This window comes from Prunus persica, chromosome G1, assembly GCF_000346465.2.
Source record: "Prunus persica cultivar Lovell chromosome G1, Prunus_persica_NCBIv2, whole genome shotgun sequence".
Taxonomy (NCBI): Eukaryota; Viridiplantae; Streptophyta; class Magnoliopsida; order Rosales; family Rosaceae; genus Prunus; species Prunus persica.
The window spans coordinates 27,866,482-28,004,822 of NC_034009.1; the positions used below are offsets into that span (position 1 = coordinate 27,866,482).

At 37.5% G+C, this 138,341-nt stretch overlaps 22 protein-coding genes and 1 long non-coding RNA gene across 38 annotated transcripts; 14 read left to right on the forward strand and 9 right to left on the reverse strand.

Moving 5' to 3' along the window:
* LOC18790287 (F-box/kelch-repeat protein SKIP11) lies at positions 9,637-13,148 on the forward strand. Its single transcript, XM_007222161.2, has 3 exons — positions 9,637-9,958; positions 10,634-12,073; positions 12,769-13,148. Exons 2-3 carry the CDS (start codon positions 10,789-10,791, stop codon positions 12,813-12,815), a joined length of 1,332 nt encoding a protein of 443 aa, XP_007222223.2. The 5' UTR covers positions 9,637-9,958; positions 10,634-10,788; the 3' UTR covers positions 12,816-13,148.
* LOC18788732 lies at positions 23,348-24,432 on the forward strand. The gene has a single exon (XM_007223444.2). The coding sequence runs from the start codon at positions 23,580-23,582 to the stop codon at positions 24,159-24,161; it is 582 nt and encodes a 193-aa protein (XP_007223506.1). The 5' UTR covers positions 23,348-23,579; the 3' UTR covers positions 24,162-24,432.
* On the forward strand, positions 29,774-32,137 carry LOC18789940. Of its 2 annotated transcripts, XM_020555466.1 has the most exons (4): positions 29,774-30,557; positions 30,933-31,122; positions 31,368-31,481; positions 31,581-32,137. In XM_020555466.1, the coding sequence occupies exons 1-4, from the start codon at positions 30,019-30,021 to the stop codon at positions 31,788-31,790; spliced, it is 1,053 nt and encodes a 350-aa protein (XP_020411055.1). In that variant the 5' UTR covers positions 29,774-30,018; the 3' UTR covers positions 31,791-32,137. The 2 variants fall into 2 exon arrangements, with proteins under 2 accessions (XP_020411055.1, XP_007222980.1); XM_007222918.2 differs by lacking the exon at positions 31,368-31,481 and having other exon boundaries at positions 29,779-30,557.
* On the forward strand, positions 32,401-34,397 carry LOC18789444 (pentatricopeptide repeat-containing protein At1g26900, mitochondrial). Its single transcript, XM_007222241.2, has one exon. The coding sequence runs from the start codon at positions 32,507-32,509 to the stop codon at positions 34,274-34,276; it is 1,770 nt and encodes a 589-aa protein (XP_007222303.2). The 5' UTR covers positions 32,401-32,506; the 3' UTR covers positions 34,277-34,397.
* LOC18788806 lies at positions 34,569-41,492 on the reverse strand. Of its 3 annotated transcripts, none has more exons than XM_007224926.2 (9): positions 40,690-41,492; positions 40,310-40,396; positions 40,146-40,235; positions 39,880-39,960; positions 39,480-39,644; positions 37,271-39,364; positions 36,235-36,381; positions 35,068-35,357; positions 34,569-34,925 (listed from the first exon to the last, which is right to left on the reverse strand). In XM_007224926.2, exons 1-9 carry the CDS (start codon positions 40,735-40,737, stop codon positions 34,832-34,834), a joined length of 3,096 nt encoding a protein of 1,031 aa, XP_007224988.1. In that variant the 5' UTR covers positions 40,738-41,492; the 3' UTR covers positions 34,569-34,831. The 3 variants fall into 3 exon arrangements, 2 of the variants coding, with proteins under 2 accessions (XP_007224988.1, XP_020410527.1); XM_020554938.1 differs by having other exon boundaries at positions 34,569-34,977; positions 40,690-41,479; XR_002269723.1 differs by lacking the exons at positions 34,569-34,925; positions 35,068-35,357 and adding an exon at positions 36,624-36,719 and having other exon boundaries at positions 36,296-36,381; positions 40,690-41,479.
* LOC18791393 (HVA22-like protein c) lies at positions 42,948-44,725 on the reverse strand. The gene is made up of 5 exons (XM_007223498.2): positions 44,469-44,725; positions 44,322-44,348; positions 44,098-44,220; positions 43,308-43,554; positions 42,948-43,151 (listed from the first exon to the last, which is right to left on the reverse strand). The coding sequence occupies exons 1-5, from the start codon at positions 44,540-44,542 to the stop codon at positions 43,083-43,085; spliced, it is 540 nt and encodes a 179-aa protein (XP_007223560.1). The 5' UTR covers positions 44,543-44,725; the 3' UTR covers positions 42,948-43,082.
* On the reverse strand, positions 46,108-50,177 carry LOC18789993 (transcription factor TCP15). 2 transcript variants are annotated; one of them, XM_020554976.1, is made up of 2 exons: positions 47,966-50,177; positions 46,108-46,495 (listed from the first exon to the last, which is right to left on the reverse strand). In XM_020554976.1, exons 1-2 carry the CDS (start codon positions 49,237-49,239, stop codon positions 46,492-46,494), a joined length of 1,278 nt encoding a protein of 425 aa, XP_020410565.1. In that variant the 5' UTR covers positions 49,240-50,177; the 3' UTR covers positions 46,108-46,491. The 2 variants fall into 2 exon arrangements, with proteins under 2 accessions (XP_020410565.1, XP_020410564.1); XM_020554975.1 differs by lacking the exon at positions 46,108-46,495 and having other exon boundaries at positions 47,710-50,174.
* On the reverse strand, positions 54,724-57,883 carry LOC18793147 (ran guanine nucleotide release factor). 2 transcript variants are annotated; one of them, XM_020554979.1, is made up of 9 exons: positions 57,711-57,863; positions 57,464-57,583; positions 57,312-57,347; positions 57,055-57,192; positions 56,757-56,843; positions 56,590-56,637; positions 56,414-56,490; positions 55,056-55,241; positions 54,724-54,963 (listed from the first exon to the last, which is right to left on the reverse strand). In XM_020554979.1, the coding sequence occupies exons 2-8, from the start codon at positions 57,536-57,538 to the stop codon at positions 55,094-55,096; spliced, it is 609 nt and encodes a 202-aa protein (XP_020410568.1). In that variant the 5' UTR covers positions 57,539-57,583; positions 57,711-57,863; the 3' UTR covers positions 54,724-54,963; positions 55,056-55,093. The 2 variants fall into 2 exon arrangements, with proteins under 2 accessions (XP_020410568.1, XP_007223470.1); XM_007223408.2 differs by having other exon boundaries at positions 54,724-55,241; positions 57,711-57,883.
* On the forward strand, positions 58,022-61,338 carry LOC18789906 (cullin-3A). The gene is made up of 2 exons (XM_007225152.2): positions 58,022-58,588; positions 59,093-61,338. Exons 1-2 carry the CDS (start codon positions 58,428-58,430, stop codon positions 61,128-61,130), a joined length of 2,199 nt encoding a protein of 732 aa, XP_007225214.1. The 5' UTR covers positions 58,022-58,427; the 3' UTR covers positions 61,131-61,338.
* On the reverse strand, positions 61,587-63,514 carry LOC18791615 (haloacid dehalogenase-like hydrolase domain-containing protein 3). Its single transcript, XM_007223700.2, has 8 exons — positions 63,136-63,514; positions 62,962-63,044; positions 62,789-62,872; positions 62,618-62,693; positions 62,459-62,531; positions 62,241-62,314; positions 62,011-62,104; positions 61,587-61,849 (listed from the first exon to the last, which is right to left on the reverse strand). The coding sequence occupies exons 1-8, from the start codon at positions 63,383-63,385 to the stop codon at positions 61,783-61,785; spliced, it is 801 nt and encodes a 266-aa protein (XP_007223762.2). The 5' UTR covers positions 63,386-63,514; the 3' UTR covers positions 61,587-61,782.
* On the reverse strand, positions 63,656-69,606 carry LOC18790180. Of its 2 annotated transcripts, none has more exons than XM_020554978.1 (9): positions 68,718-69,606; positions 67,216-67,438; positions 67,016-67,120; positions 66,463-66,818; positions 65,565-65,776; positions 65,222-65,478; positions 64,941-65,119; positions 64,231-64,339; positions 63,656-64,112 (listed from the first exon to the last, which is right to left on the reverse strand). In XM_020554978.1, the coding sequence occupies exons 1-8, from the start codon at positions 68,733-68,735 to the stop codon at positions 64,259-64,261; spliced, it is 1,431 nt and encodes a 476-aa protein (XP_020410567.1). In that variant the 5' UTR covers positions 68,736-69,606; the 3' UTR covers positions 63,656-64,112; positions 64,231-64,258. The 2 variants fall into 2 exon arrangements, with proteins under 2 accessions (XP_020410567.1, XP_007224020.1); XM_007223958.2 differs by lacking the exon at positions 68,718-69,606 and adding an exon at positions 67,532-67,824.
* On the forward strand, positions 73,988-75,264 carry LOC109946818. The gene is made up of 3 exons (XR_002269898.1): positions 73,988-74,070; positions 74,175-74,337; positions 74,456-75,264. It is a non-coding gene; the product is annotated as an uncharacterized LOC109946818 (long non-coding RNA).
* Positions 77,929-79,402, forward strand: LOC109947088. The gene is made up of 2 exons (XM_020556528.1): positions 77,929-79,171; positions 79,254-79,402. The coding sequence occupies exons 1-2, from the start codon at positions 77,929-77,931 to the stop codon at positions 79,400-79,402; spliced, it is 1,392 nt and encodes a 463-aa protein (XP_020412117.1).
* On the reverse strand, positions 88,696-89,333 carry LOC109947091. Its single transcript, XM_020556532.1, has 2 exons — positions 88,762-89,333; positions 88,696-88,705 (listed from the first exon to the last, which is right to left on the reverse strand). Exons 1-2 carry the CDS (start codon positions 89,331-89,333, stop codon positions 88,696-88,698), a joined length of 582 nt encoding a protein of 193 aa, XP_020412121.1.
* LOC109946811 (protein HGH1 homolog) lies at positions 91,523-94,922 on the forward strand. The gene is made up of 9 exons (XM_020555668.1): positions 91,523-91,677; positions 91,879-92,001; positions 92,235-92,432; positions 92,696-92,774; positions 93,222-93,367; positions 93,801-93,914; positions 94,026-94,157; positions 94,310-94,423; positions 94,567-94,922. The coding sequence occupies exons 1-9, from the start codon at positions 91,624-91,626 to the stop codon at positions 94,615-94,617; spliced, it is 1,011 nt and encodes a 336-aa protein (XP_020411257.1). The 5' UTR covers positions 91,523-91,623; the 3' UTR covers positions 94,618-94,922.
* LOC18790429 (origin of replication complex subunit 6) lies at positions 95,991-98,407 on the forward strand. The gene is made up of 10 exons (XM_007223903.2): positions 95,991-96,320; positions 96,401-96,447; positions 96,554-96,658; positions 96,763-96,843; positions 97,145-97,256; positions 97,363-97,425; positions 97,534-97,621; positions 97,752-97,822; positions 97,946-98,042; positions 98,133-98,407. The coding sequence occupies exons 1-10, from the start codon at positions 96,201-96,203 to the stop codon at positions 98,210-98,212; spliced, it is 864 nt and encodes a 287-aa protein (XP_007223965.1). The 5' UTR covers positions 95,991-96,200; the 3' UTR covers positions 98,213-98,407.
* Positions 103,525-106,031, forward strand: LOC18790374 (sphinganine C4-monooxygenase 1). Its single transcript, XM_007225933.2, has 2 exons — positions 103,525-104,073; positions 105,116-106,031. Exons 1-2 carry the CDS (start codon positions 103,852-103,854, stop codon positions 105,665-105,667), a joined length of 774 nt encoding a protein of 257 aa, XP_007225995.1. The 5' UTR covers positions 103,525-103,851; the 3' UTR covers positions 105,668-106,031.
* On the reverse strand, positions 107,813-110,007 carry LOC18792351 (protein PHYTOCHROME KINASE SUBSTRATE 2). Its single transcript, XM_007227094.2, has one exon. It carries the CDS (start codon positions 109,465-109,467, stop codon positions 108,034-108,036), a length of 1,434 nt encoding a protein of 477 aa, XP_007227156.2. The 5' UTR covers positions 109,468-110,007; the 3' UTR covers positions 107,813-108,033.
* LOC18793498 (probable methyltransferase PMT2) lies at positions 111,083-116,042 on the reverse strand. Of its 3 annotated transcripts, none has more exons than XM_020565417.1 (8): positions 115,782-116,042; positions 115,340-115,431; positions 114,418-115,069; positions 114,068-114,278; positions 113,664-113,958; positions 112,907-113,296; positions 112,452-112,529; positions 111,083-111,703 (listed from the first exon to the last, which is right to left on the reverse strand). In XM_020565417.1, the coding sequence occupies exons 3-8, from the start codon at positions 115,060-115,062 to the stop codon at positions 111,472-111,474; spliced, it is 1,851 nt and encodes a 616-aa protein (XP_020421006.1). In that variant the 5' UTR covers positions 115,063-115,069; positions 115,340-115,431; positions 115,782-116,042; the 3' UTR covers positions 111,083-111,471. The 3 variants fall into 3 exon arrangements, with proteins under 3 accessions (XP_020421006.1, XP_020421012.1, XP_007222021.1); XM_020565423.1 differs by lacking the exon at positions 115,782-116,042 and adding an exon at positions 115,541-115,713; XM_007221959.2 differs by lacking the exon at positions 115,340-115,431.
* On the forward strand, positions 119,408-122,730 carry LOC18788542. The gene is made up of 10 exons (XM_007224629.2): positions 119,408-119,787; positions 119,887-119,978; positions 120,077-120,184; positions 120,279-120,361; positions 120,731-120,864; positions 120,994-121,043; positions 121,180-121,272; positions 121,917-122,008; positions 122,127-122,233; positions 122,346-122,730. The coding sequence occupies exons 1-10, from the start codon at positions 119,545-119,547 to the stop codon at positions 122,385-122,387; spliced, it is 1,044 nt and encodes a 347-aa protein (XP_007224691.1). The 5' UTR covers positions 119,408-119,544; the 3' UTR covers positions 122,388-122,730.
* LOC18791330 (putative F-box protein At3g58860) lies at positions 123,238-129,598 on the forward strand. Of its 8 annotated transcripts, none has more exons than XM_020553954.1 (7): positions 123,238-123,284; positions 123,715-124,166; positions 124,262-124,922; positions 125,703-126,141; positions 127,176-127,232; positions 127,776-128,699; positions 128,787-129,598. In XM_020553954.1, exons 4-7 carry the CDS (start codon positions 125,833-125,835, stop codon positions 129,183-129,185), a joined length of 1,689 nt encoding a protein of 562 aa, XP_020409543.1. In that variant the 5' UTR covers positions 123,238-123,284; positions 123,715-124,166; positions 124,262-124,922; positions 125,703-125,832; the 3' UTR covers positions 129,186-129,598. The 8 variants fall into 8 exon arrangements, with proteins under 8 accessions (XP_020409543.1, XP_020409548.1, XP_020409551.1 ...); XM_020553959.1 differs by lacking the exon at positions 123,238-123,284 and having other exon boundaries at positions 123,297-124,166; positions 124,262-124,357; positions 124,495-124,922; XM_020553962.1 differs by lacking the exon at positions 123,238-123,284 and having other exon boundaries at positions 123,297-124,166; positions 125,806-126,141.
* On the forward strand, positions 133,425-135,724 carry LOC18793647 (F-box protein At2g26160). The gene is made up of 2 exons (XM_007226193.2): positions 133,425-133,725; positions 134,337-135,724. Exons 1-2 carry the CDS (start codon positions 133,628-133,630, stop codon positions 135,532-135,534), a joined length of 1,296 nt encoding a protein of 431 aa, XP_007226255.1. The 5' UTR covers positions 133,425-133,627; the 3' UTR covers positions 135,535-135,724.
* On the forward strand, positions 137,159-137,740 carry LOC109947097. Its single transcript, XM_020556545.1, has one exon. The coding sequence runs from the start codon at positions 137,159-137,161 to the stop codon at positions 137,738-137,740; it is 582 nt and encodes a 193-aa protein (XP_020412134.1).

Sequence of the window (138,341 nt, forward strand, 5' to 3'; positions counted from 1 at the left end):
AAAACCTTTTTTCATGCGTTTGGATGTACTGATTAAATATCTTTAAAAAATAAAAGAATGTAAGAAATTTAAACTAAAGAAATAGGCAAGGTTAGCCATTTTGAGCTATTGGGTGTTGAAAGTCCTCCTTGCTTTTGTTGTTGGTCATGAGTTCTTTTCCTTCTCTTCCAATATCTCTTGTATTGAAAAGTTCCTTCATATTTTTCAGGCGAGAAAATTTAGTTGCGGATGGAAGCCATAGCCCACATCTTTGGTTCAACTAGGCCCGGCTGCATACTTTTGGTAGGTAAGCACTGGGCCCAACAAGTCTACGACGTTGAGCCTTCTTTTTCAAATGGTCAAAACCCAAAAGTTTCCTTGAGTTGTCAAACCACACATGGGCTTCTCTTATTGACTATCCGGCCCACACCACAGGGCAGGAAGAATATCTGTCAATCACCTTTTGAGGCCTAACTTGTGTTTCAAATGCCAAGTCCTAATCACCTCTCACCATAGTGGACTCTCAAACACTTTGATGAAATGTCAAATTTTACGACTTGAAATCAATTGGACCAAACCAATTAGTTTGTGAATGCATTTATTCTTTCGACGGCTTCTCTCTCTGTCTGTCTGTCTCTCTCTCTCTCTCTCTCTCTCAGGTAATTGATTCCTCTCTTTGATATCTCGTCAAAAAAAAACTGCATCATTTGTCTGTCAATCAAAATCAATGAATTGAATTGGATCCCCCCACAGAATCCGATTCTTACACTTCTTTCATAATCTCCAAAATGGGTTCAAAATCATTAGGCCCTAGCAGTCGTGCATGTTTTCTAGCCCAGCCCATTTTTGTTTTTTCACATTTGTTTAATCTGATGAGAAAAGAAAAGTTAATTAATAATTAAGAATAAATTAATAAAAGCACAGCACAAACAGCACACACAGCTATCAGCTATTGGCCTATAGCCAAACTGTGAAAGTCTATATTGAAATTGGACCTATCTTTTTTTCTTTCTTCCACTTGATAATCATGATTTCGGCTCCGTCCATGACACCTTTTGCTTACAGCCTGTGTTGTGGTGTTGTGTTGTTGTGTGTGTTTGGTGGATATAGATAATAGATATTCATTATCATCAAATGCCCTATTAATATTATCATCTGTTTCTCATATGTCAATCTTCATATTGCCTGCCGACCATATGCATGTTCTAGAACCATAAACAATTTCAGAAAAAACTTAGGTATCCATGGGAATCTAGAAAAGAAAAGCATTCAACTCTCTCTCTCTCTCTCTCTGCATACACAATCAGGCAAGAAGAGGAAGAGGTCCAAGCAGAATCAAAATTGTCTGCTCAATTTTCTAATACAAGTTACACAAACCTCTCAAAACCACATCCAATATCGATATTAGATGCAAGGGCTTTGAAAGGAAGAGCTAATTTGAACTAATCATGTACAAGAAGAAAAATCAAACTTGAATAAAAGAAATGGGTACACTGTCTTAGCCAACTAACTAGAGTTTGTTTCTTAATTAAAAGGGCATCTAATCAAAGAAATTGAAACCTCATCAACTAAAACACTAGCTATATAGCTGATCATATCAGGACCATGTGACAAGAAACTGCAGAAGATGCCCCACTTCTGCAATGAGGTAGACATTTAGAATGGATGCCATCTCACGTAAAAGTTTGGTAACATCCACACCATTAAATTGACCTAAAAAAAACCAGAAACAAACAAAAGCAAGCAAAGAAAGAGAGAAAGACATAACCTAGACCTATATAATTATACGCATATATAAAAATAATTGGCACTTTCAAGTTTCAACCACCAGTTATTCACACGCAAGTACTTCACTTTCTCAGCATTAAAGTTGCCGCAGAGCCTTTGATAAACTTGAATTCGATTGATAATGTAATTTATGATACATTTTCATATAGCGTGCTCATAAAATTAAAAAAATAAATGTATTTATATCTTTTCAGCTTTGAACATTAAATTTCAGTGTGGAAATATATACACAGAGAGAGAGAGAGAGAGAGAGAGAGAGAGAGGGCTTAAATATATATGTATTTAAATGGGAGATCATCATCTTCATCATCAGCATAAAATTCTCCCACTAGAATCATGTACATGAAGAAAAAAATGCTAAAGAAAAAGTAATTGCAACATGGTTTGTCTCTCAACCCCACTTGATCTATCATTTTATGCAAATAATGCTTCTGGGACACTACAATTCTTATAGTTTAATTCGAACCCATATACATATACAGGAAACCCAACTAATCTCGCATCTCCACCTGTCCTCCGGGCTTATTAAATTTGCAAGATTTCACTGACAAATTGCTCTCATAGGAACATGCAATATTCGCAAATTATTTAGCATATTATAAGCAAAAAAGGAATAATGCATTTACCAATATCACAAATATAATTAATAACTTGATTTATCAAATATATAAATGCGGTGCATGTCACAAGCCAGAATGATGCTCCTCCACTTATTATACGAGCAATCCATGATTAAGAGAGAGAGAGAGAGAGAGAGAGAGAGATGGGTTATTTGAGGCTACTCTACCCTTTTGAAAACCTTCAATTTGGAGAAAAATTTAGTTGCAACGAGAATGACACTATTTTACTATTATCGATTCATAATGTTATAACACATAAAAGTGTTATCACATGTGTGATAAATTTATTGGCCATAAATAACAAAATAGTGTTATCCATGTTTCATGGAAGTGTTTTTCCCCAATTTGACACCAAAAAATCCTTGAAACCAAAAACAAAAGGAAGGGCTTCGTTTGGTTTTGATAGGCAAATGTTCTTAGGCCCAGTTTGGGATTGCTGTGACTTTAAAAAAAAGTTTTTTCTATTGTGCTTTGAAAATAATTAGATGTAAAGTAAAACAGCCCCATATTTGGTAAACAATACTTTTGAAGTGGTGTTATTACAAAAAGCAATGACAAAACCGTTTGGTAAATTTTAATATAAAACTGTTGTAACTGTGGATAATGACTAAAATATACATGATGTTGAAAGTGTTATGTGCTAATCATGTGGTTGTTGTGGGGTGGATGTGGTGGTGAAAGAGATGGAGGTGAAGGTGGTGGTGGTGATGAATATTTTTACCAAACACCTTAAACTGCTTAACTTTAAAGTGAAGTAAGTTTTTGGCCAAAAATAATAATCCCAAACGAGACCTTAGTTATATGATTAGCTGAGGACAAGCAGCTAAATCTTTGGCTTTTTTTTTAACAAGTAATAAAAGGCAAATGAGGGAAATTTGTGTTAGGTAAAGTTTAAAAATGAAAAAGATTCTTGTTTTGTTTTTTTTTTTTTTCATAAATATATGTAAATCTTTTCCCGCTCCCTTAATGGACCCAAGTCATTGTCATGAATGTGGTCATTTTACATAGTATTTGGTTTTTTTTTTTTTTGGGGGTAATGGAAGTCGGTTGCTTTGGTTTGGCGAAATTCACGGATTTTTTGTTCCCCTCTTTATTATGTGTGAATACGACATAAAGCTATCATATGCATCTACAAAGAGTATGTATAATGTATCAGAAAACGAAGATTGAGAGAAAACGAGAGATGAGGTTTTTGAGGGTGACGTTTGCCTAACAACAATGTTTTTCTTTTTCTTTTTATTTATGGATTATATTCATTCTTGTGGAAATGGGAGGAAGAACAACATGGGGAATACGTCTCTTCTGTTGACCTTTCCATTTGGCTTTTTATGCTCATTGTTGACTTAATTGCTCTCTATTTGCAGATTAGAGAGAGAGCCCCATTAAACTTGTAATCTCTCTTTAATTAATAATTAAACACATCTCATCTTTGTATCCACCATCTTATTGATGGGATTGCAAACTGTGAGTAATAAATGTATAAAATCATATGTAACACGAGATTGTCACGTCATAATATGCAACTATATAATATATACAAACTCCTTTTATTCTAGAGTTTTATTGATTTGAAATCGATATACAGTTCGTTGTTTGTAAGGTAAAAAAAAGTACAAACTAAAATAGTAAGAGAAATACTTCACTATCAAATCAAAGTGAAGAACAAATTGAGAGAAAAGTTACTACACCAAAGTTTTTGTGTGTTGTTAATACTTGATATTTGCAGATTGCTTTATACACCGTAAATGATGTGTTCTAGTGTAGTGAGTTTATTTCGTAAATGATGTGATTTTTCATCAAGCTGCATGCATTGATTTTAAAGCCCTTACATATTTGAGATGTCGTTTGTTGTAAGGGGCCCTTCACATGTAAATAACCCAAACTAACATGCATGCAAAGCTACATGTCGTGCAAACAACCATACATGTCACATGGGTTAGCTTAGCCTCCTCCACAGTTGCACTACTTCTCTTCCGCTCCAGAGCAAAGACTCTTAGCAGATTTGGACTTAGTTAAGTTGGATAAAGTTGATGTGCTTCTCACTTTGCATTCGAGTTTTAATCTCCTCTCCATAGTTTAGATTATATTAAAATAGAATATCGCTTGTATAAAAATAAAAATAAAGCAAAAGACCCTTATTGATATTATTGCCTAAACCATTAATTGCAAATATCAATTACAAAGTCTTCCCTCTCAACAATTGGGTGAAATTAGTGAGTTTAATTAATTTGCATTGCCCTCCTAATTAGCCCCAACAGCTAGCTAAAACACCTCAGTGGTTACTAGATTGCGTGCTCAGCAACCCTACATATATAAAACCACTACAAGTAATATACAATATGCAAAGTTACAAATAAACACATGGACTTATAAAATTATAAACGTTAAAATCAATCACCTAGACAAACATCATACTCTTGAAATGAATTGAACAAGAGAATAAATTTATTTATTTATTTATCTGGCCTGGCCTGACCTAGGCATCATCTTTTGGAATGGAAAGGCGTATTTTCTTTTTCTTCATTTATTTTTAAAAAATGAATTAGTAGCTATTAAAATGTAATTAATTTGGTAATGAACAAGTTAAGTTAAGTTAAGTTGGGGGTGCAGAGTGCGGAGTGCAGAGCACTTTTGAAGTTTGAAGCGTGTGAGTTGCGATTAGTGAGTGATTAAACAGCTTTCTCATCGTCCAATAATGCTCCACATGACCACACGTCTTTACACAAATGACCGACACGTGGTCGGGCCGCATTGGAGAAAAGACTTGCCTCGGTTCGTGAATATTATTATAATTTTTGTGAGTGCACGCCAGAATCTTTTTGTTTTTGTGGGTTCTTTCTTTGGAGGAGGAGGAGGAGGAGGAGGAGAGATAGTGGAGTTGCTTGGTTTTGAAGTTTGTTTCTTTATCCTATTCCTATTCCTATTCGACACATACATTTAATTTTTATTCATTTATTTTTCCCCTTAAGATCCTTAAAGATGATGTTTGCACGTGGCCGTGTTTACACAACTTTTTATTATGTTTAATTAATTAATTAATTAATCAAACAAGTAATTAACAAGTACGATCTCTACTTACAAATTACAATAACAAGTTTTAATTAATTGATAAATATATATATAGTACGATCCCTACTTAGCTATATATCTCACTTTCGATCACCTTTGTCTTTTTATTCTTTTGCATATCTTATTTATCGTTTTCTGTTTTTTTTTAAAAAATTTCGAGCACATTCAAGAAAAACGCAATTTCTTTATATTTTGTATTTTCCAAATCAATCGAAAATATATATTTTTTTAAAGGCTGCAAACCCTACAATGAGGAGAGTTATTCAGGTTGGATTTTTGGGTTTTAATTTCTCATACTTCCAAATGTAAAAAAACCATAAAACAAAATATTGGACACCTTGCGTTTTGTTGTTGTTTAATGTTGGTACATTCATGCGTTTATCAATTAATTTAAATTTCTGATTTGCCAAAATCGCCTTGGAAATCTCAATCTTTGCACAAAAGAAAACGAGTAAATAAAGCATTATATAAATAAAAAAAGTAGCTGAGCAAAAGCGGTGCAAAGTTTGACACTTGGATCTCAAGGGATAATGTTAATCTCCCAAAGGATTTAGAGACCAACACCTGGAAGAAAAAGTAGCAATGTTAGTCATAATTCCTAAACCACCGAAATCTCCACTTTCATAATCATGTGACTCATCATCATTATCACCGCCCATCATTTTCCTTTTCTTTTTTTTAAATTTTAAAAAATACAACTAAATTGCTTTGGAGAAATTAATTTTCAAACACAAATTAAGGCACAAATTACTCATAATTTTCTTCGTATAAAAAGACACAATACGAAGTTTTCTGATTAAAAGGTGTATGAAAAGTAAAAATCGAGCTAGGACTTATAACTCAAGTAGTTGTCTAATAAGAAACATTTTGGTAGTTGAATATCCTTTCGTATAATATATATATATATAGTTGTAAGAAAAAAAAAAGAAAAAAAAACACAAAAACAAAAGCCGGTACAGGCGGACATTCTCCCACGTGTTTAGCTTGGTATTTTCCGGCTTGACCAATATAATAGAAGCGGCCGTATTAATTAAGTGGTAAATAACGTTAATTTAACAGAGAGAAAGATAAAGCATCGAGGCTTTCCGAACATTTTAGCGTCCACTAAGAGCCACCCACGTGCTTTTCAAAAAAAAAAAAAAAACAAAGAACCACCCACGTGCAAACGCCGACACGTGGCTCGTATTTTCATATCATTGTCTTTGGCCTCAAATAGGCGCGCGCAAAATCTATGGAAATATTCTTTACACAGCTTAGCCTATCGAGAAGAAACAAATAATTTTGTATATAATTTAATTAATTTTTTTGTTTTAACTTAATAAGAAGTAAAAGTCATTACTACACTTAGAGCATTCCCCCGCACGTGCATCAGTGCGTGTTTCAGAACTACTGGATAAAAAATGTTTTACATCTCAATTTAAAAAGAAAAACTTTTATTTTATTAATTTATTATTATTTTGGCATTACTCATAATATCGTGAAACTCATAAAATAAATTGAGAGAAGAAAAAAAAGGAACAAAAATCTTTGCCATTCTTTACACATGACAATACCATCAAGTCATACAAGCAAAACCCATGCATTCAGAATAAAAGCTTACCCACCCTATTAGAAATTTATAACAACAAATATTTTGCTTAAACTCTCAAGTTACGTTTTTTAAATTGAGAAATTATTGTAAAATACTGGAATATGCATTACCGAGTCTTCGTTTCGTCAAAATAACACTACCCATCCACATACATTTAACTTCTTTTTTTTTAAAGAGTCGGTAATGACGGAATGATGAAAAGTCTGTGGAAGTCCATTAGGATTTGGAGCTACTTGTTCACATTCAGCTGATCAGCTCATAGGTGACTCAAAAATGTTTGTCACGCACACAGAGAGGCACAGAAACGCTGCAAGTTTTTTGGTTGTGAAATGTGAAAGGTTTATAATGTAAGCTTACCTGTTTTTTGTTTGGTAGTCGGTGTGTGATTGGTGTAAGAAGAAATTGAATGTGAGAACAAATGAATGAGGGGGTTCATAATCAGATTATGACACGTCCAATCCAATCCATTTCACTATCCTCATCACAAGATAATCTAAACTAATCCTAACCCAACCCTTTTTTGGTTTACCTTGACGTGGTCAAATGAGGCTCTTTTTTCCTCTCTTTTTTTTTTTTAAAAAAATTTTTTATAAAGAATTTTGGTTATCTCCAAGTTCTTATCCTATCCAAAGGGACAAAGGGCCCTTCTTTTTGGAGGTTGAAATTTGAGACTTAAAGACCAGTAGCAAATGGCAGATGATGGTTTCCACCCTTTATGTGATTTGACTTAAGCTTGGCTACTTGGAGTTTTCCACCAAAAAGGCCAAAAAGCTTGTTTGGTTTTCAATTTTTATTTCTCTTTTTTTTAATTTGCAAAAGTCTAAGACAGCTGCGGGAATTAAGAAGAAAAATAAAAATAAAATAAAAGGTACATATGATGATTAAGTTCATGGTTATAGCCTAGGTGGGAAAACTTCCAAAGCCTATTGGTCCTGAGATAGTTTATAAATAGTGAAAAACCCATAATTAAAATTTGAAAGTGATCATCCAGAATCTAGGCATAGTGAAAGTTGATCAAATGCAATGGATTGACCCGTCTCTCTATGTATGAATTGAATTGTTCTAATTTGAGCACGTCCACACGTAATTTTAAAGTGCAAGTGTCTAAAATCAAATTTCAAAGCTAAGGAATTTGATTGCAATGTTTGGAAGTAGGAGCGTTCATTGTCGGTGTCACTGAGTAGTAATGTCTCAATAATTATGCGGTTCTATTATTAATCGCCGTTTTAATTAATATTAAATAACTTTTTCTAACGCTCTTTCCGTCATTCACTATTCCATCTATTGATGAAAATGTTAGTTAGGTTTTACCTAATTAACATAACAACAATCCAATCCTCATATGTGGATCAAAATTTCCCTTTCTTGCTCAAATAAGTAACCATAATATACTTATGGGTTTGGCAAAATACCCAAAAAAATGTAAATTTCATACCATTTATCTAGTGTGTGATTGATGGATCAAACATACTACTTTATCTGAAGAAAAAATAAAAGAAGCAATCAATGCTATAACTTATACGTTACACAGTTAAATCTAATAATAGAGCAACTAATTTGCCTAATTTAGATAGAATGCAAGAAAAGGACACATTGATTTTGATATTAGGGGAAGAACATTGAATAAGAAATGCATTAAATGGCAAAGGACCTACTAGTATAGTGGTTTGGAGTATTTACTTCATCAAACAAGGTTCTGGATTCAAGTTCTAGCATCCGTATAATGTGTGTGAATTTAGTATGATATCGCTTATCTCAATAGAAAAAGTTCAAAAAAAAAAAAAATGCATCAAATGGGAGGACGTTTAAAAGGGACACAAACCCAACAATTCTCTTTTCACATCAATGGATGGATCATGGCTCTGCCTAATAATTTTTTATTTAATTGAATTAATCGATTGTCCCCTCTATAAGTCTATGGCCGTATACCTTACCCCCCCCATACCCCTTGCCCCTTGCGCCTTGTAAAAGAAAAGGAAAAAGAAAAAAAAAAGGATTTTTTAAATTAAAATGGGTCGAATCTCTCATAAATCTTGATGATTTAAAAGTGGCCCTATCATAAGTTTCCAAGTAATAATGAAATTAACAACCATGCATGAAACTGAAACCCAAAATTAAAAAGGGATTTGACCGGTCAAATATGGGATAATTACACCCGTCGTTTAAAACAACTCGTAACCACCAAAAAAGCAACGAGTGTAAGAAGCTCCTCATCCCATGCATCGCAGACTATCGCAGCCTCCAATACGAAAGCCGAAGAAGCAAACCGGAAAGTCCGAGAAATTGACTTAAACGCACACGAGAGAGCGAGAAATTGGATCTTTCGCGGGCTGCAAAAGACGTAAGAGCTACGGAGTCGTCTCACAGCCGTAGACACCAGAGACAGACAGTCGCGAGTCTGCCCCCAGTCAACACGTGTCTCTACCGGCCCTAGCCTGTTGCCGGTTTCATAACGGCGACCTCAGCACAAAAAAGAGAACCTCTCAGGCTTTTAGAGGGCCCCACCTCCACCTCCACCTCCACCTTCTGCATCACATCTTCTTTCTCTCTCATCCCATCTATATTAACCAATACGATAATATTATTTTAGGATCTTAAAAATAACGTAGAAATATTAAAAACAGAGAAAAAAAAAACAAAATTTGTTTTTATTTTTAAATTTTTAAGAGAGATAAAGGGGGGGCCTCACTAAAGATTTCGCTCCAACGCCGAAGCTCAGAGCTTTCTCTGATTTGCAGAGAGAATCCAAAGGACAACTAGAGAGACAGAACGCGAAGAACAGAAACAGCAAATACACACGACACAGAGTTTAAAGGGAGAGTTAGAACTGGAGTTAGAGAGATAGAGAGAGAGGGAGAGGTTGCTAAATTTTGAAAATTCCAACCGGCTTCTTTTTCTTCTTATCCAATCCGTAAGTCACTAAGTCCCTCGCATTTCTTTACTCTTTTCCTTTTTCTTTTAATAAATAAATTTACTTGGCTTTGAGAAAATTTGTTGGATAAAAAAGTTTGTTATGAATCAGCAATTGTGAAGAGATCTAATTTGGGTTTTAGGTTGCTTATTGTTTTTGGTTGAATTGGAAGTTCAAAATTAGGTTCTGATATTGATAAATTTTTGCTACTTTGTATCACTGGATTAGGTTTACATAGCAACCCAATTTTCATTTTTATTTTCATATACAAAGGATTTTTGTTTCTTATCCTGAAAAAAAAAAAAAGTTGTCTCATTTTGTTCTTTAACCTTTGTTTTAGATTTTCTGGGAATTTCTTGTTTTGCGTTTGTTTCCCATTCCATGATTTTGGCTCCAATATAGGCAATTTGACTTTCTCACATATATAAAAAGGCAAAAAAGAAAAAAATTCATTGAAAGATTAGATTTTTTTTTGTTATCCTGAATATAATTGAGCTTGATCGTTGGTTGATTGGATTCGGAAAGCTGAAAGTTTGACAGATAGTGCTGAAAAAGTTGGACTTTCTTCATTTAATTCAAGCAATCAGTGATATAAACATTGTTTAAAAAAATATTTTTGAGAAAGAAAATCCAACATTCGTTTGAATTCAATTTGTTTCAATTCTGTCTGAATAGGTTGCCTCTGTATTTTGACCGAGTTTCCTGAGGGACTTGGGGGCTTGGATGGTTAGAATTTAGCTGTGGACTTTGTCATTTTTACCCTGAAAGAGGCTTTGGTTAGTATTGGGTCTGTGAATTTGGTGCCTTTCCATTGATTGTTTCACGGAGACATGTTGGAGGGTCGGTCCTGCTTGCTTTCGAGGGTGTTTTCAAGCTCTTGCCAGCCAGAAAGCAAGTGGCCTTACATGAGTTACCGTCGGCTCGAAGATTTTGCAAATGGCAAGCGCCCATTAGGATTTGATGGTGAAGATGACCAAGAGCGTCGAGAAAGGAAGTTGTGTAAGCTATTGAATTGTTGTGAGATGGTGGAGACGACCCAGTCTTCATCTGAGCAATCCGAGGACCAGCAACAAGCTGGGGTTCCTTCGGATTCAGATTCCCTTATACATCGGATTGGTCGGGACAACTCGATCAGCTGCCTGATTCGGTGCTCCAGGTCCGCTTATGGACTGATTGCCTGTTTGAACAAGAGCTTCCGCTCATTAGTTAGGACCGGGGAGCTCTATAAACTGAGGAGGCAGAATGATGTGATTGAGCACTGGATTTATTTTTCTTGCCACCTACTTGAATGGGAAGCCTTTGATCCCAATCAACGCCGGTGGATGCACTTGCCGAGAATGACGTCCAATGAATGTTTCATGTGTTCAGATAAGGAGTCTTTGGCTGTGGGAACTGAGCTTCTTGTATTTGGTAAGGAGGTGACTTCCCATGTAATCTTTAGGTATAGTGTTTTGACAAACTCTTGGTCTTCTGGAATGAGGATGAATGCCCCAAGATGCTTGTTTGGGTCTGCTAGCCTTAAGGAGATCGCAATTTTGGCAGGTGGTTGTAACTCACTGGGAAGCATACTTAGCTCCGCAGAGCTATATAATTCCGAGACCCAGACTTGGGAGACACTCCCGAGCATGAATAAACCCCGGAAGATGTGTTCTGGGGTTTTTATGGATGAAAAGTTTTATGTTATTGGTGGGATTGGGGGAAGTGATTCAAAGGTTCTTACATGTGGGGAAGAATATGACTTAAAGGCGAGAACATGGACAGAAATACCTAACATGTCTCCCGGACGTACTGGTGCAGCCGGAGAGCCTGATATGCCTGCAACAGGTGAGGCACCACCTCTGGTTGCAGTGGTAAATAATGAATTGTATGCGGCTGACTATGCTGACATGGAGGTGAGGAAATATGACAAAGAGAGAAGATTGTGGCTGACAGTAGGGAGATTGCCTGAGCGGGCAGTCTCAATGAATGGTTGGGGTCTTGCATTCAGGGCTTGCGGAGACCGGCTTATAGTTATTGGCGGGCCTAGGGCTCTAGGTGAAGGTTTCATCGAGATCAATGCATGGGTTCCCAGTGAAGGTCCTCCACAGTGGAACTTACTTGCGCGAAAGCAATCAGGTAACTTTGTCTATAATTGTGCTGTGATGGGATGCTGAAGACTGGGATGTATAAGATTGGTTTGTCCCTCAACACAGGAGTCTTGCTAATTGGTAATCCCCCCCCCCCCCCCCCCTTTCTTTTTGGATTGTTAAATCCCTTTTGGGGTGGGGGGAGAATGGGGGAGAATTTTGGATTTTACTCAAGATTCAAGTGAATGTTTTCTTGGAATGAAATCTTGAGTAATGTTTTTTTTTTTTTCCTTTTTTCAGTTTCATTTTCAAACTTCTATTGATTTTCCTCCGATGGAATTTGTCTTCCCCCATTTTTAGTGACATGAGAAATTTTAAAGGTTGGCATCATGGAGGATAGGAACAGGTTCAATAATATGTTGTACCAACACATTGGTAGGTTGTCAGTATATTGCTTGCTGAAGCTTTTTAAATACACACAACTAGTTGTATGAGTTTCCCTTTCTTAATTGTATTTGTGTTGTCTTCCAAAGAGGAAATAAATCCTGATAGGTTTTTTTATCTTTGATGCTGGCTTATGTACTGATTACATTACTTGATGAAATCGATAGGCGATATATATTTGCAACTTTCCGTTTTAAAATTTATGCGAGTATAAACGTTTATGGCAAGAAACAAAAAGTAATATGATGTAATGTGCCGTATGTAAGCTTTGATTCTATCTGAAGAACAAAATAATTGAAGGTGTTTACGAATTGGAAGGCAAAGAAAGCCGTTGTCGAAAGATGTGATGATGTATGCAACATTTCCTGTTATTGGCAAAACCAAATTACTCCATTGGGAAGTTAGAATGTCTCAAGTCAGCTAATTGTGGCCATTATGGATTCCGAGAAGCTGGAGGAGGAGGCTACATAGGAGTTCCTTGTATAAAATTTTAGTCGTGATAAGACTAAATTTTAAGAATCAGTTATTTTTCTTGTGTGTTAGTGTTACTGTTGCTTCTAAATATAGTTGTCTATATATCTTGTTCGATGCTCTTCTCAAAGAACAAAGAGTTATGGTCTGCGGCTCTAAAACCAGACGTGGAATTATACAAACAAACAAGTTGCTATGATTTCATTTTCCTTATATCTTCATCCAATTTTTATTTTGTTTCGTCTACGATAATCGTCTTACTTGAAGTTTCGCAAGAGGGAAAAATGGATTATGCTCGTCTTCTCTTCACCGAGTGTTGATTTTTGCAGTAGTATGATTCAAAGTCGAAAACCCAGTTCTTCTCTTTTTGCTATGCATTTTTCTGATTTGATTGGTAGGTTTAGAATTTCCATGAAGTAGCACGCGTTGACTTGTTTTTTTTTAATCAGACAAGATATAGATGTGGTCATGTCTGTGCACGTTTAACCTGCTTGACATGATAAGATAGTTATCTGTTTCTTCTGTGTTGATTAGGGAACTTATGATTATGATTGCTGTTCAACTTGGGCTGCCATGGTCCCTCCCTTTATCTTTTATCCTGTTTAGTGGATGATAAAGTAGGGTGGCGTCTAATCTGTTTTTTTTATCCTTTTTCCCGGGACGTTGTTTTGAACAAACAACAAAACAACTTGCAAGCTTTAAGGTAATACCAAAACACAAACAATTCGTGGGCTTTTATAATGTGTGTGCACTCCTAAAATTGACCATTACATTGCAACTTAGTCCAATAGCTCCAAAATGGGCTTGTCACCTTCTTATATGTTAATCATACAACCAGATACATGGCCTCTACTTTTACAGCCCATGGAAGCCTTCTAATCAGACTTGAAGTTTGGTTGGCTACCAAGCTTGGAATCTCAATAAAGCCCAATACGATTTGTGCCCCCACAAAAAGATTACTATCCATGCCAAATGAAGTCCGGTGGTTCGTACTTGCCTAATATATAATTTAACTTTTACGGGAGAAATTTATATGAAATGGAGATAGCACTGTTTTATTATTCCTGTTAATCACAGACTATTACGTGTAAAAGTTATTACGCGCAGCTAAGCTAGGGACGGACCCATGAATCTTGTGTTATAGGGTCATAGTGTAAAACTTCAAAAAAAAAAAAAAATTTTGAGGCGGCAACACTAGTTGCGGTGGCAATAGAGGAGCTGGGACTTAAAGGTTTGATGGGGGAGAGGGTTAAAGGTTTTTGGGAAGGGGGTGTGGTGGTGGTGTGTGGTGGAGATTGGGGATTTAGGTTTGGGGGTTTTGGAGATGCTGAAGTTGGGGAGAAATTATAGAATAGTACGGATGTACTACGTCAGCGTATGATACTTCCATTCAAATTTTAACACGTGTCCATTTTTGAAAAGAAATTAATTATTTTATTACAGCTGGACTTACTTAACTTTTATCTTTTAAAATAAAATTAGAAAAGTCATAAAAAAGAAAATTAAAGAATTTTCCAACCCTCCGTCTCCAACTCAAACCTGCTCCACCCCTCTCCCTTGCCCTTCCTGTCAAATTCCTAGGGTGGCGTCTATAGCACGTTTCAGAGTATGCTTCACCTCAATCCACATCGGCTGTGCCTTCCATTGATTTTGTGTTGCAAAGTGAGAGTGTACTAGAGAGTGTTTGTAGCAAATTCAATGGTGCAAGTGAACAAAGATGTGTTGTGTTTGGGATTTGTGGATGCTGGGCTGTGCCCAAGTAACCCAAGGTGCTGCCATTGTGATTAGAGCGCATCAATTGGAGGACAATCTTCTTCAATTTTATTTGGCTAATAAAATACTTGGGTTCAAAATAGGATTCTAAGGTGAATTGTCTGCTGAGCATCCGATTTTGAAGAGGAAAAGCAAGGAGAGGGGTGGCACAGGTTGGGGATTATGGGTGTTTGGGTTGGGGACGAAGGGTTGTTGGAAAATTCTTTCTTTCTTTCTTTCTTTTTAATTTTTCTAATTTTATTTTAAAAGATAAAGGTTAAGTAAGTCCAACTGTAATAAAGTAATTAATTTCTTTTCAAACATGGACACGTGGCGAAATTTAAATGGGAGTATCATACGCTGATGTGGTACATCCGTACTATTCTATAATTTCTCGAAGTTGGGAGGGGTGTTTTAAATCTTTTTTTTTTTTAAATTTAAAGACCTGGACCAAAATGACGTCGTTTTGGTCAGGTATTTTTTTAAAAAAATTCGTTGGGCTGGGCCAAAACAACTCTGTTTTGGCCAACATGTTATATAAATAAATAAAAACAGAAGCGCGCTGGGCAACTTCTTCTCCTTCAGCCATTCATGTGGTCACACAGCCATTAAAAGGGACTTTCTAATTTGCTTTCATAGGGTCCATAGGGTCATTTGACCCCACTGTGTGTTCGTCCCTGCGCGTAGCATACCGCAATTGGCTGGAGAAAACATATCGAAGTGGTAACAAGTTACTGATTTTGGCTCCAACCTGGAGTGAAGATCATATGGTATGGATATGGTCTGCACTGTTAGCAAATAAAACACACAACACGTATGAAACAACACACTTATCAACTTGTGTCTTCCTTTCTGGTTTTTGTCTAATCAAAACCAGGTGGTCAGGTGTCAAAGGGAATATAAATTATAATGTAAATCATATGTATCAAGAAAATCGTCAGCTGAGTAGCTAATTGGCCCTTGTGTTGGGTTTCTTCTATAATGTCTAAATTGACCACTTAAAAAAAAGTCCATGTTTTCCAGGAGGAGCAGTTAACAACTGTTAGTGCATAATGCAGGTGGCCCATAATCAAACATAAAGTTCAAATGCCAGCTATTTCTTTAGTGGTGGATAAGGCCACCATCACCATGGATTTAAATTCCTTTTGATGCCCTAATAATGGCTTTTATGTCCTTCTCCCACTAATTGAAGAACATGGGATGGGAGATTGTAGGAAAAAAAAAAAAGCAGATTTCGTTTCTCCTTTTTATTGTATCTTTCAAGACAATGGTGGGTGGTGGCATAAAATATCTGATCAGAATTAGCGGTTTAAAATACTGGATTGGATGGCCCATTTCCTCCAAAAGTACCCCCCATAAATATCCCAATCTTTTTTCTAATCTTCTGGTAATTAATCTATGGGAAGCAGCCCTTACTTTTTTCTTTTTCTTTTTTAAATTTTTTATACAAGCGATAGTCTAGATTATAGGTAAATGAGAACTTCACACACACACACACACACACAATTATGAGCAGATGCGACAATGAGGAATTTAAAGTGACGAGGCTATTTGAGGAGGCTAATCCTACCATCAAAACATTTAAAATGTTTAAGTCTCATGATTTTTTTACATTTGTTGATGATGAGATTGACCTCCTCAAATAGCATCCTCACTTTAAACTCCTTATTATAGCCTATCCGCACAATTATGATGTCATAAAAATTTAAACTTAAAACTTCTGATCTACAAATCAAAATAATTTTTCATTGATTTAGACCCCATTAGCGAGCAGCCCTTGCTTTAAACTTCAACCACACGCATTAAAAACCCACGTAATGTATATTAGGGATATTCTAATTTGCAGAGGCATCTACCCTAAATTTTGTCCCCAATTTTACCACAAAGAAAAGAGGAGAGCATTGTCATGGGAAGAGCATATAGCACCTATGCTTAGGTGACACCTCAATTCTATGTCGGGCCAAAAAAAAGTGACACCCCCATTTCCTTTTTTTTTTTCCTGGGTTGGTTTTGGACTTTTAAGATCTTCAAAGATATGATCACTACACTTAGTGCCTAATAATCTAGAATGCTATGAGCCTATGTGGAATATCATCTCAGCTATAAATCATGTGCTGAGACTAGCTACAAGATTCGCTCCAGTGATTGAAAGAATGAATGAAATTGACATCAACGACGGAGAACCGTCAGTGATGGTGCCACATGATTATTCGATAATTAGGAATTAACAGCCTGAATTGTTAATAAATCATAAAGAATTCCAGTAACTCAATTTCATTTTATTTCAATGTATTATTGTTTAGAATTGTCCTAATTACAGTCAATATTGTCTTAATTTGTAGCATCTTAATTAAGATGACAGTCATACATGCCATGTTCTAAGAGCATTCACAGTGGGGAGTGTAAATTCGGGGATGTAAAGCTATTTTTACATCCTCTTTACACCTTTGGAGGGTATAAATATGTTTTTGCTCCAATGAAAAAAGATGTAAATTTAAGATGTATAATTGTTTTGTTTGTCTTAATTCGTTTTTGTGTTTACTTTATAAAATAAATTTTTTTTGTATTAGGTTAATTTTAATTTTTCAAATAAATAGACCTAAAAATATTTAAATTCGGAGAATATATGATTTCATCCAAAATCATTGGGGGAGCATGAAAACCACAAATGAGCAAACAACATGTGATTTTTTTTCCAGCAATTACTGTAGCCGCAGGTCCCAGCCTTTTATGCTGATTTTTCTTCATTTTTCTTCAATTTTCTCGGTGGGTCCTGCCTATAAAAGATGTAAAAATAGATGTAAATGTACATTTTATTTTACATCTCCATGGTGGTGATGTATATTTACAACCCTTTACATCTTCCCATTAGAGACGATTATGTTGACAATGAGTGTATAGTTAACATACACCCCCATACACACTCTCTCATTATGGATGCTCTAACATATGTTATGATTTTGTCATTTGTTTTAACAAGTAAGAAATCGTCATTTGTGTTGCTACGAAACTTCTTCTACAATAAATTTTGGGCCACATTGTTTTTTGTTGTTGTTGTTGATAAAAAGTGATATTAAAAGAGGGGGATTCAAATATAAAATCTTAAGTACATAAATAATTACTCTTTACATTAACTACTTGAGCTATAATTACGTGGCAATATTAGGCTACCTTGTTGAATTTCATTATAGTTGAAGTTTCTAACGAAATTGTGTTGCTAAGTATATTCAACAACTCTGACTTCTCACATTTCTTTATCTTTGAATTTCTAGTAAGATTTTGACATTTCCAAATTCCAATTTCCAAGCATAGGGTGGTTTTCTCCATTATTAGTGGAATTTCTTTTCCACGAAGATACATATTCGTTTGGCCATATCCATGAAAGCAATGGTTTTCCTCCCTTTTTTTTCCAATAGATAGATCTCCGATCCCTTTCTCTGTTCTGTGTGCATTAATAAAATGATGAATAATTTATGTCTGACCTAGCTAGAAAGACATCATGTGCATTATTGAACACAGTAGTGTGTATATATATATATATATGTACCAAAATACAGCCATAACCCCTCCCCAGAAGCACAAGACAAGAGTGAGTGACATCATTGAACCCCGCAAGCAGAAAAGCCCATGCAACCAACAACATAACATGATGATATGCATACGACTTATAATCAGAAAAAAGCTAGGAATAATATCATATGGTCCATATCTGCCAAGTGGTTGAGGCACACACATTATGGAAACTTATAACCAAATTTTCATGCACCATTTATTATCACTCAGCATTCGACAGACCACACCAGACCACCTCAAAACTAAAATCAAATTTTATTATAAGCTTTTCTTTATTTATTCATTTCAAGATACACCTAATGTGTGTGTATGTGTGACAGCTCAAAGCCCTCAAACGCACTGTGACATATACATAAATATATATATATAATCAGTTGTTGGGAATTAAGCCGAAGGAAGGGAGATCCAGGTTACGAGGATTATGTCATGAAGCACTAATGAGAAAAGAAAATGAAATTAGGTTCACTCACCACGTGCTTTGCACCAGTAGATGACTCAGAAGATGACCTCCTCCCACACCCACACCCACACCCACATGGATCTTTCGGGTTTTCCTTTTGGCAGATGTCGCACGTTCCTCTCTCTTTCTCTCTCTCTCCTCTCCATCTCAAAATTCGGATATATCTATCTATAAATCTGTTCATGCCTTTTGTCCCCAGTTATATTCATTCTTTTATCTGCCGTTGGTGCTTTTTTTCTGGTCAAATCTCAAGCTGGAAGGAGAAGAAAAATCTTCCTACAAGGCTAGTTAATTAATGTTAGAGCTTTCTGCACTTGTGATTATGATATGAGTGGTTGATAATCTCCATTATCCGATTTAGACCTAAACCCCAAACTTAAATATAAACAAAATCTCTAAATATACAAGCGAGCGAGCGAATGCTTTTAACGATTTAAACTAAAAATGTATTACAAACTATTAACCTTTTACTCTATTCGATGGCATGTTTTTTTTATTAGCAGGGGCTTCTAACTTAAGCTCGCCAGGAACAACAAGATTTCAATTCTTAAATCCTCCATTTTCTTGAATTGAACTGAGAAATTTATCAGTTGAAGTGATAATGCATTCATGGCATATTTTTATTTGGAATAAAAAATGCCGAGGTCTATTGGTCAGAAGACGAATTTTTTTAAAAAAAATGAAGCGGGGCGATCCAGCATAATCCAGACAAAGCGAAGTGTGTCCCCATTTTCTTAATCTTGATTGTTGCTTGGGATGCCTTTTACAAATCGTAATTATTTCATCTCAATAATTAAGTTGAACATCTAAATCTAATATATATAAGACACTGCCAGGGATTAGAGGATGACTTTAATTCCTTCTCGACAAACTGTTCATAATGAACGAAACGAAATAATATTATTTGGGGTTAACATATTTAAGTGAGATTAATTTAACGCAACAGTCCACGTGATTAAGATCCCATGCCCCTATATTTGGGGTTACTTTAACTAAATAATTTGGTCAGGCATGAAGCATCAACTCTTCAACATGAACCTTCTCGGTTACTTAAACATTTATATATTTTTTCTTGGGTCAGGGTGACTTTAAAAATTCAGTAATTAATTACATGAAAATACTATATTCTATACACTATATACATACGTGCAGTCTAAGATGCAGACTTTGGTACTTTAAACTTATTTGCGCAAACTAAATGGTTAAAAAATAGACAAGATAACATAATGATGTAAGTTAAATCAATGAAAAAGAACTTGGGGAAGTTGGCATCGGTGCTAGGCTTTTGTCGTCTTTACTGGAATTCATGAGCAACTTCTTCAATATGGCCGGTCGGTCTAATATAAAAATATAGGGCATGTACATCAAGATTGATTATTGATTATTAAAGCATGACATAATCTAATTAGAGAACCGTTTTTAACATGGCAAGTGGTGCGTTGATTATTGATTTAGAAAAGAGGAAAAGAAGTGTGACAGAAGTTATGTACATATATATAATTGTATGTCTATTTCTCTAATCACATGATTGAACATATTTTATTCTAATTTGTCATTTCAGTTTAATAATAATAAAAAGCAACTAAAAAAAAAAAAATTATTATTATGGACCTGTGTAGATGAATTTCTAATGAATCATAGATTTTACAGGAAAAAAACTAAAAGAAAATTTTTACATCATGATTCATTATTCTTATGTCCAACAAATTTGTTATTCGTGTTATAAATGAATATATGGTTGCATGCTTAACAAGTTTTCTGAAAACAAATGACACATATATATGTTATCATTATTGAACAAGATCAAGTTGTAAAGATGAAAATGACCAAAAGTATTGTTCAAACTCCAATTCGAATTCGAGAATCTAGATCTCTGATTTCTTAATGCCCCACAAAAACTGTTTGACCCGACTTGTTCATTTTTCTATCACTCAAGAACAATAGAAAAGGTATATTAATTTGACTTTAATGATAATGTTCGTCCACCATCTATCTTGTTTCATGGGAGTCATACCAGAAGGGTAGGGATGGTAATTGAGCATCCCTTTGGGAGGGTTTGTTTGGTTGGCTGAGTTAGGGCCGGCCGACCGAATGATGATACCGAGTAAATGTGAACTGTTTGAGAATGCATGGTAAATCCACCAAACTGGGGTCTTTGTTGGGAGCTCAGCCGCTGTCTCTTTTGTGCCAAGAAAAAGATAAAAGAAAAATGCACATATTGTCTCTTTGAAGTCTAAAGTTTCAAAGTGTAAACCAAACCGATAATTTTCTTTCTTTAATTCCCACTTTGTCTTGCCGACTGGGGCTTGCTCTCTTTTTCTAGTTGGAAGTTTTGAAGAAAAACCCTAGCGACAGAGACAGTCCAAAACAAACAAAATTGCAGTAATCAAAATAGAATAATTTGGATTTTATGCGGTGCAACATTTGAATACTGCCTTTTAGTAACCATTAATTCGTCTGGCCCATCGTTTCTTCAAATCTTATCTTCATCTCTGTGGTGTGTGTTCGTCTCGACATGAAAAAATCAAAGTGTTGCAGCTGTTGCTCAACCGAACATCTCCAAATGATATGTTAAATTGTTACATAGATATGAAATAATAAAAATTAAATATTAAAATTGCTCTAATTGAGTAGTCAAATCATACATAAATTTAAAGGTCGAAAGAGATATATCAAAAATAACATATCAAAAAGCTTGATATCAAATATTATTTTAATTATGGACAACACTATCATTTCCTCTATTTTAAACTTTATGTATCATATGTGTCCCATTTGCTTTTAAAATAGAATAAAATAATATGATATTCGACATTTCGAGTAGAGTTCAATTTTTTTTTTAAAGTGTCAAATTGCCACATAAGCCATCAAATTCAAACATTGTGCATTTTAACATCTTCCTTAGTAAGTAATTGGAGCTAGATATATTAATTACAGTGCCGATCTCTTGGACCACAGGAGTCCAAGAAATTGTGGTCACCCACCGTTGGATATTAATCCAATGGTTCAAAAAAGTTTTTTAAAAGGAATACAAGAGTGAGTGAACCGTTGAATTTACATCCAACGGTGAGTGACCATAAATCTCTTGGACCCTGTAGTCCAAGAGATCAGGACTGATATTAATTAATTAAAACAAGGTTAATTAGGTTAACAATTTACTGCCATTAAATACAAGAAGAACTTGCATATAACAAGAATGCTCCCATCTCAAACTTGAGGAATGCTAGCAACCTTCTCTCTAACCTTCTCCTTTTTTTGCTTGACATGTGTCATTCTCTTTACACTTAAACAATGTCATTAATATATTATACAAGCTAATTTTTGCTTTCCAAGTTTACCCTTATTAAATGTATTCAATTTATCCAAAAAAATTCACAACTTTCTTACCATCTTATAAATTTTTTTTCCAACGTCAATTATTTTTTTAAAAGAAAATATCTGCTTTTAAGAGGAAATGTCCCTTTTTAAAAATAAAAAAAAAACACAAAGGTTTTAGATAGAAAAAGAAAAGGAAAAAAAAAGAGTCTTTCGTGTTTTTTAAAAAACGGACATTTTCTTTATAAAAAAAATTGAAGGTTAAAAATAAAATTATATGATGTTAAGAAACTTGTGAATTTTTTTTGGATAAATTGAATATATTTAATAAGGGTAAACTTGGAAAGTAAAAGTTAACTTGTATAATATATTAATGGCATTGTTTTTTTTTTTTTTTTGAGGTCATTTCCTATTGAAAGGGGTGATAACATATTAAACTCACACACACAACACGGATGTTAGGACTCGAACCCAAGACCTTGCCTGAGGGAGTAAATACTCCAAACCACTACACTAGTAGGTCCTTTGTATTAATGACATTATTTTAAGTATAAGGAGAATGACACATGTCATACAAAAAAAAGAGAATATCTAAAAGAAAATATTAAAGAGAAAATTGTTAACACTCTCCCTCAAACTTATTACTTATTATCATGTAAAAAAGCCCTAAAATAAGTCACTGCAGTGTCCCCCTTTTATAAGTTTTTCTCATGAAACACGTCACGTCGCATGCCTGGGCTAAAAGCTTACACCGTTTTTCCTGCTGCCATGCCATACATGGCAAGCAAAAACAAAAAAACAAAATTATTAAGATCCACCGTCAAGGTAGATTAACGTCGGGACACGTGGCTCGTAACTACTCTTTCATATTCAATAAATATCGTAGCCGTTGTAAAAAAATAAAAATAAAAGTAAAAGTATAGTCAGCAATATCTATTAATTTTAAAAATAATAAAGTTCACATTTTTTCTGCGTCTTAAAATTCGGGACCATTAAAGAAACAATTTAAAGAGATCTGCCACTCGTACCACTCGCCGCTGACATGTCATTACTCTCTTTTCCCTCATTGCTTTTGTCATTATCTTTGGGGCCTCGATATCTTCCTCCTCCTCATACAAAACCCCATCTCAATCACCCACCGCACATTTTCCTCGACCACACCAAAAGCCAATCCAACGGTCACGCAGGAAACAATATCATTAATTAATAATATTTTAGTTATTTGTAATGACTTTTTATATTTTATATTTATATTTTAATGAGTTTAGTAGTTTCCCAAGCATCTTTTTCCATCCAACACAACACAACACCAGAAAATGCATTAAATAATCGCAGCTTCCATGTTTCACTTATTTTGAGCCCTTTTGACCGGACCTCCTACTTTCCCCCCCCTCTCTCTATATAAAGACTTTCCATCGCCTACTCTCTCTCTCATCAAAGCCTTTTCTTCCTCCTAGCCACTTGGTATTTCTATTTATCTCTGCTCTCCCTTCTCTCTCCTTCTCTCTCTTGCAATTTACTTTTGCTGTTCATCTCTGTCATGGCTATGGCTGACCAAACACCTTCAAAGCGCCAAAGGGAAGAAACCCTAGCAGACGACTGCGAGGACCCTAAGCGCCACAAGTCTTACAACCACATACTCTCTCTTCTCGATGAAGAAGAAGAGGAACCCTCACAAGACTTGTCCTCCATTATCACAACCCTTCAGCAAGAGCTCTCCTCTGACTCTGCCTCTGAGCCTCTCACTGCATTTCCAAACTCCGACGCAGACCAAGAAATTAACCAGTCCTCAGATTCCACAGCTGCTACAGCCTTTGAAGGATATGCCTCCTCTTCCTCTGGCTCTTCTTCACCTTCTTCTTCGAATACAAACTCAGGGTTTTTGAAGGAGGGGGATGAGCAAGAAGATGACGGCGAGAGGGTCATGAGACACCTTCTAGAAGCTTCTGATGATGAGCTGGGGATTCCCCAGAGAGAGGAAGTTAGTGGGTTCGATGATGCAGAAGATGCTGGGTTTAACGGGCTGATGATGGATGGGTTTTCTTTTGGTGATGGGTTATGGGAGCTTCAAGATGAAGCTGCCAACTACTACACCCTGGTGCAATCTGAACTGTTCATGTAGTTCATTGTGAAGGGTCTGGTGGGTAGGGGGCAAAATTGGAAAGAAAAATATATCTTTAGGGGAGTTTGGTTGTATGGGCAAATGTTTAAGAAGTAAAGAGGGACAAGATAGTAAAAATGGAGAGAATTTTAAATTTTCATTTTGGTCCCTCTTCTTTTGTAAAAATATCATCAAGTGTCCTCTGCCAACTATTTAGAAGAAGATTAACTTGTAGAAGAAAAGAGATTCAAATTCCATGACATTATTTACCATCAACTGTCCGTTTTATTTATATTTATTTGTTCTAATTACTCAGTTTTTTCCATAAAAATTTCGTTCAAGAGGATGTGATGTGACCCCCAAGTTGAATCAAATTACCAACAACCCTTATTTAACATAGTTTCCCTCCTTTTTATTCTTGTTTAAAATAATTAAATATCCCACCGGTGAGGTTTCAGTTGGGAGGTCGTTAAATTACAAGAGGAGGGGGTTTAGGCTTTTGGTGGGAAAGTAAAGGCTTAAGCAGGAAATGATGGTTTTGGGAGTTGCTAACATTGAGCTATGCCCTGCGCACTACGCACTCGATAAAAACCAAGAAATCTGTATCTGTATTATTGTAGAGCGTACATATGGTGTACGTAAAACCGACCAAAGTTGTATTTAACGTTGTGACTCTTTTTTGAACATTGGATTCTCCATGAGTTTGTTTGTTCCTTCCTTCTCACGGGTCACTTCTTTCGAGCGTATGGGTCACTGCTTATCTTTACTGATTGGAGAGTGACGACACACCGTTTCGTAAAGGTACAATATAAAATAGAAATAAAATTTGGGTAAAATCGGTTGGAGAGTTGTGGTGAAACACGATGCGAGTGCGACGAGTCGTAGGCAAAACAGGGCCTGGTCCAGATGTGGGGTGTAGGGTCCATTCGGGAGATGAAAGCAAATCTAGTGCGACAAACTATTTCGAAGGGACCCTGAGGGTGGGGCCGGGGAGGAGCGCCCTCGATGCGAGAGTTGTGGGGCCCACTAATAAGACAGTGAGATACTGACGAGGCAATGCGTTGTCTGCCATGGCCACTGCATATAAAATATATGCATCTCGGGATATATTTAATAATAGTACTATAATAATGAGGTGTTTGATGTGATGTGATGTGATGTGATGTGATATGATATGATATGGAGGGTGAAGATATTATAGGGGATGGTCCATGGAGGAGGGAGGGCATGGCATGGACCATGGGATGCATTTGGAGTGACAAAGACTGGGGTGCCATGATTTTGGGCCCCGCAGAGATATTAACTGGGTCATAAAAGTAGATATCAGCATTTATGGTGAACGTCACGTACCAACTTGAAACGGCAAAGCTTCTCGACCAATAATGTTATATTACGTCAAAGAATTATTATGCGTATCATAACATTATAGTTCTATTCCCGTTCTATACTCATCACATATTGTGTGTGGCTTTGAAAGTAAATGAATTTGGATTTGATCTTTGATTAATCAATAGTATATTTGTGTGGTTACATATTCTTCTTTCGCATTCAAGTAAAATGTCACCTTATCTTTCAGGTGAACAAATATCGACAAATAATATTGAAATTTAAAACTAAGAATGTCCTTTTCTTAATCATTTACATTCATAGTTTGATAATCTCATAGTGAAGGTTTCAAGGGAACTCAAAATATGTCCAGTAATCATAAGTTTATTTGGATGGAAGGATTTTAAATATATAGATGACATTGTATGGTAAAATTGCATATACAGACTATTACAATTCATGTATGCCAACATTTGAACAAGAAAGAAATGATGAAAACAAACAAATTTCAAATGACTCATTACATATAGTTATTTTAAATGCAGTTTTTGTTAGTATTAATGTCAAATTCAAATCCTTTCATTGAAATTCCTCATCCAAACGAAGTCTCGAATATTATTCAACCTCGTTTGATCAAAACATAAGAATTTGGGAATTGAATTAGAGATGCCCTAACACATACATAATACGTAGTTTGAGAAATGTCCAAAATATAAAATATTATTAAAGACGTCATTAGACAATAAGATTGGAAGTATAGGGAATAAGATGCATAGATTGAGAAAAGTCCAACAATGACATGGCTCAATTAGGCCTACGCTGTTTGTTTAGATGCTGAGATTAAGAACAAAGTAATCAAGACAAAAAGAGATCTACGTGGGTGGATAGATAGATAGATGGATGGAGAGGTAGATAATTTTGAAAATGACATGTGGGTGTGGCTGCTTCTGTCATAGAAATTAGGGTACGTATAGTTCTAGAACGAGTAGAAGAAAAGAAAGAAAGAAGATTTGATTTGATTTCTTTTATTAGCCCATTATTTACTCAAATCCAGTTTGAAAAACTGACACCATTTTTATTAGTGCGCCTCAGGAAAATGGAATGGACCCGGTTTAGAAGAGTAGACTTGACGACAATTTGCAAGCACCGTGCCGTACCCGTTATCTTCCAACAGCGTCATCACTTGGCGGCATGACTTGCACACTTCAAATTTTATTCCAAAGTCTTTGAACAAATGACCCGTTTGTTCCAATTTTGAATTTTAGAACCGCATGTTGGATTACGTTTTTCATACATTAGTTTTGCTCCCAAAATTTTCTTCAGGTGTCTTATGATTCACGTGATAAGAAACATAAACACGAAAATATTTATAAAGTCATTATGTTGAAGTCTTATTCTAATATTGTGTTGCGTCAATGTCCTTAAATGCCTTTCTTACGAAGATAAGCGACTAATATAATTTCCTTGACTTGCTTATTAACGTTTTTTTTGTTGGATTTTGACTACTTTATATTTTTATTGATTTAAACGATTCAAATAATAATTTGAGTGTAAATGATGAACCATGCTTGCATAATTCTATTCATAGTCAAACTTTTACAAAATGATGAATTATTAGTCGTGGGATGAACTGAGACGTACGGCCGCCGGGCCAATTGAAGCATACTTGCGTTTACATCTACGCATAATGAAAGCTCTATAACCATCACAGACTCAATCTTTGCTCTCAATAGTATATGCCGGCCACTTGGTCAAAATAAAGGCTGTCCAGCTAACCTAATTAGCAACACAAAGTAACTTCTTTTCTTGTTTTATTATATTTCAAACATAATGGAATCCAATAAGTTTTTAGTTTTTTTAGTATCGAGGAAAAAATATTAATCATGTAGATCACGAGCTCACGAAAAAGCATTAAAAAATATAACGAATAAAACGAGGCACCACAACGCTAGTGTCTAGTCAAAAAGAACCATCAACATATTATTCCATTTCATAGTTTTCGTTTACATTACGATAAAGTCGTACACCATTGTTTAGGTCTTAAAAAAAGAAAATTGTACCAAAGTAAGCATAATTGTATTGTATGCACAATAATGTATGATAAAGATGGGGATGATGGGTGAAGCATGCCCATTATCACAGAAAATTAATGAATAAACAAGGACACACAAATATAATACCAATTATACAAGTCATTGATTGAGCAGTGGTTGGCTGAGGGTTTAATCTCCCCCCACACAAATATAAGTGGAGAGAACCATTACCAAAGTACGTGTACGACTTTGTTAATTAAATTTAAAGATAGGACTAAATAGAGAGGTGAGTTGAGGTGTGGGACCCATCGATGTGGGATGTGGTAGGAAGCTTCCTCAGACATGCATTTGTTTTTTATCTTAAATTTTAATGCAAGCGATGCTCTGAATTATTCTAACAGAAAAATTCAAATTTAGATGGTAAAAAAAGACGGAGTCATTGTTTTGACCAATAGATATGTAATGTCGAAATGCCTTTGCTTGCCCCCACCACTTTTTTAATTTCAACTTGCAGTTTGATGGCGATCAACCCCGTTTTCCAGTCTATTTCTCTCTCTTGAATTTCCACTTTTAAAAAAATCTTAATAAGGTGCGAACGATACTCATCACAAGTTACCAATCAAATCCACAGTTTCTTCTTTGGGGCGAGGTGTTTCCACATCTTCAATAACAATGCTTGTATTGTCAACATCGTTAATCTATTCTACACCAATAATCAAATTTGATTTTTATTTGAATATGTATTCTAAATTCAATATCCTAGCAAGCAACCGCATATAGGCATATTAAGCTAACTAATAAAGAGAACTGTTATTTGTCAATTGGATTTACTCAGTAAAAAACGAATTTAATTTGTAGATTAGTGGTCTCAGGTTCGAAATCCACTCCCCTCCCCCCTCCTTTGTTTTTTAGACCATTACTTGTACTTTAAAAAAAAATAAAAAAAATAAGTGTTATTTATATTTTACAAAAGTCATTATTTTGCATCAATTCAGAAAAAGTCCCTATTGATATTATTGATTTAAGATGACCCTTGGATTGGGACTGATTTGGGCAATAATGTACTCCATGGCCGTGCATGCGTGTCTATAATGATGTATTATCTCTTAACCGTTTGATTAGACTAACTAATTTGATCTAACGACTAACCAATTTGATCCAACGATTAAGAGATAGGACCTCACCTAAGGGTCATATATAAAGCCATCACTATAGAATTCTTGATGCTTTCAAGTCCTATACATATGCAATATTCATAACCATAAGGCTATCTCCAATCATGTTGAGGCTAAACTCAAATTTCCACCATTCAAAATACAACTATTCATGCATTTTCAGGGCTCAAATTTTTTTTTTTTCCTCCAATCTTGCAGACTCATAATTTGAGTCTATAACTTTATTAAATTGTTTAAGAATGATTAACCCCTAAATTTTTTTTGTCGTTAATTTTTCTTGACATTATTTTTGTTTCAACATTCGTGATTTAATTTTCTAAACATTTTAATCTAAAAATATTGAAATTCCATAAAAATAACATATATATATTTTAGTTAAAATTAAAATGAGAATACCATTTGTAGAGTTTGAGAATGGGATCTCATTTAGATAAATTAAAAATATTATTTTAACCATTTGATTTTAATTTCGACCATTGGATCTTCTTTTTCTCTTCAAAATCAAGTTGAAAAAAATCTGGGCCGTTTATATCTATTTGAGAAAGCTTGAAAAATCACAAAAAGTTGGTTCCCATTGCTTGACATGTGGCCAACTTTTAAAGGCTCCAAAAGATTAGATAAATAATTATATAAAAAAAACAAGAAGATGCATAATTGGTTTTCAAGGGGAGCCGTTGGATTCCAATGTCCCTTTGATGTGAGCCTTCCACGCGTCTAGCAAGTTGGCTTTGTCCTGCCATTCCTTCACGTGTTGAGCAAGTTGGCTTCAACTTGGGGCCCACAGAAATTTCGCATGGACTGAAAAGTTGGGCCAAATTCCGTCCAATATTTCAGTCAGACCCAAATTACCACCCCTCCCTATACATTATTGGAGAAGAATTTTGAGATTATAATATTAAAATTTAGATTTGGCCGTCATGGTTGAAGACGGTCTAACAACATACAAAATTCAGAAGCCAGTGGGCTGCCAGTGGCCCATCCCCTGACTTACGTAAGGTTTATAGTTTGAGGGGCACGGGGGCCCACCAGCCATGAGTTATTTGTTGGAGCGAAACAAATAAAAATGAAAAATGAAATACAAGTAGTCATCAAAAGACCTCATATTTCACAGGCTAATTGTGAAAAAATAATTGGATGGGTGGGTGTCCAGAGATTAGCCTTTCCTCAAAATTTAATTTGATATGGCCCAATACGAAGAATTCAAGTCCATTGAGCATTTTGGGCTCTCCTTCCGCCTGTGTGGTCTTCTTCGTCTCTGTGTCTCTGCTTCTCTCACAACAATACAAGGGTTTAAGCTTTCATTTCTTCAATTTTTTCTGATTTTCTTCACTGGCTCCAAAAGCTATGCAGGCCCTTAAACGCACAGCAACAAAGACCGAGTTCCAGAGACTCTCGTCCACAATCACCAAAACCCATTTCATATCCAGCACCAATTTCAGACCCTTCTCCTCCAACTCAAAGAAAGGCGACGACGACTGGAACGACGCCTGGGATACCGCCTGGCTCCCGCCCGACCTCTCGGGAAGTAGTAGCAGAGCTCCATGGGAGACCGACGTCAATTTCTCGTCTTCAGAGTCGAGCGTAGTGCTTCCGTCAGACGCAGACCTGGAGACCAAGGCGTTCGTGGAGGATATGAATGAGAATTGGAACGAGAGAAGAAAACCCAAAGAGGAAAATCCGCAGAAGCAACAGCAGCAGAGTGAGAATGGGTCGTCGCTTTATAGTTTGGATAGTATTAAGAAGGACTATAGGGTCAAGAAACAGAGGATCCATGCTGGCCTTTGGATGAAGGAGATTGAGAAGCAAGAGGAGGCTAAGTTGGCCGACTCGAATTCTGTCGGGGGCGGGGACGATATCGAGCGATTGCTCGATAGCTGCTCCGAGTATGCTCTCCTTCTGTTTTCTTTTTTATTTTTCTCATTTTTTACTCTGTTTTGTATGCAGTTTGTGTATTCATTTTTAATGTGTTTAGTTTGTGGATTGGGTTTTGGTTCTTGTATTTGATATGAATACCCTGTGGGTTCTGTGTCAAATTTGAGATGTTTCACTTGCACACGTACCCAGTGTCCAGTAGTTATTTCATTTGTTATGATTTAATGCTTCGAGTCTGATTGATTGTTTTCCAAGTCTTGATTTTTTTCTTGACGTTACTGGATTAAATCTGCATTTTACTATCTGCATGTGTTAATGTTCATAGAAAAAGTTTTGAAGGCTGCTTGTTAATTTACTTGTTGGGTCTACTATCGGGATACTTGCAGCATTTTTGATTCTGCCAACAACGATTTGGAAAACTCTAAAGTCCCAAGTGCTTCCGACTTCAAAAACAAACCGGATGGTTGGGAAACGACATCCAAGGCTAAGGATGGAAACGTATGGGAGATGACCCAGAGAGAAGAAGATATTCTTCTCCAAGAGTTTGAGCGTCGAATTGCGTACAATAAATTTCAGGTGTGTAAATACACCCAAACAGACTTGTATTTTCCTTCTTCCTTTATACAGTATGTTCCGAGTGTAAGCATAATATAAATGAAGAACGCAACTCGTAAGATTAATCCCAAGTTTCAGATTGTCTGTATAAATCTATATCAAATCTTAGACAAGGGTGTACAAGTGTTGCACATGGCTGTGGTGTATCAGACTTGGTAAAAGTGAACTTTTGAAATTTGACTCTTATGTATGGTATGATGCTACAGTGTCTCTCAGTACTTCTGGTTGTGAATTCAACCCCTTGTTGCCTGGTAAAGAAAGACTGTTTATTCTGCATAATGGCACCACACCTACAGTTTTCTGCCGAAAAGAGTTTGAATGTACTCTTTCATTACATGTATCTTAATCTTATTGCCAACTTCTTCCTCTCTTACCTGTCTTTCCTTTCTTACTATTGGTTATCTGACATTGGCACGCAGATTGCTAGTTTTATCAAGACTCACATATTTAGCCGAAGGAGACCAATTGATGGGTGGAAATACATGATAGAGGAGCTAGGGCCAAATGCGAGGAAAGGGAAGGGTTCTGTTACAAGATTACCGAGTCTATCCGATGCATCAACCCAACCCTTTAAGGAGGAAAACAGTGCAATGAGCAGCAGCAGCATTATGCCCTTTAAGGAGAGGTAGTTTGCTTTTGGACTATGTTCATATATTCCCTTGTGCTTGGAGATTTCGGAGATTGGGCGGTAATGACCTTCCGTTGTTTAGAGATATCAGCCTCGAAAGAATGTGTGCATTTCCTTCAAACCTGCAGTTCCAACTTCTGAATGGCATATTATCTTGTAAGCCTTCAATATGGTTTCGTAGTCACTCACCAATGACCAAAGGCTTCCATTCCATGATAACCCTTTGTATATTTGCTTGCGAAAAAGAACTTATGGTGCATCAGATCTGTCACGTTGACTTGTTACCACATGAACTTTTAGTTTAATGGTCCCAAAACAGGTGAAAAGAAGAAATTTGTTGATGGCCAATCTTATTCATTAAGAATTGCATCACTTTTTGGGAGAGCAGTCATTACGCTCCATCTTCAATCCAAATCAAAACTCAAAATTAAAAACAAGATGAAGTGTGCAAAATGTCCGTCTTCGTGTCAATATTATGGATCATATATAGATAATATGTCGGCACTTTTCTTTTTATGGCATGTCCATGTTCCATAAACAGACTTGATTTATTAGTTAGTTGAAGTAAAAAAGTACTTGATTTATTTTTTAGTTGGGGTTCAAGGCCTCTATGCAATTTGGTCTCCACTTTGACCCAATGTATAGTGCCTAATTTCCTGGCCCCAGTTCGAAACAATTCAAACGCTCCCGCTGGTGCCTGCCTGCGCCGCATGGCTGATGACATTGTTAGCCAAGTCCTCGCGTCTGGGGCATAGACTCGAGCTTTGGCCCAAACACCACTCTGTGTTCCTCGACGATCTGAAGGTCATTTCTCTATTAGAATCTTGCAAACAAACCTCAGAAATCTCTCAAATCCATGGCTCTATGGTCAAGACTGGTCTCGACTGCGTTCCTTTCACATTGAGCAAGCTTCTTGTCTCTTCCATTCATGACATTCAATATGCGGCCTCCATTTTCAACCGCATACAAAACCCAAATCTCTTCATGTTCAATACCATGGTCAGAGGCTATTCCATCAGTGATGATCCAACGCATGCTTTTCGTGTTTTCAATAACTTGAGGGCTCAAAATATCACGCTAGACCAATTCTCTTTCATCACGACGCTCAAAGCTTGCGCTCGTGAATTGGCCATTGGGACCGGTCAAGGGATTCATGGGATTGTTGTGAGGTCTGGGCAGGGGATGTTTGTCAATGTAAAGAATACCCTTTTGCATTTTTACTGTATTTCTAGTAAAATGGAAGATGCACATAAGTTGTTTGATGAGTTTCCTCAAGGAAATGACTTGATTTCATGGAATACTTTGATGGGTGGTTATCTTCATGTGTCTCAGCCTCAAGTGATTGTAGATTTGTTCAAGCAAATGTGTAGGAGCGGTTTTGAAGCTAGTGTTACCACCGTTTTGAACCTTTTGTCTGCCATTGGTGATTTAGGAAGTTACCTTGGAGGAGAGTCTCTTCATGGGTACTGCATCAAGATTGGCTTTTGTTCGGATTTACACGTGCTTACTGCTTTGATTGATACGTATGCAAAGAATGGGCAAATTGATTTAGGACGTCGGATTTTCGATGGAGTTGCTGTGAAGGATGTTGTATTATGGAATTGTTTGGTGGATAAGTATGCAAAATGTGGCCTGGTACAAGATGCAGTAGCTTTGTTGCGGTTGATGAAACTTGAAAGAATGAAACCCAATTCATCTACACTGGCAGGACTGCTTTCGGCTTGTGCTGCTTCTGGGTCTGTAAGTATAGGGAGTTGCATTAAGGATTATGTGGAAGAAGAGAACTTGGTTTTGGATGCGGTTCTTGGAACAGCTCTGGTTGATATGTATGCTAAATGTGGGTTTCTGGAGAAGGCACTTGACATCTTTGAAAGCATGGAAAGCAAAGATGTGAAATCATGGACAGCCATGATTTCGGGTTACGGTGTTCATGGGCAGGCAGGCAATGCCATAAGGCTGTTTTATAGAATGGAAGAGGAGGGGTGCCAACCTAATGAAGTCACTTTCTTGGCAGTGTTAAGTGCTTGCAGCCATGGAGGGCTGGTGACAGAGGGAGTTAGATGTTTTGAGATAATGGTTTGCAAGTATGGATTTGTGCCAAAAGTTGAACACTACGGTTGTATGGTAGATCTTTTGGGTCGTGCAGGATTGCTGGAGGAAGCACATACACTAATTGAAAGCTTGCCCATCAAGAGTGACGCTACGGCATGGCGTGCATTGCTTTCAGCTTGCAGGGTTTATGGGTACGTTGCTCTTGGGGAAACTGTAAAGAGAGTGTTAATACAACTTAATGATGATCATCCCACCAATTCAATGCTATTATCAAGTACTTATGCGATTGCTGGAAGGTTGCCAGATCATACCAGAACACAGGACAGGGAGGATGAAAAGATGGTGAGAGGAGAGAAATTCAGGCCAGTTCGAAAAGAAGAAAACCTGATAAAGGAAGCTGGACGTAGCACAATTGAGATGGATAGTCAAGGTTGAAAAAATTAAAGTCAGCAAATGACCTGGTATATATTTATATATTGGCTTTCTTTTGTTCGAGAACTGTATTAATAACTTGATGCAACAAACCTTTCAAACAGAAAAAGAGATTTTGATGTAACAATTTTGGTACAAAATTTGAATCATAGTTTCATGGTATCAGCTATTAAGCTTCTTAACGACTTAGGTTGGGCTCCATTGGATTTAACGTGAGAATTCTGGTTGGTTTCCATCAATTACTGTCGGGAGTACCAGCAAAAACACACATAAAAGGCCTTAAAAAGAAAAACAGGAAGAAAAAAAGAACAGCATTAACTGCAGAATATCTAGATTCCTGAAAACGTCTTTCATCTTATGGATTTATCTTTCCAATTTTTGGAAAACCATCCCCTACAGTTTTTGACATTCTAATACCTCAGTCTACCTGCGAATTCTGACTCCAAATACTTTGATCGAACCCCAGGGAATGATTTAGGGGGTAAACAAATTTACACATTCCAGGGGAGAGGAAGAGGATGATGGGATGTTTGCTACTGGAGAGCTGACAGCATATTATTACTCTGCACTTTTTATATTGTGCCGCTCACATAACTTGGCCCCATTTTCAGCCCACCATCTCTCTGCTGCTTCTTCAGTGAAATGTCTCCGACTGTAGAACAACATTTGAATTTTCAGCACACAAGGTTAATCCCACCATCTCTCTGCTTAGATAGATGTTAATTTGGTTGTATTTAGATACTTTGAAAAATAATGGTGCGGAAGGGAAAGCCGGGAGGGGGAGAGAGATATACCTGAAGCGAACACGTCTGAGTTCATTACCACCATCTGGCAAGGAGCATAAAGTTATATATACACCAGGCTCATCTTGTAGCACCCGCTCTGCCTTTCCAGTTTGTCCTTTAGTTCCATTAGCTAAGATTCGATCCATTGAATTGCCATTGGACAAGTCTGGAGTAGTTATGTTTGTCAGATGGCTATCTTTGGATAGCTGGTCTGCAAAATTGATTGCATGGCCAGCCATAGAACCTGAATTGCAGCTGCCGATCTGTCCTTCTGGCATTCTTTCAGCCATGTCCTTCAACTGTTTGAGAAGTAAAATCATTCACAACATCGGAAAATAGTTAATAAATAGCATAGCATAGTTGCAACCCCACGCCCCAACAACCAAATAAAAAGAGTGGGAAAAAATGAAACATGTTGAGACAACATATTTAAAAAATAATCCTGAAGATGGCAATTGGTTTTATAAGTATCACAATCAGAGAATTCACCAGTTGATCTTGACTTTATCATTAATCATAAGTTTTAAGAACATTTTTCCTGATTGACATCAAGAATCCACTTCGCAGTTAGACAATATACGTAGATTCTCTTACATATATGACACATTAGCATAGAAATGCCTGAATTGGAGACTGGATTGAGAATCTTTCATGTCCATTGCAAGCAATTTATGCCTTTTCATATTCAAATGTGAATGCATCTACAAATTTCTCAATTAAACCCATCAACAAATATTTTTCAAGTGAAGCAATAAGTTTAACAACATGTCATCTGCACCACATAAAAACACATGAAAATTTTAAAAGTTTACAACATGATGATGTAGATCAAATGGTGTCTATCCTTAATAAGTTAACTTGCTCTCAGTTTATTCTTTTTAGGATCCATCACATATTGAGTTCGAGTATGAAAACTCAAGATCTTCACAATATTGAAATGGAAACCCCTTCTGGGGAGTAATATACTGCGTCTTTATTAATGTATAACTAGTTGGACGACTCTGCTTGCTTCAAATTAGGGAAAATATCACATTGATAATATAAAATTGTATGCATGGTACTGGTCAGTCCCAGCCAATTCCATGTGAGGCACTTTGCTCCCAATTGAGTATATAAATCGCAGTTATAGTGCTAAAATCATAAAAAGCAGAATATTGAACAGAGAACATTTCCAACCTGAGCAGTTAGAGACTTAATAACTTCCTTTGCAGATTTGCATTTTTCAGCTTCATCTGCAGCTATTGCAGATACCTCCTTCAATTTCTTTGATGTTCTTTGCAGTTCAGCTTCAAGATATTGGGATTTGGAAGTAAGGTCTTCTACCTACATGGTTTTTTGGATCACTTTCAGCTTTGTGTAGAGCATGCATCACTTCAACCCATTTAAGGTAGAAAAGGGAATGAAAGAAATTAAAACCACTTAATAGTCAATGCAAAAATGAGAAAAGAAAGCCCCTAATTTTCCTATTGATGTAAACTTTAACCCATTGCCTCAGTTCATAATCCATGGTAGCTCCTCTCCCTTAGTAGTTACAAAAGGTCTAAGATTCAAACTCCTGAACTCACCACAAGGAGGTTCTTCTTGCTAGACAGGGAAAAGTACTAATAGTGTCCAAGTGTACTTTTTCTGCTATATTATGTTGACCTCCAAAAATGAACCACCTAGGATGAATTAATAGTTTGAAACTATGTTAAACTCTGTCAATAAAAGAAATAAAGGAGAGGACAAAGTAAGGAGGAAACTTAAATTTTTTTGTTTTGTTGAAGAACTGGTTTATAGAGGACGAAGTAAGGAGATAAAATCTTGTCAGAGTTTATAACTGAAGCAAAAAGCCTCAAGGATTAGGATAAATAATAATTTTGCAAGAAATTGAGATAAGACCTTTTTCTAGAAATACCCATGAATAATGATGTACTGTCAACAGTCTTTGGAGATCAATGATGGTCTACTTTTGGAGTGCTATTCCACACAACAACAAACAAGAGTGTGTCCGGAAAGAGAAAGGATATAGGCATGAAGTAAAGAATACAAAATACTATTAACTCTTAGAAAATGAATGGGGAAAATTGATGTTAAGAGCATTTAGATCTCAGAAACATATATTAATCTCATGTTATGGCACTGCCTGAGAGTACACATATTTGATTAGGATTTAGCTGTATGGAGGGATTTAGTTGAAATATTAGATTGTAGTCACTAAAACCAGGCTTACCTGTGTCCTTAAGTTTATGATTTCTTGGCTCAAACTTCCATTTATAAGCTTGGAATCCGCAAGAATATCATCAGAAGACCGACGTGGGCTTGACTTTCCTGAAACAGGAGACGTAAACCGAGAAGCCTTTCTGGAAGCAGGAATTGAAGCTGATATAATTTTTTCTGAATCTCCAGTGAGAGAAGTTGATGCTTTTGTCAAATTAAAGCCCCCTAACTGCAACTGTCCATTCAGCATGGGAAAGACACGAGTATCATGCACTTCTGGTTTTCTGTCTTGCTTTGGATACTTGCTTTCACTCTGGTTGGTTGAGCCAAAAGATGAGAGTCTGGAGAGTGTTGCTCGTAACATAGGGACCAGAGTGTCTCTATCTGCCACATCATTGGCTTTATGACGTATATTTCCACTTTTAATTGTAGGACTTCGCAAAGCAGAACTAGTTTCTGCGGCCTTCTTTAGTTTAGCATAACACTCATCACACACCCGATATGGCTTGTTCATATTTGGAGCTAAGGCCGCTTTCAGAGATTTCTTGCTGCTGCATGCTTTGCAGAAGACTAGTCCACAATTGTAACAATTATGACGTTTTCTTCTGAAACCAAAGGGATTATGACAACCAGAGCAAACAGAATGGTCAGCACTAGATGCCCATTTATGAAGACAAATGACCGCTGTAATATTTGGACCACATGTTACACTCTTTACTTGCTTATCCTTTATACAATCTACAAGGGTAGGTGTATTTCTATGATCATTGTCTCCATGGCCTAGTTGCCCATTTGAACCCCTTCCCCAAGTAAAAACCTCTGTCTTGGAAGTCAAAACTGCAACATGATAAGAACCACAGGCAATATCTTCAACAAAACTATCTGCAATTTTACCCTCAACCAGAGTGGGAACTTTCCCATCAGCTAAAGGACTGCCAAGCTGTCCATAAGCAGCACTTCCCATTGTATATACTTGTCCTGAGGTTGTAAGGGCAACTGTGAGATTATGGCCACATGCTACCTGACAAATATGTTTATCAACCAATGCAGCTACGCATTCAGGAACTAGTCTAGATTCTTGATCACCATGTCCAAGTTGGCCTGTATCTCCATCCCCCCAGGTGTACAGATTTCCAGATGAAGAGTTACTAGAAGTCTCAGGACTAGATAATTCATTTGTTACTTCAACAACTGCAGCAGTGTGCCAAACACCGCAAGCAACCCTTGTTGTTCTTAGCCCTCCCAAAGTTTCCACCTCCCGTGGAGTATTTGTGCTACTATGATCCCCATGGCCCAAGGCACCGAAAGAACCGTCCCCAAAGGTAAATAACTGGCCAGCTGATGTCACAGCAGCTGTATGCCATGGTCCGCAAGCGATATAGGATACATGTATACCATCCATGTGACCACTTACCTTTTTGGGTATCCAATGACTAACTTCACTTCCGTGCCCAAGCAGACCAAAATTATGAGTACCATCACCCCATGTATAAAGATCTCCAGAAAGTGTAACAGCACAAGTGTGATATTCCCCGCATGCCACTAATTCAACATTAATGCCACTAAGAGTGTCAACGAGCTTTGGGTGGGAAACATCTGCCTCTACCCCATGCCCAAGCCTGCCTCCTGACTCCTCTCCCCAACTGAAGATTTCACCTTGCTTGGTGACCAGCACCGCATGTCTGGCGCCACATGCAATTCCATGAACATCTACGACCACGGTTGATTCCAGTACCTTAGGCAGAAGAGCATCTGTCCTGAAACCATATGAACAGCCTACTCTATCTACACCACCTCCTAGTACTCCACCACCAATACCTTCACCCCAAATGAAAACATCTCCTAATGCATCAAAATCATCTTGACAAGAACCTTGACTTGACGAGCTTACAGCACTAGATAAACTAACTCGAAAACCTTCAGCTGCAGCAGAACTTCGACCATTTGAATTATCTACAGATGCAGGTGATAATGAGGAATTAGAAACTGATTCAATTTGAGTGGCACTCTTGGGGGTTGCAGTATATGTAATTATGTCAGCAAATGCCTTTCCTAATCTACTCTGTGGGATATTCTCCAAAGGCACTCCCTCAGTATCTCCTACATCCTGTAAGGTTTGCAGAATACCAAGAAATACTGTAAATGCTTGGTACATAAAAAAAAATATGTTTATTTTTTTTTTTCTAAAAAGAAAGAATAAAAGATAAGTCACCGATACATACAAATGGTGTGACTGATGGAGAACTTCGTCGAGTACGAGTATGGGGACTATCTAGTGATGTGCTGTCCAATCTTGATTCACTTCTCCAGTTTCGGTAGTTACCTCGACTCATTAGTGCTTTAAGACCAACAAACCAAACTTCAGCTTCATCCTTGTCTTTACATATCTGTACAATAGGGTGGTAATGTATTAAATACAATTTGAAGTTTAAAATTTCAAGAAGCTCACAATACTAACAAATATGACTTCCGATGTTATTATTATTATTTTTTTTCCTAGAATACATTTCTTAGGTTTTGATCTGCCTTGTACATGCAGTTGCAAGAATGAATCTTGAGCATGCTGGCTGTGAAAAGTTAAAGTTGCTTTATCTTGAAAATATATCCAGCAAATATACTCACCAAGTCCAAGGACCTATCGTTGTATAGGAGTGAAAATGATTGATACTCCTTTTCAGGTCGTGGATACCGCTGAAATATTGCCTGGAAGAAAAAAGCCACATGCAACAATTCAGTAAGGGAAAAATAAATTAGGATCAAGGTAATTGGTGACACCATGAAAGAAAAAAGCAGGCATAAGCATTTAAGAACATTTTGACGGTTCAATAATATAGGTCAGCTTTGCGTTGAGATTTTTCTTGCAAAAGAGAATGAAAATGCAAACTTACTGTACGCTGGCCAGGAATAATTGTTGAAACATGACTGAGTTTAAGGTGTTTTTCTTCTTTGCCAGAGTACCATATCAATAAAGACTCATCCTGAAACAAAACCAAAATTATCAGAGTCAACAGAACAGAAATGAAAGAAGGCTACATATGTCACGGCAACTTACATTAGAAAGCCGGAATGGACAGAACTTTGGCTTCCCTCTGCGCCCATATTTTAACAAAGTTGCACCTTTCTTAAGTGCTGTTATGGCCTGTAAATAGAATGAAAATATGGAAGGGGTTTAATAATACAAGAGCACAAACTGCACTAAGGAGGCTAAATGCTTCATGGTTCAATAGATCATGTAGGCAAAAATAATCGTGATCATTCACTTGAATGTCTGCATACATAACTCTAGACATATACTCAATCAATTGCATGCATCATGTAATCAGTTCAAACCTCAAGTGAACAAAATGTTCAACTGGCCAGGACCCAGCAGTCTCACAAGAACCGTTAAATTCATGAAAATAGTTTATGAAAAGAAATGGAAGCGGAGTAAACCTGCTCGATATCCCTTTCGACAGGACCGCTTCTCTGAGGACTAGCCATTCAAGTTGAAATATCAGGTTTTGCCCAGAAGTACAAGACCCAACACCCATTTGAACACCACCACCACCTAATATTTTCAATACCATAACCCAATTCCCAACTTCTCCCCATCAAATCAACAAAAAGAAAAAATTACTCTGTTTTTGAGCCACAAGAAAATTGATTTACTCCACCTCTAACCCATTATAATCACAAATGGGGAACAGCCCTCAAGAACAACCTTGCAGCTCAAGAAACTCAACCCCAATGCCTCAGAATTTCACAATGCTGCAAAACCAAACCCCAAAATGCCACACAGGAAGGCTCCACTAATCAGCACTCAGCTCTGAAACAGCTCAAACGACTTCCTCAGAAATCAAAGAAACCCTAGAATTCACATACGCGGTCGAATTCCTCCGGGACTTTTGGATTTTCGCATTGACCGACACCAAAAAGACACATTCTAAAGCGGAAGGAGCACAGAAACGAAGATTGAGTTTACCTACATTGCGAGAAAGTTGCAGAAATTCGCCGAATGTGAGCCATATTCCAAAAATCTGAGGTCGTTCAGTTCTAAAAAGAAAAGGGGAGAGAGAGAGAGAGATAGAGAGAAGATTTGAAAAAAGAAAAAGAAAAATGAGAGAACTAAGCACTTGGTGATGTCGGTGAGGTCGTCGTCAATGTCATATTCCCCAGAGCTTTGGGGATTGTTGGTGTTTGTTAACTAACGTGCGCACCTCTCTCTCTCTTTTCTTTCTTTCTTTCTTTCAAGCTTTAACTGTTTGTTTTGTCTCTCCTGATTGCCAAATCAATTTGGTGTCGCTTCATGCCACGTCACCAACTGAAATCTCCGGGATGGGGATGGTTTGCTTTTGTCTTTATTTGTGCCAATAAGCATGTGTTATTTGTTGACCAAAACAAAAGCTTGTCTTAATTAATTAATTAATTTGGTTTCTTTTGATTTCTTTGTTGAATTATGTCCCCTAAAACTATGATAAAAAAGGATAATGTCCCCAATACTTTGATAAGAAAAAAAAGTTTATGTCTCCTAATATGCTTTCTAATTTTTTGTTGTTGTTGAAAATAATCATATTCTTAAGAAATAATATTTTAACAATATAATATTTTAGGAATAGTTGAGCTTAAATGCTAAATGAAACATTTGTTTCAATTTAAAAACTAATTTTTATTTTATTTTTATGTTTAAGGTTTATTACAAAATGAAAATTCAAAGTAATTTTTAACAAACAAATAATAAAACTAAAATTAAAGTTGTGACCTAAATTAAGAGCACTTTACCATGGCAAAGGGTAAGGGCAAGTAAAGGCGGTTACTGTTCACCTGAATAGTATCTGCCATAGCAATTATTTTTTACTTTTCCACTAATTGCAATGGCAACTATTCATATGGAATTCATTTTATTTATACGTATGAGATTAATATAAAAAAATTGCTAGGTATTTATTAAAAAAATTCATATATATATATTTGATTTTTTGGTTTTTTCCAAAAATTTTTTCAATTTTTTCTTCACTAATGTTAGCGCCCTCAAGCAGCAGCTCAGGTTCCTCTTGCCTTTTGGCCTGCCTAGTCTTAGTGGAGCCCACCTCTTGCCTGAGCTAGGTTTGCTTGGTGGAGTGGGTTTTGCAGCTCGGTGGCATTTTGCCCTGACAATTACCACTGGAAGTGCTCTAATGGGTTGAACTCAAGCAACCCAAGTGAAAAGAAAAAAAAACAATATATGATTTTCTCAAAAAATAAAAACTCAAAGTAGTATTATCTAAAAAGTTTATAATTTTTCATTGGAGTCGAACAGGAGGAAGTTTTAAGTGGATGTCCTCATTTGTGTTGGATGAGTACCATAATGTTCTAGATGGGTTTGATTATAATGAAATTATTTGAGCATAAGAAAAAAGATGTATGCACTACTACAAAACCTCAAAAATGGGCCACTAATAATTTGAGGACAATGATCATAAAGTGTAATCGTGCTCACAACAATGGGTTGGCCACGGATAAGACAGATCCGCATGAAAATGAAATTCTGGTTTTTGTGAATAGGCCTAAATCAAATGAATTGCTATATATATATATATGTTGCATTATTGGATGGTGTTTGGAGAGAGATGGGTTTTTAGTATAGAACTGTGATGAAACATCCTTAGATTTTGGTGGCTGATTGATCTTGTTTACATGCTCAGGTGTTGAAGCATTTCAAAGCTGCGCATATGTTGCGTGCTTAGTTAACACTCAATTCCATCTCATGATATTAAAGATATATGTAGCATACGAAATAGGTTCAGTAGAGACAGCATTCAACATAAATAAACTATAAACCAAATTATTAAGACAGACAATGCACTGATTCAGTACATATAATCATCATCAAAGATCATGTAATTGTGGCTCTTCCTGCTTCTTGCTTCTCTATCAGCCTGCAAATCAGAAACACATTCAAAAGGGTTTGATTAGAATGCTCTTCCTCTTCTGCTCTCAGTCAATGAGCTAATGATAATAATTAATGTTATATGTAGCTCAGTCAGCTAGGAGGACAGAAAGATTACTAGAAATAATTAATTAATTATAATTACCTTGGTTATGAGCCTTTCAAAAGCTTCTGTGCCATGCTCTTCCATATATTTTTCAGCAGCAGTTAAAACGTCATCCGGTTTGCTGAAGATGTTCTTCTTCCTTGGGATATACCACATCTGATGAGGTGATGGTGGGTTCATATAGTAGGGTCTGATAAAGTGCCGATAAACATACGCTGCTCCATTGAATTGTGGCAGCACCAACCAGCACGTGAAAATCAACTTGGCATACGGCCAAATGGGAAAGCTGACAGTAAACATGTATATATAGGATGATTATGATTATATATGTAGTTAATAGTTAACACTTCTTCATGATTCATATCTTTAGTGTTCAGTTCAATGACCAAGCTTTCAAATCTTCCTAAATTGGAAATGGGAACAGTCTCTTTTCAGCTTATTGATCTATTATTCTGTTCGTGTATTTGTTAAAGGGACTGATAAATTTCAAGCTGCTTGATGCATTTAGAATCCTCCATGGAGGCCAATCTCTTACTTTTCAGTACTTTTTGCATGGCATTCACTCAAGCATGTTGCAGAGTGAATCACCCTCCCCTGCTTTTCAATGCACCTGAGTTTTGACTCAGCCCAATCAACAGGTTCTAAATGCTCACCAAAATTTCCTACTAAGTTGAAAATGCATATATATATATGTGGCTGAAGTTATTTCTATTTTGCTACCTAATTTTTTGAACATCCTTGTAAAGCATGGTAACCAGATAACAAAACTGAAATCTACCATTTGCAAAGGAAAAACAGAAAAAGAAACCCAACAAGGTAGGCAGCTAACCATTCAAGGACTTTGGCAAATGTGAGCTCAAAGATTGTCATCAAAGAATACAGAACCCAATAGGTAAGCCATTGTTGATCATCGGTGCGAGACTTGGTCTCTATCGCCTTAATCGAAGCATATCTGTCGAAAACAACACATTCCATGAGAATCATAGATGGCTGCATGTACATTGTCCACATAATATTGAAGAAAAAGCCACAAAATCATGAGACACTACTTACAGGGGATAAACCAGTGTGATCAGAGGCCTGCAGATGAGAGACAAATAATAAATTAATTAACAACTACAATGCTATATAAAATCTTCAGTGTAAATTATAATTCATGTGTGTGAGATATGAGCTTGTGAGAGGGAGAGAGGAACATACAAAGCAAGAACATCAAAGTTGCTAGCCACAACTTGGAGAAAATTATTCGAATTCCCAGAATTATTGCGACCCATGTCTTGCTGTAATGGTATCTTTGTTCTTCTATCTGGTTCTTAAAAAGATTGAGAAGGGTTTCAAAAAGCTGCCTGAGAAAGGTGACAAGAAAGGAACGTATGTGGAAAAGTTAGTAGCAAAGGGAAAGCTGATTTTGCGGAGAATCTAATCATACACACAAGAAATGAGGCACCGATTTTTTGAATTTCGGGCTTTGGTTGACAATAGCGTCTCCATTTTGTATTTTCTCTGTTAAAACAATGCCTATTATAATCAAAGGAATTTACGTCTCAAGGCCATCGCCATAGTGAGAAAAGTTCAAAACTTGGCATTTAAATTAGAATGACAATTAAACAAAGTTCTAGATATTAGCGTAGAAACCAATCTAATCTTGTTACAAATTATATGGTTTTGTACTAGGATTACCGAATTACTTATTCCAACATCATTGATGTGTAGTTAATTAACCTATTTGGTCAAGGAAGGAGCTTGGGGAGCTTTGAGATGGAAGTTTCCAAATAATATTTTACTCGACTTCTAGTAACACATGCGATTGGTTTCAATGAAAAAGCTCAATACAAACTCTCTTCTACGATATGTTAAATAGATCTCAAGTTTGATTCCCCTCCAAACGAAAGATCAAAAACAATAAAAACATAATAATACATAATTACATGATGCATGTGTAGTTTTACAAAGGAATATAATGACGAGATGGAGATCAGTAAAGCCGGCGTATATAATTTGGTGGGCTGGATAAATTACAGTGAGATTTTGGTAGTGCTTCAGCCCAAAGCTATAGAAAAAGTGGAAAAGCAAGCTATAGTTCTACTAAGGTGCTGTACCTGTTCACAAGCACCAAGTAGATGCATGGAGAAAAAACTCTGTTGACCACCTCAAAATGGAAATGGATGATATGAATTTGATGCGTATTCTTAATAGTTCTAGGCCCCATTAATTCCTGAAAAGCTTTACGTACTTCCATAAGTTTAATAACCTACCTTCCTTCAATTTTTCAAGTTTTTTTTCCATGAGCAAAGCATGGCTAAAGTGTACAGTACAGGATACATATGGTTGTCTGTTGAATTAATGTTGATGAATAAATGAAGGAGAACTGCAGCCATGTGATGTGAGGCCTAAAATTGCATGCAGTTTCTAACCCAGCACCAAAAATATGCATGTCAATTAATATTAATTATTTCCCTTTTTATTAAATCTCATTAATCAAGTTTAGGTTTTTTTTACCCTATCCCAACCCAGCAACTCTTGCAAATTCATAAGTGATGAAAACCAGATACCAAGTTTAGGGTTTTACACAATTATAGTGAAGCATCTCGATCGGTGCTCCAATATGATGAGCAATTTTACCTTCATGGCATATACAGCAGCCGTACATATATACGTATTATCATACAGCTTGTGCTTCATCTCTCTCCATATATATATATAGCAATAATATCGATGGGGGCCTGCAATATTAATATCGTCTTACCTACCAATGCAATGCGCTATGAAGATTTCAAAGTCCTCTTCTTGTCATTCACTCAAATCCCCAAATTCAATATATAAATTAAATGGAAGTACATCAATACAATATATTACTCTTGCTAGCTAGCAGCGAGCTAATATACTACATATCATCTTATTAATTAACCGCCACGATTATCTGCATGGTAGGTTATTAGAACCAACTAATTAACCGTAATTTACCATAATCAACTATACTTAACCACAACAAATGAAGCGGGGCAAAGAAAACAAACATGGTTAATCATTTTCTCACGATATATTTATACATGAAGCCAATTGCCAAAAGGATCATAACCTTAATAACATGGTTAATCGTTTCACATCGATCCCTAATTATGATAGCCCATCAGGAATTGCACTAGTATGATCTTAATTATGAGGAAAACACAGGTAGGACAACCCATCAGGAATTGCACTAGTATCAACTGCCGTGTCCTAGCTATCTGCATATATATATGAACCAATTATGATTAATGGTCCACGTCAAATGGCTATATTTAGCTACAAATGTCAAATATGTACATGTGCACGAGCTATAGCCACAATTGATCAACTCTTCTGATTAATATACCTACCATCAAATATCTCTCTCTCTCTCTCTCTCTCTCTCTCTTTCTCTCTATGAGGTAGGCAAGCAATGAAGACCATATAATTAATAGATACTATTTGCCATTCTTACCGGTAAGGAGATACTCCTTATTCCAGCGAATCACAGTTTGACACATATGCAAAAATAATTCATCAAAAACAAAAAAGAAAAACTTCTGCACACATATCACACTACTATTAATATATAGAAATATAAGAACTCCTACTTACCTGATAAATAATTGAAGAAGTATTTTCCATAATTAATTATACATGAAGAAGTTGGGTTTATATACACAGTACTTTTTACAGAAAGAAGAGGAAATGCATGCAAGATGCAGTACTCAGCTGCTGCTGCTGCGACTGTACAATAGTATATTATTGGTTTTAATCAGGCAATGGTCAGCTGATCTGGGCTCACCACCTGACCAGTCACCAGTCACTGATTATATATGCGTACGTGGGCTCCTTCTTCCCCATGGCCTAGCCCCTCTCTCTCTCTATATATATATGTACATATATATGTACATGTGCCACTAAGAAACTAGAAGTATGATATTTATATTATATATACACACATATGCCAATCAGAATGAGACAAATTTCTGAATGAATTTAGTGCAATATTGCAGTGAGAAAATAATCAATTTTCTCACTTTCCACCACATAATTATAGTAGGGGTATGGAAGGAAGTTGTGTTTCTGAACCACATTAGAGATCAGAAACGCATTGATCCATGAGAGAGAGAGAGAGAGAGAGAGAGAGAGAGAGAGAGAGAGAGAGAGAGAGAGAGAGAGAGAGAGAGAGAGAGGGCCTTACGATCCTTCATAGAGTTTATGTTGATCAAAGCTAAAGAAATGGCAAAAGAAAAATAAACGTTAAGGAAATGCATGCATGTATATATAGAGGTTCCTTTCCTGCTGAGCTCGGAAACATGATGAAGCTAGCTCTATATATATATATATATCTGTACATTGTAAACTAATATTTATGAGCAGTTTAACCATGAAGTCATTAATGATTCACCAAAAAAGGGGAGGAAGAAGAACCACAAAAGCATGAAATCAGTTCAGTCACACTCAAAAACACCTTAATTATGAATTAAAATTCTCCTCAATTCATCAAACCCTAACAAAATTTCCACACTAGAATCGAAAATTAAACTCAAACTCAAAGCCATTCTGTCAAGCTTGCACCTTCGTTGAAAAACAAACATATTTACGCACTTAATTAGGAAGTAGTAATTATTTATAAAAACAAAAAATAAAAGCACCAGTGCCACACTATTTGTTGTAGTACTTGACCTAGGATTAGTGGTAACTACCTAGCATTGCTGTCACGATCATGTCCCTCGTCTGCTCCATGGTGTGAATGCTGTCGATTATTCCCACCCGGTGGCTCCGCCATGACCCCCCCGAGAATCGGCCGGTACGCGTTGAGCGCCGCCATCACACCCAAGTGGCTGTCGGCAATTGAGCCTCCACCGCCGTGAGGAGTTGATCCCATGTGGCTAGGTAATATGGCCGCCATTGGAGGTGGAGCAAAATTCATAAAATGCAGACCATGCCCGCCCCCCGAAGACACCGAAGCCCCCCTATACATATTGCTGTTAATACCATTATTAATACCAGGAATTGTCCACATGGGATTAATGGGAGGCTCATGGACATGATGACCGCCGCCTCCGCTGCCGCTACTAGGGTTATTTGCCACCATCCAAAATGTCGCCGGAATTGTACTTTGACTCGCCGGAATTGACCCCGTGCTGGCTGATTGCAACATGTAGCTGTTCGATATCCCCATCTGATGATGACTACTTTGTGATGACGAGGACGAGGACGACGAAGACGATAACAAATCTTGCTCCGGCCTAATTCGCTTCCTTCCCATGGCGCTGGCCTCGCCGCCCTCGGACACCTCACCGAGAGAACCGCCCTGATCACGTAACTCTCGCTTGGCTTCCAACATGGCATTGTTGAAATTCAACAACATAGACGACGACGGGGAGCTCTCAGACGACAACAACCCAACGCCGGGGAACAAAATCCTGCCGCGCTGGGAGTTCTCGTCCATAATCAGCTGCGACGCAGCTGCTGCACCCAAGTTGTTGGGGTTGAAGTTCATGAAATAATTACTGCTGTTTGGCCTCAAGTAGTGCGACGGCGCCGACATGCTAGAGCCGGAGCTCCGCAGCGAGATGTTGAGGGAGGTGAAGTTGGCGGGAATGGTGCCGGTCCCTGTGGCTGCGATGACGGCGGGTTCGGCCTGCTGGAGAAGCCACTCAATGGTCTCACCGTCGGACTTGTGCCCTAGCTCCCTCGTGAGCTGGAAAACCCTAGCGGCACACGTGGCCGGCATACGGATCCGGCGGCCTCGCCCGTCCACTTTTGTGTGCCTGTCCTTGGTGGAGGTCCTCTTCGGAGGAGGCTTCTTGCCGTTGTTGGGTTGCTGCTCTTGGGTGAGGGAGGAGCCGGGTCGGTTCGGGTTGGAACCCGGGTCTCCTGGCGCTTCTTGGATGTCATCATCTTGGTTTTTGTCTAGAAATTGTAGTGGAAAATTGGGCCTGCAGCGGATCCCATTTTCAGCTTCCATGATCATATGGAGGGGACGGCCCTTCTTCTCTCTCTCTCTCTCTCTCTCTCTCTCTCTCTCACTACTTTTTAAAAAAAAATATTTTTTCTTTTTTGCTCTCTCCTGGTTCGTACAACTGTAGCTGACCCAGCTGAGCTCAATTTCTATCACTTAGTGGTGGCCTGGCCTAGTAGTGGGTCTCTCTCTCTCTCTCTCTCTCTCTCTCTCTCTCTCTCTCTCTCTCTCTCTCTCTCTCTCTCTTCTTTCTCTATTTTTTTCTTGTGGACTGTGGAGCATGAAATTCTTTGCAGATGGGGGAAGGTGGCAGCTCAGCAGCTGATGAGTTGTTTTTTCTCTCTTTTGTGAGAGAGAGAAAGAAAGAAAAGGATAAGGGTCAAGAGACTGGAGAGAAAGGGCAGGCAAGCTTTAAGCAACAAAAATAATGAGTGAGAATTATATGGATGGCATAGCCATGGTATATGATATGATCAACATTAAAAAGCTATTTTTCTTTTTTCTTTTTTCTTTTGTTTGATTTTCTGAATGAAATTATTGCCTTTCATTCATGAAGAGGAGGACGAGGGTTTGTTTGTAAATTTGTAAGTTTCTCATTTTTGTTTTGTTTTTAACATTATTTTTTTTCCACTTTGTGTCATTTTTTATTGTGGTTGGACAGTTCCTTGATTCAGACTCCACGTGCGGTGCTCTTTATCATTCAATCCATAAAGACAGTGGTGGCCGGAGGTGGGGGCCCAGTCTTCCAAGTCAAAAAACCTAGCTCAGAGGTTCATTGGTTCAACAAAATAAAGAAGATGATCGAGTGGCTCCCATCGCATTCATTTAATCATTGCTGTTTGCACCTTTGCCTTGGTTTTTACCTTCAAGGGCTCTCTGTAATTTCTCCAAGGTTATTTTCTCTTTCCTTTTGCTCCCACCATCTCTTTCCTTTCAAGGGACCTCAAAAATTCTGTTATTTGATTTTAACTGCACAATCACTTTTGTGCATAGTGTGGATAATACAAGGAATAAAGTTATTTTTTAAAGGAAATTAATGGCACAGTAAATAATTTTTATCTCAAAGATCCAACTTAAAATTTTATTCCATGTATTTTTCAAGAAAATAAAACTATGTACACATACATTTTCTTGGCTAATATAGGCATACATTTTTCTGGTCCTTTATCGTATACACGTGAACCACATTGTGCAAGATATATATATATATATATATATATATATGTGGTCCTCATCCCTCGAGGACTTGGATTTTGAAAGTTCAAATTCTTAAAATTTGCTTTTTCTATAAAGTTATAAAGGAACATTATTTCTATAAACCAATTAACAGGTTACAAAGATTAGCAGAAAAAAAGTAAGAAGATGATAAATTATCACTAAAATAATCTCAGTTAGCTAGGCATGCCCTTAGAATGACTAGTACAAATACTTAATTGTTAGATTTTTTTATTTATACAAGCGATATTGAGGAGGGAATTCGAACACAAGACTTTGAGTGCATGAATAAACGTTTTTAATCACTTTTAAATATAAACTCTTTAGAAAGATAAATGACCATAGAAAGAAAGAATTGAGAAGTTTTAAAAGTCTTGGAGTAAATTAATTGAGAAGTTTGTAGAACTCTGGAGGATCTCAACTGTGTCAATTGTGTGTGTGTGTGTGTGTGTGTGTGTGTGTGTGTGTGTGTGTGTGTGTGTGTGAGAGAGAGAGAGAGAGAGAGAGAGAGAGAGAGTCAGAATGACATAACGTGCGGCATGTGTAACTTAAAGTGCCTAGCTAGCTAACAGGCTCAAGGGTCAATTAGTGTAACTTAAAAGGGAGCAAAAACGAAAAAGCATAGAAATAATATAGAAACACATAAACTTGCAATAAAAAGGACAAGTAAGCAGGAACAATTACATTTCAACAACCAACATACCAAACTAATGATAAATCCATTTCCATGCCAGCACAGAAACCATATCAATCCCTTACATGCAAATGCCACTTGATAATGACAATTCCAATTTCAGATTAATAGATGGATCAATATTGTTTTCAACTCTCAATTACTTCTACTTTTTTTCGTAATATTATTTCTAAGTTAAAACCAATTAAAATTTTAAAATAAAAAAAGGAATTATGAACACCAAAATAGCAGAACTAGGACCGGAGAATCAACTTTTCTTAGAAACCCTTTTACACAGGAAAAGAAAGGAGGTGAAAATTAGGCCTCTCCTTGGCCTCACCTCAACTATAACAAAGCTATGGCCCTCCCTCCCCATGCTATATATTTATACATCTTCTCCAACATCACAATAGACCAGTAGGATTAATATTTCATGATGATTGTTAAGAAATCACGTGCCCTGCTACCTGGCTATCATGGCGGTGATGAAGATGGCTTACCATCCACCTTGGCTTTGGCTGAGCTAATGATCAATCATATAAACAAATTTGTCGGAATGTTGGTGGTTGGCGAGCTAAAAATAAATCATTTTCGTCCTATTTTAGGCCAATCCAGTCCCCTCTTTTTCAAAGGACCGATTCATATCCAACATTATTTAAGCCATGGCTTTAATATACCTGTCGTAATTTTTTTAAGTACAATTCTGAGCCAAAAATGAAGACTTTGGTGTTAAAACAAACAAAATTCAAGTTTATGGCCTTTTGAGCTGTCCATGGATCTTTTGTTATGCTAGCAATTGTCTATCCACGAACCAGCTGTAAATCATTTGGATACTTCATCCTTAATCACAAAAATATCTTACCGACAAATTAACTCTAAAATATAGTCTCTCTAACATTTTTCTTCTTTTAAATAGTCTCTACGTTCAACTTTCGCATAACCTACTTGTATATATAAATAAAACTAACATCCTTAAATTCTCTTGGGAAATAATTAGCAGAATATTATAGCTATAGAAAGATATGTAATGGAATGACAGGTTGGCATGCACAATATTATTAAACATAATTATTCAATTAAAATGACGGGAACTGAAAGACAAGAGGAGGGGCCGGCATAGATATATAACCTAATCATCACTGCACTACTTTAAGCAGCTTTGCTTAACCCAACTTGAAGAATCCAAGTCTCTTTTTCTCCGTACTCTGCACAAAAAGCGATGCATTTATGCATTAATTTGTGGGTCATTCTCATTCTTCCTTCCAAGAGCTCTTTGAGTCTCTGATTCTGATGATATGTATGCTTTCCTGTTTGTACTGCTTCTATGATTTTAAGGTCCTCTCTCTCTCTCTCTCTCTCTCTCTCTGAAGACTTCAAAATTCAGTTTGCTTTGCTCAGTAATTAAACACCATAAGTTAAGTTTATTACCAATCTACCACCAAGAAAACCCATCAGGACACTTGTGTGTATGAAAGCGATTACAATATCTATAATAGACACCAATGCCGACCTCAAAGGATGTTGAAAATTATTATAATCAAGTCAACTCACTTTAGAATTCTGAGCATAAGTTTGAAAAAAAAAGCAGTACATCAGTCCAAAGCTGTCTCCATTGTGAAAGCAGTGATTGGTGTGATGATCGATATTATGGCAAAACAATAAACTTCCAGTATTTACGGATTTGATATGAGGAGGATGGAGGAGCTTCACCAAAACCAACCCTAATTTCTTAAACTAAACCAAATAAGAAAAAAAATTAAATCATATATATATATATATATATAATTTAGTCTCTGTCTGCTGTATATTTTGACTGTTGAACATGGGATTCATGGGAAGTGTTCATATGTTTGCATGAGGAATTGACAATAATACTGGAGAGAGGAGAGGACCATATATCACACCTATGCCTGTCGGTAAAGTCTATATGTGCGCATCACCTTTAGGTATGGGTCCAATAATTATTTAATTCCCCATTTCTTTTTCTTTCTTTTTTTAAGCAAGCAAAATAAAAAATTGCCAAAAATATTAAAAATGAGGTAATTGGGTTAGCACTTAAAACCGTGATTATACTATTAATACTATTACCCTCCACTTGAGTCCTAGTGAATTTGCAAATTGCAAACACAATTACACAGTGAATTGGCACGCACCGTTGGTATAGAAGGAATAGTAGAAGGAGGGCTGGGGGCTCACAGTCCACCTCAGTAAATGGAATGTCCTTCTCGAGTCTTTCTGGCGGAGCTGGTGGGTGGGCTGACAGCGCCACATCAGAGGCTCGGACAGTTGGAATCTACTTGTCTTCCAAGTTTATAATTTTTCTTCTTCTTTATCTTTTTAAATAAAAATCAGCATTATATTTAAATATTCAAATTTATTTTACTGTCAACTTTTTGCATTATTTGCAAGCATTTTCCCACCCCTATTACTTTCCTCCCAAGATTTAGGAAAGTTATCTCCATCTGCATTATTTTGGACTGACATCAAAACTGCTGTGTTAAATATTAATTAACGTAAGATTAATTTTTTTTTCTTTCAAATAGTGACAGTTGGGTCACATCAATGTATGATTTTTGTATTTTTAAGTAGCGGCAGCTGGACTAATTCAACTAGCATCCAATTAATCACGTATGATTTTTATCCACTGCTAAGTCTTTTTGACCTGAAAAGATTATTAGCTTATGTTTATCAAGCGACCTGGGCTTTGATTGGCCTTCCCCTTTGACAGTAACAACCATCATTGGTTTTAGTTTAATTTTCAAAAAATATATAAGAAATATTATTGCGGTTCGTTTCTTGCTTAAGTCAGATAATGTAATCTGAAACCTACAATAAAAAGTATTATTATTATTTTTAATGTCATTGTCACACTTGTAATATCTAGATTTGGCTATGATTCGATGGGAATTTGCCAACCAATAGTTTCAACAAATAGTCATCGTCTAAAGTATGAAAACATATATTGCGAGAGGGCAACCATATTATATGTCCGTGGGCCCACTCGATTCATAATTCAAACTAGCTGCCTGCCACGTGATTGACTCTAGTATGATTTACGGGTCCTTGTGATGCCACCTGGAAGACTTAGTACTTATCTAGGTTTTTTACTTTTCGTTGGTTGCTGGTCTTTCTAGATTTTTCTTTAAAGCAATTATTTTGAAGCTAGCTTATTCATGATCAAAGTGTATGGATGTGATCGATTATGTGTCTATATATGAAACCAATCGTACGATTAAGTATTCGTTGGATTTGGATGAAAACGACGACTGATTGAGACTTTGCCCAAAATCAATCCAAGAATTGAAAAAGGAACCCCATGGTAAATCGTCATCCCCATGGACCACGGTAAATCATGATCCGAGGCCTCATTCAGAAGAAAAACACTTCTTTTAACGGAAAAATAAGAATGTTGAGTTTGCCCTTGCACCCAAATTCGATTCCCCTTCCTCTCCTTTCCTGTACTTTATAGTAACGTAAGCTAATTTAGAATATCACTTTGTTAAAAGGAAAAAAAAAACCAAAAGAAGGATATAATTCTATGGGCACCTGAAAATTGACTCTTGACACCCAAGAGACATACAACCACCCAAAAAGAAACACCTCTACAATTCGTGGCCCATGTCTTTTCTTTTTTTCTTGAAGGGAAGAAACTTGCATTTATGAAAGCCCAAAAGGGCAAAGATTACAAACAAGACCCAAAGGCCAGTCAAGACAGAGAACTACAGAGATCTAGGCCCATGCCTTTTCTTAAACCTCATCTTCCCTATTTGCGATGTCTAAAAGACCGCTTCATCCAACAAGTGGTACAATCCTATAACATAAGCCAACAATTTGCAAACTTCAAATCCCTGAATGAAGTGAGGCAAATGGTACACTTAGAATTTCACTTTCTCTAAAGAAAACCCTTGCAGATATGAATACACAATTGATTTAATACTACCTAACAATGTGGCGTTCTTCATAACTGTCAAATTCATCTCAGGCCACAGAGCCAAAAAGATTCCAGTCATTGACTTTGAAGCTAGAGACAGCGAGTTTAAAGACCTCGGCCACTGGCATATATCCGGATTGTACTGCAGGAACAGCAAGACCAGCCCCCACTGTGCTTGCACTTTCGCTCAAAGGACTGCAACCAAAATGACCATATATAATGCACAAGTGACAACTGATCTATAAAATAGACTATCTAACATGCATATATTTTCTCTTTCTGACCTGAATGAACTCAACCAGAATGGATATAAATCATTGCCATAGCAACCATATTGTTTTTCAGCATCATATAAGATAAAGATAACAACAATAAAAAAGAGAGATAATCCATGGACTAATTATTTCCTTTTGGCAGAATTTCGAAGAGATTAAATTCAGCCAAACTGCATACATCTAAGCAAATTCGCATAACACAAAGAATAAAAGGAAGTATTAATGGAAGCCCAGGGAAAGGTCTTTGGGAGGGACCTGAATTCCTTAAGGTGTTTAAGGGATTACAAGGGGGGATGTATTGTAACATAAGCTAAGGACATCATCCTAGATTAAAGAATATTGCAAGTACATGTAATAAGGCATACACTACATCCTACTATGTATGGTGCAATGAGGAAGTCCCGATCTTTGATGATAACACCCCCACATAGTCAAGAAGACATTCAGTAAGTCCGACTAGATCTTTCCATAACTAATTGCCATAGCATCAATATTCTTTTTCAACATCATATATGATCAGGATAAGAAACAAAGAGAGAAACCACACATTAATTATTTGCTTTTGGCAGATTTTGAAAGAGATCAAATTCAGCCAAAGTGCTTTCGAGCCTTACATATAAGCAAATTCGCATAACACAAAGAACACAATAAAGTATCAAATGAAAGCCCAGGGAAGGCTCTTTGGGAGAGACCTGAATTTCTTAAGGTGTTTAAGGGATTAACAAGGTGGAATGTATAGAACATATGCTAGAGACATTGTTCTATAGTTTTCTCTTTCTTTCTTTTTTCCTTTTTAGTTGCTTAAGTTTTAAAAAGAAAACATCAGATTAAAGAATATTGCAAACTACACATAAGAAGGCATACACTAAATTAGGTCTGGTGCAATCAGGAAGCGCAGAGAATCCATAAATACTTGTGTGAAAATCTCAATGAGGATAAGCTGGTAAATCTCTGTGCTAGCAAGCACAGAGAATCCATGACTATCTTATTTCTAAGAGAAAATGTTCTATTGTATCCAGGTGAAAGGATCAGAATAAATTTCAGTCAATAACAAAAATATAATTTTTGTGGCAACTCACTCCTCAAACTTACTTTATATGAACGGGTTCATATGCAGTAACTAGCACATCAGTATTAACTTCCTTAAGTCGCAGATTTGCCACATAGACCTGCAGGCAATAAACCCTAGTTAGCATACTTGCAAAAATGAACCTGGAATAGAATCCTGAAACGGCTTCGAACACTCTGAACACAACAAACAAACATACCCTCACAATATTTTGTGCCTCCCTTCCCTGCCGCCCCTTGGAAATGGACTAGTTTCAAGAAAGAAAAATATGTGAAATATGATGCAAAACAGATGGCAAGAGTCAAAAGTGAAAACCAGTAAGCCAGAGAAAAAATTTGGCAACAACATGGAACTGATTGCACATACCATTTGGCCAACAGCAGTTGTAACAACAGCAGGTGTGTTTCTATAACATAATCCAGGGGCCTCAACTACTCCTGACTGTTCAATCACCTGAAGGTGATTGGCAAAAGAAAATGTCAAATACAAATATCCCTCCTCCAATAGCTAATTCGGGACAATGGGTACTCACAGAATACCGAAAAACTGACAGATATCACATTACATTTGGAACTGACACTGAGTGTGCTTAAGGAATTGATGACTGAGATAATTGGGGATAGTATAGTATGAATAATAAGACAATACAGAAGAAGGGAATTACCATGCTGCCGTCAGCATCTTGTTCAGTGGCGAGGTCTTGGAGAAACCAGGTAGCACTTCCATCATCGCCAACTTCATGCTTCAATTCCAAGAGCTCAAAGATCAAGCTTTCGTCCCGGGCAGGGTCCACAAATGCCTCCTTTAGAAACCCACCCAGAAAAACGAACAATCAATAAAATGAAATGAAAACCACTACTACCCAAAACTTGACAGCTTGAATGAAGTACGAGACATAACCAATTAACCATATTAACCAACCTGGTGATCAGGAACTTGCCGAATGTCGCTCACATCCTACAATTTTGATACTCTTCCATAAGTCATTTAACAGAAAGAAAAAACAAAAAACAAAAAACGAAAAAATTGAAACACAGATACGAAAATAAAATTAAAGAAGAAAAAAAACCAACCTGGAACCTAAGAGGGAAGGTGCTAGTAATGGCACCGCCAAACAAGGGGCGCTCAGAGTAGATGTCTTGGGACATGTTGTTAGCCAATATAGGAAACAGAGACAAACGACGTCGCTTTTCCTAAAATAATCTCCATTATTAATTTGAGAGAACCCAAAAAAAGAAGAAAAGAAAAACAGAGAACGAAACTGAATGCAGGAATGCTAAATAGAACAAGTTTGTTAATGGTGGAATGGAATTATTATACCTCTAACAGTAACAAGGCAATTCAGAGTTCAGAGAGAGAGAGAGACGTTTCTGGTTTGTTCTATGGAAACTTTCTCGAGTTCGTGGGCTCTTTCTGCTTCTGCTTGACCGTTGTGTATTTATAAGTATGCAGTTGCGTCAATTTGACGACTGCCTAATTTATACGCCAAAACGGCGATAGAAGAAGATGAAGAAGACGAAGTCTGCCTAATGTCTTCGTTAGGCTTAGGCCCAAAGAGCAAGGCCCAAGCGTGACGCGCCGAAATTTTTTGACCGCGAAACGTACAAAAGACCAACCAACGGGACGAAACGTTTCGCGATTTCAACGAGAAATGAAGTGACTGAATGAAAGAAGGAAAAGAAAAGCCCAAAACCAAAATGGCATCCAAAACCCCCCGCACAAGCCAAAGCCATACCTTTGCTTGTCCTCTTTCTTACCCTTCATTTCTGGTATAATATTTTATAATTATATATTTTTTTAATCACAATTTGGCTTCGGCTTAAAACCTTCTCTCCCCCAATCAATTTCGTTTCAATTATTTTCAACAACTGTCACGCGGTAAATCAATCTCTTTATCACCGGTCTCCCTCCCTCCGCCTCCATCAAACCAAACGCCAAGCTCATCACCCGTTTCGGCGTAGCGATTCGGAGTCTTTTCCGGTATATCGGAATCGGAAAATTAAAGAATTAGAAAAAGGAAAGAGAGAAAAAGAACCGATGAGTAACCAGAAGAAGAGGAATTTCCAGATAGAGGCGTTCAAGCACAGAGTGGTGGTGGATCCGAAATACGCAGACAAGACCTGGAAGGTATTGGAGCATGCAATCCACGAGATTTACAATCACAATGCTAGTGGCCTCAGCTTCGAAGAGCTTTATAGGTTCGTTCCCTCCCTCCCTCGCTTTTTTTCTTCTTCTTTCTGTTCTCTAATTTCTCTGTATTTCACGTTTTTGTTTCTTCTTCTTCGTTTATGAATATTTTTAATTTGACTTGCTTCTGTTGCGTGCTTATGTAGACTGCTTAGAATAGTAAGAGGCTTGATGCGATGGTTTGCCTTTTGTTTTAAATTCATCGTTTCTATGGCTCGCAGAGTCTTTACAAAAAATATATATGGAAATATCAGATGATGATGTGATATAGTTCTTAGAATTAGGAAATGGTGAAGGAAGAAGTAAATTATTTTCCAAGTATTTTAGATGTCAAATTTGTTCGAATGCAAACAAATTTGGCTACACATGAACCAATATGCCTGTAGAATGAGTTATAATTGGGAGGAATATGTTCATGTGAGTGAACCATTACACTAGCTAAATTACGTTTAGGATTTTGTGAGAATGGCTTCTCACATTACTAATGCTCTAGTGTTGTTGTTTTATGGATTTAGAAATGCCTACAATATGGTGCTTCACAAATTTGGGGAGAAGCTTTACTCGGGGCTGGTTACGACTATGACTTCTCATCTCAAAGAAATATCAAAATCTATTGAAGCTGCTCAGGGAGGAATGTTTCTTGAAGAAATGAATAGGAAGTGGACCGACCACAACAAGGCGTTGCAAATGATTCGAGACATACTGATGTACATGGACAGGACTTACATTCCAAGCACCCAGAAAACCCCTGTTCACGAGCTTGGATTGAACCTTTGGAGAGACAATATTATCCGCTCTAGCAAGATTCAGACGAGGCTTTTAAACACACTTCTTGAACTAGTACTTAGAGAACGGACTGGTGAGGTTATCGACCGGGGGTTGATGAGGAATATTATTAAGATGCTAATGGATTTAGGTCCTTCAGTTTACCAGGAAGACTTTGAGAATCCTTTTCTTGAGGTTTCAGCTGAATTTTACAGGGGTGAGTCTCAAAAGTTTATTGAGTGCTGTGATTGTGGGGATTATCTGAAGAAGGCTGAGAGGCGCCTGAACGAGGAACTGGATAGGGTGACACATTACTTGGATGCCAGGAGTGAAGCCAAAATAACTAATGTGGTGGAGAAGGAGATGATTGCAAACCACATGCTGAGACTAGTCCACATGGACAATTCAGGTCTGGTGAACATGCTTCTTGATGATAAGTACGAAGACCTTGGAAGAATGTACAACTTGTTCCGTCGGGTTTCCAACGGTCTATCAACAATACGAGAAGTGATGACTTCTCACCTCAGGGAAACTGGTAAACAGTTGGTTACTGATCCAGAAAGGTTGAAGGATCCAGTGGAATTTGTTCAGAGGCTCTTGGATGAGAAGGATAAGTATGACAGCATCATTAGACTGTCTTTCAGCAATGACAAGACATTCCTAAATGCTTTGAATTCCTCTTTTGAATTCTTCATTAATCTGAACAACCGTTCACCTGAGTTCATTTCACTGTTTGTTGATGACAAACTCCGCAAAGGTTTGAAGGGGGTCAGTGAGGAGGATGTAGAAATTATTCTTGACAAGGTGATGATGTTGTTCCGTTACTTGCAGGAGAAAGATGTGTTTGAGAAATATTATAAACAGCATTTGGCAAAGCGGCTTTTGTCTGGTAAAACTGTCTCAGATGATGCAGAGAGGAGTTTGATAGTTAAGCTCAAGACAGAATGCGGGTACCAATTTACTTCAAAATTAGAGGGCATGTTTACAGATATGAAAACGTCCCAGGATACAATACAAGGGTTTTATGCAAGCCATCCTGAGCTAGGGGATGGCCCTACATTGACCGTCCAGGTTCTGACAACAGGGTCCTGGCCCACTCAACCCAGTGTGACATGCAACCTTCCATCAGAAATGTCAGCACTCTGTGAGAAGTTCCGTTCGTATTACCTTGGAACGCATACAGGTCGAAGATTGTCCTGGCAGACTAACATGGGTACAGCAGATATAAAGGCTAGCTTTGGGAAGGGCCAGAAGCATGAGTTGAATGTCTCCACTTACCAAATGTGTGTCCTAATGCTATTTAATAATCCTGAGCGACTTAGCTATAAGGAGATTGAGCAGGCCACAGAGATTCCTGCTGTAGATTTGAAGAGGTGTCTGCAATCCATGGCATGCGTGAAGGGAAAGAATGTTCTTCGGAAAGAGCCTATGAGTAAGGACATTGGTGAGGACGATGCCTTTTTCGTTAATGACAAGTTCACGAGTAAGTTATATAAGGTGAAGATAGGAACTGTGGTTGCACAGAAGGAATCAGAACCTGAAAAACAAGAGACTCGTCAGAGAGTGGAGGAGGACAGGAAGCCCCAGATTGAAGCTGCCATAGTGAGGATCATGAAATCACGGAGGGCTCTGGATCATAACAATATAATTTCTGAGGTCACGAAGCAGTTGCAATCACGATTCCTGGCCAATCCAACAGAGATTAAGAAACGCATAGAGTCCCTTATCGAGCGGGACTTTTTGGAACGAGATAGTATAGACAGAAAATTGTACCGGTATCTTGCCTAAAGATTGTTCTGCTTGTCTTAGCATTGACAACTGAAATTGTACCTCAGACTAGGTGATGTAATATTGGTCTGATCTCTGCAAGCTCCATTGGTTATCAATGAATATCGATTTATTTCCACTTTTACTGTTCACCGTTTGAGTGGATCGGATGACATTTTTTTTCTCTTTAAGTTGAAAGAATACATGTATATATGATGAAATTTTGCTTCCTTTTGTGCGCTAATTGTTGCTAAAGCACTGTTTGAGGCCATGTTTCTTTTCCCCTTTTTATCTTTTGGTACATGATTGAGCTCGTCGGCCCATTGTGCTGTATATGGTACGCCTTTATGTAATAATAGTTACATTAATTATCAGATCAAATTACCCAAGAATTTCTCCCAGTAGAGATAGAGCTCATGCTGATTCAGTCATGACTCATTTCAAAGGAATTGCGATGGCTTTAATTAATATATGAAATTATGAATTGAATATAAAACAAAATCTTATAAATTGACTTGAACGATTTTTTTTGGTGATATTGTATGTTATCTTACAATACAAGGTAAACTTTTGCAAGCAATCAAGGTTATTGTACCACTAAATTCTTGCAATATAGATTCAGGATGTTAGGTCCCCAGGAGTGTGGTATACGGTATACCTACTTCTATGGAAGCTATGACTCTGAGATGAGAATGCGATTTCGAATGTCGGCAAATGTCTTTACATCCAGGCCCCATAACCTGCTCATTCAAATCAAGAGTAAGTACCAAAAATCTTCTGTGACTTTCATGAAAAGTCCTAATCTACTACTTAATATGAATGTTCCGTATCATGGTCAACGAGAAAATCTGAGATCACCAGACAAGGACAAATTTGTATTTATACTGCAAAGAACTCTTACCAGCAATCAATTCCAACGGCATTGGCCCCAACTTTATCTGCGATTTTATCATCGCCAACATGCACAGCTTTTTCAGCATCCACATGAACTTGATCTGCAACGATCGAAGAACTTGTGAGAGCAGCTTCAATGTGTACTTTTAACATTAAGCAAGAAAATGTTGTCTCAACACTATAATAAATCTCAATCTCTACGACAGCATTGTTATAAACCCATCATATGTAACGTACCTAAAGCAGATTTAAATATGTTTGCATCTGGTTTTTCATACCCAACCTCTGAAGATATGATAACAGCATCAAACCTGCAACGAGAATCAAGAGCAATGCTTCGTTTCTTAATACATTCCCAAAAAAAAAAAAAAAAAAAAAAAACCAACACCCGTGTGACATGAATATGACAATTTAGCAACAAACAGAAGAACAAGGAATGATGTCCGGTTGCTCACAGATGTAAAACATTAAGGTCTTCGAGTAGCTTCCTTAAGCGGGAGTCAAAATTGGATACAACAGCCAGCTTAACTGCATGTCACTGCTGGCATTGTTAAAATAGTAGGAACTAGCAAGCAAGATAAAAAAGCAGAATATTTGGGTGAAAAAAATTGGACCTCCAGCATCCTTGAGAAGGGCCATTGTTTCATAAGCTCCCTCTGGAAGACGCCATGAGTCACCTTTGGCATAGTACTGATAAAACCAACCAAACCCATTAACAATATTGAGACCAATTGCAACAATTCTCTTCAAAGCTTCAAACTTGGGAATATAATCATTGAAATTACCTCATAGACTTGCTCGAAATAATCGAGATCAGCACAACCAGTGGCTTCAGAAACAACAAGTTTCCAAAATGGTCTCCCATCTCCCTACCATTATTGATTTTGGCATTATCAATACCCAGAATAATTAGCATTGATATATTGAGCTAATTGCAGAAATACAATCAATTTAAGACCTGGTAACGAAGATTTTGAGGCCAAGGAGCAGAAAAGGCTCTTTTGAAACCTTGCTTGATTTCAGGTGGAGTTGCAGTCACTCCTGTGGAAAAGCAAAAATGGGTTGTTTGTATTTGGATTAAAAAAAATTCAAGGTTTAATGGGAAATTGAGGACTTGAATTCGGAGACGAACCGTATTGGGTTCCAATTGAAGCGTAAACCTCTTCGACTGGCTTTGCCAACTGCAGCAGAGTGCCTCCAGCGTCTAACAACAATGCGCCATAGGCCTTGCGATTGAGAGCAGATCCTCTTCCTCCTCCTCTAACAGAGTGTATGGGCATGGGAGAGCAACGAATGGAGTTCCTAGGAAGCTTCAGATGGAGTGGTTTGAGGGTTTTCCATAGAGCGCTGCCATGAGAGCATCTCATCAAGCAACCCTCCATTTCTTTCCTTCATAAAGTGAAAAGTTTCAGCCCAATTCCATGGCTGGAAATGATTATTTCCTTCTGTTTTTTTTTTTTTTTTCCTCTTTCGTGTGCAGAAAGACTGAAACCGCGGAGTTGAGCAGCGGTTTCCCTAAGATCACTTTGTTTTGTTCATTTCAAGCATTGGAAGATACGACGTCGTGTTGGAATTTCATGAGCTAACACGATCTTACAATTTTGGATCACAATTTGGCAAACGAAGTACGAAACGACTATCATCCCTTCATGTGTTGGGCTTGGGATGAGCTAAAAGAATTTCTACATAAAAAATGTATAGGCTATACAAACGAATATTACATTTGACCAAAAAAAAATACAAACGAATATTACAACCTGTTAGTTTCTAAACTACCCTTCTTTCAAGAAAATTAGAAAGTCGGGTTTGGAACTGAAAATAACAAGAAGGAAAATAAATCCCTTCCCAACGAATGTCCTCAACAACATTGCTTGGTCTGCCCTTCCCTGTTTGAAACAGCAGTTGAGACTTGTGGCTGTTCGATCTTTGGATCTTTTTGTAATGCCAAATTAAATTCCTCTCTGTGTGCTACATGGTCAGGTGCAACAACAACAAAACCTACCAGCCATTCAGGCTCAGCATCAGCTACAAGCCTACAACGAGTTAAACCGTTCAATCTCGCTAAACGAGCAGCTGACATTAGCTCGGTTTTCACTTCAGTCTCCATCCCTGCATAAACAACATAAGGCCCTTCATAAACTTTGATGAATTTAGTAAATAGAACCAAAGGCTTTTTACGAAACTAATGTCCAGTCGGAAAGTGCACTGAACATCAAATTAACCTTACCAGAATAACTGCAAATAATAATTACTGATCAAATAACAGGTGGAGGTCCTGGAGGAGATGGCTCTTCCCTATGCCGGAATAGCTTTACTAGTGCTCTGCGCTCACAGTCCTGAAAATATTTAACAAAGAGAAATAGTTCAATTAATAATTTGTCTAACTAGATAACAGTCAATTATATGTTCTACATTATGCAGCCAGGACACGGTTCAACTCAACAAACTCAAAATACATGATTAGAATGCCCAACAAATGCATGCAAATTGCTAAAAAAGAATGAATTTATAAAATAATCTAGTTGTTCCTTGTGCAAGAAAAATATGCTGAGTAGCATTCGCTGCTACCCATCTTTTAATTTTCACCTGCAAAGTTCTAAGACCACATACTACTACACAGGCTATATCATAGATTGAGAAGTACCATGATTGACATATAATTATCTTTTGTATCTCTTTAAGCTGTTTCACAAGCACAAAGCTTTTTACAAAGGAATTATCGCAAAAAAATACAACAGTTCTGCAAAGATATCTTAGTAAAGGTGATTCCTAAAGAAGCAGTAACACTATTCTCCCATAAATTTCAAAGAAGCACTACATGCTAAGAGTAATATTTACACACATACAGCTTGAATTGCTTTTTCCATAAGTTTCTAAGAATAATATCATGTAACCACTAACAGAAATATGTCATAATTTTTTAAGAATTTCCAATACCTTGAACATACTTAGGTAGAATGGTCTATCTGGGTTCATTCTCCTCAATTTTAAGTACGTATATGCAAAGCTTAGTTGATCACGGGAGGTAAACCTGTCAACTTCATTAAACCAAAGGCATGAAAATAAATTTGCAATTGGTGTATGTGCCCGGACTATAAATGAACCTTCAGGAACATCTGCAAGGTAAATGGCACATGAAATCAGCATAGAGTATTACTGATTCCAGACAAAGGAAAATACAATCTTTATGAATTAAAAGAAAGGGTAATAACACGCACAACTGGGAAGAGGGGTATTTGGGTCTGAAGGGTCAAACTTGGTGAGGCCATCAGACTGGTAAAATGCAAACTGTTCATCAATGGCTGTGTGATTGAACTTATCAAGACGCTTATTTTGGAGTACCTCCTCCGAGACACAATGTCGCTCATAATGGTTGGAAATGGCGTATTCTGATTTTGTTCGCCACAAAAAGTATTCAATAATCAGCATTGGATCAGTATTAAGTCGCATCTTGCTGTCAAGCCAAATTGAATACCTGATACATGGTGAAAACCCAATCAGAATTGAACGGACCCAAATCGCCCCAGAAACTGTATGGCTAGAACATGGTGTAAGAATTACCATGAATGGGGGAAAAGGCGATGTGATAAAAATTTTGGCACCTTTCCAGTTCTGCGCATATCCTCATATGGTAAATTCTTCACTATGACTATCCTCCACAAGCCAATTCGTCCTGTAACATCAGGAACATGTCCCTCGGATGATAATTTTCCCAATGTTTGCTCATCCACAAACATTACAAAACAAACGTTTTTCTTGGAATATTCACTTATCTGTATTAAAGGAGGATACATTATCATCACTTAAAAGAAAGAAAGCTCGCAAAAATATTCTAATGTTTGTATAAATATTCACACTTCAGTATTCCTCAGGACGTATAGTTTTCCAGATTGCAAAAAATTGTTATGTTTCTTATCAATCTACAATCAACATAATGATTGAGAACAAAAGTAGGTCATGGGAAAAATAAGACATCATCTACACAACCTTCAACATCCCAGCAGGTATCTCGGCCATTAATCAAATCATACTTTAAACTCATCCGCAGTCATACCATAGAAAGCACCAAAGCTCTCCATGAAATAACAACTTCACTTAATTGCTTTTTTATCTCCATACTTGAGAAGCCCTCTAATGCCTCGTCACACTGCCTTTATATAAAATTAAACTAATGAAAAGAGCTGTCTGAAAGAAACTTTACATCTTCTGACTTGGTTCATCATCTTCAACTCTACACCTATTAATTTTCTTGTCCGACACAAAGGGGTCTAATTACTAACTCAAAAATTTATCAGCCAAACAAAATATCAGGATGAAGGCAAGTTCTTTTAGCATCATCCCATTTCATACAGAACCAACAGAAAGAGGAAAATAAACTATTTAACCAAAAACATTTGATTATATGCTTTATATGAATAAGAGACGACAAATAAGTTCAATAAGGACTTAGCTCATTAACCTTTTTGCTTGTAGGCCTCCTAAGAAAATCAGAGCTTCCAAAAATGCATGAAGATACTGCAATCTTACACTCGTTCATGTATGCCTTGTCCTTTGCATCTATATCAAATCCAGTGCTTGAGAATCCAGGTGGTCCTTTGATAAATCCACAATGTAGAGTTTGATTTTTCGCAAAGAAAGATTGCTCTCTTTCCTCAAGTGTCTGATGTCCTCCAAATCTAGGTTCATATATATTACTATGGGAAGGTATTCCCTCTTGGTCAATGAACTGTAGTGAAAACTGTGTGAAGTTCATGACTTCCTTTGGTTCAACAAGATACTCAATTGATTCCAGAAACCCAACCTCGCAAGGCAAATCTGAAAAGTCATTATATGGGAGGAAGCAAAAGGGATGAGGCCATACGGATAAACTGGTTTGCAAATTTTGTATCTTTGTACAATCCAACGAACAAGAAAGACAGAGACATCATATCTTCATATGCATAAGCACTAAATCAATAATAAACTCAAAGGTTGTGATATGAAACATTGAAAATATAACACTTCACACTTACACTGCTTACGATGCTTGCTTCTGGGTGGTCTTCCAACAACATGAGATGGCAAAATTTCTTGCCGTGCTGAAATACGGATACTAGTACCACTACCTTCTAATTTAGCTGCAATGAGTAATAAACTACATCTGTAAATATCCCATTATAATACCAAGATGATTAAATAAAAAAATAAACGAAAGTTCAAGTTTTGAACATACCAGGAAAATGCATATTGAGGCCGAAGAGTAGCAAGTAAATCAAAAAGATGGTTGCAAAGAGAAACATCCAGAGCCAGAATTTGTGTCTGACAAATCGACCCAACCTCCTTCCTTTACGAACAAGGCGAGTGCCATGCTCACTTGGACCAAAAGATTTCAACAACGCCCCTATTATACCTCTAGTCCTCATCTCCGGTAACCACAATTCTATCTCTACCGTCGCCTGTAGAGGCCCATCATCATAATCTTACACGCATTTTCTCAAACAGGAAACTAACAACATAAGAGAACTGTTTCCATGGCGTGGCGGGTTTACCTGATCGAAGATCTAACGGTAAGGGAGTGGTGAAGTGGGAAAACGATGGGAAGATGAAGATCTATCATCGTTGATAGAGCTCCGAGTTTCCATGGGAGTTCAATAATGAGCGTAACATTTTGCATTATGATTTCTAATTAATATCTCAGGTTTCATTTCTAAATCCGATTTTCAAGCTCTCTCTGTCTCAGTGAGTTGGTATCAAAGTCTAGTTTCTAGTTTTATTGGGCTCTGGGTTAGCCTGCTTCTTTTCACTGTCTGAGTCTGAGGCTACTTTGCTTGAGCTTCTCTTGGGCTTTATTGGGCTTTTCTTTTCACTGTCGGGTCAACAACCAAATACCCATTATTCAAACGGATACCCAGATTGCTTAAAACTAAAAACTCTCTCTCAAACTCGAACGCATCCAATGCTTCCTCCACCTCCTCCACAACCAACCCTATCGCGAATATTATATAGTTGTTGTGCATCTATCATATAATATTCTTTGTTGCAAACATAAACTGATGGGTTGGTGGTAATTCAGGGCTAAGCCTAAGGTTGTGATTTTTTGGTAGGCTTAATTACACCAATTTCCTTTAAAATTTTGGTCAAATCTCACTTTCTCCTTCAATCTCATGTAATATGGGTGTTTTTGTAATTTCGTACGCATGACATATTATTCACCAATTGTCAATCTCATGTAGTATGGGTGTTTTTGTAATTTCGTATGCATGACACATTATTTACCAATTGAGTGGGTGACGTGGCAAGTAGAGCCCAACTTCACATAAATGAAAATATAATTAAATATTTAAATAATTAATAAATAAAATAAAACTGAAAAAATTACGTTAAAAAAAAAAAAACTAAAATTACAATCCTCCACCACTAGCCCTCCCTCGATTCTCCCCTCTCCCCACAACGTCCATATCCCGCGCCTCCCCCCCTCCCTCCCTCCCCTTCCCGCTGCCAACCCCTATCCAAAGAACCTAAATATAAATTAGCCACAATAACAAGAACAACAAATTTGTAACTCCATTTCGTCCAAACAAAATAAAACAAATTTGTAACTCCATAGGCAATTTCTAACTATTGTAGCTTTAATGCAACAATATAGCTAGACGGCCTTCCCTTATACAATTACAAGATGAAATTTTTACAAGCTAGACAAAAAGAAAAGCAAAAAACGCAAAGTAATTTGATTACCTCCAACAAGAGCAGCATATCCAAGGGTTAGTTTCTAAGACATTGACATCCCTTTCTTCTCTCTTCTTTTTCGGTCCCTCCTCTCCCTCGCCTTTATCGTCACTATTATCACCTCCACCGCTTCCGCCACCTCCGCCTCTACTGCCAGAATCATATCTACCTCCTCCGCTGTCGGTGACTGGTTAGATCTCGATATCCTTTATCCCCGAGTCAACAGTGAATATGGTGGAAGATTTGGTGTCAGAGACAACCCCAATACGTGCCTCAACAAAAGAGCGTTATCAGAGGAAGCCCCAAATCCCCGATAGCTGAGATTGCTGTGTTGCAGGCGTCGACCTTGAGAAATGGAGCCACTTCATTAGTGGCTCAAAGGTTAAGACTTAGAGTAAAGGAAAAAAGTGGGTATGGTGAAAATTTGGCTTCAATTATGTGCAAATAGTGGAAAGCAGAACTGGATATGAGATGGATTTTCGTCAAAATTGATGAAGTTGATTTCTTTTTTGGTTTTTTACGGGTCACCGGCTACTCTTGCAGCGGGATGGGGAAAGAGGGAGGGGAGGCGCCGGATATGGATGTGGGGAGATGGGAGAATCAAGGGCGGGCTGGTGGTGAAGGATTGTAATTTTAGTTTTTTTTTTTTTTTTTTAAATGTAATTTTTCTCTTTAAATTTTAATTATATTTTTATTTTATCTGCATAGAGGTGGGCTTCACTTGCCAAGTTACCCACTCAATTGGTGGATAATGAGTTATATGTATAAATTACAAAAACATCCATGCCACGTCATCAAAGTTAATAGACTTTTGGATGAAGTTGACTAAAAGGGATAAAGTGAGTCACCAAACTTCGATCAATGGATGAAAGTAAGTCATTTTGAGTTTCGGAGGGTAAAATGAGATTTGATCAAGTTTCAAGGGGCATTAGTGTAATTAAGCCTTTTTGGTAAGTTTAATTTTCAAATCTTGTTCTTCGCATCAAACTTTGATAACTGTAGCTTCATAAATTGCAACCTCATAGAAGATGAGAAGTGTACACTAGAAACCGCTACGAATTTCATATTGATGCGCTACAATTGCAAGTTCTTGATATCAATGAATCAATTTTTGCAAAGTTTAATATTGGCAATTTCAATTTTCTCTAAAAAGTAATGCTACAAAGCGGCTTCTACGAAGGAAAGGGACAGCTAGCCGAAGCTAGAGAACTTTACATTCTTTCTTGAGAAGTATTTTCTACAATTAGCATAGCGACATCATCTGCTAGTTCACTGCTTCTCAGAGATGGTGCTTCTGGGGTAAGATTTAGTTTTGAATTCTTAACCCAAAAGCACCATCTTTGAGACGCATCGAACTAACAAATAATTTCGCTCTACTAATCGTGGAAAAGACTTCTTGGGAAAGAACTTAAAGTTCTCCAACTTCTACTAGATGTCCCATTCCTTCATAAAAACTACTTTGCAGACTTACGTCTTGAAGAGAATTGAAATTGTCGATATTTAACTTCGCAAAAATTGACTTGCCGATATCAAGCACTTGTGGTTGCAGCTCATCAATTTGAAATTCGTAGAGATTTTCTGCATAAATGTACACTTCCCATCCGCTATAAAGCTGCAGTTTAAACTTTAGCCTCTCAAGGCTCTAAGACCTTATTAGGAAATTATGCCCTATCTCGGGAAGTTTCATAATTTTTCATTCTATTTGAAGATCTTGGAGCACTCGACGCCACCAGTAGAAATGTTAAACATGCCTTGTTTACGTTCCAAGTGCAATAAAAGTGCAAAAATTAAAGCCGACTAAGGAGAATTCCCAATACGTTTAAATTTATAAATTATAAAAACAAAAACATAAATAAAGGAAACTTCATAATGCAAGAACGAGACAGAAACAATGTATATCAAGAATATAGACCACATGTAAACAACGTCTGATAACCAAGAACATATCTCATAGTACATATTATAAAACTAAATATTTAGCCAAATAAATAACCTTATAAATCCCATCACTTGAAATTCCCTCACTTCATAATCCCATTATTTTGAAATATCATCATTTCAAAGTCCCCGCATTGTATTTCAATGATCCGAACCTTCCAGTTTTTAGATATTCCCTCATATATTATCTATGCAAAAAATCACTTGAACTCAAAATTATTTGACCACTCAATTAAATGGGTTAATCATGTCAGTTAGTCATCCATTGCAATAAATAAAAAAATCAACATATCATGAGTTTCTTCACTCCACTAATTTGGAGTTAACGAAATGCAAGTGGGTCACGGTGTGTTTTGCAAAATGTTTTTTAAACTTTAAATCATTTATATGCAATTCAAAATTTTTTTTTTGGTCGTAATATGCAATTCTATAATTAAAAGCTACTTTATCGTCAAAAGTTCGCCTGGTTTATATTTAAACAAACATAAATAATAATAATAATAAACAAACAAAAATGTTTTTCAACTGAGGAAACCTTTTCGCCAAATTATTTTGTATTCTACAAATAAAGAAAGTAATGAAAATCGTACAACAACCAATAAAGAGCATAATTAGCAAGGTTTTATTTTAACTCACTGGTTGCTTGAAAGATTTGATGTTAGCAAGCAGCAGATGAAAACCACATGAGTTTTCACGGATATTTGGATCAATGTCACATATTAATGATGATATATAGAATCATGATATATATTATGTTTTTCTTTTGTTTGCACCCAACTTTATTACTTTATTTTCTTTTTCCAATTTTAAAAGCATTTACAACTATGCTCCATAAACACACCAAAACTATTTTAGGAACTCTTTATAAAATTTGAACTCCAATCATACTCTCTAGTTTAGGGAGTTATAAATATTATAATTATTTTTAATTCAATATAATTGGTTAATCTCTATAAATATATAAATATATATTCAAAAATAGTTAAAATTAATTAAAAGTTTAAAATATGCATAAAACAAAGTAGTATTAAATTATAGGTAGCCACTAAGAGTCCTTTCTATCTCCTTAGATTTAGGAGCTTCTAGATGTCTCTCTATTTTATGAGGTGGATATGGGGCATGGTTGAAGTTGTATTTTTCCAATTCCTAGTCTAAGGAGATGGTTTAGGGAGCCTATTGTAACTGCTCTAACTCATTGTAAAAAGTGTAACTCCAAATATAAGACAAATTATGTATGCAAATATAAACAACAGATCCTATTCATATCCATTTAAATACTTGAGTACTTTTTTTTTATGCACTTGCTTTAAGATACAATTAATTAAACAATATTAAAAGAAAATAATCGCTAAAACAAAAATTTGAAGGGAGAAAAACCAAGATATATTGTGTTGTGCATGCTTAAAACATTTTCCGACATAAACAAGAAAGAATATATCTCTTAAGAGCATTTTCAGCAGTTAGTTATGTTAGATAAAAAGTGTAATAAAGAAATTAAAAATTCACCCAATATAATCTCACTCTTATTTACAAATAGAAGTTTTTATTTTTAATTGAATATGACCCACTCAAGATAAAAAATATCTCTTAATTATAATCTCTTTATAAAGAGAAAACCCTTTGATTCCAATATGAAAAAATGAAATAAATAATGGAATTTGATTTGATGTTACGGCTGCATCTAGGGAACCCCAGACTGCCTACATACCCCATTTTGGGGATCAAGCCTTTTGTAGTTCTCACATAATTTGATTGGACTTTCAAGGAATGAATGACCCCTTGAAAGAATTTGTGGTATGAGAAATATTTTATGAAATTTGGATGAATGTGGTTGGACCAGGGATTCAATTTGATTTTGTGGTTGGAAAAGTGTTTGGGGCGAATTTGGTTAAGGACACCAGGGATTCTATTTGGGCTTGCGGTCGTATCTGGATTGAATTTCCAAATTGCCTACGTATCCTTGGCGGAATCAGACCGGACGTAGTTCAGAAAATTTGGTTGGACTTTCAAAGAATAAATGACCCTTTGAAAGAATTTGTATATTTGAGAGATTTGAATTTGATCTCATTGAAATTTACAGGGTAGATGACCCATGAGAAAATTTGGAATGGTTTTGTACCATCTTTATTGTTAATGTCCAAAGAAAATTAAAAGGCATTTTAAATAGCCCATTAATTTACTCACATATGATTTTTATGGATTAATCCATGAACCACATAATTTATTTGGACCACCTATAAAATATTTTGGGCTTTTGAAAGTTAATGGGTAATTTGTTTTGTCAACCCATCAACTTGTTTTCGGACCTTAACATTTCTATTAGTGGGCCTATAATCAAAGAGTCCATGTCAGAAAGGCTTTGAGAGCTAGCTGCTAATTGAAACCAAAGCCGATATCTATTTGGAGTAATAGAGATCAATTCAAACTGAGCCACCTCCATCTTTATCTGGAGTAGTTCAAATTTAAACTTAAACTGGACCAATTTATATATCTCTTCAGCTACCCGTTAGCCATAATCAGTTCAGAGCTTTGAATCTAAGACGCCAAAACCAAAGAGACATCAAAACAAGGTTGGTCCTTTCCTTTGCTTCTTTCTGTCAGAGTTAGACGTTATCACCTATTAAATTATTAGTTGAAAGTCTTGGAATTTGAAAGGCATCGTCTGTTTTTCAAAAGAAAACAGAGCTTTTGAACCAAAGGAAGTACAGAACTTATTATTCTTTATTTGCTACTTTTCTTCTCTGTCTTTCTTGCTTTTCTTCTTCCTTGCCTTTGCTGGTCTCTCCTTGGCCTTTCAACTCTCCTTTTTTGTTCTGACACAATAACATAACCTCAACTCCTTTTTATTTTGGCGTAGGTCCTGTAAGCCATTTCTTGTTTCTTTTCCTTATATGCAACACGAATTGGGTTTCTTTGCCGAAAAAAAACATGCACAAGCCAAAGAGCTATTTGTGTATTTTGTTGAGTTTGGCAGTACCAAATTCATAGCTGAAGCTTCTCCCTTTTAATCCCAAAGTTCAGCCATGAATCCATGCTTGACCTCTTTTTTGCTTTTTGTTGTTTCCTCTGTACTTATGGCAGACTTCCATCAAAATGGGTTTTGTCTTTACCCATTATGTGTTTAGAGTCCTTCAAATGATAATAAATAAAAAACTCATCTTTGGTTTTGTGTTGACTTGACAGGAAGGCTTTCCTTGAGCAACGAGTTTCTTCATTTTTGGTCTAAAGACCAAACTTTGGTTTGAAGAAAAGTTGCTGGCACAAAACGTGCATCCATTTTAACTTTGACTTCTCCTTTTTCATATGGCAAGTCTCTCTTCTTCTCTTTTGAATTTTGTTACCTTTCTTCTTCTTTGTTTTGGGCTTATGTTGCTCTTGGGTTCTTCAATAGCCGCAACGCAGGAGGCTTCTTAGCCTGAAATTGGTGAGCCATTTTTCTTTTGCTTTTTAGCTTGTTGATGCTTTGCTGCATCCTTTTCTTTCCAATTTGATTGGGATTTCTAAGGCTTTGCATATTTCCTTTTGCAGACTCATATCATTTGAGAGGACCATCATACTGCCAATTGAGGTGCTGGCTTTGTTTTGTTTCAGTTGCTTCATGTTTTGCAAGCAACAAAGTGAGAACCTTTTGCAATTTGCTGCAGAGGAGTGTTGTCTTAGTGACCTTCGTGGGTGTGAATCATCAACTTCTGTAAGCTTTCTGGCAATCATTAATTTATGCATATCTTTTAATATCTTCTTTTATATTTCCTTCTATTTATGCCAATCTGTGAGGCTAAAACAGAGTTATTGATTTTCTCCATTTGCAGCACATTTTGCCACCCGTTCTTTCTCCAATTTGCAGATTTGAAATTTTGCTCTGCTGAAGGTGGGTTGGGCATATAACAAAGCGTCTGGACTATTGATGTTTTCTGTTTTTGGTACTCAAGAACACTCGCAAGGTCTTCTCTGAGTACCACAATATGCCTATGGACACTCACAAGGTGTTCACAGCACTTGTACAGTGGGGTTCTTGCAGAAGCCCATTTGTAATTCACAACAGAGAGGTCCTTGTGAGAGCTCTCTTTGTGTAAGTAGCACAGCTATTGCCAATTTGGGAGGATTTGTTTGCATTTTTCCACTGCTGAAGTCTCTGTTGATATGATACATTTCTTGATATCACACATGGAGGAAGTTCAGGCTTCTGTACAATGGCCTCACATACATATTTTTTTTACCTGCAAGTCAATTATACATAAAAGGATACTCAAATGAATTTGTTTATACCTTCTCAATGGTATTGTGACAGAGCTTCGTATCTCTTTTGCTTGCTTCTATTCTTTGGATTTATGCAGCAGTTCGATGTTTTCTTTTTTTTTTTCCCTTCCTATGGATTTCTGCAGCAGTTTGGTACTTTTTTTCTTCTTCTTCGTCCCCCCTTTTTTTGCATCCTTTGGTCCCTTTTTATAGACCAAGAGGAACTGACATAATGGAACTAGTTATCGCCTCACGTACTATATGGGTGGGAGTAACTTCCCATTTTCAGTCACTCCTCAACGTACATGTTCTGTTACTGCTTAATATTTTCTTGTAAAAATATTAATATTAATTCATTTGGGCCTAAACCAATTTAGCAACAAGTCCACAAAACCATTTTATCTATGGGCCCAACTTCTTTAAACTTGGGCCAAAATTTAATTTGCTGTCAATGAACTTTTTTATTTCAACAAGTTCCAGCCCAGGCAAAAGGTCCTCTAGGCTTCCAAAACTAGCTCCAACGATGAATTCCTGCCATGGCAACACATGGGGTCCATCAAGCCCGGACAAGGTCCAATGCAAGATCAGCTCGACCTCTTGCCTCGAGGGCGATGATGCTAGTGATTAACAAAATTGAAAAAAATTCAGATTTTTTTTTAAAAAAAACCTAGCAGTTTTATATTTATTAATCTCATACATATAAATAAAATTAATGGGGAATATGCTAATATAATCACTTTTCACAAGTGGTATTCTGAAATAATCAGGTTACAAATTGTGTTCTGATATAATCACTTTTAAACGTGAAATGACCAAACTGCCCTCCATATAAAAGCACATGTAGCAACCCGTTGCCACCCCTTTTCTGAAAGGGAACTTGTCTGAACTCAGCTCAACTCTCTCTCCTCTGTGTTGGAAGGTTGGCAAAAATTGGGGGAACTCCAGGTTGCGAGACATGTTCCCACTGAGCAATCCAGTTCGCAACCCATCCATCGTCATAACCCAGATGTCCTCAAATTTGGGACCCTAGTTTGGGCGCAGCGAAGCCGGAAGGCACGGCCTCCATTGTTGACCTCCAGATCGAGCTGACTGCTGCGATTCCACAGAGAAGGGAAAGTGGCGACTTCCGGTGTCGTTGTGAACGGATGTGAGTTGTGATATTGGTTTGGTAGTGTATGTATATTATGAAATCGTTCAGCCCCTTTTCACCACAGAGGGCATAAAAGCTTAAATTTTCAGTTTGCACTTGTTGTGATATGTTGAAATTCATAGTTTGTGATATTATCTGCAGTGGGAGCTGTCTGGTGAACTTAAATTTTGTTTAAAATTGACCGAATGCATGTATAATGTAGTGCAATGTGTTTGATAATGGTGAAAATAACAGCACACAGAAAAATCATATGTTAACTTTGTCTGGCCTAAAAATTTGTAAATACGGCTAGTGTTAGGCTCAATTTAGATGCTAATGTGGGGAATTTATTGGCATTCTGGGTTTGTTTTGGTAAGAAGTATAGTTTGTGTGTTTTGGTTTCGAATTTGGTAATTGAGCTTGTACTACATTATACGCTTTCTATCACAACCTGATCCTTTTGTTGAAGGCGTCTACATTTGTGCAAAAGACTTGGAGGGTTAGAGGGTTCATATTTCTGCCATTGTATGTGTATGTTAGTTTGTTAATAACTTGGAACCCACAGATATGTACAAAATCAGAAAAAAAACAAAAAGGAATAAAAGTTAATTGTTGAAGCAGCTACAATTTGAGTTTGAAGATTTAAGGATTTAGAAGATGATATGTGTAGTGGAATGATTGTTGTGCATGTTTTTATTCATCTATTTTGTATTTTTTAGTGTTATGAATCGGTGTAGTAATTATTTATGTTTTTTGCAGAAATGGATACAGTTGGAATTTTGGTATGCTACAATGGAAGTTGGGTTAAGAAGGATAACATTGAGAGTTATGAAGGTGGGGAGGCTAAAGGCATAATAGTGTCATGGAACGTAACGTTTTCCGAACTTGTTGAACGCATTTATAAGATCATGGATGCAGAGCCCACGAAATATAGTGTCACATTGAAGTATTCAGTTCCTGTATCCGCATCTGTCAGTAAGCAGATAAGGGTTGAAGACAATGATGATGTTCAATATTTTCTCAAGTACAACACAGATGTTATGGCCTCTAAAGTAACCCCTTTAGTAGCAAGCTTGAAAAATATCGAAGGTCATTGTATTGAAGGGTGCAATGGCATTGTAAGCGTTGAGAGTAGCAATGCTCCTGCTACCTTTGTTGTGGAACGAAGAAATGTGGCAATTGCGCACAATGAAACTGAAAATGGTGGGAATGGTTTTAATTGGAGTGATTGGGTTGAAGAAGTTCATTTTGAAAGCGGTGAAAACATAGTTGCTGATTTGTATCAACCTAGCAATGAAGAGGAACCGTACTCTGCACCAATTGTGCATCCTCATGAGGACAGCAGTGCGGAACCCTCCACTGTGCAGTGTAGACAGGTACAATCTGAACCTCCCCGGCAATCAAGTTCGAGTGAAATGCATACAATTCGGGTTGATTCGAAGCATGGTGAGAGTGTGGAATATATTGGTTATGGTGGAGGCCTTTCGTGCATAAATTGGGAAGCAAATTTGAAGGTTGGCCGAGTTTATCCAAATTAAATTGCCCTTTTAAAAACCATCAGTTTAGCAGCAATTAGAGGCCACTTTCGGTTCAGAACAGTCCAATCTGGGAAGCGTCGGTTTTGTGTTCGCTGTTGGCAGGTGCCTTGCCCTTGGAAACTTCGGGCATATAAGGTTGGATTACATGAGTTTAAGGTTGTTAAATACGATCCACTTCATGAATGTGATCTGAGGTTTGTAAGTAGTCACCATCCTCAAGCTACGGCCGAATTGGTGTCTGACTGTGTTAAATTGAGATTTCAGGATTCGCGCAGCATCTATACTGCAGCTGATATAAAGACAGATGTGAAAAAAAAAATTTGGTGTCAGCATAAGCTACTCTACAGCTTGGAGAAGCCGAGAGTTAGCTTTCAAAACAATGAGAGGGTCTGCAGAAGAGTCGTATTCCCTTCTCCCTTCCTATTGTTATGAGTTGGAGCGTACAAATTCGGAAACTTTGACATACATTCAGACTGATGCAGCCGACCACTTCTTATATTTTTTTATGTCAATTGGTGCATGCATACGAGGATTTAAGTCGTCAATGCAGCCCGTGATTGCTGTTGATGCTACCCATTTGAAGTGCAAGTATAAAGGTGTTTTGTTTGTTGCGACCACATTTGACGGAAATCGCAACATATATCCTGTTGCCTTTGGGATTGGAGATTTGGAGACCGATGCAGCATGGGAGTGGTTTTTGAGAAAATTACATTGTGCAATTGGTGATTGCTCGAATCTTGTTGTCATATTTGATCGCAATGTTAGCATACAACATGGGTTGCGTAGAGTTTTTCCTGGGGCAAGCCATGGTATTTGCTTTTATCACTTGAAGGGCAATATGAAAGCCTCATTTCACTTGAAGCAACGGGATCCGATATTGGGGTATTTTATAAGGGCAGCGAAGTCTTATCGTCTAGCGGAGTTCAATCGTCACTTCTCGATGATAAACAATGAGCGAGTGCGAACTTATCTACTACGTGCAGGCGTTCAGAAGTGGTCTCGGGCCCACTGTGATGGACGACGCTATAATGTGATGACAACAAATATTGTGGAGTCCATTAATTCAGTTCTTCGTTTTGCAAGGATGCTTCCGGTCCTACACTTGATCGATGAAATCACAAATTTACTTCTCACTTGGTTTAGTCAACGTCGAGATTTAGCAATGAAATGTCATTCTACATTGTGCCCTGATTTGGGTGAACAGAAGTTAAGGAAGAGGTTAGACGCTGTGTCAAGGATGAATGTGGTCAAAATCAATGATGTTGAGTATAATGTTCTGGATGGTGATTTGAACGGTCTGGTGCACTTGGCAAACCGTAGTTGTACGTGCAGGAAGTTTGACTTGGAGCAACTCCCGTGCAAGCATGCTATTGCGGTATGTCGGCACTTGAATTTGAACCCCTACTCCTTTGCCTCTTCTTATTATACACGAGCTACATGGGCAGCGGCATATGCTGAATCTATTTATCCTGTACCACCTAAAGGCACATGGGTTATTCCCGAATATTTGAACAATGTCAAAATCCTTCCTCCTGTTTGTAAGGTTATGCCGGGCCGTCGCAAAATGCAAAGAGTACCTTCCAAAGGAGAGGACTCCCGGCAAAAAAAATGCTCAAGGTGTGGTGTGAAGGGCCACTACCAAAATACATGCAAACAATCTGTCCCTCTCAAGAACTGAAGTGTCTAATTGCGCATATTGTACAGTTGTTCAGTTTGTACCTCAGTTGTCATCAACTGTGAAGTTCATGAATAGGTTCGGTGATGCTGCATACATGGAAGTCCGTCAATTAAACGGTCATGTGAAGCATATGGAACAAGGTAACAAGTTCCTTGCAATGAGAGCCTATTATTAGTAGCAATTTGTGAACATACAGTTCCACCTGTTTTATGGAAACCAGCTGTTATTTAACAGTGTTCCACTGGCCAATGTGTCTTACAGATTAGCATTTCTATTCGTTTGTGATGTACCTTTTATTTTCATTTAAATTGTATTCGATTTGCTGTTGTGAAATGTGATTGTAGTCACGTTCGCATCACTTGGTTTCCTTTCCTACACAACGTTATGTCCTGTCTTTATATGCACCGTATTGGTATTGTATTGTACCTTTGTTGCCATCGTATTGGTATTGTATTGTACCTTTGTTGCCATCGTATTGGTATTGTATTGTACATTTGTTGCACGGCTATTGGTAGTGTAATGAAAACGGTTTCTGTCCCAAATGAAAGGGCCTAGAAGGCTAACTAAAATGTAATTATTTGGGAAACTATCCATGCAGCTACACATGGTGAACACATCACTACTATCGTTATATGGACTTTTCAAATAGTTAATTATTCACTTCATGTCACACACACAGAGGAACAAACCCTTCCCATTGGTGTGTGATTAGTGCCTATGGACTCTGGTACCTATAACTTTTCCAATCCAACCTGTTTTGCAAAATAACAAAGTCAGTTATTAGTGTTCTATATTGTTGGTCACAGTGTCCGTGGTTTGTATCCAATTGCCTTAAGGTATCAATACATGTCCCATATTTCCATGGATATTCCGCGCGTCATAACCATCAATCTGTCCGAAACCCTCCATATACACGACCATTGCCAGAGTCACTGTTTATAATTACTCAGATGTAGAGGCTATAATATGAGGTGTATATCCATAAAGCAGCAATAAAACCGTACTATAAGCACAATATATGTGTCAATAATTATACAATACAAACACAATATACATCCTTAATGCTTGTAATATGAGGCCAATAAACGTTTAATAAGCACACCTCCACGTTACAGTACTTCATATTTATACAAACTAAGTAATTTCCCACTCAACGGTGAGAATAAGAGGAAAGCGTAAACAAGGCACCACATTCAAACAAAAGCCACCAAATACATACAAAATGATTCCACCCGTACTTACCCTGACCCAGCTACAGAAACCCTTCCACAAAATCACCATGTTTACAGGTCCATGAATAGATCCAATTCTTTGGTCTTCTTCCTCGCTGCATGCACAAGGCTATGATCAGCCATTCCCTGGCCACCCTTATTCAGCACCTGCCAGACACCATCAACATCTATTTCGCTCCAATTGTAGTCTGGTGACACGACGGAAGCATAATCCCGGAACATCTCGAACCCATTGTTAAAACATTCAACCAGTTCATGGTTAAATTCTTCAGATTCAATGAATTTTTGGACAGCATCTTTCTTTGTTTCTTCCAATTGTAACGTCAAGGAGGCTAACTTCGCGCTTCGACTTTGGGCTTTCATTGTTTGCTTAACTTCTCTAGCAAATGCTTTGTTCAGCTTGTTCGTCAAGTTGCCCATCACCTGGCCATGAATATCGCATTTGGTTTCCCACCAATCCGTTGCCGTACACAAATATTGGAGGTGATGCTTCACTTCAGCTATTTTCTTTAGCAGATCAATGTTGTCTGCCTCACTTCCGGATGACGTGGGATCGTTATTTGGAGTCCCAGGTGGAGATGGGAAAGGGACATGCCATGGCTGGTCTCCTGGGTAACTAACAACCTCGTTTGGAGGGATTACGTCTGACATCTTCAACTTCAAATGGGGATAATGCACACATGCACCCTGAAAAACAGTTAACGTTACAAAATCAATCTAGAGCTTCCTTTTCGTTACCAACAATAGGGTGAGCTTTAGTACAGCTTTCATGTCTGATATATATGGAATTGAATGAGTAGGTTAGACCCTCTTATATAGACGAAGTTGTCTGTTTTATATTGCTTTCAATGACTACATTACAAAATCAGTCTTCAGTCATTACTCCTCTCTGTCACTGACAGCATTGTAATATGCCCATTACAGTCGGACCAAATACGAAAATACACACCTGTCAACGTTGGAATAATCGGCCGTACCAATATACACACCTGAACAACAGTGACTACACAAATTACACACAATCTTCATCACAATTCTATACTATATTAATATTGAAGGTGCTGCCATATGAATAACTCCCTTAGTAGCAAGTTCCCCATTAACTCATTTTACCAACTGTACAGACTTGTTCATAAATTACAAAGTATCCCCTACAAATGACGACAATAGGCAAGTCCATCTAAAAACAAAATAATACCACCAAATCAGTCATATACAGTCCCATCTTCCGAAATTTAAAGGCGAATAAAACGTCTGGTGGGATGAATACACCTACAAATATTTGCACATGGTACAAAATAAGAGTTAGGAATTCACCGTTATATACAAAAATGGAACTCATATCAAGGAAAACATGCACCCTGAAAAAGGAAATTGGAAACACAAATACTTTCATGGTCCATTTTTGTAATTGGCCAATTCATGGTCAAATTACCGTACTCATATATTTGGGACAATTTGTAGTTTTGGTACAGGAGGGAAATTGGGGAAAGAGGACAAAAGGAATAAATTGCAAATTCAACAAGGGTCCCATACAACAACCACCAACCAATGGTAAAGAATAGTTATATACAGCTGTTATTATGCACAGCCCAAGTTAAATGTGTTGCCCAACAACTCCCGCCAATAACTCCTGCCTAAAATTGGACCCAACAACTGCCGCCAATAACTCCCGCCTCTTCAGCACAGTCATTTACTCCTGGTCATTAATACCTCCCACTATTTAATTGTAACCCAGCTGCATCCACCCAACATTTCCATCACACTTACTCCGTCAAACCCCCCTGCCTGCGCAGCTATTTCACCTACATCACAATGAATGGCAGTTTGGTCAAACTAATGGCCACACCAACCCACAGTAAATACCCAACACCCATGGACCCCAACCCCACACCAAACCCAACCCTTGCCATTACTGAAGGAGGGGACACTGAAACACCTGGCAAAGCAGCAACAGAAGACACTGAAGACTGGGTCCATGGACTGCAGCAATGTCGAGCCAATACCATGTTCTGAAAAAATCTCCATGCAGACATAGTTAGCAAAATTAAAGAGGGCCAAGCTAGGTGGGGTGTCATAAAAAAGCGCACAATTCGGGCGCGTTATCAAGCCCGGATGCATCTCCTACATATGAAGGCTGTCAGAGCTAGACTTGAAAATGCCCCTGCCAGTGCAGTTATTGCATTCAAAGAATCAGACGAAATGGCTCAGCTGAAGCAACAACAACTGGAATCCGGCTTCGAACTATTTAGGAAGTTTGCACAAATTGTAGATGCAGAAGGAAAGTGGGACATCACTGTGGGAGGGGTCATGAACTTAATGGGTCACGGTCGCCGCATTTGACGGGTATGCAACTCGAAATTCGGCCACAGCCAGAGGGTTTGCCTTGTAATATTACCATGGCTACTATTGGGGACAAACCTAGTACAGTGGAATTTTTGACGTGCCCTGTTTTTGTAATATATACGTATGAGGTGCCTTTTTTTTTTATTTCGTTTGTTTTCTGTTGGGGAAAGGGGGCCTCGTTGGTACATATGTATAATGTAAGCTGCAGGTGCCGTCTTTGTTAAGATTGTATTCTGTAAGTTTGAGGTCACCTCTTTGTAAATTTTGTCTTGTGTAAGTTTCACCTGGATTGTTATTTTATTTTGTATGCTGCCAGGTTGAGGTGGCCTTCGTATTATATGTACGTTTCAGGTGCCTTTCTTTTGTGTTGTATGCAGGAACTTTGATAACTGCAGTTGATGTAGTTTGGCTGCATTCATTTCATATTCGATATAACGTAATTACCTTCCACATAGTTCAGATTTGTAGACTTGTTCAATGACATTGCAAAACCAATACGCAAGACAGTATAAAAAATGTTATAATAGCTGTACCAATTTCAAATAATGCTGAGGTTACATTGGAATGCCAATATAACACCAATATCGGGCATTATAAAACCAATACAAATCAATAGCGATACAATAAAGTTACAATACGATACCAATATAGTGCCACTGTCCTACCAATACGTCATTCATCAACCAATATACAGACAACTAAGAATGGCATGTACTGTATATGCAAGTGTATACCATGCCGTATCTGTCATAAACTAAGGGTATGAATAACATTGAGCCCAATCTATACTTACTGTTGGCAATGGTAAATATTGGAAATTTTTTTTTTCCTTTTTAAAAACACCCCATTAACTCCAGGTATCATGTTTGTGCACTCACACCATGTTACTGAAACATTGTGCACATGCAAGTGTAACCCTTTGAATTTGGGATGACCCTCTTCAACACCCTAAATATCGCACAACGTGAACAACAATTCATATCCTCAAAAACAAGAAGATGAGTAAGAGGAGCCTCCGTACCGGTGAGGGTGAGTCAGTGACGTCTCGGTTGCCCGGTCAAGACGCGACTTCAAGATCTCGCTGGGAAATGGAAGCTGCGAGTTCAGTGTGTTCACGGCTGTGCTACTGTGGGAACGTTGTCAAAACGCATACATCGTGGACGGTTTCTTATCCTGGAAGGAGGTTTCAAGTATGTGCAAGGGTAAGTTTAATAAATGTGTAAGTTTTAGCTGACATTTGGGAATTGTCTGTATTCCAAATCTGATGGTGGCTGTCTTAGTTTGAAAACATTGCTTCCGTTTCTGCAGAGGAATGGATGTACATTTTGGGAATGGGCTGACCCAGAGATGTGTGACAGATCAAAGCACATCATTCCAGGCTTGCTTAGGAAAATAAACCGCTTGGAAGAAGAACAAAACGCTGGAAAAGGAAAGATGAAAAACCCATGGTTTTGGGTCTCTGTTTTCTTGGTTGGAATGGTCATTTATTTGTTGTTTTCCAAATGTAATAGGACTCCTGGTCATCTACAGTTGTCAGGTTAAAGTTGGTTAGGTTATGGATGTAATGGAACAGGTTTTATTTAATATAAATCAGTGATGGCAGAGATGGTCGTTTTCTATTGGTTTCATCTTGGTTTGAAAAGGCAAACACAAAAGGCATAGCCAATAACCCCAGGCTCAGGTATTTTGGTATCAACTCTTATGCAGCCTCAATTGTCAGACCAATTATTCCACGTAAACATGAGAAATAACTAAATATTTGACGGTGAGGGACCTCCCAAAACTACAACTCAATGACGTCAAACAATAGAATATTTGAGCTTGTAATTGGCCCAGCCGAGCGTTAATGATAATGTTTGTGCTAACGAACCCCGACATTTCCGTCCGGATCGGATTTCAAAAATGCATATACAAAACAAAGTATTCAACCTAACTAAACTAAACTAAACAGTCGACAATGCACTGTCGTCTCATGTTTACAGGTCCATGATATAGCCACCCAATATATACTTTCAACTGTCACGAAAATGAACACCCTAATATATTGCCAAATGAAAGTCGAATATTTCGCTATAGTGGCGATAAAATAATGGAAAAAGCTACAATGTGGGTGGCCCCAAAAAATTGCATTTAGCTGCAACTTGTGCCAAATTATGGATTTACAGGAATTTGTTAAGCACAGAATGTCAACAATTAGTTCTAACAAAGGAAAGTGAATACAGCCCTTCTACCATGGAAGACAAGTAGAGTTGAATTCCGTTACATAAATGAACACCCTGCAACCTACTATAAAATCACCCCACTGTATCGCGTGGTGAGCAAAATGTCAAAAATTGTGCCATGTTACGCAAAAACTGATACTAAGTTTCAAGATTCACAATACGACAAAACATCCTGCAACTTCTTTCACATACATGTACAGAATCTGAGATGTCAATATGGGTATGAAGCTGGAAGGACCACCTGCAGAAGGAGGACATATGTGCCACTTCAGCATTCATATAAAGGGAAAATGAGATGTCATAAGACATGTTCAATTTGAAGAAGTAATTGTTTGAACCTTTCATAAAGAACATGAAACAAGTTTTGGATTACACACAGTCGGAGTTTAGAACATATGACATACGTGAATCAGATGCCAGTTGCGAAACATTGACATTACCATCTATAGTGTTCAAATCCCCAATACCCTAAACTTTGATGAACAAAAATAGCCATTTTTAGTAATCACAGTTGGACAAGTTCCCAACATAATGTAAGACATTTTTAAATGAACACTGACATCACAGGTGAGTACGTACGATGTAACTACAATGAAGTAAATAACAACGCAATTCCAAAGGCAGTAGTTAACAATAAAGCAGCAATGAGGTCAGATTAGGACTTTTACCTCATACATAGGCCTCCCCCCTGAAAGCCTCGATTGCAAGCTTCAATCGGTAGTAGCCAAACTTGGATGGGTCAATGGTATGTAAAGGAATGCCGGCACTAAGGTACTCGATATATTTGACTGTCAGTAGACAAGTTAGAAGTGCACCTATTGATAACATCCGAGTATAGTGATTTAAAAGAACACAGCTTACCCATCACTTTGTTGAGGAACATCGGAAATTCTGCAAATTGTGAATGGGTTAAAGTTTGACATGTCAGTCCCCTTTCTCTTCACCGCTTCAACCTCCGATTTCTCATAAAACCTCATTTCATGCAGCACCTTTGCAAGCGTATGGGTAATAGGCTCCATGAATTGGACAAGCATACTGTTGGAGGTAAAATCAGAATACGAGTCATAGACAGTGACAGTATGTCGCACAAAGTCGACTTCTACTGCCACCCAATGGGACTGTCGAACATTATACGGGAGATAGACCTTGCGCACTTTCGTCCATGCTTGCGCATACCCATGTTGCCATGACCCATTGACAAAGTGGTGTACATTTTTGAGGTAGTTAGGGGGAGGGTCAACGGTCCTTGCAGCATATTGTTTCCTCGTGACTCGTTTCCCACTTGGCATTGCAAACGGCTGTAAAAATTGCTGCAACCAAGTGTGAAAGACACGTTACATAAACCCAAACCAAAGCACCAAAAGGAGAGACCTACATGACTCATACCAATGCAAGAACTGCAGTGACACATAATATGGATACAAAAATACCTGCAGACAAAACTCGGCGATTGTCCACTCCCTTCCAAATAGTTGCGGATGAGAGAGTTGTCTTTTGCGTATTAGAAACATGGCCATGTCAAGGTGTTGCTATTTCAGAACACAACAACCGCGTCAATATCACAATAAATGACACATAGTCAATGTCATCAAATAAGAGATTGATCGAAATAAAGCCGGGTTCAAATTGTTACCCTCGAGCTCATCCATGCAGTTTCATCTAACAGTTTGTAAAAAAAATCTGCCCCAACTTCAAATGGTTCGAGCTCCAGCTCCGCACTACAAAAACAACACTTGCAAAGTTAAATTGAAATATAATAGACAAGTGGAACACCTTGTATAATATGACAATGACACACACATGTATAGTATAGCTGCGTATAAATTGTTTGCATACATCAAAAAACAAGTATATTGGTTTTGCCAAGATACAAATCCTAACCTGATGTCAGTTTTCCAAGCCCTGCAAAGTTGTATGATAGCCTTCACATCGTCCATGGCCACGGGTTTTGTTGGATCAAAACGGGGCTGAGGTGTCTGTGCATGCAAATCAGTAACCTTCCTCTTTTTCCTGGAGGGATCGGTGAATGGACTCAACAATGGTGTCGCAGCCCGCTTAAGTCTGCACCCTTTGCCTTCAGCATCTGGTTTCCGAACCGTGGCAGTAGCCTCGTTGTCCCCTTCATCACCAACCAGACTTATGTTACATTTCATGGGAGGCCTGACCTTGCATCCCACCCCCTCAATTTCTGTCTTCTTCCAATCCTCTAACAAATGTAACATCGTTTTACAAATAACTCTATACCCATTCCCATCTTCCGGAGTAGGAAGGAGGGCATCTTCAACACTAGGAAGCTTCACATCTTCAGAGGTAGGAACCTTGTGAGGTTGTTGGTCCACTTGCCTCTCACGAACTGAAGTTTCGATTTCAGTGTCTATGACTTCCATGGCTGGGAAGGGTTCCACTCCATCAGCAGGGACTTCTGCTTCCCTTGCAGCCCCTTCTTGATCTGAGGCTGGAAAGCCTTCCACTCCATCACCACAGACTGCTGCTTCCATTTCACCCCGTTCTGTATGCATGCCTGGGAAGGCTTCTACTCCATCAGCTGGAACTTGAGTGTCCATTTTAGGTGCTGCTGTAGTCGGACTAGTAGGTTCATTTAAGGGTGACAATTCATTCTGCCCTCCTTCATTCATCTGAGCAGTACAGACTTCCTCATGGCCTTCTCCACCATAATTTTTTTTAACTCCTCCATCTCTAACTTCAAATAATGTTCGACTTCAGCAATTTTTAGGGTCAAATCCCGAATAGCCTTTTTATTTCTGTCACACTCGTTCTCATGCTTCAAACAGTTCTTCTGTACAATAGCTTCCAAGTCACGAACTCTGTTCCTAAGCCCCCGATTTGAACTACGTAGCTTAGCCAACTGATCCTTAGTACTGCGTAATTGATGCTTCAAACTGCGAACGTCATTAACAGACCCTTTGGCCTGCATATTCATGAATGCAACAGTTAGAAAGCTTACAAAAAACCCGAAAACTATTTTCACTTCAATCCTATCGTATTCGCTATATTTTCACAACATTGGAAAAAGGTCATGCTCACCTTAGAAGAGGAGGGAAGGGTGGTTGTTTCCTCAACATCCGCGTCTTTTTCTTCACTAGAAGTGCCGGTTTTTTCTTCGGCCTCATCCCCAAATAATTCAACCATTTCTTCTTCGTTGTCATCATCACCCCAACTCCAGTAAGGTTGTTGCTTCTCAATATCTGTTGGCCGGAGAAGTTGCACATCAACCTCCGATTGAAACACATAAAAAAAATCAGTGAACTTTCTAATTTTTCCTAATCATAACATCACTAATACAAACAGATCTAACCTCAAAGTTTTCAAAAACCTGACTCATAACCTCCCGAAAACGGGCTACCGTGTTGCTCCTCCAATGTAATATTCGAGGGATGTGCCTATTGTCTTCATGGACTGTGAAATGCAATGCTTCCAATGCTGGGAACACTTCAAAAGCCCAAATCTGTTCACAACAATGAAACATCAATATCTGTAAATGTATTTACATCAAATAGTTAATTGCAGGATATGTGTTCACCTGAAGAGCGAAGCCAAACCCCCTTATGATGTACTCTCTTGGTCTACCACTTCGCATTCTTGTCTGCGCTCTCTTTCCACTTTGTTTGGGCATTTTTCTTTTTTGGGGCACTTTGACTCGTTGGTATTCAGTACAAACTGCCCTCAACAGTGAAGCATTTGTCATTGCATATGACACTGCGCCCCATGGATACTTGTCAAACTCCTCTAGGTCTTCAGCCAACTTCAAATAGCGCATGTCAATAAGCACATGCTTTTCAGTACCCAATAGAACAAAATTGGCAAAATAGACCATTCCAAGCTTTAACGCATCCTCATCATCTGTGCACTCGATGAAGGCGGTGTGTAGGTCCGAAAGGGTGGCAGGTTTATTGCTGCTGAAGTATTTTCGCTTCAACGAGCAATTTTCATTTGTCGCATTCGGAATGAAAGGGAGCTTTCCGAACCTTAGCCCCGTGATGAGGCAAAATTGTTGGGCTGTGAATTGTATCAACTTGTTACCCGCAATGAATTTTATCCCGTTCACCTGTGTAACTGTCTTAGGATCAGCCTTCCTCATCAACAGGTCGTGGACAATTTGTGAATTCCACTTCAGGTCCTCTATCAGTAATAGATGACCAAAACAACTTCCCTCGAACCTCTGTAACTGCTGCGTATTGAACTTCGCCTTTATTGTTGTAATGGCGGTCCTTGTGTGTGAAAGGGCAAATGGCTTTCCTTCGTACTTCTCATCCTCAGGAATCATAAGCTTTGCTTTACAAGCCATTCTCAAGTTCCCTGCACAACAACATCATACATATGGATCATTGGTTACCCATATTTCATACGTACATTACTCAAACTAATACTTTCAACCCATTTTGATATATGTATATACATATGACAAAACCATAAATGTTTTTAAGCCTCTTTTCTACTCTCCAACTCTCTCCACACTCTCCTCTTATCTACATTCCCTTCTGCCAAATGTACATCCCATTCCATCAAAAAACCAAATACCACCCAAGTCTGAAAACAATTTCATCAACCACGGATCCACTTCATACAGGGTTTGGGCGAAATGGCTACAAGAATTACTCCAAATGCATCAATGCCTACTAAAATCTACTCATATGCAATACAGTACCACACATGGAACATCAGTATTCACAGTTATGGACTCTGTGTGCAAACTAGACACGTCAAAATGTTACTGCAACTGCAACTGCTAAACCTAGATGGATGAACATGCAATTTCCAAACAGATACTGAAGCCCCATAAAATACCATTTTCAGACATATATCACAAGCTGCAAGCAAGGAATAACAACACAATTTAGCAGGTTTTATACCACAGGGAACAGAAAATTTCCACGCCAACTAACTTTAGTATTTCAAAATCACATAATTAACCATTAACACTGGAAGGGTGCAAAATATGCTACTACGTGCTGAAACACCAATGATACCAACAAATTTACTTGTGCATTATTACTCAACACCTAATTCAGAGCCTACTGAGGTAATGGTGTGTTATAATGGAATAGCCCTTGCCACCAGAATAATTTCCCACACTAAATATGACTCATAAAATGGAAGTGAAAACAAGCATCACAAACGAACCAATCCTATATGACAAATAGCAATTTGAGGCACTGCATCGTCCATAGAGCAAAATCAATACACCAATACAAGTTTCATCCCAGCATGATCTACTTCACAGTTAAATTATATTATTATTGCAATCTCTCTAATTACTAAACTTCACAAATTCAGTCAGAGGTTAGTGAAATTATCCTTCTCAAGTGATAACCATACAAAAACACAAACTAGTCAATAACAAATACAAAACCCACCTTAGAATCACTCCTTCTCTGCACAGAACCGAATTCGAAATCCCAGCAACACCTACAGCAAATCGCGACTTTTGTCCTAACCGACTCTCACAGGATTGAGAAGGAGGAGGACGTTTGTGAACAAAGTCCTAACCGAAACCAAAATTTAGGTTTTTTTAGGCCCTGAAGGAGCAGAGAAGAAGAGAACGACGTCGATTCAAGACTCGAACTTAGAGGGAACTGAGACATCGTTTAAGGGAGAGAGCATTTAACGATTAAACCCTCTCTCTCACCGTCAAGAGCCCCCTCACCAAACCCTAACATTGACTGCAGAGAGAGAACGACAAAGTGCTGCTTAGATTTTCGTGACAGAGGGAGAAATAGAGTGGTGGTGGTCGATGGACACAGAAACCGCCGAGAGAGGAAGAGAACCGTGACTGAGCGCTGAGAAAGGGAGAGAAGCCAGGTGCGTTAGGTCGCCAATCAAAGGCCAATAACTCCCCAATACATGTGCTTTTATATGGAGGGCAGTTTGGTCATTTCACGTTCAAAAGTGATTATATCAGAACACAATTTGTAACCTGATTATTTCAGAATACCACTTGTGAAAAGTGATTATGTCAGCATATTCCCCAAAATTAATCTTATGTGAATAGTAAGTGCCATTGAGTTGATATGACAATGGGTTTAGCAAAAAATAATTGCTAGAGCAGATACTATTCACACTATTCACATGAACAGTAGCAATTCTTACTCGCCTTTATATTTTACCATAATAAATGAGTGAAAATGCTCTAAACGTTAATTTTATCAATAGTTGAACACCCAACCCAACATGGAAAAGATCAAAAAAATAGTTGTGAAATAACAACAAATAATTTTAGCCTATTTATTTAATATATATTAATTTGTATTTTCAAGTGGAAAGCAATTTTCTAGAACAAAAATAGTGAAAAATATATATGTGATTTAAATACGTGAAATTCGTTTTGATTAATAAATTGTGTATAAAAAAAAAACATTTGTGGGTTGGGCCAAACCGAACTGTGGCTGGGTCGTTGGTGAAAATTGTTCCCTCCGCGGAGCGGACAGTAGAATCGAGACGCTGCGTTTTGGTTGGTCAAAACGTAGGACGGGGATACGACGTCGTAACTGCAAAATGAGTTTCTTCAGCACGGAGCCTGCTCTCTGAAAAAGTGATTTGTGGCTGCGCTGCGCGAGCTGCGAAAGACAAGAATAACAATGGCGACGGAGCTGGAAGAACTAGTGGGATTTCTATCTTCTCCATCTCCAACAGTAAGTAATCTTCACACTTGATCAAACCCAACCCAGTTTACTAATCCTACTCGCAAACAATCCTACTTGCTTAGTAATTAAAAGAAAAAAAGCTGGTTTTTATTTTTAGAATTTTAATTAGTTTAAGGGAATTACATGTAACGTACTTGTCGTCTCTTTGATTTGATGGTAACTGTTTATTTATTATTTATTATAATTAAGGTGACGAAGGCAGCTGTTGATATCGTTCGGGGACTAACCGGGTCTGAAGATGGCTTGCAGTCTCTTGCCAATTATGCAAAGATTCTGCTGCCTTCATTGGCTCGCCTCTTAGCTGGAAAGAAGGTGCTTAATTAGCATGGAAGTTCCTCTTGACAACTTTTATTTATTTATTTATTTCCTGTGCTCGTTTATAAAATTCTTCAATTTGATGTTTACAAAGTAATGCAAATAGAGCAACTGAGTTTACGTTTTTGATTCTATAAGCACTGTGCAGCAGGCTAACTGGTTCTTACAATTCTCTGGTCTGATGGGTATTTATTTGGAAATATAAAAATTGGTTTTACATCATGTCTCAGGAGGTCTCAGAACCTGCAGCAGAAGCTCTTGTTAATCTTTCACAAAATTCAGGTCTAGCAGCAAAGATGGTTGAAATGGGAATGATTAACGCAGCTATGGACATTTTATATAAGCCAGATTCAAGTATTGGCCGATTGTTGGCTATGCTTTTAGTTAATCTCACACAGTTGGATGTTGGTGTTGCTTCTTTACTGCAGGTGTGGCTTTTTTCTTACTTCATCTTATGATTATCAAATCCCCTGGAAACATTGTTGGAGAAATTGCACTCTTAACAAGCATTTTCGTTTTTTTTTTTTGGTGTTTTGAAAAAAGGCAGAGTTTTGTTTATTTATCTCTGTACATCCATCAATAAAGAAATAAAATATTTGTTCATGTTTTCGTCACATAACGATTGCACTTTTTTTGTGCTTCGTCCATGAAAGATTAGTTAGTAACAGTGTGAATTATATATATTTGCTAGACTGGAGAAGAGAAGATGCAAGGGCTCTATGTTATGAAGCTTGTGAGATCATTTTGTAGATCCTCCGATGAAGCTAGAGGTGTGTTTTCAATTTTGAAATTGATTTGTTTTGACTTACACAAAGATGTAATCTTAATGCCTAAATTTGAAAACTGGTAATTCTTCTACTCAGTACATGTTGGTGGAGAAGCATAAAAGTTAAGTTTGCATTGTTGTTCCTCTAGATCATTTTAGGTTCCCCGAGGTCACCATCAATGGGTGGTTTCAGACAATTAATCTCTGAGTTTCTCGTAAAATCCTTGATTGTGACATTTATTTCTTTTTTCTGGTGACATAAGTGCCTTTAGTTGGCCAGATGTCTCTTTGGTGATCCAAGATCACATGATTACTATGATAGTTCTTGACAGAGTTCAGAAATACACAAGTTCTAGCTCTATAAACGTATAATTTTCACGTTGATTCTTGTTTGCAGTCTCCAATATTAGCATGCTTTACTCACTACATTTTTTTGTTGCACATGTATCAGAAGATCCATTTGAACATGTCGGTTCCGTACTTGTCAACATCTCAAAGCAGGAAGCAGGCAGGAAGCTTTTACTGGACCCTAGGCGAGGGCTTTTAAAGCAGATTATTAGGCAGTTCGACTCTTCTAGTCCTTTAAGAAGGAAGGGGGTATGTACACCACAAAGGAGCAAGATAAGAACTCTTCTTTGTTGTTTACTCTATATTTCACCTTTGATTGTCATCAGTTAGTAACAAAAGTAGGTAACCAATGCTTGGGCTGTTGTTAGCAGCCAAGCAAAAGATGAACTAGGTCTCGTACAAATTAGAGGATAATTATTTGAGAAGGTCCTTAAACAAAATGTTAATTTACTAATTTTATGTAATCATGCTTTACAGTCTGGACCTTAAAAAAAAAGGGCTTTACAATCTGGACATTTATGAGCTAGCAGTTAGATTTTCTGGATGAGTTCAGAGTCTTCCAGCTATCAAGCACAGCTTACTCTGGTCAAGGTTGAGCAGCCAAGCTGGGGGCCAATCTAACCAAGGGAAGCTTAGTTAGTCACTGCTTACTTATGTTAATGAGATATTTGTTTGCTTTTAGGTTTCTGGAACTATTCGCAACTGTTGTTTTGAAGCTGAGAGTCAGCTTCAGAATTTGCTTTTGATTTCAGAGTTTCTCTGGCCAGCTCTGCTTCTGCCAGTTGCTGGTAACAAGGTAAACATTCAGCATCTTCTTGACTTTTGAGACTTTCATATGTTTGTCTCTCTGCTATCCTACACATTTTTTTTGGATTCATTTTGTATTGATCCGGTAAGTTTTGCCCAGATTTATAGTGAACAGGATAGATCTAAAATGCCACTTGAGCTTGGGAGTGCTCTCTCAATTGAGCGTGAACCAGTTGATGATCCTGAAATTCGTGTTCAAGCACTGGAGGCAGTATACTTAATCTCATTACAGGTCAAATGAGTAACTTTTTTTTTCTTTTCTGGGTTCACTATTTTATTTGTCCTCCTTTCTCTTTATCTTTGTTGTAGTTTTATTCTCTCATTGGCAATATTTATAGTTTCTTCACAACATTTAACCACATGTATGGTTCTATCGCCTTCCAGGAGGCAGGTCTAAGAGCCTTTTGGTCTGTCAATGGACCGAGAATAATACAAGTTGGTTATGAAGATGAGGAAGATCCTAAAGTAATGGGAGCATATGAGCAACTTGGCTCCATGGTATGTTAAAATTTCTACCCTCACACATAGACATAGACACTTTTTTCTCATTGCGGCTTCTTCTTCCTCCACTTCATATTCTATTATATATCATGTGCTTTTTCCTGTGACAACTAATATTACTGCCATCACTGTTTTACCAGTTGATTAATAGCAGCGGGACGGAGGAGCCAACAACAGAGACAACGAATTAGCAACACCGGTGTTCATTCATTTGATCGAGCAGATCTTCCACAAGCAATTTTCAGCTGGTTTGGAATGGAGCATGTGATTTAGGGATTGAAATCTGAATTGTTGTTATTCTTGGAGGGAAAGAGATGGCACTGGTTAGGGATGTTGAAATAGATTTACTTGGTAGTTTCATTTGTTCTTATGTGAACCCTCTTCTTTTTTTCTGAATCTCTCAAGTTGGCAAATCGAATCTTTTACTTTTTTATAGATTAGTCACCGGCTCAAGGTGGCCAACAATTTAAATCTTGAATCCAATTCGTTTCGTGCCCCTGCCTGCCAGGCTCATCAAATAGCATTTAATCAATTAAATTTTTTTTCACTGAATAAATTTGACCAAACACGCCATAAAGATTTGGTCCAGCTATGATTAGCTTCACGCACCACCAAATGATATATATATATATATATATATATATATATATAAAGAACTTTCATTTTGGATTCCTCAAATAATTTATTTGAGGTATATTTTTATAAGGCCTATTTTACATTGTATTTCACTAATCAAAACCGTTTATTTTATAGATATTTATTTAGAGATATCTCTACAAAAAATACTTGAATCTGATATCATTTGACTATTCGACTCAATTGCATTATTGAAATTCAAGTACTTTTTTGAAGCAGTGTGTTCATTGATTTTGTTGGTATCAATTTTAATAATTTTCAATTTGAATAATTTTTTGTAAGGATGATATCTGAATGAATATGTGAAAATAGATTGCTTGGATTGTTAATTTTTTTATTTTATAGAGGACCCTAAATGGTGTTTATCAATAAAATTATTTGAAAGATCTCTTAATAAAAATTGAATATATATATATACAGTCCCCTTCTATTGAGGGATCCCTCAAATAATTTTATCTGAGGGACGCCCTTTAGGGTACCCTACAATTTTTTTCCCAATAATCCAAACCATCTATTTTTTAGGTCTTCATTCATATATATCCTTACAAAAAATTAGACAGATCGAAACCGTTTCGACATCCAATTGTGTCTCACAAAATCAATGAACACGGTGCTTCAAGAAAATGCTAAAATTTCAATAACTTAATTGAGTAGTCAAATGATATCGGATTCAAGTGATTTTTTGTAGAGATAATATTTGAATGAGTATCTACAAAATAGAAGGTTTGAATTAGTGAAATACAATCTGGAGTGGGGCCTACAAGGAGTGTCCCTCTTATTTGAGGGATCCCTCAATAAAAGCTCTCTATATATATATATATACTTAAAATGAAATTGCTATTTATGGATCACCCCACAAAATATCATTTTATAACAAAATTTACGAATATTAAGTACCCCTACCCGAGAAATCGCGTTTAGCAATTTACAAAATCAGCGGGAATCTTTAATTTCGCAGCGGCGCCAAAAACTACCCGGGAAATCCAGTGTAATCTTTTAAGCGCGAAAACCACCGATTTCATCTCCCGCCATTTCAAGTGCTCAAATGGCAACGCCAATGCCAAACCCACTCCTCTCTCACTCACTCTCTCTCTTTCCGCCAAAACCTGACAAACAGTGAGAGCCCATCTCAAGAAAGATGGATCTCTCAGACATAGCAAGGAAGCTTGACCTCTCCGACTCCAAGCACGTCATCCGCAGAGCCGCCGAGCTCCGCCGTCTCTGTGACATCCAGTTTGACTCTTCTATAATCGGCGTCGTAAGTTTCATTCGAACCCCATATCCTTGTTTGATTGATTTTTCGAATTGGGTATTTATCAAGTTGCTTATGATTTGCAGGGTGAGGTATGCAAAGCTGTGATTTGCTTAGAAATCGCCGCAACAAGGTAAACGAAAACAAAAAAATTTCTTTTTGCATAGTCTCTTGCGTGCGTTTTAAGATTCATATTGGGTCTTTGTGGTTGTAATTCTTTTGGGTTGAATGGCTTATAGGTCGGGGCTTCTATTCGATCGGCAAAAAGCGATAAGGTTGAGTGGGATGTCTGAAAAGGCTTACACCAGATCCTACAATTCCATGCAGAACGGTCTTGGGGTCAAGTGGGTTTTCGTTTTCTCCTTTGCTTTGTTCCAATTTTTATGCCATTTTTGGTTTAGTGGATTCTGATTGTTCGATTGGATTGTATGTTGTGGTGGTGGTGTAGGAACAAGCTGGATGTTAGAGAACTGGCAATTCAGTTTGGGTGCGTTAGGATCATCCCCTTTGTGCAGAAGGGTTTGTCTCTGTAAGATTCAATTTCCTTTCCACAATGCAAATTCAATCTCTTTCGTTTTTCTGTATGGGACTGCCATATTACATGTTAGATGTTCGACAAAATGCTTCTGAACATCAAGTTTTGTTGGCTTAGCATGCCTTTGGATAATTTAGTTATTATGGATGCTGTCTGGTCCCAGAGGATTAAACAATTATAAGTAGAGACCCTTTGGACAAGACAAATTTCTTTGCCTGATATTTTTGTGGTTAGGGATGTTGTTTGGTAAATGGCTTGATTCTAAGTACGAATTTCTTGTACTCTTATATTTCAGTTACAGGAGTCGGTTTCTTGCATCACTGCCAGCGTCTCGGCGGGCAAGTGCTGACTTCACTCGACCTGTCTTCATTGCCGTGGCATTCTACTTGTGTGCCAAAAAACACAAGGTATCCCATGATTGATCCCTCTCTCACTTGATTCAGGGACAAAAAAGAGAGGTTTCCATCCCTATAGTTTTCACTAATTACATTGTCATATCCTGTATGTTTGCAGCTAAAGGTAGACAAACTTAAGTTGATTGAGCTCTGTGGTGCATCTGAATCTGAATTCTCTTCGGTAAGATACAAACTTTCTTACTATTCCATAGTCCCTCCTGTTGCCAATCATAATTTCTTTCTATCTTTCATTATATATTTCTATCTTATTTGACAACTTCTTTCGCAGGTTTCTACTTCCATGAAGGACTTGTGCTTTGATATATGTGGGATTGAAAAGGAAAAGAAAGATCCCAAGGATGTCAAGGGAAACCGAGGTTGGTGTCTGCTGCTGATTTTATGTTTTAACTTTGCCGTGGAGCAGCACTTTTGAGATTTTTTCAGCCCCTAGAATTTTGGTTTTTCAGACAACTTCCTACGTTATATATGTTTATTGTTTGTGTGCAGAACTTCTAGATGTTTTGCCAGAGAAAAGAAAACTTGAGGATGGTGGTTATTCATCTGATGAAGGAGCTGAGGTACTAAAAGCTAATTCTGATTCTATTTGTTCCTTAAAACTCATTACGTTTGTTGGCAAAACATAAATTCAAAGATTTGGATATAGTGAAATGTAACATTGTAACTGTTTGATGCACTTGCAGCCTTCAAGTTACAAGAAGCACAAAAAGATGGAAAAGCAGGCCTATGAGGGTTGGAAAACCACTGTCATTGCATCAAATAACCAAACCAAGGCAAAAGGTTTTGAAGGCAATTCCTTTATCTTTTTCACACTGCACCAATGCACATTGAGATAGAAGAACCTAACCATGTGTGTTTGTTTTTTCTCAGTTCTTTGCAAGCCCACCAGACAAACTCGGTTAGACTTTCTCAAGGACGTACCCGATACCCAGAACTTGAAGGCTGTATAGGACGACATCTGAAAACAAACTTATCAATATCCAAAGAAATCATATGCAAACTTTGAGTGAAATGTATCAAAAGTACCAAAACTTCAGCCATGAATATATGATGAGGTGCTGTGTTTTGGGCTGGGCTGATTTGTTCTTACCTTGTGAATCTGATATTGGAAGAGAATAAATTTAATTGATAGGTACAATTGGTTATACAAGAGTGTCTTAGTGTACAGGGAAACAAGTCCTCCAATCTAGGAAACTTACTAGGAAAGTAAATCCTAATTACAACAGTATTGATATTAATTGATATTATACAAACTTATTTTCTAACACTCCCCCTCAAGTTGAAGAGTGGATATCAAGAACTCTCAACTTGCGAACAAGATTGTTGAATTCTTCTCGTCCCAACGCTTTAGTAAGAATATCGGCTAATTGAGAGGATGAACTCACAGCCTCACAGCAATCAAACCTTCTTGAATCTTATCTCGAATAAAATGACAATCCATCTCAATATGTCTTGTTTTCTCATGAAATACTGGATTAGTAGCAATATGTAAAGCTATGCGCAAATCCTTGAGAAGGGATCGAAGCCAAGACAACTCACAACATGCTGCCACCATAAATCTATATTCAGCTTCTGTTGATGATAAAGATACAGTTTTTTGTCGCTTCGATTTTCATGAAATTAAAGAAGATCCCAGAAACACACAACAGCCTGTAGTAGACTTTCTTGTATTAGGACAACCTGCCCAATTAGAATCACATAAGGCACGTAAAGTCAAGTCATTCTGAGAAGACAATAATATCCTTGACCTGGTGATTTTTTCAAATAACGAAGAATGCGGAGTGCGGCCTCCATGTGAGGTTTACTTGGGGAATGCATAAACCTGCTTAAGACATGAATAGAGTAAGTAATATCTGGCCTTGTGATGGTCAAATAAATTAAGCGACCAACGAGTCTTCTATAATAAGCTGGATCTTTAAGTAATTCACCCATTATCTGAGAGCTTAAGACCTTTTTCCATAGGAGAATCAACAGGTGCGGCACCTAGGAGTTTTGCATTCTTCAAAATTTCCAATGCATACTTGCGTTGAGATAAGAAAATGCCCTGTTTTGATCTTGATACCTCAATCCCCAAAAAGTATTTCAAATCTCCAAGATCTTTAATGCGAAAATGATGGTGCAAAAATCCTTGAGTGCCGAGATAGCTATAGGGTCATTGCCCGTGATAACAATGTCATCAACATAGCAAACCATTGACGAGAAGCTTGCTTTAAACCATAAAGAGATTTATGAAGGCGACATACCAAGTTCTCTCCCTGTCGCCGAAGACCAGGTGGAGGGAGCATGTAGATTTCCTCATGGAGATCACCATGAAGAAAAGCATTGTTGACGTCAAGCTGATGAAGGGGCCAATTACGGGGGGTAGCAAGAGCAGGGAGGCAGCGGACAGTGGGCATTTTGGCAGTAGGAGAAAAAGTATCATAATAATCAACACCTTCTAGCTGAGTAAAACCTTTAGCAACTAACCGGGCTTTATATCGCTCAACAGAGCCATCTGATTTAAGCTTTATTTTATACAACCACCGACAACCAATGGGCTTCTTTCCAGCAGGTAACGGAGTAAGACTCCAAGTGTGGTTATCGGACAAGGCTTGCAATTCAGACTGCATGGCCTCTTGCCAATGAGACTGGGAAACAGCTTCCTCATAAGAACTGGGTTCAACAATGTTACTGACTTTTGTAATGAAAGCAAGGTGAGCCGAGGAATAACAATGATATGAGAGATAATTGCAAAGCGGAAAACGTGTACCTTTAGGAGGACCCTGCAGTAAAGAAGACGAGTGATCAGGGATGGGCAACATGACCTAATTGGAGATGTAGTCACGTAAGCGAACGGAAGGCACAGAGATGCGTTCAGATCAGCGGATAGGTGGTGGTTTAGGTGTGGGTGCATGAAGACTGGTGGCGGTTGAACTATGGGCGCTCTCAGCTGGTGGGGATAATAGCAAAGGCGAACCAGGCTCATCAGGCTCGATGGTGGTGTCAGATGGGGACGAAGGCATGGGATGTGGACTAGTGGGGGTTGACTCAGGTAAAGTAGCGGCTGGAGAAGAAAAAATTGGGTCCACGTCAGAAGGGAAAGGAGGAGCCGGAAAAGAAGAGGGAACCGAAAGTGAAGAGAGGGAAGGAAAAATGTGATAGGGAAAAATATTTTCATGGAATTTAACATCACGACTTGTGAAAATTTTGTGAGACTCAAGATCATAAAGTTTGAAGGCTTTTTGACTAAAGGGATAACCAAGGAAAATAGATGGAATAGCACAAGGAGCGAATTTATGTGTCACATGAACATTAGTGGCATATGCAAGACAACCAAAAATGCGAAGGTGAGAGAAAGACGGTTTTTTGGAATAAAGACATTCAAAAGGAGTGTTAAAAGAAAGAAGAGAAGTAGGAAAATGGTTGATCAGATGAACTGCAGTTAAAACACATTCCCCCAAAAATTTGGAAGGAAGATTGGCCTGAATTTTTAAAGCACGAGCCGTTTCAAGGATGTGGCAATGCTTACGTTCTACGACCCCATTTTGTTGAGGCGTATAAACGCAAGAGTGTGGAAAAATGACGCCATGTTCATGAAAGAAAGTCTGAAGAGAAAGAAATTCCCCTCTATTGTCGGCACGAAGCTGTTTAATTTGGGAATTAAATTGAGTGCCAACAAAAGAAAAAAAAGGTTTTTAACACATGTTGAGTCTCATATTTATAGCGCATTAAAAATACCCACGTAAAGCGAGAATAATCATCAACTATTGTAAGAAAATAACGGGCACCAGAAATTGACGAATGCTTATAAGGGCCCCAAATATCACAATGAATTAAATTAAATGTTTTGACAGAGGAAATTGAACTTGTTCCGAAAGGGAGACGACTCTGCTTTGCCAAGAGACAAACATGACAAGTGTTATTAGAGACAAAAGGGAAATCTATTAAATGCTTAGACATAAAATTTAATCTGAAGGAAGAAATATGGCCAAGACGACGATGCCAAAGGTCGGTAATGGTGACAATTTGGTTGCAGGATGGACGGTGAGACGGATATTGGTGGGTTGTGTTGGGGGGTCTGCCAATAGTGCCACCAAATAATAAAGCCCGCCATGTTGCTTACCCAAACCAATCATCTTCCTCGTAGCAAGGTCCTGCAAAATACACAAATATGGGAAAAAAGTCACTGAACAATTCAAATTTTTTGTAAGCCTACTCACAGACATCAAATCTATTGTGAAAGTAAGTACACATAGCACATCACGCAAAGTATAAGTAGAATTGAGAGGGAATGATCCTGTTGTAGTAATTGAAGCCTTCTCCCCACTAGGCATACGAACCGGTTGCATAGAATGATCAATATTACGATGATCTAACAATTTTGGAGAAGAAACAATGTGGTCAGTCGTGCCACTGTCGATAATCCATCGCTGGAATTTTAATTTTGACAAACCTTTATTGGTGGCAGCGGCATTGACCTGGGATTTTTTGTCAGGCATTGGTTTGTCATGCATGATAGCCAACATTTGCTGAATTTGAAGGTCCGAAAGGCCGGACATAAGGACTGCATCTCATCCTTGGTTGGGCCTTCCGAAACATGATTGGAAGATGGACCACCGTGATTTTTCTTAGGTTTGTGGCGTGGATGACCTTCTGGATACCCATAAAGCTTCCAGCAGGTATCAATGTGATGGCCATCATCATCACAATGGGTGCAATGGGGTCGGTTTTTGAAGATCTAGCGCGACGGTCAGGTCATCACGATTGGAGGTCTGGGAACGGTTTTAGTCTGACCTGTCAGTGCGACGATCCTCGCGGTTGGTGGATCGATTCTGATTAGGGCGTCCAGTTCTAACAGCCATGGCAGCAGTATCGGAGGTTCCAGCAGCGGCTCGTGAGGCTCCAAGCGTGCGTTGCTTTTCTTCTTGGCTGATGAAGGCATATGCTTACCTAATAGACGGCAAGGGATTCATCAAGAGAATTTGGCCATGCACATCACTGTAAGACTCATTCAATCCAATAAGGAATTGCATGAGTTTGTTGCGATCACCATGGGCTGCACAGGTACAGGTAGAAGAATCTGTGTAGGAAGCAAGTTCATCCCAAAGACTTTTCAACTTGGTATAATAGGCAGTAACTGACAATTGGTCTTGTGTCAAATATGAAGTCTCCAGTTGAAGTTAGAAGATACGAGGAGCGTTGCTTTGAGAGAATCGTTCACGGAGATCCTCCCAAATTTCACGGGCTGTGGTGCAATATATGACACTATCGCCGATTTTGGGGATCAAGCTTGTTGACAATCCAGGAGAAAACCATGTCGTTACAGCGCATCCATACCGCGTGTTCATCAGGATTGGATTCCGATGACGGCTTTTTGAGAGTTCCATCAACAAAACCCAATTTATTCTTTGCGTTCAATGAAACAGTCATGCATCTGCACCACGTTGCATAATTATCTCCATTTAAAGGCTTTGGTACAATTACCAAACCTGGATGATATGAATTATTGATGTAGTAAAGACTTGAAGGTTCAACCTTGAATGTGCCAGAGGAATCACCCATGGTTTTCGGCGTCGAAAGATCTGCGGCACGAGAAGGTAAGGTGAGGCATGAAAAGAAATATGAAGAGCTAGAGATTGATGTCCTGCTTTGATACCATGTGAATATGATATTGGAAGATAATAAATTTAATTGATAGGTACAATTGGTTTATACAAGAGTGTCTTAGTGTATAAGAAAACAAGTCCTTCAATCTAGAAAACTTACTAGGAAAGTAAATCCTAATTACAACATTATTGATATTAATTGATATTATACAAACTCATTTCTTAACATAACTGGATCTCAATTGCTTGTTTGCAACGTTCTTTTATGAAAATACCCCCAAAAAAAGATGAATTTTTTTAATAAAAAAAATTATAGTCCTCACCGGCTATTGTGCAAGTCTTCTTATTGACACGTGCAGAGGGCACTTTGGACTTTTTATGCTTCGGGTCGAATTGTCGGCTTTGAAACGGTAGAAAAATCTTCCAGTCATTTTCCAGTCAAACCCGGTGTCCTTTTTTGTCCGTCCCACAGAAAGGCAAACCCTGAAACAAAAAAAGAGTAGGTCCCCAGTTTTATTCCCGTGCGGACGCAACATGCCACGCATCCTTTCCAAATGGGCTGCTTTAACGATGAAAAACTCCTACGAAATAGGGGACCGACGCCAGTTCTTTCCGCAAAGAGGCCACGTAGCAAGTTCACGTCCACAAATATGAAATCACAAACACCAAAATAAACCTCCACAAACGATACGAGGGTTTGAATATTCTCTCTCTCTCTTTCTCGCACATTGATTTCAACGAGTCTAACGAGCCTGCTCTCATTTTAAAAATCCAAACTTGACCCACTTCTTCTTCAACGATCGATAAATGTTATCTCAAAATTTCATTTTTAAAACTCTATATTCCAACCAACGTCAATAATAGTGGGAAAGGCCTATTTTAGTTAGGGTTAGGTTTCTCTTCTCCTATTTAGGATTTTGGGTTATTTGGGGAAAATCATCCTATCTCATGCAAATTTCGATTCTTGGGTTCCCTTTTTGATCATCGTTTTTCCTTTTTCAAAGATGGGATTTGAGGTTTCTGATGAGCTATTGGGAACTTTCGTCCCAGTTTTGATATATTGGGCGTACTCGGGGATTTATGTGGTTCTGGATTCGTTTGAGAACTACCGGCTTCACACGAGGAAAGACGAAGATGAGAAGAATTTGGTGTCCAAGAGAACGGTGGTCAAAGGGGTTCTTCTTCAGCAAACCATTCAGGCTATTGTTGCTATCCTCCTGTTTACGGTATCACTTCATTTTTTTTCTCTTTCATTTCACATGAAGATTAAAATTTGGTCAATGATCGAGAATCTTCGTAGCTTCAGCTAACATATTGATTTATGAATTGTGCAAGATTAGTTGTTTTGTGGGTAATTATTACTGTTTGTGGTAGTGAATTCCGATGAAGAAAATTGGGGCTAAAATTCTGTTGATTTTGCATATAAATTTCTCCGTGAAATAAATTGGTGTTTTCAGTGTGTTATTTCTGTGGTGTGATAATTGTAGTATGCAGGCTACTAAACCTTCTGCCTAGTTGTATAACATCTTGAATTTTCATATATGGTTAGAACAATGGTTGGCAATTTGATGATTACAGGAGTTCCTGCGGTTTTTGATGTTGTATGATTAATATATTATCACCTTCATAGTTCTTATCCTCTTCTTGTTATATGCTATTGGGTGATCAATAACTTATCTAATTAACTAAGTTTCAGCTTTTAGTGGTCCATTGTATTTATCCTAATCCTTTAGTGATCCTGATCCTAAATTTATCTAAATACCTAAGCTTTACTGTCGAAGTTGTTTGAATTTTCAAGTGAGCGACTTGCTCGTTAATTCTGAGCTTCTTTCATTTTTTTGTTTCCATAAGAGGAAACTGTTACATGATTATAGAAAATTGTCCACCTTTAGGCAATAAAAGGAAAATATTTGCAATGGATTCTGCATTTTTTCTTCACTTGCTTTTGATTCTACCATGGATGTAGCTTTGTTCAGAAAGTCAGTTCACACTTTCATTTTATTTAAGCCCCAATTGATATATGAAGGCGAGTCGTTACTGCAATTGTCTCATTGATTTGGGGATAATGTCATGGAAATTTTGTTTTCATTCGCCGCACCCTGCCATCAGCTGTTTTTCATTTCCAGCCCCCTACTCGAGTGTTCTGATTGTTACATTGGTTGAGAAAATTCAGACCTGATGCATCATCTATGATATGCTCATGCATGCTTGATGGTTTTGACATGTGTGTCTTATGACTTCTTTTTATTGTACTTTGTTATTGTATAGGTGACGGGAAATGATGATGGGGATTCAGGTGTAAAGCCTTCTTTCATTGATCTAGCAAGACAGTTTGTTACTGCAATGATTGTTTTGGATACCTGGCAATACTTTATGCACAGATACATGCATCACAACAAGTTTTTATACAAACATATCCATTCCCAACATCACCGGCTTGTTGTGCCCTATGCATTTGGAGCTCTGTACAATCACCCTGTGGAGGGACTTCTTCTTGACACAATTGGTGGAGCCTTATCTTTTCTCCTCTCTGGCATGTCTCCTAGAGCCTCCATATTCTTCTTCTCCTTTGCCACCATCAAAACCGTAGACGACCATTGTGGATTATGGCTTCCGGGGAACCTGTTCCATGTATTTTTCAGTAATAATACTGCTTACCATGATGTCCACCACCAGCTCTATGGAAGCAAGTACAACTTCTCCCAGCCGTTCTTTGTTATGTGGGATAGGATACTTGGTACCCATATGCCTTACTCATTAGAGAAGAGAGCAGGTGGGGGATTTGAAGTGCGGCCTAAGAAAGTAGACAAGGAGAATTGATTCTTGCTTGAGGAAACACGAATCTATATTGATTGTACCAGTATTAGGGAACCTCACTGCTTGCATAGTTTGTTGTATATACATAAATATTGTTGTGCCTTATTCTTTTGTTTTCTTCTTCGAATGAGTTTTAAAACTTAGTTGTGGAATTGAGAATTCATGTATCGAGATAAAATCTGACAGCAGCTTCAATTTGGTTTGAGCATCTGATATGGAGCAACTGTTATGGGGGGCTTACTTGCTCATTTAGTCTCATTTTCACTAAATTGTTTTCCAATTCCTGTTCATGCTGTAATGATCAACATTCTGGTGGTGTCATGTTATTCGATCTCTGTTAATAAACTCTCTGGTTTTTTGGTTTAAAGCACGATAATTTACTAAGGAAATGGTTATGTTGTTTACGGATTAACTAGAATTATCAGCTAGAGGTTTTATGTGATAAGCTCGCTCTCTAGAAAATTTTCACCATCATACGAACCTTTTAAAGTTTGATTGTTGGTTGAAAATTCTTGCTGATATTATGGATCCAAAAGGGACTTACTTTTTTTTACCATTATTCTTACAGGAACCGACACCTCTCGCCACGATTTCTGAGTGCTTCCCAATCATTATCATCAACGTGTGAAATATAATACATGTATGTATGCCCTACCTAACAAGATAGTTGAGTTTGCCATTTTGAAGCATACACTTGATCTGCTATTCTAACCACAGAAAGCTTCCTCCAGCTCCAAATTCCGCACAACCCAATTCGACTCACTTGTGTTGTGTGTTTGAGATTTATCATGCATGTGTTCTCAAGCATTTATGGCCCAACAACCTTCTCTGTCTTGATCTTGAATTACATCTTCACCTCATCGACATGCACAATTGCAGATGCTTGTCTCCTTACCTCTCTACTCTGCCTTCTCACGCCATTGCGTTGTGTGTTTTGTAACTTATTATTTACATCATGACAAGACAAGTGGAATGTTTCTAAGACTAAAATCTACTCTCTGCCCAACAACAACACACACATAAAGTTGGAAACTTTCTCTGATTGTTCATTTGGGATTAGTTCTAGCAATGAAATGGTTAAAAATACCTGCTAAAAATGACTCTTCTTCAAGTGGGCATGCTATTTTTCCACATCCAAAAAGACTGGTCCTATGTTTTGATTTTGAAACAAAATGGTCCACTGTATTTATAAGGTAGTTGCAGATTTTGATTGCACATCCAATTATGTTCTAATCTAATTATAATGAATGTTTCACCGGGAGAGTGTCAATTTTGGACGACATTCCTTTGCTTTAAAATTGAAAGCTAGACATTAAATAGCTGGATAATGGAAAAGAATAAGATGCAGCTACAGATATAAATGACTAAATTGATTGAATTATTAGCAAGACTTTGGAACCTTAGAGACACATGGGAACCTTTCTGGCTTTTGGCCCCTTCATGGTTAAACTTTTTTTTTGGGAACTTGTGGAATCTTTCTAGCCCCTGAGGGTGAGGGTCCCTAAAGTAAAGCACTTTATGGGTGATTATAATGTTGCTTCTTCTAATACAAAAAGGAAAACCAAATCCATCCCGATGAGGAGCTTTCTGTTTTCCTATGGTAGTTTAACAAGTGTAAAAAAGTGGTTAACTGTTTAACTCTTACATGGTAGTTTAATTAGTTGAAGGCTTTCCTTTTTTACAGCTTACACAGCCGACAATAAAAAAGGATTATGGTAATTAAGTGTCTAGAGCTTTCTAAATTTGGTATATATCACCTCAGATGTGGTCCTCAAGAGGATATGGACAAGATGTTTGACAACTCAGTCATGTTAGGCTCCGGTTTTGAGTTGCTTCTTTGTGAAGCGCATTGAAAGTGGAGTGTTAAGGGCCTCAGGTTTAAATCACAAATATACAAGAAAAAGAAAGCTAGATTTGTAGCCTTCTAAGGATGTCATGGCAGAGGAAGCATTTGAAAACTGAAAAGTAACTTTCCTATGCACGCCTGAAGAAAAGTGCCCGTGCCCGTGCCTCTCTGCACACTGCAGACCAATTTGTTTGCAACAGCAGCCCAGCAACTTACACTTTTTGCCAAAAGAAAAAAAAAACAATACTGGCAGAAACTAGTATGAAAACTAGTTAGAATGTATTATACATTGTCCAGGAAGGTGGTTTTAATGCCAGGCTGCTCTGACTCTTAATCATACTTGAAAACACTAGAAAAGATTTGAATTATGAACCCTATTAAAGAAGCAACTAGACCAACTTTTGGAATTAATCACTACTACAGATCAGGAAAAATATTTAATCATACATGGTACTAGAGATTCTAGATAATATTATGATCACACACTATATGTACTACCTTAATAACTATTAGATTTAATTCACTACATGAACAAAAGATGTGAGGCATGTGGTGAATGCGAACGAGACTGTGCTGCAAGAGCATGCTGCCCTTGTACTCTTGAGTCAAAGCCTGTCAACTTATTGGGGGACGTCTCAGCTTGAAACCTTGTTGCTGGCACGAACGATTCTGGCCTGTTGCGGCGCATCATCTGTTGGTCAAAGTTGGTCTTCTCATGATGATATGTTTTGTGGGCATCTCCTGCAATTTTGACAGCTTTTTGGCTCTTACAACCCAATAGAGCCGTGGGACGATGCCTTGGAATCTCCTTGTTCATTCTTGTTTTGGCATTTCTGGTGTTGTTTGGAACCATTTTCATTGGACTTAGTCTTTGCAGATCTTCAGAGTCTGACGTCACAGAGAAATCAGCAACACTGGCAGTGGCCACACTCCACTCTATGCTTGCCTCACTTGGGGCATAACAAGTTGTTGGGGTCATGCAAGGGTTGGCTTTGCCTGTGAGGCTCTCTATCTCAAAAAGATCTGAACTTGCATCACTATCTGACTCATTATTGTATATCACTCCACCGGAGTTTGCAGGAAACTCATCCCAAGGCAACATTGTTAGCCTTTTGTCAAGGCCTAAAGACCTGTTCCTTTTCTCAAACACAGGAGAACCAAATACCTCCAGAGATTTCCTCACTTTCTCTGCTTCTTCTTCTTCTTGAAAGGGCATCTTCACTGGCAAACTCCCCATCCCAGGTTTTGAAGATGGGAAAGTAAAACAGTTTTCTCTGCTCAACCCAACTCCCAACTTATCAAGCTTTTGGCTGTTGTTCATCTCAACTAGAGCTTCACCAACAAGGTCTACTACAGCTGCAGGTTTATTGTTAATGGTGCTTGTTGTGCTTGCTTTGCCATGGACCAATGTTCCACTGTTAGCAGCACCATTATTCTTCTTGAAGCTGATTTCACCAACATGTTCATCGACATCGACCGAATTCTTATCCGAACAAGAGCATTTGCAACCAAGGCTTGCAAAAAAGTTCTTCTTCTGTCTCTGTGCCCTGCTTGTATTACTCTGATAAGGATTTCTCAACCGGCTTTGCAATAGCGAAGTTTGGCTGTTCCAACTTGATTCAGAACGAACACTTGGAGTTCCAGGTTGAACTCGTTTCTCTTTGTTATGATGGTAATTCTTTGAGCTGCTGCCGCTTTTTGGGCTAGTCTCCTCGTCCATTACTCCATTGAAGTACTTTTCAGCTCCAAATACTCCAATTTCTTCATCTTCTTCCTTCTTTGTTGCCAAGTGATTGTTATGTTCCTCACTTGACTGATCAACAAGTTTACGTACAAGGGTTTCCTCATTGCTACTCAAGTATGAAGAAAAGGAGGCATCACGGTTCTTGTTGTTGTCACAGGGAAACGTTTGTGAGAGGTTGGCCTTGCTAGTTGATTTTAAGGTAACCATAGCCATAGAGACCTCAAATTTTCCAAAGAAACTTTATGCAACAAAAAGAAGAGAAAAATGAATTTGTGTCTAGAGGCTAGGGAGAAATTAGATAGGAAGCACACAAAACTACAAAAGAAAAGGAAAAAGACCCAACAATAGAAAATTTTGGAAATACCAAAGAGAAGAATGGTACACAAGTTTTGGAAAGTGAAAAGCAATTGGGATGATGTATATGGAATAACAAGATCTCTAGACTCTAGCTGCAGAGACAAGAACAATTATTCAAATTCAAAAAAGTAGTCTGTTAAGATCCCCTCAGGTACTAAGGTGAAAGAAACTCAACATGGAGGAGCTTTGATTATTGTCTGCTACAAAAAAGAGGAATTGGATTGAAGAAAAAAAAGAGAGGTTGATGAATTCAGAGAGGCTTAGATAAGATAAGGCTTGATTTGCTAGTTGAGAATTCTAGTTCCATATGTAGGCTCATGGAACATGCAAAGTTGTTCATTAAGAGGGTAGGGCCAATGTGCCTTAGGCCTAATTGACATATTGTCATTTTTTTCTCAAGAGGAAATTTTCATTGATAAGATTTTCTTAACATTATCTGACTCACATTTCCATCAAGTCTGTCAAATAGTACGTAAATGTTGGTTCCTTTTCATATTTGTGGATGTGATAACAAGGTGCTTTAAATTTCATTTAAACATCTTAGATTGGGTGTGAACAAAATTATCTCATATAGATACAAGTTTATATCAACTTGATGGGATCCTATCCAATAATACCAAAGAAAATTTCTACTTGTGATTTTCTCTCTAAAAGGAGATATGAGATATGACTACCAACTTGACCTATAAGGAGGGCCATGACCCAAATATGAGAAAAATAATTATTTGACAGCACCTAAAATTGATCTGTCATACAAGTAAAGCCATTTAAAAGAAAATAGCACCCATCCTCCTTCCTTTGTTATAATAGTTTAAGACACAAATTCTTTGTCGTCTCAATATCTAGAGACAGATTGCAGTGTCTTCTGAAGTCTGAACACCATTGATCTGTCATGTTTTTCTGATCAGTTAGAGAATTATGCATCAATAATTGAGGCATACAATGAAAAGTTGCAAACAGTGCCGGTTTGGTTATTTATTGTTATGGACTCTGGTAAGTTAACCAGACCAGACTTGCATCCTAATTCTTGAAATTCTAAATCATTTATAAGAATTGAACAACTTATGAAAGGATATGAACATTACACGCATTTATTGCCTTCATGCTTGAATTTCTAACCAACACCATCTCATTCGTTCCATCCCATCACAATCTACACCATAAATTGCCTCCTTGTTGGCTTGTGTCTTTGATTTTAAGTCCACACAAAACTTTTACCATTTAAGTCCAAGACCTCCTTCTCGACACCAAGTGGTCAGATTTAAGCAGCTTTCTTCCATGCCAATTTTGCATCGATTCATTCATGCACTTCATATTGATATGACAGGCATTCGTTATCATATACAAACCACGGGAAAACTAAATCCTAGTGGCTTCGAAATGCTATAACTAAAGTATTAGCAAATCTATAATTTTAAAAAAAAACCAAAACCCAAGGAGTGTGTTAAGTTTTGAGAGGAAGGAAACTGAATGAAACGAATAAATAAACTATCATTAAACTCTGCAGGCTGCAAATCATACTGAGAATTTTGAGAGTCAACTAAGGAGGCTAGTATTTGCTCAAATGTTTGGCCTTAGCGGCGTACAAGACAATAAAGGGATTTTAGTAAAATGAATGATACTGTAAACCATACAAGCAAAGCTTTGTAGCTCTGTCTACTTATAAATCACTACGAAGGAGAATGGCCAAAGACAGATAGCAAACATAGGTTGTGTAAGCTCTCCTCCCTATGAAGTATATGAAGTACTCGGGCAGCAAAAGTGCTCACTGGAAAAATACACATCCGTGTTAGGACTTGTAACAGAGAACATTGCCAGCTTAGATCCACGTGAAGGCCTCGAAGCTTTTCTTTATGGCATTCATTGTGTGGAGGTGGAGTTCCCACCTGCAACCCAGTACTGCTTGACAGCAATCAATACCTTCTCTGGAACAAGGGGACCATCCTCATGGTCCACCATTTTAGTATCCCATCTCATCCCTCCAACTATCTTCTTCACCTTAATCAATACATCCACTTCATCACGGAATACGACGGCACCTTCTGGCCGCAAAATTCGGTCCATCTCAATAAGAATGTCTTCCCAATCACATCTGCAATATATTTAGATACAGCTTGTGAGTAGAAGAAAAGAAGAAACAAAGCATTGAATTGATTTAGCATAAGAAACAATCTGGAATCTACGTCTACTATTGCAAGTACCCAATCACTACTTAACGGCTACCACTCATCTTTAGTCATACATACACTATTGCTCATCATTGCAGTCGGATTCTTATTATGACTAGTTAATAAATAGTTGGTATTAGATGTACATATACTATCATAACCAAAAGAGTCATTACACCTCAAACTAAAAGGCTTTATGTAGTTTTGTCTTTAAGCGAAGTGCTCAGGGGAACGACTCAACTTTGTACCATATGAAGACTACATTGGATCTAGAAAAATGCACAAAGTTAGAGGCCCAAGATTGAAAGAAGCTAAACAGGTTCAGAATGTCACTGGGATTGAGCTAAATGAGCTTAACATTATCAAGGTCAATCCATGCTTACTGAAACAGCCAGATAATCAGCTTAACACCTCTGTCTATGTATTGAGCCCAAGTACTGTTCTTTTTTCTTTTTATATTATTTATAAGAAACTGTAATCAAATATCTCATTGGATACTGATTACAGAAAAGCATTTGTGGATTGAGCCAAGGCTTTCTTCAATAGAGTACAAAGATCAATGCGCTCTTCTTGTAAACTGTTTTCATACCAACATCTGAACCCTCCCGTGAAGATTAAAAGAACACTTAAGAAAGCCTAGAAATAAATGATTAATGAAGATATACTACTTACTTGCCATCGTACAAACTGAAAACACCATGGGCATGAATGAGGTCATATGTCCTTGGGTAAGTAGAGAAACCTTCACACCTGAAATAGCATCACCAGAAAAGAATAAATGATTAACAAATGACCAACATTAGTGACAGATGGGCTATGCTCCAGGGCTTATTTAGCACATAATAGTACACAGAACCTGACATAAAATGGAGGCAACATTTCTTTTACGTCAACCTATTTAGACAGACTACTTCTGTGACACTTTTTTGAAGTTTAACACAAATCTTCAGCTACCAGAAGACATTTTTAGCAGTAAAGGAAATACTAATAGGTATCTTGAAAGCACATACTCCAGAAAGCAAGTAATATAATTGAATGGTAAATGAAGGAATTTCAACATAATTTGCTAAAAGGACGCTTTAGAGAAACAATTATCAGATAGGTGGGAGAAGTTCAGAATAGGGTACCAGTCATGATAGATTCCAATCAATCCTCGCTCATATATGACACCCAGCGTATTTTTCTCAGCTATTGTGGGCACAACATTCATGACCCACAATTTTGGAGATTCAAGTGCTGCAGCAAAACCACCCAAACCAGCATTCATATCCATAATGTTGCGATACCTTCCTGAGTCAATTAATTTATTGATTCTCCTATATGCATTTACATGCTTCTTCCATTTGTTGTTATCCTCCTCGTAGGCCTCAACAGAAACTCCGGAAACAGACCCACTAGCGATTCTAGGGGGTACAGCATAAAGCCTTTTTGGAAATGGCTCCAGCTCCCCACCAGCAGCTCCATCTGCATTGTTGCTGTCAGGATATGGAGTTATGCATGCCTCCATTTTCTTATACCTGATACCCATCACAATGAAGACAAATTAAGAAAATAAGCGTGTATCTATGTTAAGCGGATAAGCAAAGCTCAAAACTGAGAGTCTGGCCCTTTTGATGCAAAATTTAAAAGTAAAATTTATATAGCAAGGTTTTTTTTAATGCAGATGATAACAAACCCTGTGCTACTACTAAAGTTTTAATGTAATAATGTCTGAATACCATTAACATTGATTCAAAAGTGGTCGCAAATTGAGAACACAAATTGGATGCCTGTAAAGTTATAAAGGGAGAAATTATTGATCAATTTCTTTTGTCAATAAATAACTGAATGAAGGCCTGCCATTTAAAAAGAATGACAAACACAATGTAAAGTACAGGAAATTACCAGACGGCATCTGCTTCATCAGATTTGCAAAAGGTAGCATGGGAGTCATCTTTTCTGTCTCCACATGAATCAGTATTTACCCTCTTCTGCCAAATGGCAGTTTCACCCTTCTCAGACTTCTTCTCCCAGCAAAGAAGTTTAGCAACTTCTTCGATCTTTCTCTGTTCCTCCTCAAGCTCCTCCCTCGGACGCTGCCATGATTTGTAATTATTCCTCCAATTGATTGGAGGACCTGAAAGCACCCAATAACCCCCAGGCCTAAGAACTCGGTCAACTTCCATGAGATATTTTCCATCTGTGCATAAAAAGATAAAAATTTAATGTCACAAATGACTACTGTTTATTAGACATCAACAATTCATACCAAGTAGAAGTGTTTTGAGTTTGGTGTATCTAATTCTTACCATTTACTCCCCATGGAATCAAACAACGAGAACAGTGAGCCATGTCAAACGCTCTGGATGGATATGGCAGCTTTATTGTTCCCAGAACACCAATAACTGCAGGAACACCCCTTTCAAGAGCAAATTGGACCTGTGCCTCATGGGAATCTCTGGGTGCAAACGACATGGCAAGAACATTTCTACTCAACAAGTACGCACCCCAACTGGCAACCTGAGCAAAATATACCATTGTTACATCATATGGATCACTCATATAGAAGAACGCGATAAATTTCCTCTCAAGAAGAGAAAGTGAAAATAAAAACAGATGGAAGTCAAGGTTAAAGATGAACTGGTGGAACACAACATACCCCACAACCAGTGTCCAGTGCAGTTCTAACTGTCCCATTCTTTATTGGTATCACAGAAGCAAGCTGATCAATATATTTATCTGCCCCTTGAGGAAACTGTGTTCCTCCACCAGGGAACCTAAACACTTTACCCTCGTATTGGATCCAGTTCTGGACAGCCTTTTCAACAGTCAAGCTCTTATAGGGTGCATTCGCATATGGTACATAGTCACGGCTCTTTGGCCAGGGAAATGGAGTTACATATCCCTTTGGCGCTGGAATAAGGCAATGTAACTTCTCTTCCTCCGGAGGGCAATGTCTCTCTCGATAATTCATATCGTCCCTTGGGAATGTCATTGCACGCTTCTGATCTTGGCATGGGGTGTAATCAGTGTAACGAGGATGACATGGTTTGAAAACTTTGGGCTTCGATTCAGATTCATCGATTTTCCCAGCTTCACCAGCATGGTGGGATTCAAAACTTAAACTTGGAATGATATTGCAGTCAGCCCCATTCTTAGTAATCTCTAAAGCTATACTATCTCCCTTCCCAAACCCACTTCTCTGCCAAGCACCCAATATATAGAAAAAACAGCACAAACCAGCTACAATAAATATTTGTACTGAGCTCCTAGTCCGACCATCTGAGTTCGTTTTCAGAGCCATAGCGCGCCTGAAATAATTACCACAGTAATTTATTACAACAGAAAACGCAATCTGAAAAATGCAAATTCGAAATCAGCAATCTCACATACAAACACATGTCATCACAAATCTGTGTATCAAGAACCACAAAATCAGCATTAAATTTGCTTAACTTAACATCATATAAACACTATTACAATTACAAGAAAAAGCACTGCATGGATTCAGAACATAAATGACTTATGGATAGATTGACAAATCAATCACCAAACCAACAGAGCATTTAGAGTTATCAAACCTTGTGCGATATGTAAATATTTCCTGTTACCAAACTTGATATGTCCAAAAAGTAACCAAGCATCCGTTCAAAGCAAGCATACCGTTTAATAACTATAAAAAACAGAAAACTTGTGTAAGCAATCCATACTGGGTAATGCTCTGTTTGTTTAGAAATAGTAGGTATGTGAAACAAAGATGGGAGCTTCGATTAAAACTGTACAGTTTTTGTTTCTCAAATGAGATCCAACAGAGAAAAGAGCTTCACTGCGCTGAATTTAGATTCAATTCAGCACTATCCTAACAAAAATGGCGTATGTGGATCCAACTCTAATTACTCAAAGACAACACTAAATGAAGCAGCTGATTAAACACAGATTAGTTAAGAAAAGAACAGAAAAAAGGAGAGAGCAAATTGCGTACAAAAAGAAAAGAAATGGGGCGGGATGATTGGGATCGCTTACCAATCGCATAAGGAAAAGCGAACACAGAGGGTCGAGATCTATCAGACGTATCAGAGAAATAGGAAACAGAGAAGGCAATAAAAAGCAAAAGAAAAAGGGGAAATCTCAACTCTTTTTGATGTGTGAAATGATGGGGAGAGAGAGAGAGAGAGAGAGAGTGGAGAGGTGGTGGTAGATTCACTGCTCAGTCTAATGGCGGGGAGACGTGTCGATAAGTCTCTGAAAAAACCTGAGAACACTTAAAATGGGATTATCAGTTGTTTTGTGAACTTGTGACATTCATATGGGGAATTGGTTTTTTTTATTTTTTATGCGCAAACAAAAGAAAATAAAAATGATAAAATATAGTACGACATGAGATCACGGTCTCTCTCGCTATTAATTGAAAGTATTAATATATCAAGGACAGCATGAACCAGACAATTTAAAATAACAATTTTGGTGATATTTCATAAAAATATATAGAATTAATATTTTTCTTAAAAATAAATAAAAATGAAAATTAACTTTTAAATGTGCACCGTCATGCATCTGTGTGATGAAGATAAACAGATCTAATCATGTTACGTGCCATCATGCCTCCGCAACGAGACCACTTTTTACATGTAATTATCGCATTAGTCATTTTAATAAGAAACATTCTAAGTCGTTATAAGGATATTTTTTATTATTTTGAATATTTAATATTTTTTGCTTTTTTTTTTATCTATATATATAAAGTAAAAGACAGAGAATGGTGAAACATTCAAAATACCAGAAAATGCCCTTGGTTAATGCAAACATTAAGAATTTAAATTATTAATTAAATGAGGATAATATAGTAAATTCATAATTTTTTATATTAACAAAATTAAAATTAAAAGAAAATTCAAATAATGGATCCTATTTTTATGGAACACAACTATCCATTATCTTTTTTAATTCTAAAATAAATTTAAATTTTTTTTAAAAAAACCTCTCGCAGGCGCAGAAGCACGTGCAGAGAGGCTAATATATAATAAACGATAAGTTTTTTTATTATACAGAAATTATACTTTTCCACCTAATAAGCCTTTGTTAAATTACTTTGATTAATAAGTGTTTGGAGCTTGACACTTTGACAGTGTTCACCTGCTTTCTCGGTTTGTCAAACAAACGCGGATGTCTTACGGGACCCACACGCAAATTAAGGTTGGATTCCTCTAGGAGATGGTAAAAATACAGTTGGCGAGGTTTGTGGGACCCAGGCCCATAATATATCAATACTGGGAATTGGTGGATCACCGGATCATTAGGACACTTTTTTTTTGGGTTGGGTCAGAAATCATCTACAGGAGTTCATCTTGGTGGATCCACATTGGTCGTTTGATGGAGTGGAAATTATGGTACGGCGATGTGAAAATTTCATATTATATGTGGAAACAATTTTAATTATCAACTTCCATAAGTTTTTTACATTTTTTTAATAGTAAACAAACGATTAAAAAAAACAAAACAAAATGATTACTCCAAACCCAACAAATGCATAACTAGCATAGTCCACTCTTCTCTACCACATTATTCCATCCTTCAAAGTTCGATCAAATACCATTTGCAGAAGCGCATCATAAAAATCGATTTAATTAGGATCCAATATTGACAATGTGATGGAGTGGACCTGCAACCCATAAAACTTGATAAGCTTTGAGTATTATTGAGAAAAATAACTTTCCCTTTAGATGAGAGAAAATAATTCAAGATTTAGCTAAAAGATGAGAATTGTTTTGATAACTTAACATGGAAATTATTAAATGACGCGCGAAAAAATTTGAGGAAATTGGGAGTCAAGATTCCTAAGTTTCATTTTCGTCAAAAGATACATCATTTCACTACTTTTATTAAGCATGAATTTACTTTTCACTATAATTTTTGTCATTTCCAAAATTTGATGTTCATAAGAAGAATTTGAATTGTAGTGGTCCATGAATTTATACCAAGAATTTCATTTTAGTTGAATATAAATTTAGGAATTATTGAAGTAAAAAATCCAAAAAAAATTATAATGGTTGACCAGTTGGCAAAATGATAGATAGGGGATGATGCGAGAGTTAATGCCGAGAACTAGAATGGCCCCAATAAAAGATACTTACAATGAACTGTCAAGGGGAGGAAAGAAGCAAGCCAAGCAAGAGAGAAACGCATGCCTTCAATTCAAGGACCACCGACATGATGTTTGCATTTTGGCATTTTTCTAAAACTTGTCATGTCACCGAAGTTTTTCACTTCTTCAAAAGGTCAAATGTTGTGGTCCTTCCTTTGATGCAAAAGTAATAGAAGGGATCATATATAAAATTACAACATACACACATATTCTCATATAAAATAAAATATTGTAGGGTTTATGTTTACCATAATACTGGTCACCTCTCTAATAGATATAAAACTTATTTCTATTAAAGAGGTAATTAACAATATAATTAGTAAGTATGGTACAAATAACAACACTCGTATATTTATGCAGTGATAATTTACGAGACCATATGATGTAGGGCATGTACAAATGGCATGTTTTAAAATGAGTAGGGTGAGGAGGGTGGCAATATGGCAATTGGATGGTTACAAACGCAAAAGCTGTTGAAGCAAAACGATCTCAATACCGACAGGACGGCAAGAGGCAAAAGCAATAGGCAAGATCTTTAATTAAATTCAGAATTTTAAATTAAAATATAAAAATTGATAATGTTGGATCAACTTTCGCTATCTGCTTTGGATTAAAGATTATATGGGTGACCACGTTGTCCCATACAACTATGCAAAGAATAATCTCATTATTATTATTTAAATTGCAATTCGACTTTATGTAATGAAAAATACTTCTTTCCTTATTAAGTAAGTGTCAGCTCCAACATTCTTTTCAATAACAATATGACATGTGTGCATAAATTTTTCTTTATATATTTTTAATAAATTATTTTTGTGTATGTGTCAAACTGTAATTTGCAATAAAGAAGAATATTTCATAACAGGTAAAGAGGTAAGTAATATCCTTATGTAATTATGTATAGTGACAAACTAGAATTATATTAAATGTAATGCAACTCACTTGGCATCACTTATTATTATTATTATTATTATTATTATTATTATTATTGGCATCGCTTTGTATTATAAAATTAATATTGCAGAATTTTGTTTGTCCCCGTGGTTTTGTAATTAGGCATAGAAGAGTTTGCCGGATTTAGATCTGATCCAGCAGCTGACTGCTTCCACATGAACTCAATTTAAATTATGATCACAAGATCCTACTTAGCACCTTCCAAATAACATACTCAACAAAAAAAGTCAGCTTCCCATATGGATAAAGTCAAAGGAATCTGACCAAAACAATTGCATTAATAAAAGTACAATCCGGGGAAGTTGGCTTGGAGTTCGACCATGATATGTTACAGTTCGACCCTGAGGTCAGGACAACGAAGAAAACAAAAGGCTATATAGAAAACTGCCGAGGCAGCTAAATTAACAACAATTAATCACACACACAAACTTCTTAGCAATATAACCGCATCAGGACTTAGTTTGTAATTGGTACAATGGGGCCTAAAGGCCCAAAATACGAAGAAGCGAAGGGGATATTAATCTCAGCAAGCCCAACACAAAGGTTTTTCACAGGGGCTCAAACCTCATCCTGGTACAGCCTTATCCCTCTCTGTCTCCCTCTCTCTGCAGTCTGCATGCTAAAAGAGAAGAGAAGCATTAAGCACCCAAATTTCACACATCAAATTCGAATACATTACTAAAACCAGCAATGGTTTACGCTCTGTTCACATCTCTAGCTCAATCTTCATTTTCAAGTTTCTCAGACTCACCCAAGCTAAGTTCCTCCAAATACCAAAGCCATGGCCTTTTTCTCAACGCCCACAAAAGCTTTAACGCCAAGTTTTCTCCACGCCAATCAACCCAGCTTACAAGGCTCAGAAATGTCAGAAGGTCGCCTTACATTTGCTTTTTCAATGGCGGAGGAAAGCCCAAAGGCGATTTACAAGAAAAGGTTATCACTTTTCAGCTTCAACTAACTCTCAGTTGACTCAAACAAAACGACTCTGATAAAAAAGGACAAAAGTAAACATTTTTTGGGTGAAATTCGCAGGAAACTGGAGAGCAGTGGCAGATTTTGAAGCGATGGGAGGTGCCCTGGGAATGGCAAACAGTCTCCTTAACATCATTTGCTTGTGGACTGAGGTGGGTTCTTAGTATTTAGTCTGCCAGTGCTCATATAACTATGTTTAATGCTGGATTTCACAATTCAGAAGAATAAGATTAATTTTTTTCCCAGGCAGTTTTGTTTTGACAGGATTGGTAGAGACAGCAGCTATACCGTATTTAGGACTAAATATTCAAGATTTGAGTATAGATGAAAAGGCAGAGATACTGTTTCTTGATCAAAGGTATGCATTATCACATTGTAATTCTACTTGTAATGCTGTCTGTTGGATTGAGAATTTTATGAGGGTCTAATTGGTTCAGTTATTGTTTTGCTAGTATTACAACTGCAGCTGTACTTGCAGTTCTGTATACTGTTGCCAGCACTTTCCAACCGTTGCCTCAAGACGTTTATCGCTATGGTACTGATTTTTCCGTCTCCTTTTTTACTTTATAGTAAGACATCAAAGACACAAACACACGCACACACACACACACACAGAGTTGAGAAAGGGTTCACGTTATCCCATTTTCTTGTAGTTGTCTCAATGAGATAACACTTGTTGTAGCTTATATATGGACTGCGATTGATGCACAATACTGAATTAGAGATATTTGAATTTGGTTAGTAGGTCATTGTATCTACATGCTTTGTCATTAAGTAGAGACAGACTTTTACCATATAGTTGTAAAATTTATATTTGAAAGCTCGTCATTGCCAGATTCTGGTTTGTTTAAGGCTATATCTAGACTGTGACCCATCTAGCTAATATTATCTATTGCTGTTTCAGATTTGAAGGACCCTTTCAGTCTACAGAAGGGGTGGCTTTTGTGGGCAGGGATTGGTCTTGCTGGTGCAATAGTTGCCATCGCAGTGACAGGGGCTGTCGCGTCCTTGTTCAGGGGGGAGAGCCCAGAGAGAGAGGTTTGAATTTATTCCCACCCTATTATTTCTCTCTCGTTCAGTGGACACAAATTCTATGATTCTTCAGAATCAATTCCACCATGTAAGGAATCATATATGTGATTTTAATTAATTTTTACTTGGTTTCAGAAGGACGCTCTAGTTAGCTTGCTTCCACTGATTGGATCTTCAAGTGTCAGGTACTTTGCAAGGTTTTTTCATTTTAGTGCATGTTCTAGGAATTATAGTATTCATAGGCTTAGGTGTTGAAACTTTTCAGCACTAGGACTTAAGGATTCTGCAAGTTGATTCAGCTGTTGTTAATCTTCATTGCAGCACTGCTTGCTTGCTAGGCATCACTGGAGTTTTGGCTCCAATTCTTGAGGAGACTGTATTTCGGGGTTTTTTTATGGTCTCCATGACGAAGTGGTATTTTTCCTTGTTTTCCCTTTTATAGAGTTGCATACTATGCCTACAATGATTGATTATTTCTCTCTACATTGCTCTAAACATGCATGGTAGCTCCTGTAAACTTCCTTACAATTATTTCGAAAGTTTTCTCAATAATTTCTGTCCATAGATTTTGTTATCAATTTTCAGAAGTTTAAACTAGTGTGTTGGAAAGTAGTGGCTGGATTGACCCAAAAAAAAGAAAAAAGAGTAGAAGTTGGATTAACTAGTAATCTGCCATCCAGGCGATATTGTTTGGTTCACTCCTAAAACTGCTTTGCTTAATTAATTGGCCAGATTCACAAAATTCTACAAACAAGAGTGAAGACTGAAGAAGTGTAGAGGTTGACTCTATTATAAAAAATTAAAAAAATTAAAAAAATCTATTCAAGAAAAAGAAGTGTCGAGGCTGAGAAATATATGGTAGAAGAAACTGCTTTTGTGGCACTTATGTAGTAAAAGTAGCAGAACCATCCAAATATTTGATATAAGGTGTTGTTGAGTTGGCTAAAGATGGGATTAAAATTACTTGGTTTTAGCTGGTTTTAGTATAGTTAGTTACGTTATTGGTGTCAACTGTTCATTTTTGAGTAACTAGCCCTTACAATTTCTTTTTTTTGCAGGGTACCTACACCAGTTGCTATTGGAATAAGTGCAGCTGTATTTGCACTTGCACATCTCACTCCCGGAGAGTTTCCACAGCTGTTTGTGCTAGGTAACATGTTTACTTAAAAAAATTTAAAAACAACATTCTACATCACCTTCAACAAACATTAATGTGGTTTAGGTATCCCCGAGCACAATTTATCTCATGTACTGTATGATCTATGTAGGCTCTGCTCTGGGATTGTCATATGCTCAAACTCGCAACCTTTTAACCCCCATCACAATACATGCTCTCTGGAACTCAGGAGTGATATTGCTTCTAACCTTCCTTCAGGTAAACATGATGAATATCAAGTATTGAAGTTATGACCCTGTATAATCTTTCTCAACAATGATTTACTTTCAATGTGGATTACTAAAACCGATCCTGCTTGTTTGTGTGACAGCTACAAGGGTACGATATCAAGGAATTGTTGCAGACAACCTGATAGGAGTTGAGTTTCTATTTTATTGATGATACAGAGCATTTTCTAAGGGGTCCATAAAAGTTACAAGCGTGTAAGGCCTGCAACTGTCTGCAGTTTATACTTGATCATGCTTGGCCATGGTTTTGGCCATTTCGTGTTCAAAGAGCAATATCTCCAATTCTAGGGCAAAAATGCGGTTTTGGGTCCAAACATAAGCCCCCCAGTTTTCATGAATTTGGGCAAAATTTGTGAAAATTATAGCCCTTGATAAATCTGGAATGTTCTAATTCTCTTAACCATGTATATGTCACAAGTTGGCTCCCTTTGGCATAGAAAATGAAACATAATTAATGTGTTGGCTTAATACCATGTCTGAACATATGCCCAAGGCCATAGATGGTTTTGGCCGTTGCCATATCTTGGCAACCATGAAGGAAAACTACAAACTGTATTTTGGCATTATCATGCCTTGGCCAAAGTCTCTAGCCATTTTGTTTTGGCTTTCTTGTCTACCATTTTCTTTTCTCAATAATTTTTTATTTATATTACAGACAACGAATACACGTATTGTAGACATACGTATGTATTCTTCATGTTTAATACATGTATTTGTTTACAAAAGTTTCACCTCTCTTTTGCATGAAATTGGGGCATTTGTGAATTTTTAAGCCCAAAAAATTGAAATTTTAGTTGAGTTTTTTAATAAACAAAATTTTAAAAATTCAAAAAAAAGAAAAGAAAAAAAGAGACTCAATATTATATAGTGGCCAAATTTTATATTTGTATTTTGTAAAATTTTTACCAAATAAAACACGCACATATTTTATTCATACTTTTCTATTTCTGTATTTTACTAACTAGTGGTTCTTGAGAGAAAGGTTTCTCAAAAGCTGCAGAAATCTCGTCGATTTCATGGAGGTAAGTTAGTTTTCAATTCATCCTTTTTTTATTTTGGATTTTTCACTCTGATTAAGATTAATCAACCAATCTCTATTCAATTTAAAAGTTTGGATGTTAATTAATATGGTTTGGTTGATTGACGAAGGCGATTAATTTTCAACTTTTGAACTTAAAGGCGATTAATTTTCGCTAGTATCTAGTCTGACACTAGAGGAAGGGATTTTTTCTTTTTACAAAAAAGGGATCGCTGCTTCTGCCGAGCCTGACTCAACTACCTTTCGTAGTAAGTAAGTAAAAATTATATTTTGGAAAAAAATTATGAAAAAAGAGGTATAAAAAGGATAAAATGGGTTGTGAAAAATCACTGCTTATCTTCGTACCATTTGGGCCGGTAAAAATATTGGTAGCTGGTAATTTCCAGACAGCCTGAGACGGGTGAAAATTGCAGGGGACAGAAAAGAAAAATGTTACGCTAATTATTGAACTCCCATGGAAACTCGGGGGCTCTATCAACGATGATAGAACTTCACCTTCCCATCGCTTTCCCACTTCACCACTCCCTTACCGATAGATCTTCGATCAGGTAAACCCGCCACGTCATGGAAGCAGCTCTCTTATGTTGTTAGTTTCCTATTTGAGAAAATGCATGTAAGATTATGATGATGGGTCTCTACACACGACGGTAGAGATAGAATTATTGTTACCGGAGATGAGGACTAGAGGTATAATAGGGGCGTTGTTGAAATCTTTTGGTCCAAGTGAGCATGGCACTCGCCTTGTTCGTAAAGGAAGAAGGTTGGGTCGATTTGTCAGACACAAATTCTGGCTCTAGGGTGTTTCTCTTTGCAGCAATCTTTTTGATTTACGTGCTACTCTTCGGCCTCAACATGCATTTTCCTGGTATGTTCAAAACTTGAACTTTCGTTTATTTTCTTATCTAATCAGCTTGGTATTATAATGGGATATTTACAGATGTAGTTTATTACTCATTGCAGCTAAACTAGAAGGTAGTGGTCTAGTATCCGTATTTCAGCACGGCAAGAAATTTTTGCCATTTCATGTTGTTGGAAGACCACCCAGATGCAAGCATTGTAAGTAGTGTAAGTGTGAAGTGTTATATTTTCAATGTTTCATATCACAACCCTTGAGTTTATTATTGATTTAGTGCTTATGCATATGAAGATGATAATGATGTCTTTTTCTTTCTTGTTCGTTGGATTGTACAAAGATACAAAATTTGCAAACCAGTTTATCCCTATGGCTCATCCCTTTTGCCCCCTCCCATATAATGATTTTCCAAATTTGCCTTGCGAGGTTGGGTTTTTGGAATAAGTTGAGTATCTTGTTGAACCTAAGGAAGTCATGAACTTCACACTGTTTTCACTAGAGTTCATTGACCAAGAGGGAATACCTTCCCTTAGTAATATATATGAACCTAGATTTGGAGGACATCAGACACTTGAGGAAAGAGAGCAATCTTTCTTTGCGAAGAATCAAACTCTACATTGTGGATTTATCAAAGGACCCCCTGGATTCTCAAGCACTGGATTTGATATAGATGTGAAGGACAAGGCATACAAGAACAAGTGTAAGATTGCAGTATCTTCTTGCATTTTTGGAAGCTCTGACTTTCTTAGGAGGCCTACAAGCAAAAAGGTTAATGAGCTAGTCTTTATTGAACGTATTTGTCTTCTCGTATTCATATAAAGCATATAATCAAATGTTTTGGGTTAAATAGTTATTTTTCCTCTTTCTGTTGGTTCTGTATGAAATGGGATGATGCTAAAAGAACTTGCCATCGTCCTGATATTTTGTTTGGCTAATAAACATTGAAGTTAGTAATTAGACCCCTTTGTGTCGGACAAGAAAATTAATAGGTGTAGAGTTGAAGATGACGAACCAAGTCCTCAGAAGATGTAAAGTTTTCTTTCAGACAGCTCTTTTCATTAGTTTAATTTTACATAAGGGCAGCGTGATGACGAGGCATTAGAGGGCTTCTCATGAAGTATGGAGATAAAAAAGCAATTAAGTGAAGTTGTTATTCATGGAGAGCTTTGGTGCTATCTATGGTATCACTGCAGATGAGTTTAAAGTATGCTCTGATTAATGGCTGAGATACCTGCTGGGATGTTGAAGGTTGTGTAGATGATGTCTTATTTTGCCGATGACCTACTTTTGTTCTCAATCATCATATTGATTATAGATTGATAAAAAGCATAACTCAGCACACTTTTCTTGCACAAGGAACAACTAGATTATTTTATTAAGTTCATTCTTTTTAGCAATTTGCATGCATTTGTTGGCATTCTAATCATGTATTTTGAGTTTGTCGAGTTGAACCGTGTCCTGGCTGCATAATGCAGAACATACAATTGAATGTTTTTTAGTGAGACAAATTATTAATTGAACTACTTCTCTTTGTCAAATTTTTTCAAGACTGTGAGTGCAGAGCACTAGTAAAGCAATTCTGGCATAGGGAAGAGCCATCTCCTCCAGGACCTCCACCACTTGTTACTTGATCAGTAATTATTCCTTGCAGTTATTATGGTAAACCAAAGCCCCGGACATGGAGACTGATCCTCCAAAGCAAACCAAAGCCACGGACAAGGAGACTGATCCTCCGAAACAAACCAAAGCCACGGACAAGGAGACTGATCCTCCGAAACAATCCAAAGCCACGGACATGGAGACTAATCCTCCGAAGCAAGCCAAAGCCACGGACAAGGAGACTCATCCTCCAAAGCAATCCAAAGCCACGGACATGGAGACTAATCCTCCGAAGCAAGCCAAAGCCATGGACGTGGAGACTGATCCTCCGAAGCAAACCATAGCATCATCTCAAGACCATCTCCTCCAGGTCCCCATCTCGTCCGAGGTATTCTTCCACATCCCTCGATACCCATTTGACTGCTTTTTCATATAATTTGTTTCTTGAAAAAGATTATGTTTTTGCTTATTTGAAGAATTTAGGGCTTCCCTCTTGTCTGTTGAAATCTGTATAGAGTTCTTGATCTGTATGCACTCTTTCTGTTTGTAAGGTGTACCATGAGACATCCTGACAAAAATCCTGGTCTTGATCTGTATGCATTCTTTCTGTTTGTATGCACTCTTTCTGTTTGATCTGATTACAAAAATCCTCCACAAGCCAATTCGTCCTGTGCCATTCGTCCTGTACCATCAGGAACATTTCGCTCTGCTTTGTTCATCCACAAACATCACAAACTTCATTTTTAATCTTTTTTAATTTTCTTTATTTTTTTTATCTCCATACTTCATGAGAAGCCCTTTAATGCCTCTTCACACTGCCTTTCTGCAAAATTAAACTACTGAAAAGTTCTAATAGTCTGAAAAAAGATAAAACTCTACATGTTCTGACCTGGTTTTTTCATATGCTTTAAAAGAATAAGAGTTCAATAAGGACTAGCGCATTAACTTGCTAGTAGGCCTCCTTAAAAAGTCAGAGCTTCCAAAATTGCAAGAAGATACTACAATAGTACAGTCGTTTACGTATGCCTTATCTTTCACATCTAAATCCAATCCGAGCTTGAGAATCCTGGGGGTCCTTTGATAAATCCACAATGTAGAGTTTTATTTTTATCACAGAAGGATTGCTCTCTTTCCTCAAGTGTCTGGTGTCCTCCAAATCTAGGTCTAACACTATTTTCTTGATATGACTCTTTATGTTTATAATAATATGTACCATGAGTTGGTTATTAGACTTTGTTTACTTGTGGTCTATATTCTTGGGATATGCACTGTTCCTGTCTTGTTCTTGCATTATGGAGTTTCCTTTATTCATGTTTCCGTTTTTAGAATATATAAATTTATCCATATTGGAAATTCTCCTCAGCTGGCTTCAATTTTTGCACCTTTATTGCATTTTTAACATAAACAAGGCATGTTTAACAGGTCTCCTTTCTTGGGTGCATATTTGGCAAATTGTGGGACCTAATATTCAAAGCTGAGGTAGTAAGTGGGTTAATTGGGTTGTATTTTGGGATTTAGGGGCCCGGGTTGAGAATTAGGGTTAATTGATTGCTTTGATAGCCCCTCTGGTCTGTTGTCTTCATATGCTGCACTCTTTTATTTGTTATATGTACCAAAAGTAGCTCTTTGATTTATTTTTATTTTTTTTAAAAAGTAGCTGTCAATCAAGCTATTCCAGCAACCATATCCTCTCCTAATGAATCATCAAATCCCACCGATTGCTACCCTGCTTGATCTTGTGAATCACACTTTGTAATTTACCAAATATAGCCTGATTGAAAGTCAACTATATTCCTTATACATTGTACATCTGTATCAATGCATGAATCAATGAAAATGACATTCTTTACAGTAGCAGATAGATACAGAGGGTTCTTGATCTGAATGCACTCTTTTTTGTCTTGTTTTTGGAATTTATAAATTTATCCATATTGGAAATTCTCCTCGGTTGGCTTCAATTTTTGCACTTTTTATTGCATTTTTAACCTAAACAATGCATGTTTAACACGTCTCCTATAGCAGGTGAGGGCCAATTGGATGCATGACCTTCCCATGCACCTTCTTGAGAGCATACTATCAGACTTACCTGTAAAGGAATCAGTGTGCACTAGCTGCATGTGCAAATCGTGGCATGATAATTTGTGGAGTTTTGTTTCTGCAGATGACACCTCTAAGTCTACTGAATCAGACTTCAAAAAGTCACTGGAGAAACTTCTTCAGAATCCGGCGTATTTCCTTAACGTCAGGTTAAGATGCACAAAATTTAAAAGGCACTCCTTCCTGCATGAGTTTCTTCGGGAACTGCTGAAAAAGAAAGTAATCAACCTGGAAATCGCAGTGGATCGTCATGAGAGTTTGGGATTTTTCCCCATCCCACCCGAAGTCTTTACAAGCATGCATCTTTGGGTCCTGAAGATAGCAAGCGCCAGAATTATTCTGTCTCCTCCAGGGACTTTCACAAGGTTGAGCGCTATACAAGTTGATGTATCTCGGTCATCTCACGCATCTATCCTTGACTTCTACAAGTGGTGTCCGGTGCTCCAGGATCTGCAAATACAAGGAAAAATTATGAGACTTCCGGACAAAAAGCAGAAATTCCAAATAAGGTCTCAGAGTCTCCTTAGACTAAAAATTACACTGCATCTTCACAAGCTACAGCTTGATAGAGGACAAAAAGTTTACCTTTCTGCTGGAAACCTCTATGAGGTTGACATTGATGCCCCCCAACTAGAAGTTTTGGATATAGATGAATCAATTTTTGCCAAGTTTAAGATCGGAAATTTCAAGCATCTCCGAGAAGTTAAGCTTCAAAGTGGCTTCTACGAAGCTAAGAGACAGCTAGGAGAAGTGGGGGAGCTTCTCGTTCTTTCGCGAGGGGTATTTTATACGATTAACCAAGCATCATTATCTACTAGCTGCCTGGTTGTGGGAGATGGAGCTTTTGGGGTATGTTTTAGTTTATATTTTGTATTTTCTGTTTTGAATGAAATGTATGAGTTGTTATTAATTAGTGTGCTGAATTTATCTTTACAGGCATTGAGTTTTACGTTTATGGACTATCTTCTTAGTGGTAATGAAGCTGCGATCCGGAACAAATTTCGAATGACATTTCCAGATTTCTATCATGTCACGAGCTTGAGATTGTGTATAGCAGATTCTTCCGGTTGGCTGTTCATGCCATACTTGCTCGCACACCTTCCTAATTTACAAAGATTGGATCTCGAAGTGGTAGATAGGGAAGAAGTTCGAAAGGGCAAGAAATTTAAGTGGAATCCCCCAAAAGATCATGTGGGATGGTGTTTGACAAGCGTTAAACACGTTCGAATGATTGGATTTGGGGAAATGATGGAAGAAGCCAGTCGAATATTAGATTTTGTGAGGGAGGCTGCTACCGAAGAACGCTTTGAAGAAATTACCATCACCTATGAATAATGGCCACATGCTATTAGAAGATGAAGCAGACTGGATTTTCACAGCCTGAGAAAGTGAACAGGGAGAACTGATCATGAGGAAACACAAATCTATATTGATTGTACCAGTATTATTAGGGAACCTCACTGCTTGCATAGTTTGTTGTGCCTTATTCTTTTGTTTTCTTCTTCAAATGAGTTTTAAAACTTAGTTGTGGAATTGAGAATTCATCTATCGAGACAAAATCTGACAGCAGCTTCAATTTGGTTTGAGCATCTGATATGGAGCAACTGTTATGGGGGCTTACTTGCTCATTTAGTCTCAATTTCACTAAATTGTTTTCCAGTTTCTGTTCATGCTGTAATGATCAACATTCTGGTGGGGTCATATTATTCGATCTCTGGTTAATAAATTCTCTGGTTTTTTTGTTTACAGCTCAATAATTTACGGATAAACTAGACTTGTGTTGTGTGTCTGAGATTTATCATGCATGTGTTCCGAATCTCAAGCATTTATGGCCCAACAACCTTCTCTGTCTTGAATTACATCTTCACCTCATCGACGTGCACAATTGCACATGCTTGTCTCCTTACCTCTACTCTGTCTTCTCATGCCATTGTGTTGTGTGTTTTGTAACTTATTATTTACATCCTGACAAGAAAATTGGAATGTTTCTAAGACTAAAATCTACTCTGTGCCCAACAACAACACACATATTGCAAAAGAATTACTGCTAGAAAGTTAGAAACTTTCTCTGCAAAACAGTCCCTTCGTATTATTGTTTTGTTCATTTGGGCTTGGTTCTAGGAATGAAATGATAAAAGCTGCTAAAAAAGTGACTGTTGTTGCAGTGTGCCTGCTATTTTTCTACATCCAAAAGACTGGTCCAGGTTTTTGAAATAGAAGGCACAAAATGGTCCAGTGTATTTATAAGGTAGTTGCAGATTCTGACTGAAGCAGCCTGTACATCCAATTATGTTCTGGCTGGCCCCCTTCATGGTTGAACTATTTTTTTGGAACTTATGGAATCTTTCTAGCCCCTGGAGGGTCCCTAAAGTAAAGCACTTTATGTGTGATTATTGAGTTACAGAATTATAATGTTGCTTCTTCTAATAAAAAAAAGGAAAAACAAATCCATCCCTGATGGACCTGACGGGGGAGCTTTCTGTTCATACAATTTCTCTGCTCCATTTTGTTTCTATAAAATTTTGAGGCATGTGAAGGATGAAACAAGCATAAAAGAGTTGTTAACTGTTTAACTCGTGTATGGTAGTTTAATTAGTTGAATGTGCTTTCCTTTTTTACAGCTTACACAGCCGACAATAAAAAAGGATGTGGTCATTAAGTGCCTAGAGCTTTCTAAATTTGGTATATATCACCTCAGATGCGGTCCTCAGAGGAAATATGGACAAGATGTTTGACAACTCAATCATGTTAGGTTCCAGTTTTGAGTTGCTTCTTTGTGAAGCGCATTGAAAGTGGAGTGTTAAGGGCCTCAGGTTTGGATCACAAAGATACAAGAAAAAGAAAGCTAGATTTGTAGCCTTCTAAGGATGTCATGGCGGAGGAAGGAAGCATTTGAAAACTGAAAAGTTACTTTCCTATTCACGTCTGAAGAAAGGTGCCTCTCTGCACACTTGAGTCAAAGCCTGTCAAATTATTAGGGGACTTCTCAGCTTGAAACCTTGTTGCTGGCACGAATGATTCTGGCCTGCTGTGGCGCATCATCTGTTGGTCGAAGTTGGTCTTCTCATGATGATATGTTTTGTGGGCATCTCCTGCAACTTTGACAGATTTTTGGCTCTTACAACCCAATAGAAACTAGGGACGATGCCTTGGAATATCTTCGTTCATTCTTGCTTTGGCATTTCTGGTGTTGTTTGGAACCATTTTCATTGGACTTGGCCTGGCTGATCTTCACATTCTGACATCAGAGAGAAATCAGCAACACTGGCAGTGACCACACTCCACTCTATGCTTGCCTCACTTGGGGCATAACAAGTTGTTGGGGTCATGCAACCAGATGTTGCAGCATCTGATGCCTGCCTTGCAAGAAAAGGGTTGGCTTTGCCTGTCAGGCTCTCTATCTCAAAAAGATCTGAACTTGCATCACTATCTGACTCATTATTGTAGATCACTCCACCAGAGTTTGCAGGAAACTCATCCCAAGGCAGCATTGAAAACAACCAAGGACAGCTACAATGGCCTACCTCTCTAAAAGACCAACTTTAAGTATTACATCACCTAGGTTTTAGTTAGCCTTCCCAACAAGTTGAAGGAGCTTCTTTTTATGTATTGTGAAAGTTCCAGTTTTCTACATGCCACGATTTATATCCGCAAACTCTTTAACCATCCCATCAATCAACCGAGAGAGAGAGAGAGAGAGAGAGAGAGAGAATAGAGAGATTTAGATTGCAATAATCTGCCATACAAGTTCTCCAGAGAATTTGAAATGCAGCAGTGCTGGTTTATGTAAAAAGCAAGATAGAAACACAACGCTGTATAAGAATGAGCACATACCTCTTCATACGGTGGAAAAAATAGCAAATAAACAAAGAATAGCTAGCTGATTGGCAGACTAACCTGAGGAGTTCCTAAACTACTGATTCAGGATAACATATTTAAAATTTCTTAAAGCAAATTAGTATAAAAATCAGTCCAAAATCCCTCTTATTATTGCTCAAAGAAGAAAAAATGAATGCATCGAACTGCCTAATGCCCCAAAGATGATTTCTTTATATCTATATATCATGAGATGAGACTTGCAGAATATCTGAAGAAGGAAATTTAATTACAACAAGAACTTCAACAGTGTTGAAGAATTCACATTTGACAGCAAATAATTGGAAAGAAGAGACCGGTCACTTATGTTATGGCGACCGATCCGATTTGTGAATTCAGAGCATAGAATAGAAGGATTGAATTGAGACAACGACTAGCAAATAGTCAGCATGTTGAAAACAAAAGCATAAAGAAATGTTCATTAAGGAAAGTCATTAGCTAGAAGAAAAGAAACTATATGTAATGTATCTTCATTTGCTACACCTACAGATGAGTGAAATATTTCAAGAAATACGTTTGTTTGTTTTGTAATTATCATCAGAGTCGGAGGAGAGAGAAATAAATTAATGTTCCTTATGATTGATACAGGACAGGTGGACAAATTGGCTTGTGGAAGATAGTCATAGTTTTAGTTTAGTAGTGAAGAATTTACCATTCTGCACTGGCAGGCATTTTGTTATCAGTAAGTAAATATTAGCTTTTCCTTTCTTCTGGAATCTATATATAGATATGATCTTCTTATATGCAGACTACGTTCCTGAAGGTTCAGGTTCAGGTTCATTCATATTCATATCATAGTGCGGGCAGGCAGGCAGACAATTTCAAATTTTATTATTTTCATGCGTTGCCTTAACTTTCTTTTGTTAATTAATATTCTTTCCTTTCCAGGACTAGCAAAAGCTTTCCGTCATAGCTATACCTGTTATGTTACTTGATTAATGGTTGTTTTGTTATAATAATTAATGGTTTATTATGCTGGTAATGTAAGGTTAATTTGATGCTTCTGTTCTGTGTGCCTGTGGTTTTTGTTTCCTTATTTTTCAGCTTTTGTTTGTGCATTTGCAGTTGCTGTGGGAGGTGATCGATTAGATTACATCTTAATGACTACGTGATGCAGAGCAGACATGTGTTGAATGAGGACCATTACATTTACATTACTAGTCTAGCAGTTTAGGAGTTATTTTCCTAACTAAAATAGTAAACAAAAATTGCTTTTACTGTTTAGAATTAGTGGTTTCAACTCGTCATCAGGTCAAATACATAAGAATAAAAGAAAGAATAAGTGTCACGTCAATAATTTCGAAGTACCAGATGAGAGGTCCGGGGGGGGAGTGGTGGTGGTGGGTGCTTTTGGGGAGGGGAGGGGAATTAAGAGGAAGAAGAGGAGATGTATTTTTTTAAAAATATTTCCATTTTCCGTACACTTCTTAAAACTCAATAAAATACACGTTTTCTAAAAATCAAATATACAATACACGTATTATAAATGTACATATTTATTCTTCACGTTTAATACACGTGTTTTTTAACAACAGTTTCACTCTTTTTCAATGAAATTGGACCATTTGTGAATTTTTAAACCCAAAAATTTGAAATTTTAGTTGGATTTTGTAATAAACAAAATTTTAAAAATTAAAAATAAATAAATAAATATTATGTAGCAGCCAAACTTTTCATTGAATAATGTTGAATAGAAGAAAAGAAAATTCAAAAGCAACGAAAGCAAAGACACAAAATTTGGTTGGGTCGGGACGCATTCAGCTTCACCCAACACGACGCGGAGGAGACTTTACGCCCGCCATAACATAAGTTAAGCAGGCACAAAAACTGCAACTGCGGGCAGGCAGGCATCGGCGGACAAGACCCACTGATGAGGGAGGTTGAGGTTGGGTACGGATCCAATGAGTTTATCGGTAGCGGAGCAACAAGACCCGGTGCTGCTCCATTACGTCGATGCAGCATCTCAAAAGTTTGCAGAAAGCTCGTCGATTTCATGGAGGTAAGTTAGTTTTCAATTTATCCTTTTTCTATTTTGGATTTTTCACTCTGATTAAGATTAATCAACCAATCTCTATTCAATTTAAAAGTTTGGATGTTAATTAATATGGTTTGGTTGATTGACGAAGGCGATTAATTTTCAACTTTTGAACTTAAAGGCGATTAATTTTCGCTAGTATCTAGTCTGACACTAGAGGAAGGGATTTCCTAATTGTTTCTTTTTACAAAAAAACCGATAAGATTTTAATTAATTCCTTTAATTCTTATTAGGATTTCCTTGTTGATGTTGGAAAATGGTTTCCTTATTCTCAACGGAGATTTGTTTTCAATGCCTTTTCCTTGTTGATGTTGGAAAATGGTTTCCTTATTCTTAAAGGAGATTTGTTTTCACTGTCTCCTTGTTATAAATAATTCTCCTCATCATCAACTACTATCTAGCAAAGCATTCTGCATCACAAGCATACAATTATACCCTGCTGCAGTTTCTTTCTTTTTTCTTCTCTGTTCTGGTTTTGCCTTTTCCTTGTGTTTTGAATTCAAAATTAAAGTTTCATAGCAAAGAATTCATTTTATGTCCACTTTTAAGTTTGATAAGGACCCCTGTCGTCATAGGACCACGGCTGTCAGCTTCAGCAATGGGGAATGGGCAAGTTATCCAGCACTAGTCTTTTTGATTCTGGATAAGTTATTAGAACCCATTGACAATGTCCGTTTTGCTGCCGTCTGCAAGAAGTGGCATTCTATGTCCAAAGTCTATAATCAGGCAACGCAGCGGTGGCACAACAAACAACTTCTCCCCATGCTCTTGATCCCAAACCAGGACAAAGACAACGACCGAAGAGTATTGTACAGCATTTCTGAAGGAAGAATCTACAACAATATTCAACTACAAGTTCCTTTTAAGAGGAGGTGTAGTGGCTCTTGCCATGGCTGGTTTGCCACAGTTGATCCAACAGACCAAGGTGTAGTGACCGTAACACTCAGGAACCCTTTCACAAAAGCAAATCCGATTTGTCTCCCTCCCTTGAATGCCCATGTCTCAGTTTATCAACCATCCTACTATGAGCATTATGTTCCTAAGGTTATCTTGTCCGCTGACCCCACTCAGAATCCGAAGAATTATGTGGTTGTAGCACTTTACCGTTGCTGGTTTGAGTTGGCTTTCATCAAGGCAGGCCAAAACGCTTGGACCTACGTCAACCCTGCTGCAATTTCATATGGTGATGTTATATTCTATAAAAGCCAAGTGTATGCAGTTACATCATTTGGAGCTATTGGGTCGTTGGATGTTTATGGTACTGATAGTAATAACCCTTCACAACCACCATCGATAAAGCTACTCACACCTCGAAAGCCATTCCGGTCTTATTGTTTTCATGCATATCTTGTGGAATCAACTAAGGGAGACTTGTTGCATATACTAAGATATTATGTGCCAAAGGACGGTGCTTATAGGTTTCGTAATAGACAGACTGTGGGATTTGCGGTTTACAAGTGGGTGTTGAACGATGAAGAAGATGGAGGTTCTATTGCGCACAAGGTTGAGGTAAAAAGCATTGGAGATGAGGCTCTGTTCGTGGGCGACAGTCATTCAATCTCTGTTTTGGCTTCAAACTTTCCTGGATGTCAGCCAAATTCCATATATTACACCGATGATTTCCTATCAACTTCTCCTTTGTCAGATGGTGATGAAGCAAATGATATGGGGATCTTCAACTTGGAGGACGGAACCATCACACAACATTACTCAGTGAAAACCAATACTCAGAGAGCTATTTGGGTTGTGCCACCTTTTAATGGACTATGTTAGTCTAGCCTCTAAATCATCTTACTATTCATTGAGCGTTTCCTTGACAAGTTAGGATGTTTTTGTAGGTTTTTGCTTTATTTATTACTGTGTGCCAATTGAGTTTTATTTATTTATTTAAATTTAAATACAGTGTGAATGTACTATTTTACCCCGATTTAATAAAGTGTCTTATGTTTAGTATTTTCATTAATCAAGGGCAATAGTGGGGATTTTGAATATTTCTCTTTTAAGACTTCCAGCTTTATATATATATATATATATATAAAGAGAGTTTGGGCATGTCTTTACATATATATATACTACTGGCGGGGGAAGGGGATTTTTCTGCCTTGATGTCTGTTGAAAAGGGATCTATCTCTTGTTGGCTCTACTGTAGAAGTGGTTTCTGTTGAATGAAGGCAATAACAATTATCACTGAATTAAGTTAAAAAATCAACATGACAAACAACAATTTAGACACATCAAGCATTCTATTAATCTGATGGACAAAGGTATAAGCTCAATTTATTTAATTAATTGATAACAAATTTAGAACCATGACAATTTATTAAATAGGCAAAAAAATAAATTGCATAAACTACAATTTAAATACGCCAAGCATTGTACGAATCTGGTGGACAAAAGTATAAATTCAGTCATTGCACAAATTATTAAATACCTATAACATAATGAAACCAAAAGATCCAAACTTTAATAAAATCAAACCAAATACCCATAAACCTTGCCTAAGTTTGTCGTACAGAAGCATAGAAAATCTATAGACACCTATGGTCAAAACTGATACATATATTGCCATTTATAGACCAAGTTAATCCAATGAGGAAGTAAGCTGATATAGTACAAAAATAAACTGTATTGCCATTTATGTCACAACACCTACAAATCTTAGTAGAATAACACTTGGTTCCACTTGAAATTTGTAGCAGAATACCTACAACTCAATAGAATAACACTTGGTTCCACTTGAAATTTGTAACACAATACCTACAACTCAAGAAATATAAAATGATGTGATTAGCCTATATGGTAGATTGCAGAATTAATGATAAGAGTTGATCAATAGGACTTGCAGAATTAATGATAAGAGTTGATCAATAGGACTTGTGTTAACTGTGAGAAATTAATTTTCAAGCACATACATAGGTTAAAATCAAGTTTGTAACAAATTATTAAAAATGGTATAATAGCAGTTGGCTATGACCAAATTTAAAAGAAAAATCCTTAAAAAAGGATGAAATTGTTGAAGTTGTTGGAATCTCTAGCTGTTACTGATAAGGTTTACTGCTAGGATTCCTAGTTTTTAGGTTTGTTAATCACGTAGGAGTCCAATAATCCCTATACTTGAGGGACAAGCTTGTATTTCTGTTTTGATGTAGTCTTTACCACGATTATAGGACCTGTAAAATCGTGGGCTGTTGCATTTTCTTTCAGTTCAAGTGTAAGGCTATTTAATAGCCATGTTAGATGTTTTTCATTTGATAACAAGAATTCTCCTTAGCTTATGTAAGTTCTAATTACAGAAGCTCTTTGCAAACTTCCTGATTCTAACATTTGGTATCAGAGCCTAGTTACGGGGCCTGATCAAAAGCTTGCAACCTAGGTGCTAGAGTGAGGAAACAAAAGCATGGCGTCTGAGAATAGTTTTGTGCAACCAGCCATTCCAAGGTTTGATGGACACTATGACCATTGGAGTATGCTAATGGAGAACTTTCTTCGTTCCAAAGAGTATTGGAACCTGGTGGAGATTGGGATCACTGCTGCAGCAGGGGGATCGGATTCCAGTGAAGCACAGAAGAAGATTTTAGATGAACTGAAGCTGAAGGATTTGAAGGCCAAGAACTATTTGTTCCAAGCCATAGATCGGTCAATATTGGAGACCATTCTGAAGAAGGATACCGCGAAGGATATATGGGACTCCTTGAAACAGAAGTATCAAGGAACTGCACGTGTCAAACGTGCTCAATTGCAGGCTCTTCGCAAGGAGTTTGAGGTACTGCACATGAAGAATGGAGAAACAGTCAATGACTATTTTGGGAGAACACTTACCATAGCCAACAAGATGAGAACTCAAGGGGAGAAGATGGATGATGTGGTGATCATTGAGAAAATTTTGAGGTCCATGACTTCGAAATTCGATTATGTTGTCTGTTCGATTGAGGAATCTAATGACCTGGACATCCTATCTATAGATGAACTCCCAGAGTAGCCTTCTCGTGCACGAGCAAAGGATGAGTCGACATGTAGTGGATGAGCAAGCACTCCTAGTCACTTATGGAGTCCAGCAAGGAGGACGAGGTCGAGGAACTTATCGAGGAAGAGGAAGAGGACGGGGTAGGCAAGGGTTCGACAAGTCAACCTTAGAATGCTATAATTGCCATGAACTAGGGCACTTTCAGTGGGAGTGTCCTAGGAAACCTAAGGAAGAGAAAGCGAACTATGTGGAGACAAAGGAAGAGATGCTGTTGATGGCACTTGTGGAATCCAAGGAAGCAACAATGGAGCACATATGGTTTCTCGACTCTGGGTGCAGCAATCATATGTGTGGGAAGAAAGACATGTTTTGTGAGCTTGATAGCAGTTTCAAAGAATCCGTGAAGTTGGGTAACAATTCGAGTTTGACTGTGCAAGGCAAGGGAAATGTGCGAATGGAGGTGAATGGCATTATACATGTGATCACAGGTGTTTTCTACGTACCAGATTTGCAAAATAATTTGTTAAGCATTGGTCAGTTGCAAGAGAAGGGACTTACAGTACTCATTCAACATGGAAGGTGCAAGATCTTTCACTCTGAGAGAGGTTTAATCATG

Coding starts and splice junctions, on each gene's coding strand:
- LOC18790287 (XM_007222161.2), top strand. CDS start 10,789: ATGTTGGAGGGTCGGTCCTGCTTGCTTTCGAGGGTGTTTTCAAGCTCT. Junction 12,074..12,768: donor ACTTGCGCGAAAGCAATCAG/GTAACTTTGTCT, acceptor AAATAATTGAAG/GTGTTTACGAATTGGAAGGC.
- LOC18788732 (XM_007223444.2), top strand. CDS start 23,580: ATGGCTATGGCTGACCAAACACCTTCAAAGCGCCAAAGGGAAGAAACC.
- LOC18789940 (XM_020555466.1), top strand. CDS start 30,019: ATGCAGGCCCTTAAACGCACAGCAACAAAGACCGAGTTCCAGAGACTC. Junction 30,558..30,932: donor TTGCTCGATAGCTGCTCCGA/GTATGCTCTCCT, acceptor GGATACTTGCAG/CATTTTTGATTCTGCCAACA. Junction 31,482..31,580: donor CTGCCGAAAAGAGTTTGAAT/GTACTCTTTCAT, acceptor ATTGGCACGCAG/ATTGCTAGTTTTATCAAGAC.
- LOC18789444 (XM_007222241.2), top strand. CDS start 32,507: ATGACATTGTTAGCCAAGTCCTCGCGTCTGGGGCATAGACTCGAGCTT.
- LOC18788806 (XM_007224926.2), bottom strand. CDS start 40,737: ATGGCTAGTCCTCAGAGAAGCGGTCCTGTCGAAAGGGATATCGAGCAG. Junction 39,961..40,145: donor TTATTCCTGGCCAGCGTACA/GTAAGTTTGCAT, acceptor TTTTTCTTCCAG/GCAATATTTCAGCGGTATCC. Junction 34,926..35,067: donor CTCAGACGTGTTCGCTTCAG/GTATATCTCTCT, acceptor GTTGTTCTACAG/TCGGAGACATTTCACTGAAG.
- LOC18791393 (XM_007223498.2), bottom strand. CDS start 44,542: ATGGGTCGCAATAATTCTGGGAATTCGAATAATTTTCTCCAAGTTGTG. Junction 44,221..44,321: donor ATCACACTGGTTTATCCCCT/GTAAGTAGTGTC, acceptor TGTTTTCGACAG/ATATGCTTCGATTAAGGCGA. Junction 43,152..43,307: donor TTGAAAGGCTCATAACCAAG/GTAATTATAATT, acceptor TCTGATTTGCAG/GCTGATAGAGAAGCAAGAAG.
- LOC18789993 (XM_020554976.1), bottom strand. CDS start 49,239: ATGATCATGGAAGCTGAAAATGGGATCCGCTGCAGGCCCAATTTTCCA.
- LOC18793147 (XM_007223408.2), bottom strand. CDS start 57,538: ATGTCCCAAGACATCTACTCTGAGCGCCCCTTGTTTGGCGGTGCCATT. Junction 57,193..57,311: donor GGCAAGTTCCTGATCACCAG/GTTGGTTAATAT, acceptor GGGTTTCTAAAG/GAGGCATTTGTGGACCCTGC. Junction 56,491..56,589: donor AGGCACAAAATATTGTGAGG/GTATGTTTGTTT, acceptor TATTGCCTGCAG/GTCTATGTGGCAAATCTGCG.
- LOC18789906 (XM_007225152.2), top strand. CDS start 58,428: ATGAGTAACCAGAAGAAGAGGAATTTCCAGATAGAGGCGTTCAAGCAC. Junction 58,589..59,092: donor AGCTTCGAAGAGCTTTATAG/GTTCGTTCCCTC, acceptor TTATGGATTTAG/AAATGCCTACAATATGGTGC.
- LOC18791615 (XM_007223700.2), bottom strand. CDS start 63,385: ATGGAGGGTTGCTTGATGAGATGCTCTCATGGCAGCGCTCTATGGAAA. Junction 62,532..62,617: donor CCTTCTCAAGGATGCTGGAG/GTCCAATTTTTT, acceptor AGTGACATGCAG/TTAAGCTGGCTGTTGTATCC. Junction 62,315..62,458: donor GACCTTAATGTTTTACATCT/GTGAGCAACCGG, acceptor TTCTCGTTGCAG/GTTTGATGCTGTTATCATAT.
- LOC18790180 (XM_020554978.1), bottom strand. Junction 65,777..66,462: donor GGAGGCCTACAAGCAAAAAG/GTTAATGAGCTA, acceptor CCTTTAATACAG/ATAAGTGAATATTCCAAGAA. Junction 65,479..65,564: donor CGCCTTTTCCCCCATTCATG/GTAATTCTTACA, acceptor ACCATGTATCAG/GTATTCAATTTGGCTTGACA.
- LOC109947088 (XM_020556528.1), top strand. CDS start 77,929: ATGAGAGGGTCTGCAGAAGAGTCGTATTCCCTTCTCCCTTCCTATTGT. Junction 79,172..79,253: donor AAAAAAATGCTCAAGGTGTG/GTGTGAAGGGCC, acceptor CATATTGTACAG/TTGTTCAGTTTGTACCTCAG.
- LOC109947091 (XM_020556532.1), bottom strand. CDS start 89,333: ATGGCTTGTAAAGCAAAGCTTATGATTCCTGAGGATGAGAAGTACGAA.
- LOC109946811 (XM_020555668.1), top strand. CDS start 91,624: ATGGCGACGGAGCTGGAAGAACTAGTGGGATTTCTATCTTCTCCATCT. Junction 92,775..93,221: donor ATCCTCCGATGAAGCTAGAG/GTGTGTTTTCAA, acceptor CACATGTATCAG/AAGATCCATTTGAACATGTC. Junction 94,158..94,309: donor TATACTTAATCTCATTACAG/GTCAAATGAGTA, acceptor ATCGCCTTCCAG/GAGGCAGGTCTAAGAGCCTT.
- LOC18790429 (XM_007223903.2), top strand. CDS start 96,201: ATGGATCTCTCAGACATAGCAAGGAAGCTTGACCTCTCCGACTCCAAG. Junction 96,448..96,553: donor TTAGAAATCGCCGCAACAAG/GTAAACGAAAAC, acceptor AATGGCTTATAG/GTCGGGGCTTCTATTCGATC. Junction 97,823..97,945: donor CATCTGATGAAGGAGCTGAG/GTACTAAAAGCT, acceptor ATGCACTTGCAG/CCTTCAAGTTACAAGAAGCA.
- LOC18790374 (XM_007225933.2), top strand. CDS start 103,852: ATGGGATTTGAGGTTTCTGATGAGCTATTGGGAACTTTCGTCCCAGTT. Junction 104,074..105,115: donor TTGCTATCCTCCTGTTTACG/GTATCACTTCAT, acceptor GTTATTGTATAG/GTGACGGGAAATGATGATGG.
- LOC18792351 (XM_007227094.2), bottom strand. CDS start 109,467: ATGGCTATGGTTACCTTAAAATCAACTAGCAAGGCCAACCTCTCACAA.
- LOC18793498 (XM_007221959.2), bottom strand. CDS start 115,062: ATGGCTCTGAAAACGAACTCAGATGGTCGGACTAGGAGCTCAGTACAA. Junction 113,297..113,663: donor GATGAAGCAGATGCCGTCTG/GTAATTTCCTGT, acceptor GATGGGTATCAG/GTATAAGAAAATGGAGGCAT. Junction 112,530..112,906: donor ATTGGAATCTATCATGACTG/GTACCCTATTCT, acceptor ATGCTATTTCAG/GTGTGAAGGTTTCTCTACTT.
- LOC18788542 (XM_007224629.2), top strand. CDS start 119,545: ATGGTTTACGCTCTGTTCACATCTCTAGCTCAATCTTCATTTTCAAGT. Junction 120,185..120,278: donor ATACTGTTTCTTGATCAAAG/GTATGCATTATC, acceptor TTGTTTTGCTAG/TATTACAACTGCAGCTGTAC. Junction 120,362..120,730: donor TCAAGACGTTTATCGCTATG/GTACTGATTTTT, acceptor TTGCTGTTTCAG/ATTTGAAGGACCCTTTCAGT.
- LOC18791330 (XM_020553954.1), top strand. CDS start 125,833: ATGGAGACTGATCCTCCAAAGCAAACCAAAGCCACGGACAAGGAGACT. Junction 126,142..127,175: donor AGGTCCCCATCTCGTCCGAG/GTATTCTTCCAC, acceptor CATGTTTAACAG/GTCTCCTTTCTTGGGTGCAT. Junction 128,700..128,786: donor TGGGAGATGGAGCTTTTGGG/GTATGTTTTAGT, acceptor TTATCTTTACAG/GCATTGAGTTTTACGTTTAT.
- LOC18793647 (XM_007226193.2), top strand. CDS start 133,628: ATGAGTTTATCGGTAGCGGAGCAACAAGACCCGGTGCTGCTCCATTAC. Junction 133,726..134,336: donor AGCTCGTCGATTTCATGGAG/GTAAGTTAGTTT, acceptor CTGTCGTCATAG/GACCACGGCTGTCAGCTTCA.
- LOC109947097 (XM_020556545.1), top strand. CDS start 137,159: ATGGCGTCTGAGAATAGTTTTGTGCAACCAGCCATTCCAAGGTTTGAT.